Source organism: Saccostrea cucullata, unplaced genomic scaffold (assembly GCF_032062105.1).
Source record: "Saccostrea cucullata isolate Sc308-1 unplaced genomic scaffold, CSIRO_AGI_Scuc_v1 ctg261, whole genome shotgun sequence".
Classification (NCBI taxonomy): Eukaryota; Metazoa; Mollusca; class Bivalvia; order Ostreida; family Ostreidae; genus Saccostrea; species Saccostrea cuccullata.
The window spans coordinates 583,023-722,500 of record NW_026925910.1 but is presented as its reverse complement, the minus strand read 5'-3'; the positions used below and the strand labels follow the sequence as shown (position 1 = coordinate 722,500).

Genomic DNA, 139,478 nt, shown 5'->3' with positions numbered 1-139,478 from the left:
TATCTCCCCTTGTGAGGGGACTTGGCCCTTCATTATAACAATTCAAATTTCCCTTCACCCAAGGATGCTTTGTGCCAAGTTTGGTCAAAATTGGCCCATTGGTTCTTGAGAAGAAGTTGAAAATGTGAAAAGTTTACAGACGGACAGACAGACAGACGGACGGACGGACGACGGACAAAATGTGATCAGAAAAGCTCACTTGAGCCTTCGGCTCAGGTGAGCTAAAAAACAACTTACAATACAAATTGAGAATTAAGTTGGCAAATGGATGGAAAGGCAGATGTACACCAGAAATCAATTCTTTAGCTTATAGCTCAGGTGAGCTAAAATTAATCTTTACTGTTATTCATGGAACCCAGCTCTACCCTACAAATAACGGCACTTGATGTGATTTGATACAATCAAAGGAAAAAAACCAGACCTGGTATTACATGTATTTAGCAGTTAAAAGCATCATTTTTACAATTCCTGGGGCCCATTTTACAAAAGAACTTACGACTTATAAGACCAAAAACTTCAGTTTATTGTAAAATTTTGCAATATTAATCATTCAGTTTAAAAATTGCTAATGTAAAAATATCTTACTACATTCCATATAAAAAGATCAAATAATTCTCAATATAAGTCAATTAAAAGTTATATAAAGACTTAAATTTTGGTCTTAAGTCATAAGTTCTTTTGTAAAATGGGCCCCTGGTCTTGAATATTGATGCACATTAAAATACTAGTATGGCACAGACATGAAAATATTTCCATTGAGAGACCAGACTAATCATAAGAAATCATTGTGCTAAGTTTGAACTTTCACAGTTCATAAATGATCAAGTTTTGACTATTTGCAGAACTGTATTTCGCTAGGGAAAAAAATATTGAAAGATTGGAGAGCTAAGTGTTACCTGCAGAAAAAAATGTAGTGAGCACAAATAGTTATACTCGACTCTGAATCTATGGTTTTTTTTTCAGATTTCATACATCAACTGCACAAGCTATAATAGCTTTAAATATTTCCTTTCTCAAATATTCTCCTAGTTAACATCTACATGAAGATTATTTTGCTATCCAGAATAGCAGTATAAATGGGTGAAATTTTATATGATGTAATTTTAGTATTTATTTTATCTTGAAACTGTTTAATAATGTGAGTATTTTTTAACAAAAAAAGCACATTTACTGACTGGGAAAGGGATGGTGGTTTATTCATGATACAATGCTTTAATATTGCAATAAATATTAAAGTTATTTATAACAAATAGTCCAACAATCAGGAATAACAGCATCAAGGGTCATTTAACTGTCCTCATGTTCCAAAGTCCATCATTTAGGTAATGAATGTTCTCTAATCCAATACCCTTGTTTTTAGAAATGCTGAAAATAAAATGTAAACAGTCTTCACATTATGCTTAAAAATATAAACTGTTAATACTATTTTGTATATAAATCTATGAACCTAATACATGCATGCATCTCAGTTGAAATTTTTGAGAAGAAATACAAACAAAATTCAAAGCTTAAATACACATACATTTCGTCTGTGGACATTTTTGTCATTCCTATGGCCACTGCATGCTCCTTTCCCTCTGCCATCACAGCCACAACCTTCTCAGCATCTAATTTTGTCATCTTGGCACCAGGAGATGTCAGCCCTGGACACATGATGTTGGCCCCACTCAAGACAAATCTTATAGCACCTTTATCTACCTGCATTCGTGGCAACATGAAAGGGTCTGTTGAAAAGAAGAGTACTGTTTATGTTAATTTTTCCAATTATTTTTAGTCCTTTCCAAGAGCACTAACAATTAAGGGGGCTGACTGGGTTTTTTTTGTGTGAAAACTACAATAGAGAAACTCTCAAAATACAGGTACATTTACTATAGGATTAAATGGGAAAGTGCCAATTTTTCGCACTTTAAACTAAATTATAAAACAAGAGGCCCATGGGCCACATCGCTCACCTGAAAAACTTTGGCCATGCTGTTCTTTAACAGATTTCCCCTCTTTGTAATACCAATTGTGATCACGCCCTACCGCTGGGGTTCATGACTTGAACAATTTAGAATCTACACTACCCCAGGATGCTTCATGCTTCTACATAAGTTTCAGATTTTCTAGCCCAGTGGTTCTTGAGAAGAAGATTTTAAAAGTTTTTTCCTACATATTTCAATGTAAAACTTGGATTTCCTATTGTGGCCCCGCCCTACCCCCGGGGGTCATGATTTGAACATTTTAGAATCTACACTACCCCAGGATGCTTCCACATAAGTTTCAGATTTTCAGGCCAAGTGGTTCTTGAGAAAAAGATTTTAAAAGTTTTTTCCTACATATTTCAATGTAAAACTTGGATTCCGTATTGTGGCCCCGCCCTACCCCCGGAGGTCATGATTTAAACAATTTAGAATCTACATTACCTCAGGATGCTTCCATATAACTTTCAGATTTTCAGGCCCAGTGGTTCTTGAGAAGAAGATTTTAAAATTTTTTTCCTATGTATTTCAATGTAAAACTTGAATTCCCTATTGTAGCCCCGTTCTACCCCCGGGGGTCATGATTTGAACAATTTAGAATCTACACTACCCCAGAATGCTACCACATAAGTTTCAGCTTTTCTGGCCCAGTGGTTCTTGAGAAGAAGATTTTTAAAAGTTTTTTCCTACATATTTGTATATAAAACTAGAGGTACTGTGAGCGATGAGCTCACTAAATATATCCCATATGGTTTTAACTGGTGAAAAAGTCCATGTTTTCCTGTGGCCGGGAAACCCAAAATATGTGTCGGATCAAAAAGTTAAATAGGAGGTGCGCAATGGCAATTTGTAATAAAGATTCTGTGAAAGTTTCATCAAATTTCATTCAGTGGTATGAGAGGAGTTGCGGATAAGAGATGGGTATCCCAAAGCGTAACAGACGGACGAACGGACGTGCAGACGGACGGACGGAAATACCGATTACTATATACCCTCCCGCTTTTCAAGCGGGGGGTATAATTAAATTTACCTATTGTGGCCCCGCCCTACCCCCGGGGGTCATGATTTAAACAATTTAGAATCTACACTACCCCAGGATGCTTCATGCTTCTACATAAGTTTCAGATTTTCTAGCCCAGTGGTTCTTGAGAAGAAGATTTTAAAAGTTTTTTCCTACATATTTCAATGTAAAACTTGAATTCCCTATTGTAGCCCCGTTCTACCCCCGGGGGTCATGATTTGAACAATTTAGAATCTACACTACCCCAGAATGCTACCACATAAGTTTCAGCTTTTCTGGCCCAGTGGTTCTTGAGAAGAAGATTTTTAAAAGTTTTTTCCTACATATTTGTATATAAAACTAGAGGTACTGTGAGCGATGAGCTCACTAAATGATACCCCCCGCCTCCCATATGGTTTTAACTGGTGAAAAAGTCCATGTTTTCCTGTGGCCGGGAAACCCAAAATATGTGTCGGATCAAAAAGTTAAATAGGAGGTGCGCAATGGCAATTTGTAATAAAGATTCTGTGAAAGTTTCATCAAATTTCATTCAGTGGTATGAGAGGAGTTGCGGATAAGAGATGGGTATCCCAAAGCGTAACAGACGGACGAACGGACGTGCAGACGGACGGACGGAAATACCGATTACTATATACCCTCCCGCTTTTCAAGCGGGGGGTATAATTAAATTTACCTATTGTGGCCCCGCCCTACCCCCGGGGGTCATGATTTAAACAATTTAGAATCTACACTACCCCAGGATGCTTCATGCTTCTACATAAGTTTCAGATTTTCTAGCCCAGTGGTTCTTGAGAAGAAGATTTTAAAAGTTTTTTCCTACATATTTCAATGTAAAACTTGGATTTCCTATTGTGGCCCCGCCCTACCCCCGGGGGTCATTATTTGAACAATTTAGAATCTACACTACCCCAGGCTGCTTCCACATAAGTTTCAGATTTTCAGGCCAAGTGGTTCTTGAGAAAAAGATTTTTAAAGCTTTTTCCTACATATTTCAATGTAAAACTTGGATTCCCTATTGTGGCCCTGCCCTACCCCCAGGGGTCATGATTTGAAGAATTTAGAATCTACACTACCCCAGGATGCTACCATATAAGTTTCAGCTTTTCTGGCCCAGTGGTTCTTGAGAAGAAGATTTTTTAATGACCCCACCCTATTTTTGTATTTTCTTGATTTTCTCCCCTTGGAAGGGGACTTGGCCCTTGATTTTTAACACTTAAAATTCCACTTCACATAAGGATGCTTTGTACCAAGTTTGGTTAAAATTGGTCCAGTGGTTCCTGAGAAGAAGTTGAAAATGTGAAAAGTTTACAGACGGACGGACGGACAGCTAGACAGACAGACGGACGGACGGATGGACGACGGACAATGGGTGATCAGAAAAGCTCACTTGAGCTTTAAGCTCAGGTGAGCTAAAAATACTACAATAGACTTTTTACTCAAACTATAATATATGATGAGTAATTCTACATTGTACAATATTTACATTCAGTGTAATTTTCTTTATGAAATCCATTAGAAATCCACGACGTTCAAATCTCTATAACACGCACGAAACCTTGTCACCGCGCGTTCGAATACAGAGTAGGAACTATATGCATTTTTAATACACCAAAATGTACATTGTTTTAACACAATTTCATGATAAACATAAGCCCTGTTAAATTAACGTAAAAATATAACAAGTGTGCATTTAAAATTAATTTGTTACTTTTTTCCTCGCAATGATCGTTAGCGTTATTTAATTTTGCGACGTCACAAACGGCTCTTATGTCTATAAAGCACACCAGTTATGAAGGGCGCTAAATTCACATTAAGGATTACCAAAATAAACAATAATGAAGAGGAAAAATTAGAGTATGTAAATATAAGTATTGAATTCATATTTTGGGATGTCTTTGGTCCTAACGCGCGGTATTCAATTTGTCGGCACGGCCAGGTGTGTAATAGGACCAAAGACATCCCAAAATATGAATTCAATACTTAATTATATGTAAGAACCACAAAATTCAACCCTCTTGTTTCCAGAGGGGGCATCTCAAAGTGCCGAAAAATAACGAATTTCCTTGTTTTTATAGAGTACTTCAAAATATGTACAAAGGATTTGTACCAAAAAAATGATAAAGATGATGGAGAGATTATCTTATTTCTATATTTCAAGAGCATAAATTAATTTCTTTTTTTATAACATTTTTTGTTACCCCTTCTTAAAGACCGTCTAATAGCAAAAACACGTTACGACATCAATCTACCTATCAGTTAAAAAATCGTTTTAAAAATCAGTTAGTTTAAATTGTAATAAAATTTTTCAACCCTTAATTTCTTAATTTTGTTTGGTTTTATTGATTAAGTGAAAAAAGTTGCTTTAAAACAGTGAATACGCTTCATTTTACTATGATGCATGAAATATTGAGCAATGGAAACCACAGTCGGCCCCTTAATTTGAATAAAATTCAACAATCTGTCAACAGCAGACTTACTATGGACCAGATTTTTTGAAAATATTAATACTGGTAATACTTTAAAAATTGTTTAGTGTGAAAAGGGCTAGCAACAGAACAAATTTGTGTAGATTTCCCTGTACAGGTACTGAGAAAAGTATTGAAAGCACTAAAATGGAAATGGTTGACATGTCTAATAATGTAAATGAACATTCACCAAACTTCTGTGCCAACATTAATTTGGTCTAGCAATATTCCAGCAAGCTAGATGTTCATGACGAGATACTTTTGACTTGGGGGCATGTATATAAAGAGCATAGGGAAGTTAACCGAGGCTCTTATTTCTAGGAGTAAATCCAGCAGGTGCTCTTGCTACATATATATATTAATAGAAAATGTTACTCACACTTGTGTAAAAGCTTCAGTGTCGGCATGTAGGGCCCATCTCTGTGTCGAAACATCAATGGTTCCCCTGCAGCATTTGCAAGAATTTCTATGTGTTCATGGCTAAAAAAAGAGAGTATTTTGAGATACCTGAAGTTATCTGTAACATATTTCATTCACAAGTTCTCCTGAAGGCATTGCTATAAAGAGTTAAAAATTACCTATAACCTGCAAAATTTTTTAAATGTTGGCATGTTCAACAATTTTTATTAAAAATGTATGCAATATATTTGATCAGTACAAGTATAATATATAATTTAGAACCTACCATTTGACAACTTTAAGATCACCTTTCTTTGGAATAATCTGATCAAGGTATGGCTCTATAAAGGGATAATTATCTAATACAGAATTTCTAATGGCTTTTTGGACTGAAGATTTTGCATTATTCACACCAGATACCATTTCTTTGTCATCAAATCTGAAATAATAGTGAAAAACATTGCAATAAGTAAGTAAAACTTTAATCATAATACATTAGGAATTAAAATTTTCTTTAAAAATCAAAACTCCTTAGCCTGGCAATTAAGCTGATTAGAAACTCAGACTAGATCTGAAAAACTGAATTTAAACCCAATAAATTAACAGTTCATAATTAAATTAAAGCTATATTAATGGCATGTCTGAGCTAAAACAATAAAAATATGAGATTAAGTGTAGATTTACATGATATTTATTATTTACGTTCAAATTCAAATTGTCACCCATTTTAAACTTAAATATCCCAACATTTCTATAGTTCAATTGGCTTTAAACTGTGTTCGATATTTAATTCTGAGTTGGTAAATAAATCAGTTATTGTTTTCAATCTGTGATATTTAAAAAAATTGATCGATTTTAAATTGTGTTATTTCAGGGAAGTCGTATCTTTTATATATAAAGTAACAAACCAAATAGAAAGATCTTTTTAATTTTAGTTAGTCTGAACTTGTCAAAACTATGCCATATAACTTTAAGACACCAAGATGAGGTAAACTGCTATTTACACATCACCATTTCCATTAGTTTACCTGTATAATTATGCAATTGAATTTGTTTTTTTACCCTTATAGGACACATCATTTTCAGATTTTGGTAACTACATGTACTTTGCTCACTTGAAATTATTTTATCTTCTGACCTTTTTATAATTTATTTTTTGTATGTGAAAAAGAAATTGTATGGTTGCTTTAACGTCAACAAAACAACATAGAGAGAAATCCCTTATAAAATTATTTAAAACAGGGACCTATATACTAACAGGATAGGCAACTCCTTCATCGCCATGTTTATCTACCCAAAACATCACGCACAACACTACAAGTTTTTCAACTTACGTTTATTCCCAGTAAACAGGATGTTTTCTGATTATTATCATTTATTTCTTTTATGTATTGGAATTAGTTTATTGATAAATTTAAAAGCATAATAAAACTATAATCTAAATATAAAGAAAACAAACACCGATTCGGCGATTTCTCGGAATATGGCCGATCACATGTGCTGATTTTGCATAAAACAAAATTACTATTAAGCTAAGGAGTATGATATGTGCTAAAAACAAATCTTGAATGATTTTTTGACAGATATTTAAAGGATTTGATCACAAATGTGTGATAACTTTAGAGATATAATTAATTAAAGTTGACTTACGAAATCCCGCCACATACGAGATATCGCAAGACTTGCGGTAGTTGCCTATCCCATTAGAATATAGGTCCCTGTTTAAAACTTTTAAGTTGGGATATAGTGACCATAGATTATTGTATCTTATAGCTCAATATAGAGCACCTGACTAGTACTGCAAGAGTCATGAGTTAATGCTTGGACTAGACATATTTATGATAAATTTCATTGTATTTTTTTTTTTCATTTCTCTTAACCATTCCCCTGTTTAGGTTCCTTGTTTCATTATTATTTCAATAATGGGAAATACTAAAACATCACAAGCGAGGACCTCTTCCTCACTTCAACCTCTGTTTTTGTTAGATTTTTTTCATATTTTAGATTCATCAGTTAATACTATAATATTTAGTACCTATCAGTTACTATAATTTTTAGAATTCGACAAAGTCCTGGGACTTGGCTATGTTTCTTGTTTATCTTTTTTTTATAAGTTAAAAAAATGATCGTAAAGCTAAAAATAAAGCAAATTCTCAAATGTATGAAGTAAAAATGTGGGTTTGTGGGCGTTAAAATACCCATAAAACATTACGAATGTTTCGAAAATACAATCCGTCTTTTTATTTTCCGTTGCGGTTAGACTCTTGCTTTTACGCAATTCCTCATGTTTCCTCCTATATGACAAACGGCAATGAGTTTGTTAAATTTCGGTTTTAGCTGTGACTTGCAGCACATTCTAATTTCTATTTATTGTAACAGATGGTTTATTCAGTAGTGAGTATTTGTAAAAGTTATTGTAATGTACAAGTAATCTATCAGTCTGGTATTGTGTTGAAATACTCATGTATGACTATATGACAGTTTATGGAGGAAAAATAAAACATATATTAATACATATAGTCTTTATTCATTCAATGCAACAAATGAAAATAAATTATAAGTTACATAAATTTAATGATGTATAGGTAGATATGGACTCTGAAATTTCTTCCTCGGACTTCCCTAAAATTTACTCCTCAAGTCCTGGACTTGACCATGACAAAAAAAATTTTGAACCCCTGCGCATATGATTTTTTAATAAATAATACTGAGCAGGCCCCTGTAGTCCGTCATCCAAGAAACTCTTGATTTATTCATTATACTTGTGTCATTTATGCACAGATGTAGTAGGACGTTACTTCTCTGAAAAAAAGTAATCATGAAAAGTATAAATTAAAAAGAAATCCTTACTTTTTAAACATTTTTGTAACAGGTTAGTTGCTCACAATTTCTTGTCGGAAACTATATTAGTGTCATAGTAGAAAAAAGTGGACTAAAAGAAATTGAAAATTCCGGAAAGATAAGGCGTACGTTGATTCAATCATTAGCAGTGGCGGATCCAGAAGTTCATGTGGGGGGGGGGGGTTGAGGCCCAAAGGGGGATGGCATGGGAGGGGGTGTCCCCCTCCCATAGGTGGGGGTTCGGGGGGCCTCCCCCGAGAAAATTTTGTTTCAAATGGTTCTAAATGGTGCATTTTCCAGCATTTTGGGGGTACTTTTTGTAGCTTTTTAAAAGACCGATCATCACAATTTTTTAATAAAATGTTTTCAATTTAATTAAACTTTAACACAAGACTTTAGACTTTGCTTTAAAAAATTGTTAAATCTGACAATTTTAGGAATGCAAGCAGTTGACTTCAAGTTGTCTTTACTTTAAATGCACCTACAATTAATTTAGTCCTATATGTCAAGCTGACTTCCAAGATACAACTAATGTGCAAAATTTTTAAACACTAAAAAAATTAAAAATTATAGAATTATTTTCAGAATCCCTGACAAGTGCTTTTCAATTTACTCGAGTATATACTGTCAATTATATGATTTGGAATATAAAAACATGTGTACAATTAATGAAATTTCAAACTGAAGAAAAAATTAAATAAACTGGAGAATCTGTCAAAACTAGAGGGGTTTGCTAAGCCAACCTGGTTTTGTTAAAAAATTATTTTATTTAATTTTTAATACGGTAAAAAAAAAACCTGAATAATAGTTTATTCATAGTACATGTAGTAACTGTAGTAAAAAACATGCATTTTATCAGCAAAAGAATATTACTGAGCAGCACCGTAACTATGCAGTTTTCTGTTGTTGGTACCTGACTACATTGTACTGTGATCTTGTGACTTCACTAGATGCACGGACTACCCGATCTCTGAGGCACTCTCTCTGTTGATTACCTGTGTATTGTGTGCGTTCAAGCGGAAAGTGATTTCCTGTTACGTAGTTGTATATTTCACATTTGTACAAACAAAGGGTTCATGTTTATTAGAGTCTTATCAATGCAACAAAATGATAAAATGACAATTGTAAAAAGAAAAATTCAATGAGCGGGGGGGGGGTTCCCGAACCCTCCAAACCCCCCTGAATCCGCCATTGATTAGCATGATTAGTGGTAAGTTTTATGTTTTTCTGAAGCAAAAACAAAAATAAGAGTTACTCCCCTTAAAATCCTTACAGTATTTTTAACGGAAAAAAGGTTCATTCACTTTTACATTATTTTAGTAAATATTGCTAAGAAAATAAAAAACTCAAAAACATAGTAAAATGACTACTAAAAAATTATAATAATTACAAAAAACGAATCCCTTTTTCGCAATGTTTTGAAAATTCAAACTCAAATTAAACAATGGCAAGTTCAACACTAAGACTCTGTGTGTTTGCATGAGAATGAACATTTATTGTGTTGCAGTGAAGGCGAAGAGCTGAGTGGTTCCGGGATGGGACTTGATCACCCCAGACGGCGTACCTCTGGAGGTTGTGGTGGACAACGCTGAAAGGATCCAACTGAGGACGGGAATAACGTAACGCATTAAATATCAGGTGTATACAAGTATTTCCATTCTGGGCAACCAGTGACGGCCAGGAAAATCTGGATGACGACTGTCAATAGGACAGTGACAACCTGGATAGCCAGGAGACAGTCTGGAAAGACAGGCAACTAAGAGTGTGGCGGTTAAGCAAGCCAAAACACATCTTCCGAGAGGAGATACCTTTTAGAATTCGCTATATAGACGAGACATAAAAAGATACCCCCGGGGTCGTACGAGACCGGGTGAGGATGAGCGACCTGTTTTGGAGGATGTAACGGAAACAACACCAGACCGACCAAGGACAGAGAGTATGAATTCGAGCACATGTAGTTGTGGAAAGACCTTAAAGAATGAGCGGGGGCTGAAAATACACATGGGAAATATGGGATGTGCTCCTATTCAGCGACTGACGCAACGCAGAGGGCAACCTGGCTCCAAGGCCATAAACTGAGAACAGACTTAAGGCCGGTATACACGATGAGATTTGTAGTATAATACAAGTATTATAATACTTTTGTATTATAATACTTTCTTGTACACACGCTAATACATATCTTATAAGATTGTATATAAACTATTATTCCCACGTGTTTTCTCCTGCCATATTTCTCTCTCTGTCAAAATAATAAAAACGATAATAATAAGCTCTGCTTCTAGCATCGTTTTTGTGGTAGCTACAGCTTGATATATTCCACAAGTCCTCTTCCCCTTCCCATAAAACCACGAGTTTTTCGATATCTTTACTCGAAAAGTCGGCTATTATTATTTACCATGTGCTTTATTTAGTAATGATATAAATAGGATGACCCCCAATGTGAGTACATTTGATTGGTTGAAAGTGAAAGGTGAGTTAAGACTTGTATTAGGAAATAGAGCATTGCTCTATTCTTAATACAGTCTTATAAGATTCGAAAAATCTTATGATACATTGTATTAAGAGTGTATACACAGTAAGATTTTGTATTATAATACAAATCTTATAATACAAATCTTACCGTGTATACCGGCCTTTAAAGGCCGAGGTTTTCAACCGTACGGTATTCCTCAGGTAAATCTGGTGTGGGATGGAGCTTAAAGCTGACATGAACTCTTAAAAAGGCATCATTTTTCATCTTTGTACGACTTACTACATTCCTGTACGCCTTTGTCCGCCATATTTCTTCGATTCCGCCATATTTACTTGAAAATTTTTGGCCACCTGTACCTGTTATATAAAGCCTGGTGCATTTGTTTCACTTGAGTGATTTTCTAGCCTGGCTGTCGACATGTACACATCTCCGATAGCATAGTTGTCATAAATCCATAAACTGACCAAATACATGTTTTAAAAGTTAACAAAAACTAGAACTATACCGAGAAGTAAATTATTTTTGAATTTATTTGCTGCAATTTAGAAAAAATAACACGGAAAACAGCAAAAGCCGTTTGGATATGCATGCACGCATGTCGACGTCGAGAATACGCATCGAACGCAATGATAAAGATATTTACCTGAATACTGCTATCGTTACAGGGATGTGCACATGTCGAAAGAAATATCCTATTTTACTTTTATTGAAATATGTGTGTCAGAATTCATGCAATCCATTGCTTACTGAACAGTAAAAAATTGTCACCACATAGCACTTGGACACACGTGGTCCACGACGATTGTCTATTTGGTCAGGGGAAATTTCAAAGGTGGAAAGCTTACTGGTATTTTGGTTGACTGAAAAAGTTCAATTTTTTTTTCAAAAATAAATATTACTCTTGTCTGTATATGTAAATGTAAACAAAATTTTTAGACATGGCTTAGTTACATTAAATTTATTTTATAGCATGCAACATTACGAATCATTCATCCTTTGACGAGATTCTCCCGTTAAAGGGGGAGGGGGGGGGGGTTAAAAAAAATGCATAACGCTCTCTGAAAAAGATCGGATTTTTTTTTTTACGATCAAATATTTTCATTATAAATAATGTGTATTGGCTTTATTTGTTTATTTATTTTTTTTAAATAAATACCTTATATAACTTGATTTAAACTTATTTTCATAATTTTATACACAATAAACGAGTTTGATTCTATGTTACATGAATAATCAAAATAGAATTCATTGGCGGATCCAGAGGTGGAGTGGGGTTCCAGGGATTGGAACCCCGGCCTTTATTTTTGTACACACATAAAGATAGAGAGAGAGAGAGAGAGAGAGAGAGAGAGAGAGAGAATGTTTTTTCTGTAATATAGAGTATAGATATTTATACGTCTAATAATATGAATAATTTGAAGAAATAAAAAAAATCTCTGTCCTTTCAGTTCTCTAGATCTGTAGATTTTCGCGGATTTGCTTTCCTCCGCGTACCTTCAATCATTTTTCAATCAACTATTTGAATCTCTTCACCATTTTACAACAGTATACAAAAATCACAAAATATATAGGTGATTTTAGACATAACAGTAGATCTATAAAGCATGCGTGAATAAGAAACTAAACCAAAAAATTGTACGTTGCTATAAATGTGAAGTATGGGAATTTAGGCGGGGGCATATTTTTTTTTCTTTATAAACGAGCATAATTTTCTCAGGAAACAGTGTTTATTGTTTAAAATTAATCACATTCTGAAATTTTATGCTTTTTTTCTGTTAAGCATAGCATTCTTTCTGAAAGTATGTAATGAAACTCACCTCTGAGTTCTTTTAAATTACAATGGGGACAAATTCTATCATGTCTTGGTAACCCTGTCTAAGGGCTTCGACCACCCACAAGTAACATGCAAGGAAGATTCCAGCGAACTTTTTTTACCATTTTTGGACCATTTTCAGAAGTAACTAACTTTAAGAAGTATGCATGAAATATTTCGATTCGGTAAAGATAAAGGTTTAAAATGTTCCCGTAGTATGCAGATGGAAGGGGGGGGGGGCGCTCACTTTTTCTTTCTGAGGATAATCTTTGCTGCAGTTTTAAATAAATTAAAATTGTGATTTGGAAGCTCCCTCCACATTTTTTGTTTGCAGAAAAATACGCAGATTCAAGCATTCAAAAGTAATGTACTGAACAGAAAAGTTACAGGAAGCCTCCTTTATCCCCTACCAAAAAGGATTGTATAGAGTGTGGTGCTTACGTTTTTTTTTGTTTTGTTTTTTGTGTTTGTTTTGTTTTGTTTTGTTTTTTTTTTTTTGCTTGTCAACTGATTTTGGAGGTCCTCCATAAATATAAATTGAAGTGGCTTGTTGCGATTCTATGCATGAGTGCCATGCGCGGATCTAGAGGGGGTTAGGACCCCCCCCCCCTCCCCTGGGATTTGCAAAATTATTAAATTTATTTACTAAAGCAAGAAAAAAAGTTACGTAGGAACTCCCTCGGAAAACGCAGACTCCCTGGTAAACGCGAATTTGTGTTAAATTGGTATGAAAAGGCTAAGGTTTGGAGCATTAGAAGTCATCGGCTACCCCCCCCCCCAAATAGGTTTTGAAGTTTGGGCGAGTTTACGGGGTTTTTTTTTGCATGTCAAGAAATATCTGGGTTGGATATAAATTATTAATAGTCGAAGCATATAGGAAGTGAAAGCAAACTGCCGATGAGAGTTCCACATTCTACCAAAAATTAGCTTTTTTATACCTCTTGTCTAAATAATTTTTGTCCAGATTCCTTACCTGAGAATGTACATGTATTTGAGAATGTTCCCAATGTTCCCATTCCTATGATGTAGACTTCACGTTTACATGTATTTTCCTTTCAATTTCGGCGTTTAGGTTTATTTTCTTGTCAAAAGTAAAATTATTATTTCAATTTTTGAACAAGTTTCGACATCCCCGCCTGAAAAAAAAAATCTTTGATCTGTCCCAAGATCTAATAAATGATACAGCACAAAATACATATGATTTTATATCTATTATTGCGCTTACAGATGGTTACAGGAGGAGAGAGAGCGAGAGAGTTCAATGAATAAAAGAGTAATTAAAAATTATCTGTATTCCACCAGGTTTCAAGTTTCCCTACCAAGGCTTTTAAAAGTATCTCCCAAATATTGCAACAGAAATTATTTTTATTTTTAAAAAAACTAGACTGTCAGACAGGGATACTGAAATCTCGAAAGACTTCCTGTAATAATTATAAAACAGTCACATTCCGCAAAAATGTTCATACTTTGTGGTCGGAGTGAGACAATAAAAAATCTTCAAAAATGGAATTGGCAGAAATGTCTGTCTTCCAAGAATATTAAGGTAACGGCCATGTCAATTATTTCTGCCCCCCGCCCCCACCCGTAAAATACAAAAGCCGCAATATCAGTCTAAAAGGGGGATGTTTTTTCCGCGTGTGTGTTAAAGAACATACAGATGCACACATAAACTTTTGTATTCTGGTTAAATGTTTTTAAGTCTTGAACTAAATATTTACAGTATATCAAATTACTTGGTTTAGATTTGAGATTAGTACTAAAATAATCAGTTGTAATTGACAAATGAATTTTGCGATGCAAAACAACTGCAGACTATATAAAGAATGTTTAATAGGACTAGATAGACAATTTTCAGTTATACCTTATGAAGCCGTTATAATTATACTTTAGACCCCCCCCCCCCCATTTCAGCCGCGCAAATACCACTCTTTTCCACTTGTGATATTTTCCCTGACCAAAATCTGATCAGCACGGACTAAGTGTATCGACGCGCTAGACTGTACGGAGTAGATACAGTGTGTTTATTGAGTTTTTATGGAGTTTATTTCTTTTTTTGTGATGCATATTTCAATAAATGGAATTCAGGGTGTATATCACTTGACTTGTGCACATCTTCGAACCGATGCAGTGATCTTATTACCAGGTATGGGTACGTTTACAGCGTTCGACGCGTTTTCTCGACATGCATCAGTCTGCATAAAACCTGCAAATCAAAGACGCTGATTGTTTTGTTCCATTCAAATGATAATAATTTCAAAGTGTGTTTATGGGTTTTAGTCCTTTTTATTTCATGTTTATTCTGCATAAATTGGCGCAGTGTAAAAATGCGTACTCGTGCAACTATAAATCTCTTTCTTTCAAACTTGCATTTTCGTTCTCTTTTTATTACATTTGATTCAAATCTATAATTATTCAGAAATATGATTATTATGTTGTGTGGTTTTGAAATGTCTTGATCAACCCATGTGTTTTCTACGGAAGCGTATTAGTGCCACTTGCACACTTTACTTTTTTTTAATTTCTACACTTTAATCTGTAAATTTTACACTTTAATCTGTAAATTTTACACTTTAATCTGTAAATTTTACACTTTAATCTGTAAAATTTACACTTTAATCTGTAAATTTTACACTTTAATCTGTAAAATTTACACATTAATCTGTAAAATTTACACTTTAATCTGTAAAATTTACACATTAATCTGTAAATTTTACTCTTTAATCTGTACATTTTACACTTTAATCTGTAAATTTTGCACATTAATCTGTAAATTTTACACTTTAAAGTGTAAATTTTACACTTTAATCTATAAATTTTACACTTTAATCTGTAAATTTTACAATTTAATCTGTAAATTTTGCACATTAATCTGTAAATTTTACACTTTAAAGTGTAAATTTTACACTTTAATCTATAAATTTTACACTTTAATCTGTAAATTTTACACTTTAATCTGTAAATTTTACACATTAATCTGTAAATTTTACACTTTATTTGTTTATTCACATAGTCAATTTAGCAACTTCACACATTCCCAGTAACGTATTTTAAAGCCAATATAGACCGTTAATCATGCAAGATAATTACGGAAGCGTAATATCAATCTGAACTGCAAATAAAAAAAATCTTTGAGATATATATTTTTACTCTTCTTTACACTATAGTAAAACTAAAGAAACACATGTATATATACTGAAACAAAAGCAGATCCCTGATTTCTTATTCTGGGGAAAATTACGAGACCCATGAGGAAATAGTCCATCCTTGTTTATCATATACTAATAAACAAGTACGAGTACATTAAAATAAAAATATACAAACAATTGTAAACATCTCATTTTAATATTTTTTCTCAAGTGTCAGAGGTAAAAACATCGCAAATCGACCGTCTGATCATAACATATTGCAGTTCAGGTTGTTCAAAAGAAAGCGTAAATTTTACAGATTAAAGTGTAAAATTTACAGATTAAAGTGTAAAATTTACACTTTAAAGTGTAAAATTTACAGATTAATTGTAAAATTTACAGATTAAAGTGTAAAATTTACAGATTAATGTGTAAAATGTACAGATTTAAGTGTAAAATTTACAGATTAAAGTGTAAAATTTACACTTTAAAGTGTAAAATTTACACTTTAAAGTGTAAAATTTACACTTTAAAGTGTAAAATTTACAGATTAAAGTGTAAAATTTACAGATTAATGTGTAAAATTTACACTTTAAAGTGTAAAATTTACACTTTAAAGTGTAAAATTTACAGATTAATCTGTAAATTTTACAGATTAAAGTGTAGAAATTAAAAAAAAGTAAAGTGTTCAAGTGGCACTAATACGCTTCCGTAGTTTTCAAATGTTTTACCATCGGAGATGTGCACAAGTCGATAGCCAAGCCAAAAAATCATTCAAGTGTAACGAGGGCATTCGGGTATATATCGTTACAATAAGACAAGGTATCTGAAAGAAATATGGCGGAATACGGCTATAGTTGGTATGAAACAAGTCGTACATAGATGAAAAAGTTGCGTTTTTAAGAATTCATGTCAGCTTTAATCGAAGCGGCGGAGAAGCCACAAGGGAACGACGCTGGCTTGTGTATACTACCTATATACACAGGATGTTACCTGAGTGTATATCCTGTATGCCTTTTCCTATGACATTGTAAAACGAAGCCGTTTTTTTTCCATGTGTAGCTCAATTGAAATACTAGTACATGAAATAAAGCATGTTTTTGTTGTGGACAGGGTCCTTCTCAAATTATTTCTTTCAAAATTAATATTTTTAATAATTCGACAATTTCAATATACTGCGTGTTTGCTAATCAAATGTTTTAACGAAAATACACGCAGCACCAAAATCTGTCTTTGTAATCTGGCGACAAAAAGGGAAGTAATTCAAATTACAAGACGTGTAATCAAAACGAAAGAAGAAAGTGGGTCATAAATAAGTTTCTCGGTAAATAACAATTTAACGTAGAAACGATGTTTTGAGAATAAATTGTTCAGAAATATAATTATAGTCTAAAAATATATATTTTTAAGATAAACCCTACGTGATTTTTCAATAACGCATGGTCTGTAAAAAAAGCCAGGGGTTCGGACCGGGAATGATTCCCCGACAGCTAGGCCTATGGGTGAAATGGAAATGGAATCATCAGCATCATACTTTTTTCTTTCGGGGCTCTTAATTTCAAATATTAATTAAATGCAAAGCAAGATGCTATAATAATTCGACTAATTTCTCTTCTAAAACCGGTTAAATATACCGTAACTTCGTCAACATGGCTCGAAGAGTTAGCGACTTCACTTGACTCATGAACAATGTAAACAGTTACAATGTTGATGTTGCCAGCCTTGTTTTAAAAAATAATTTTATTTAATTCCATGATACTTGCTTCAAACGCGGGTCGGTTTATTTTGTCTATTATAGAGGAATAAATGCATTAACTCATGTTTTGACGAATTAAAATGATCGATTGTAATTGTGAAATGAAATCCCCCTTATCAAAATTATAATTATAATATAAACTAAGGCATTATTTTTCTTTAATTATCATTCAAATTAATCATTTATTTAATTAGTTGATGGATTAGTTATACTTATGGCATATTCTTATGAATTAAACAAGAACGCTTTGCCTGCTTCTTTATCACGTTGGCATTATGGCATATGCGGTAGGCATCAAAAGCCTGAATGTTAATTTGATGGTCGGTACAATCTCCAGACAAGGTACACAAGATATACACAACGGCAGCAAATCTTAACCAATATACATTTTGAAATGATTTTGATAAACAAACAAAATTTTCATCAAATGTTTGCATTAAAATATTACACATACAACTGTCAATTTTCAATCAAATAAGTTAAACAGAACTCAATATATTAAAAATCAAAATTTTGACCTAAGTCTATTCTTAGTTTATGGTCTTAGACCCTGGTGTTTGACAGAGACAAAGGTGGTCCAGGAATCTAACCACAGCGTCCATGCGCCAGTCAACGAGGAGGGCAGCCAAGGAGAAGGAGTAACACCAGAAGAGCAAGGAAGGAGCGAGCAAGAGCACGATTTACAGCCAATCCATTCCAATTTACATCAAGGCTTTTAGGCAGCAAAGGATCAGGGAAGCTTATAGGAAAAAGAGCACCAAAGATCCAGATTTTGACATAATTTCCTGGTTGAACAAGATGAAGCAGAGTAATAAATGGGTAGGCTTTACCTGATTGGCTGAATTGAGGTATGTAAATATTTTCATTTTAAAGCAAAAATATTAATGTTTGAAATAAATGATGGAATGTGGGAATATTACAAAAATTCTAGAAATACCAGGGGAGATTGTAGGAGTGGGGATTGATATTTTTGGCAGGGTGTCATTTACTGCCGATCTCTGTAAGTTCTAAATAACTGCAAATTTGACCTATAAACGCCGCGGAACGGTATATTTTTTTTCGTGTTTTTAATAAGTGCTTAGAACGAACTTTCAAATAATACCAGTGATTTGTTTGAACGGGAATTAGTAAATTACTTGGAGGGCAAAAGGTTTGTATAGAGTTCTATGGGAAATTAATTGGTACTCTTTTCCCTATAGAGACCCCATTTTTTAATAAGTAAAGTGAAGTGAAAGTCATGAAAAGTTATTTTTAGCAATTTATTTGAATATTGAAGACATTTCGAGAGAAAAATTAGCAAAAATTTGAATTATTTATCTGTGGAATTAGGGTTAGAGGTGATTTTGGGTCTTTTGTAGAGATTGGGGGGGGGGGGGTTACAGAGGATGGAAATTGGTAAAACAATGTGTAGTTGACTTGGCCATAGGAGAAAGGTAAGTTAAGAAAATGTATCAGATTGATCTTATAATAAATGTTTGTATGTATTCATAAATTTATGTATGTATTTTACATGTACATGTAATTGTGTATTTATATGATTTGCTATATATGTGTACTTTTGGCAGTGTAGGATGGTGGCCTGGTGTTAATTTTTGTTTAGTTTCTTATACGTCTGCACGTTTGGTATCTTTTCGAATAATTTATTCGGCCCTTAAAAGTGCGTTTCGTGGTGTTCATGTGAAAGGAGGTCATTTTCTGTCTTGACGTATCATGTCGGTAGTGTATGTGATCCTCTGGATTGCCTCCCTTTGACTGCGAGGGGATCAGTTTGTAGTTTGGTTGTTTCTATATTGTAGCTACACAAAGGTATGTGTTTTCCCTCTTTTTGCTCTTTGTAGTTCCATCAGGGTGACTCTCTGCAACTCATTTTCTACTGCTTTCCAGTTTTTGTACTTAGAGTTACTTCCCTTAGACTAGCTAACCAGATATGTAGAATTTCAACATGATATAATCTTAATTATTGTGACCTGAGTCTTCTAATTTTGTTTTCTTGAATTATTGGAATGGCATTACTGCATGTATCACATTTGACTTTTCTAATATTTACATGTAATTACATGTAAAATGGTAAAACATGTATTCCAACCTTGACGGATCCATTTTTTAAACATTCGGCCATGTAGAAGATATGTAATTTGGTAATTTTTCAGAAAACTTGAAAAATATTGCTGTTTTCTTTATGATTTATGCTTAATTTGACTAACTTTATTGATTTATTTTCATTTAAAGACTATAGAGGACTTTCATATTTCAGCTTCCTGGACCCGGGAGAGCTTGGTATCTGATCGGCGGGGGGCATTTTCTCTATATAAGAAGAAGATGGAGACTCGCTACCCACCCGATATATTTTGTCGGACAGATTTCTGTACATTTGCAGGTAAATTTTTCATTTATTAACTTTTCAGCCTCTTATTGTGGTGTACATTTTGGGGTTTTAAGTCAATTATTGTATTTTTTAATTTTTTACAAATTAATCTGAATTCCCCTTTTTAAAGCATGAAATTCAATAATGTAGATTATGGTTGTACTGTATAAGACTATAAGACACTGCACTTTGATTTGTTATCAAAAGTATTAATTTTCTCTTGTCTGAATTAATTGTAAACAAATATAATAGGGGGCACCTGCTATTTCCTAAGTGTCTTTCACTGGGGGGTGGGGAAACTTTTTTGTATATACTTAAGCAACAGGAGGGGTTAGATAAGAATCATTTAGTATATCAGAGTCTCAATCAATTTACTTTTCATAAGCATAAGAAAATTTCTATATCAGTCTTTTTAAAACCTTTTAATTTTGCTTAATTAATTATGATTTATCAAATTTTGGACCTTTTTTCTTTATTCTGGGTAGATTCCACCCCTATGAAAAAATTGACACAATTATGACTTTATATCATTTTATTAACATCAAAAAACAAAATCATGCTATTTTATAAATATTTTATTCATTACAGTGACAACTGTATCCAGATTTCATCACAGGAATGAAAGTTTTTCACTCTTTGGAAAAGCACCTGCAGCAGGGAGGGGACATTCATTAAGATGGCCACAGATTCCAAGACACTGAAGTGACAGGCCTCAAATTTCATACATGTATATTGGTAAGTATAAGGTCTTTGAAAATTACAAAATTGACTAATTCTGGGATAGGTAAATATGTAAGTATAGGAAAAAGAGCACCAAAGATCCAGATTTTGACATAATTTCCTGGTTGAACAAGATGAAGCAGAGTAATAAATGGGTAGGCTTTACCTGATTGGCTGAATTGAGGTATGTAAATATTTTCATTTTAAAGCAAAAATATTAATGTTTGAAATAAATGATGGAATGTGGGAATATTACAAAAATTCTAGAAATACCAGGGGAGATTGTAGGAGTGGGGATTGATATTTTTGGCAGGGTGTCATTTACTGCCGATCTCTGTAAGTTCTAAATAACTGCAAATTTGACCTATAAACGCCGCGGAACGGTATATTTTTTTTCGTGTTTTTAATAAGTGCTTAGAACGAACTTTCAAATAATACCAGTGATTTGTTTGAACGGGAATTAGTAAATTACTTGGAGGGCAAAAGGTTTGTATAGAGTTCTATGGGAAATTAATTGGTACTCTTTTCCCAACAGCGGGAAGCGAGGAAGTTGAACAATAATATTTGAAGGGTATGCACAGTGATCCAAAGAGAGACGAAGATTTATAAGAGAGTTTGAGAAGCTGATGCAGCCCGGCAAGCCAGAGCATTTGTTCGATAAAACAGAACCAAAACTGCGAGAAGTCAAAGATGTCATCAGGAAGGCTATAGCAGCTTTATCACTAGGACAAAAGAGGAGGGGGCAGTTAGCTGACAGCTGGCACTAAGCTGAAGGATGCTCATAGTACATAGACATAGCTGTGCAGAAAGGAGGAGTGTCAGCAGCCTTGGGTGTGTACGAGGGCTGTTCAATAAATAATGTCCTGAACTATATAACATACATTACAGATATCATATGACATTAAACTTGACTTTCTCTCATTATTGAATCTTTCATGCATTTATAACAGTTTATGTGACCACTTGTCATCACATAATTTCATCGTGAGAAGCTGGGAAACAAGGGCTTTTCGAGACACTGTATTATAAATGAATGGTAAAGAATCAGTAAACTAGAGTGAAAATAAAAGCTTCATTATAGCTGCCGTAAAACTTGTTAAAAATCCCAAAGAAATATTCACTGAAATATATGACATTTACAGCAACCAATGCCTGTTTTATAGACAAAAGAGCAGGTGGATATCAATGATAAAAAAATCATATAATGGGCATCGAAAATGGGTACCCTCATTGCCAACAAAAATTATAACAACTTATGTACTGGTTGTCAAATTTCAACAAATAATATTTGATGATGTATGATTGACTTTGGGACACAAGGCAAATTTGATAGACATCATATCGGGAGTAGTTTACACTGTTTTTAAGAAACGTTTGACGGTAAAAAAGCTTGGGACTCAGAGGTCACCCTATATTTTGAAAAATGATTGAAAACGACAGCGTATACGAAATTCTTCACAATTATTTTAAAATATCAGTAATTTTAGTTATCCACGTTTGTTTTATTTTCAAGCAGATATTGGAATATGAATCTATTGATTAAAACCCTCAAAACAAAATTAACCATAAGATGTACTTGATGAAAACGGCGAATGTCTGACAATAGCACAGCTATTCAAGAGCAAAAAGACAGATCTATATGTAATTTTCTTTAATATTCGTGGTATTGTTGTTCAAATTCGTATTCGGAGAGACAGTTTAATTTCTAGAGGAGTCTAGAAAGCAATTTTTTTGCAACAAAATGAAAAGGTTTATTAGAGGAAGGACCCAGACTCAGGAATCCACTACATTGTATTTCTTCAAGACAGCTTCCAATCCGGCATGCCCTGAAGAGTAAAGGGGTTTTCGGGATAAACGGAAAGTTAATGTTTTTTCACATTAACAATATTCGCCAGATCTTTGACCTTTTGACTTGTTTCTATTTCCAAACTTGAAAAAAAACACCCCCCAGAGGGAAGAAACAAGTCCGGGAAATCATTGGATCTGCCATTTTCCAGTATACTAAGGGTCATACCCAAAAATGAGTTCTAAAAACAATCAGAAATTGGATACAAAATGTTACGGACATGTATTTTACCTAAAAGAGATTAATTAGTAAAATCATGAAGACTAAACCATTGAAAAACGTCTTTTGCTTCTTTCTGAATTACCGAGGACATTATTTATTGAACAGCCCTCGTAGAGCATACAAGTGTTCTAACAGAGATTACACGGGAAGCTAAAGAGAGGAAAGGAGAACTGGCAGTAATATGGTTGGTTCCAGTCCTCATAAGTTAGTCCAATTTACCCTACAGCGCTACCATATACCAGACAGGATACTGACGCTACTCAAGAGTTACTTTGACAGCCTTCAATTACGGGTCACAAATCAGGGCTTCACAACATCCTGGCAGCGCCTAGAAGTTGGGATTGTCACAGGCTGTACAATATCAGTAATTCTGTTCTCTGCAGCAATGAATTTGGTGGTGAAGTCAGTGGAGAAGATGAGCAGAGGTCCATGGATGAAGGCAGGCGTGAGACATCCCCCTGTCAGAGCGTTCATGGACGATATGACAATAAGCACAAAGACCATCGTAGAGGTAAAATGGACCTTGAAGGGGATAGATGATATCATCAGTTAGGCTCGTATGAAGATCAAGCCAACAAAGTCTAGGAGCCTCGAATTGAAAAAGGGGAAGAACACGGAATAGAAGTTCAGGGTTGGAGATGAGGTTATCCCATCAGTCTCAGAAAAAAAACAGTCAAGTGCCTGGGAAAGTTCTTAGCTGATTTACTGAGTGATAAACAGAATGTAACGACACCAGTAGTCAACTTGAGAAGTGGATGAACACCATAGCCAAAAGTGCCTTACCAGGAAAACACAAGGCATGGACATATCAGCACGGCGTACTTCCACGAATTTTTTGTCCTCTACTTGTGTATGATGTGCCTGTACCATCAGTTGAATGGATGGAGAGACGGATCAGTGGGTACCTTAGAAGATGGCTCGCGGTTCCTGGAAGCTTTAGCAGCATTGATTTATACAGCACAGGAACAAAGTTGCAACTACCACTGACGTCAATTGTTGAGGAATTCAAGGTCACCAAGGCCAGGCAGTATCTGATGTTACGCGACAGTACAAGGTACGGGAGGCAAGAGTGAACATCAGCACTGGCAGAAAGTAGTCTGCAAAGAAAACAGTGTGTGAGGCAGAGTCACGCCTGAGACAAGCCAACATTGTGGGAAGTGTGGCAGTAGGTAGGCAGGGAATAGGAATGATACCATCGACAAAATAGGTACACCGTCGAAAGCGGAGAAGAGGCAACTGGTGCAGAAAGAAGTGCGCAAAATGGAAGAGCACTCAAGAATGGTGAAGGCAATTGGTATGAAGAAGAATGGAAGCTGATTAAACTGGGAGGGTGTCCGACAGAAGAAGTTATCTTGGAACGAGATATGGATAAGAGAGTCCCAGAGACTGCAGAGTCGTACTCGGGGAATGGAAAGAGGTTGACTGTTGGGGACCGCCAATGACTGGGAAATGCAAGCAGATCTCAACAGCCGAATGCAGTTTCCACAGGAAATAGCATCTACTGATCATAGACCAGATATTGTTATTTGGTCTACCGTAGCCCGGCTTGTTATTATGCTGGAACTTACAGTGCCGTGGTAGGACAGAATTGAAGAAGCCCATAAATAGAAAATGAATAAGTACCAGGATCTGGTGGCAGATTGTCAACAACGGGGCTGGAGAGTGTGGTTTCTCCCAGTGGAAGCTGGATGCCGTGGTTTTGTAGGGCAATCTATGTGGAGGGCGTTGCGAATTGTTCGTGTAATAGGAAATGAGAGACGGCAACTCATTGGACGCCTGGGTAGAAAGACAGGAGTGGCATCCATGTGGATATGGAAGAAAAGAGAAGAACATTGGGAAGTGCAACACTAACACTGTGTATTTGCTTGAGAATGAACATTTAGTGTGTTGCAGTGAAGGCGGGGAGCTGAGTGGTTCCGGGCTGGGACTTATTCACCGTCGGCGTACCTCTGGGGGTTTTAGTGGACAACGCCGAAACAACCAATGAAGCAGGATCCACCTGAGCTCGGGACGATGACGCATCAAATATCATCAGATGTATACAGGTATAGATATATTGACTACATATTCGGACATTATTATCAAGTCACACAATTGCAAAATACAGAATAATGTTAGCAGTACTGCCTCCGATAAATAAAAATCAGATTAATTTAAATAAAATAAAAAGGTTAAGGACATATGCAAGGTACCGTACCTACTGATAATTTTTCAAGATAATATAAATTTAAACTTATAATACCATTACATGTTCCTAGACAAAAAAAAAATAAGCATTCGTTACCAGGGGTTTTGAAAAGATATAAAATTGTGAACATTTTTGCATTATTCATAGAAAAATGTACAAAAATGACAAAACATAAAATAAAGATTTTTTTTCATCAAATATTGTTTCAGAAGAGGTGTACAAATCCATATATAGTCATTAAAAGTATTGCACACAGGTCCTTCATTTAGTGGAACTCTTCAACTCCAGGGAAGAGTCCAATAAAGTTCAAACTATGTTGCAAGCAACATTCTTGTGGTCTAAAGTCTATCTAATTTTTGTTTCAGTGTGACGAACGGTTTAGAGAATTGACCGTTTTACAGCTTACACATTTTTTTGCATGATTCCTAACAATGAATAAAGAAGTTGTTTGTTGTTTTGTTTGTTCGTCCATCGGTGGCGACGATGACCACTGTCTCATCTTCGTGTGGGAGGGGATTGACCTGGATAGTGGGTGCGGAGGAGACTGGTCAGGCCGATCCTCGCACGGAATAGTCACGGACAGTGAGGGCAGGGGATGGTGGCAGCTCCCAGGTCCTTGGCGCTGTCTTTCCTGGCCTGCCTGCGTTGTTCTGCTGAACACACCCTGTTGGCTTCACAACTCTTGGCACCCTCGTTGACTGCGGCTCTCCACCCACATCTTGTGTTGCAAACTTTCCATGAATCAGGGTTGATACTGAATGCCTTGAGGGAGGCCTTAAAGCTGTCCATGAATCGCGTTTTTGGGCACCACGGGCACGCTTTCCTTCCAGTAGTTCACCAAAGAGTAGTTTCTTGGGGAGTCGATGGTCTGGCATACGGACTATATGTGTTCCACCCAGTGGAGTTGTGACTGCAAGAGCATGGTGTAGATGCTGGGCAAGCCAGCTCGGGCGATGACTTCTGTGTCTGGAATCTTTCTTGCCATTTGATACCGAGAAGCTCTCTGAGGCTCGTCATGTGGAAGTGGTTCAGCTTTTTGGCGTGCCTCTGGTAGACAGTCCATGCTTCACAGACATACAGCAGTGTGGTTAGAACTACTGCACGGTAAACCTTACTCTATATCTCTGTTGTGATGCCTCTTCTGTCCCTCACATTCTTGAACAGTCTGCTGAAAGCAACACTCGCCTTGGTCAGTCTAGCATTCACCTCATCATCAATCACAATGTTGCTGGAGAGAGTGCTATCGAGGTACGTAAACTTGTCCACTACATTTAGCCGTTGGTTGTTGATGGTGATGTTAGGCTCAACATACGGTTTGCCTGGTGCTGGCTGGTTCATGACTTCGATCTTCTTTGTGCTGATAGTAAGGCCAAAGTTGTCGCAGGCATTAGAGAACTTGTCAACGCTGTGCTGTATATTAACCTCGGAGGTAGCGTTGAGGGCAGCATCATCAGCAAACAGGAAGTCGTTGATGGTGTCCGATTTGGCTTCGCTTGTAGACGTCTAAGGTTGAAGACTGAGCTATCAAAGCGCCATTTGATGCAGATTCCGGTGTCCGTGTCATCGAAGGCATCGATAAGCATGGCGGAGAACATCAAGCTGAAGAGCGTCAGGGCGAGGACTTAACCCTGCTTCACTCCATTTGAGACAGAGAATGGCTCTGAAGATTCGCCGCCATCTTGGACTCTCGCCTGCATCCCATCGTGCAGCTGTCGAACAATGGTGATGAATTTTGTTGGGCATCCGTACTTCGCAATAATTCGCCACAGGCCTTCTCTGTGTCAAAAACCTTGGTCAGATCAACGTAAATGGAGTACAGGTCGGAGTTCTGTTCCTGATACTTCTCTTTCAGCTGACGTGTAGCGAACACCATGTCCATTGTACCGCGATTTTTCCGGAAGCCACACTGACTCTCGGGCAGGAGGCAATCCTCAAGGTGTTTAATGAGACGGTTAAGTGGAACTGGCGTCTTGCCTGCGATGGAGAGAAGGGAAATTCCACGGTGGTTGTCACAAGCCTGTCTATTTCCCTTTCGCTTGTACAGGTGGTTGATTGAGGCGTCCTTGAGGTCTTGAGGCAACTTCTCCTGGTTCCAAATGAGCTCAAAAAAGTTTTTCGACTAGAACCATGCCCCCTTCTTTGTAAATTTCACCTGGGATGGAGTCTCCGCCAGGTGCTTTGCCAGTTGACAGTAGACTAATTGCTTTCTGGATCTCTTCCAGCGTGGGAACGGCGTCCATTGACTAGCTGATGGGAACCTGGGGCAGTCGGTTGATGGCTTCGTCGTTGATAGTAGAAGGGCAGTTCAGAACGCCATTGAAATGCTCCGCCCACCTGTTGAGTATCTTTTCCTTCTCTGTGATGAGGATTGACCCGTTCGCACTGAGTAGAGGAGATGACCTGATTGAGTTGGCCCGTAGACTTCCTTCAGTCCAAAGTAAAAGTTCTTCATGTCGGCGTAGTGTTGGATCTCGTCAGCTTTGGCATTCAGCCAGGAGTCCTGCATATCCCGAAGCTTTTGCTGTACTGTGATGCGAGCGTTCCTCAGAGCGTCTTTCTTGGCTGTGGAGGTGGGATCATCTATATGAGCCTTGTAAGCGCGATGCTTGTCCGCCAGAAGCTGCGTAATCTCTGAACAGTTCTCATCAAACCAGTCTTTGTGTTTCTTGGTGGAGGGCCCCAGACAGTCGAAGGCTGTGTTGTACACTATATTCCAAAGTGTGCTCCATGCTGCTTCCACGTCGTGGTCATCCAGCACGGTGGAGTTCAGGCGTGCTTCCTGGGTTTCAGCAAAGTACTGAGAGGTGGAAGGCAACTTGAGCTTGCCAACGTTGAGGCGTTTTGGAGCCTTGTTCCCCTGAGGACGTATCTTGAGTTTGATCCGGAAGCTGAATTTGGAGACGATGAGACGGTGATCTGTCCAGCACTCGGCGCCGCACATTGCCTTGGTGACACGAACATCCTGTCTGCCTCTCTTCCTGACAATGACGTAGTCAATGAGATGCCAGTGCTTTGAGCGAGGGTGCATCCATGATGCCTTGTTACGGGTGGGAAGGCAGAAAACGGTGTTTGTGATGAGAAGGCCATGCTCAGCACAGGTCTGGAGAAGCAGCAGACCGTTACTGTTGCACTTGCCCACTCCGTGCTTCCCTTTTACGCCTTCCTAGGTCTGGTAGTATGACACATGTATATATACATGGCCATCGCGTACGGTGTTGGTGTCAATTTCGGTAACATCAAATTGACGTTATTTTAAAGCAATATGAGCTGCAACTTTGATGTCGGAATTTTTGTTGCATAATTGTAAATAGCTATTTCAGTGACAGAAAAAAATAATGTTAATACACTTCTGTTCTTCATATTTGCGATGGAAGAACTATTTAAAAGCTTTAATTGAATCAAAATTATATTATTTTCGTCCTGTACAATAATGATTTCTTATATAAAACTATATATATTGGATTGTATATAGAAAGTCTTTCTTCTGCTTTCTTTCAGTCCAATTGATCATAAAGGTTTACGTTACATACAAATTTTTCATAATAACACATTTTAACAGTAAAATAAAATTTTCAAAAATGAAGTTCATAATTCTTTAAGTGACGTTTACATTGACGCTCGACACTTTTCTTTTCACTTTAATCGTTTTATATAAAATACTATTTGTACATTAAAATTATGATGAAGTAATCCAATACATATATTCTCCCTAGCAAAAATTATTTTATAATTAATATTATTGTATGGCAAGATGATTTAATAATCAAACTTAATTAAAGTTTTTTTTCAATCATAACAATAACTTGTGCTTCTAAGTAAAGATTGTGAGGCGCTGATTTGGTATTGCCATTCATTTATATCAACTTTTAGAATAGGTGCTATCACATACTCGAATATGTAATATCTCATTTCATAGCAGTATAAGACTAGTATCAGTACTGTGCTTCATTTGTGATAACCAACAGAAACCTACAAGCAATACAAATCTGTGAACATGACATAAACACAGATTCATGGAAATTTCTGAAGTGAGATCAGTTGCCCTATCCACAAAAAAAAAATCTTACGACTAAGATAAAAATTTTGCAACTCTGTAATTTCTTCTTTTTTTTCCTATGATAAAAATTATTTTCTTATACATTATTTACAATATATTGTTATGTTAGTAGTAGAAATATTACAATTTTAGGGATCTACTATATCTCACATACTTTTTGAAGAAAAAATCAAAGTACTGAAAGTACTGAAAGCCGGGCTTAAGAACAGCACACAGGTGAAAAGAACAGGTTTCAGTTAAAGTATGAATGATATAAGGAATTATTAGATGCAGCGAATGAAAAAGCATCGTTAAATTTTATATAAGAACAATAGGTTTAACTTTGATGAAGTATAAGGGTGATTTTATCTTTTTATTTTTGAGCTTTATATACTTGTTCTTTATTGTTATTGAGCATTTTTTTTTTCTTGCCTTATGCCATGGCGTCAGGCACTACTAAGGATCAATATTTCCTACGTCCGAAGCTAAGAATTGCTAAGAGGTCACAGTTAGCCAGCAAAATTTTGTGCATGCTGATTATCATCGAATTTTGTTACCTGCGTTTCAACAACAACAGTTAGCAGAAAAATGATCATATTACTGATAGACTGAGGATGTATTTAAACATGCATACAATCGCAATATGTCGTCCCCAACTTCGTTCGGGACGACATAATGACTAGAAAGTCTGCTATTGCAAGCAATAGCGTATGTTTCCCGAACTGGAGAATTTTCATTTTGTCATCAGTAATACTATGCCCATTAGCTAAGCTTGGACAACCATCAACTCGTATCAGTCCTTTCGGTACTTTGATTTTAAAATCGGAGCTAAGCGCATGTGCATGCATATGCAAGTTATAAATCCCATCCTGTTTGGTTCAAAACTAGAGTAGTTATAGCCATTTAAAGTTTTAGCCAATCAGATTGCAGTGCACATGCATGCACATGTTTTCATGATTATTGTTATATATCATATTGTAGTAATGCATGACTTGTCGTAATGCATGACTTATTTAAAATTTCAATGTATTTCATCAAAAAAGAAAGAGATATTAAAATTTTTGTTTCAGCCAATCAGAGCAAAGTGCACGTGCATGCACATCATTTCGTGCTAATCTGACAATGTCATATTATCTACACTATTAATATATCCTTATATAATATCCTTATGAAATGAGCATTTCATCAAAAAAGTGTAAAAGTTAAAGCAATATTCAGTATACAAGTCATTTAATGTTGCACGCATCCGCACGTAAATGCGTATGCACACAAAATGACCTTTGTTCCATACATCTACACAACATGCCTATTAGCCTTAAAAAGGTTTTAGCTCAATTGGATGGACATTTTTCTAGAACTCAAACTTGGACAACCATCAAACCTATCTGTACTTTCAGTACTTTGATTTAAAAATCGAAGTTCAAGAATTTTGACTTTTCCCCCCTTTCCATGGAAACTAATAAAAGCTTCGAATTTTTAAATCCAATGAGCACAATTAAAGAACCTAATCATTACATCCACAAAATTTCATGACGAATGTGCAAGGGTCTATGCCTACAAGTTTTGGGGATTTTAGTTCATGTAGAATAGTACTTGATGCAACAGAAATCACCCAGGATGTTCCAGGGAATGATATGAGATTGCAGGCCAGCACATACAGCGGATACAAAAATTCTCACACTGTTAAAAGTGTTACAGGTGTTGCACCTAATGGTGCTTTGGTATTTATTACTAAATTGCACCCTGGCAGCACATCTGATGTTGCAATTGTAGAACATTGTAAAGTCTTAGAACAGTTATCTCCAGGTGATATGATCTTAGCAGACAAAGGGTTCACTATTCACAAGTTGTTGCCCCCAAGGAGTACATCTAAATATTCCTCCCTTTCCAGTGAGGTCCAACTATGTCGAAGAATTGCTAAGTCACGCATACATGTTGAAAGAGCAAATGAGCGTATTAAGAATTATGAAATTTCAAGGCATGTTCCGCAGCAATTTAGATATATTTCTACAAAAGTCTTTCAATTATGCTGTGTTTTAGTCAATTTTCAGGATCCCCTTATGCAGGAAATTGCTCAGAATTTTGCAAGTGTAGATAACTAAGATATTAAAATTAAAATGTTTTCACCATGTTTAATGTTATATCTTATAGCTGTTGTAAATACGGGAGAAATTTACAGAAATAAAAGTCTGTCAAAACAGATATGTTGATCTCCCAATTGATGTCTTTGTTAATTCTCACAATCGCACAGTCTTTTGGTGTCCAGACCATAAAATCACACAAGGATTTCCCAATTATATGAAGCTGTCCTTGCACTTGATCATAGTATTGGTGGTTCTCTCATAGCTTGAAGGACTTGACTCCATTAAAATCCTGAACCTCTATATGAAAAAAATATATATGTTGAAGATTTTTAAAGAATAAGAATTTTCATTGGTGCCTCAATCATTAATATAAGACAAAACTATTTAACTAATAAATATTTACATGTATAAGTATTTTGTTCCTTACTGTACAATAAAGTGAGAAGGCAAATCATCTGCCTTGAGGACTAACATTACAACAGAAGGAAAAAACTTTTTTAACAATTGCTAAATTGTACTTAAATTTATCCAAACTAATATATTGGAATTATTTAAAGTAATATCTCAGTACATGAAACGTATTCAAACAAATACATACACACTATTATTACCTAGGCAGAAATCGTGTACTTTTTCAATAGCTTCTGGAATTGTCATATTCTTTGCTGAAAAGGGGCATTTCACCTCCAGTATTTCTGGCTTAACGTTTGACATCTCTAATATGTCAGCGAGTCCTGGATTCTGATAGCTGAATCCGAATGCAGCAGGACGACGAATGAGTCCATCGGGGCTTGACCCAAGAACCCCATTACAGTGTAGCCAGATACCTAATATGAACAGTATTATAAAGTTTCAAAATAGCATTAATATGCAACACTCTGATTTTCTTATGCATTGATGACTTGTTATAAATAGAATATACAAACAGTATATTTATATTCATTATCTTCAACTTCAGTTTAATAACTGAATTTTAAATAAATTAGCTCAAGAAAAATTTTTATTTATCATCAATTTTTATTTGCTTTAAAGAAATTGAAATTTTGCTTAGGAAAGAAATGTACCAACCTGTTGGCTCTACAACTGCATCCCCAAAAGTTCTATACTTTTCAATTGCGACTTTTTCATTGCACGTCCCCCAAATAATGGCATCCTTCTTTGACAGATCATAAGCTGAGCATAATCTTTTGTATAAGGAGACAGGATATCTGTTATATAAGGAGCAAACTTTCAATATTTTTGATTTTATAATTAACTGCTTTTACAAGTATCATTTATAATTACATATACATATAAAGGCATGTAAACTACCAGTATACCTATTTCTCTTGATCGCTGCCAAAACACAACCAAAGTTTGAAGCTGTTGATCTATTCTTCCTAACAGATGACCACATGCAATTTTCCTTTTGACCAGTGGTAAGACAGGCAATCTAAAACATGACAAAAATCTTAAAACTTAAACAACATTCATAATGAAACAGAATACATTCTATTCATTATGCAACTCATTTGTCTTTACCTGTTGGATTTCTTGCTCATTTATCATTAATTTTTGCTTCATCCAAGCGATTGGATTCTCTGCAGAAATAAATTCCTGGCTAGAGATGAGGTCTTCAACTAGAGGCACTGCAAGTGTGGGCACAGGCGGCTCGGGGGATAGTATCCAATGCATTGCTGTTGATTTAATTAAACAAAAAAATTAAACCCTCAGTGAAAAAGACAACAAATACTCAATAAACCTGTATTGCAGTTACATCACCAATTCTTAATACTGGTATATATGTTAAATATTTTTTCAAACTTATTTTATTTAATACTACTTCAAATAAATTTTGGATTTCAATATGTATACATGTGAAAAGAATGTACAAATAACTTCCTTTAAGTATGTATGAGAAATAGGGTGAATAATATTTAAACATTTTACTAAAGGTTGCAGTTGAGTTGAAGTTTTATATTACGTCACGATCTTCTAGTTTGACAGATGCGTTCAAGGTAAATAGTATACGCCTCCTAACCGCAAGCTTTACGACTGGAACTTTCTTCTAATCCCTGATTGTTTGCTTGTACAACAAACTATTTCTGTGTCAAGGTTGATAATATGAGTTTATCAATCACATGAATTGTTTACGCTGAATGCATCTGTCAAAAAAGATTGTGACTTGATGCAAAACTTCACACTGAATTGAAATTGATAGTATAAATGTATAATTAAAAGTTTAAAACAAAGTCAACACAAAAACAAAAGAGACAAGAACAAAACTAAACATGTAAAAGACAAAAAAAGCAAAAAGAATGGAAAGACTGCACATCTTGTCAGAATTTCAGTCCAATGTCAAATAAGCCATTAAATATCTGAAGTCCAAAGTCCGGGTGTAATGAGTTAGTTAGGTGTTTTGTGAATTTATATATATATATATATATATATACATGTGTGTATATGCATTCTATCCTATCACAGTATAAATTTTCAAAAAAGTAACAATAGAATAAACTCGTAAACAATGTGACACTAAAATAAAACACCAGATATATTAACCTGAAAATCTCCCTACAGTTGTCAATTTCTGATATAGGAACTCCCTGTCCCTATCATTGACTGGCCTATTTGTTGCCCTAGTAATTTTTGACAAAAGTTGAAAAATGGAGCATAATACAACACTGAATGGTTTTACATATACCATGCTAGCTGCAGATCTGTAGCTTGCTGGTCTGAAAAAATTAGGATGGACGACCAGAGAGATACAGTTCCATCCATTGAAAAAAGTGTATATTGCCCATAAAAAATATGCTATTTCTCTATTTTTTATATTTTCACTTTTGGGGTACTGTCATTTTTTAATATTTTGCACCATTCATGAAACAGTCATAATAAATGCATACCTGTAATTTATAAACCTGTCAGGTGCAGGAAAAAGTTCTTCCATCGTCTTAGTTTGACGAGGTGGCGCACTCTGGATGCTTAATCCAACTCTGGCGTACATCAGTTTTGCTGACATTTTTGTACCTGTATCAACATGTTCCATAAATTTACTAAGTTATATTATAGTCTTGGGGCCTAAAGTTAGATTTTATAGTTACAAGTATGCTTATATATGCCAAGGTAGTGGACTTGGAGGTTCCAGGGCACGAATAGTACCCTGCTACCTACAGTCACATGGTGAACTGCACACTTGTATATACCGGGTATATATATTGGTGTGCATGTTTTGATATAATTTCTATTTAACATTAAATTTGGTAAAGCATACCTAAAACAGACCAAGTGAATTTACATATTACATAAATTGCATATAAATTACCCATAGAGAAGAATGCTGGCTTTATGGTGACATTTGTCCATCCCATGTACACATTCACAGGTACTCTGTTCAACTGTGTAGTTAGAACCAAGAGTAATCTAATAAAATAAAAAAAAAATAACCACCTAGAATTTTACTTATATTATCTGATACTATCAATTTTAAAAGTAAAAAGCATGTTTACATGGAAACTTGAAAATTGTGGAGAGAGAAAAAAAAAGAATTGTAAATTAATTTATTATTATGTATTAAGACATTGCATAGACACTTTCAGTCAAGGAAATTCGGAAAGAGGTTTGTTCTGGATTTATTGCATAGGCAGGATAAAACATATAACGTGCGAGTACACCCATTATTGCCGAGTACCCATTATTGCCGATTTTCGTTTTTACGTTTAAAAATCTGTCAAACGGTATTTATTTGTAAATTTTTTGCAAAATACATAAATTACACAATTTTTCCAAACCCCAAATCGTCTCGGAGAAAGAAAAAGTTGTTTAGAATTAATAAACTCACCATTGATATATCAAGTCTTTGAAAACGCACAAAAAAGCAGTCGTGCGACAGGACATGCCATAGAATTTTCGGCTAGCTTTCCATTTTCCTGACAGAATCAGTCATGTTTTGGTGCAAATCAAATGAATATTCTCCTGCATGCAATGATACTAAACGAAATTATCCATGGTAATTTTTCTACTTGCATTATTTAACGAAAATTACGACGAGTATGAAGCGTCTGCTGTACGACGCCATTTTTGTTTTATACGGGAGCGGATCAAAATCCACCACATGCACCTGTTCTTAATAAATCTGCAATAGGTTATTTTTATCGATTTATTTTTGCTCATATCGCTTCAAAATTATATGGACAACTTTTTAAAATAACATAACAAGGTGAAAGTGTCTTATTTAATTTTTTTTAAATAAAAATATATATAAATGGGAAAATAAATGGGAAAATGAGGAAAAAATTCACAAGTTCTGGATGACATGAGAGTACAAAGACATATCCTGGATTCATCCTTGGAGAAACAATATACTCAATAACTTGCTCTACATTTTTTTTTCTTCAAGAGATAAAAAAAAATAAATATTATGAAAAATGGAGTTCTATTGAAGATGGGGGTGCAAGCTACTTTTCTTCAAAAACCCCTTTTACAACTCCAAGTCATTTTATGGCTATAAAAATTGGAAACTAAAACCCATGCAGGGGCTGGAGGGTCTAAATTCATACTTTATAATTGAACAAAATAGAGAAAAGTTACTTCCATTTACAGTTACAACATTTCTTTACATACTCCTATATATTTTTAATTCTTCACATAAAACTGTAAAGCTTTGATTTAGCAGCCATAGGCAGAGGTCTGTATGACATTCATTCAACTCCTTAAAATTTCTTCAGATACTGTAGTCAACCATTTATTTGGTCATTGGCAAGGCAAAGACTTAAAAAAAAAAACTTTTCTTTCTTCCAAAAATCTCAAAGAAATGGGATGAACTTACAGTAACCTGTAGCTCCGGTCTCGCATGGAGGCTTGCACAATTCCCCTTATAAACTGCGCATCTTTGTCATACACAAACTTTAAAACGTGGTCAGATTGTACGGCAGTCTCCGATTTCCGCATAAGTTTCGTTGTACCAGCTGTATAATTTGACCATGGAGAACGCCATATACCTAACTGTATCGTTGTAAACTCATACACAATTTGTAACCTTTGTTTTCATTTTAAAGATCCTTTTTGAAAACGAATGTTAAATGTGTTTCTTCTTCTTATTGTGATTTATATTGATAAACGGCAAACGTTACATTATCAAGATAGTACGAAGGAATTGTATTACCAGGTAAGGCACACTACTTTCACTTTTGCTTTCGTACAGAATATTTGCAAAATGACATAATAAAACACACTCTACCTATAACTGGTGGGCATTACCGTAAACAATTCCTGTCCAACATCTTTAACTTTTAGACATATAACTTTTACATCTTTAAGTTATTTTTCTGCCGATTTATCATGTATTTATTTAAATCGTGTAGGTGTGTTCTTCTCAGCCAATCAAAAACTTTACCAGAATTTCGGAAGCCTCCATACACAAACGATAATACGTATCTTTACCAGATTTCCCTCTGCAATTTACGGTATAACCTAACCTAATACCTTGTGTAATATGGCGTCTTCTTTGTTTATCTCCAGAAACGAAATCTGGCGATGTCTAGGGGGGCACTGTGTAGGCCTAACACCTGCATCATTAGGGACTCCTCGGCTGATTAGGTTTGCCGAATGAGTGGAAAATTTAGCCTGGTACCCTGTCTCACCATTGCCGAGGCAGTGACGCAGAGTAAACGAAGCAAAACAGGGACAGGGAACCAGGCTATGCGTAGGAATTTGTTAAAAGTTCTCTACTAAGAACAAATGTATTTTTGATAACTGCACAATAATAATTACAGTACAGTTTATATTCACATTTAATTAATCAGATTATGAGTATAAATTGTTTCAACAGCGATTACAAGTAGATACACTATATTTCAGAACGTCAGTTTAATTTGGCGACTATTGGGTCAACATCCTGCCTTGAACAGGAAGTTGAACAGGATCCCATAAGCGGATTTACGCTAGTCTAAATATAGATTTTTTCATCAGTGTTGTTTCCTGTGATGCGATAAAATGGCAGTGGTTACCTGTCGTTGGTTTTTCAGGGCGCTTGCGCCCGTGAACCAATGTCAGGGTACCAGTCTAATAAGCCGGCTATTGCTCTTTGAGCAATAAGCCCGGCTAAAAATCAATAATACCTGTAACGTGAACTTATCTGTGAGTAGCCTGTCTCGGTAAAAAAAAAATTAACGTACTCGGAGCATGTTTTTGAGTAGACAGTGGAATATTACTACATAAATCAGGAATGTTGATGGTGGAAAAAGCTGAAGTCATGTCCTTTCTAATGCAGTAACTTGTTAGTTGGCCCAGCAAGTGTTTTATAATGTAGATGTTTTTGAATGAGTTCTACTTTAGAGGAATGTAAAACCAGATCGCTAATAAAGGGGCACAATTAGTATACCCAGCGCATTGCAAACAGCTAGTTTGTTGAGAGACATTGTCTTCAAAGACTACAATATTGTTGTTAATTTGGAACTCCAGCATTCTTTGAATAGCATCTTAAGCTATCACATGTTAAGCGTAATTGCGTGTAGAATTAAGGTGAATTTTAACGAAATAATTTTGTTCAAGACCAAGCGCAAGCTACATAAAATGAAAAAAAGAAACAGTTTTCCATGATAGCAACAGATCTTGTTTTCATTTTTTTTCAATACAACACTTTATCCAATCCGACACGGTGTTCAGGCCTTCCCTTTCGTATTTAACCCAACATTGGGCATAATCTTCTACACACAATCACATATCATAATAGAAAATCAGCACTTTGGTATATGCAATACGCAACTGATTTTGGACTTCTTGTTAGAAGTGAATAAATTCCATGAGTTAATAATCAAACCTCCCATTAAAACTAAATAAAATAACTGGGATAAATTAGGGAATAACTATCTTCAAATTTGGTATTTACGACCGTTTGTGCTGATTTCATGGTCGCAAACTGAGTTTTACCGGCGACGCATAGCCGATAAAACAGATGTTTGCGACCATTAAATCAGCATTAACGGTCGCAAATACCAAATTTGAAGATCAGTTATTCCCATTCTAAAGCATTCCATGCATTTTGTTTGTTGTTTACGTCTTATTTTGTTCAGTTTCGTTAGATAGATTACATCAAGGAGCATTGTGTTTTTGCGTCGCTCTATTATAAAGTCACAATGAAAAGCTTTCACTCTCGTTAATGCTCGTTTTACTGCTTCAAACATCAGTGCATAAGCCAATCAAAACGTGTTTTACAAAACAATTGCATTAGAATAACAGATTTACTTTGCAGAAATCAGTGTTATGTATAAATGGGTTTAGTATTTTTATGGTCGTATAATTTGAAAATCTGCCATATATGTGTGTAGCTTTTGTAAGATGGGAAAATATCATTTTGTAAACATTTCTGTTAAGATTATCTAGAAAATAGCACAAAGGTGCATAGAAAATCCAAGATAAAATTTTGTTATTTATGTCTGTTTTTTTCAAAATCAGTAAAAAAAATTTAGATCAAACTATGATTCTTTCTTTGTTTATTTGTGATATTTATCCTTTAACTTGTATTTCCGATAAAATGGACAATCTTTAAACTTGACAAATATTTCCATACACATACTCAAAAAGTACAAAATTACAAAGGATGGAAAATGGTAGTAAAACTGCCACGTATGTCCGGACCAAGTGACGTAAAAAGTTTTCACAAAAAATAAAAAAAATAACAGAACAGTATATAATTTTATTATAAAAAAAACAGTTAAGTACATTGTAACATTATTTTAAAATCCTATTCAAAAGCACCTGCTGTTGAACGATATAATTTTGTGACAGTTTATTTTAAAAGCTAGCAAGTTCACGGTGAACAACCACAGTCCTTGCAGACGTCACAGATGTTGGAGTTCTTCAGGCTATGAGACTGGTAAAACTTTGTCACTTGGTTTGCTACAAAAAATTAAAGAATTATTTAAAAAAAACAACGTTAACCTTTATGCTGTTCCTCTGAGAATGAAAAAGTTATCTACTTTACCTGGCTCGTAGTAATCATAGATTCTGATTGGTGCAGGCTGAGTTTTGGCGACCAATCCTGTTCGGAACATATCCACAACAATGCATGTCGGAGCAGTGGAAATCTAAAATGCATAGAAGGTGTCAAGGTAACATTCATTAAAGAATTTTTCGTTATACGAATAAGCCAGATTTCAAATGCCGTTTGTTTACATTGTACAAATACATGTAAATGAACAAAGTAACCTTCCAACTAAACAATATTTTAAATCTCGTACCACATTTTGCTAAAATAATTATTATTCTTACTAAGCTTATTTTAATGCGTAAATGATTAACTAACCTCATCTAAGTACAGAATGATCTTTTTGTTCTCTGTTTCTACTTTTTTCAGTGTAGGTAATTGAGTGATGCTTTCCAGGTCGGCCTCGAATCCTGTTGGAATTCCTATCTCCTGTACGGTCATTCCACTAGCACCGACCTTCAACCAGCTGCCACAGGTAAGAAAAATTTCAAATTTTAATATAAAATCAATTTGTTTAGGACATGTAACTTCTATACTTGAAAAACAGAGTCTTACTGAGCACATGTTTCAATCTGAATGGCGTCCAAGGAATCCTTAACTAACGTAACAGTCATGTCAAAAGATGGTTCCTGAATTTCTTGCTCAACATTGAAGAAGACAGACACCTTAAAACATTGAAATAAAGGAAACTCAATATTCATTGTTATATTCTTAGCTCATACCTGGTAATTCCTTACTGTTCAGACATTATTAATCTTGCACAAAATTAGTTATTTTATAGATCGTAAAAATTGTCAAGATATTGCTTTCAACTGTTTCAATGAAAATAAGATTTAAATACTGTAAACGTACTTTTTTCCAGGGTCATAATTCCGCGGAATCTCTATTTCTGTTTAATCCGCTGGTAGTTAATTACGCGGATATCTTAAGATTCTCCTTATATGCCTTATATTTGAATTAAGTTCGATGGGACTAATTTCCGCGGAAAATTTAAGAACGCGTACATAGCGTAAATTAATACCACGCGGATAAAAGTACTTCTACAGTATCTTTGAGACACAAGGTTGTACCTCAATCAGTCCCATTCCATGCCCTGTTGCAGAGACGGTGACAGAACTGGGAATAGATGGCAACTGTCCAAAAAAATGAGAAGATTATAAAAAATGGTATCGTCATATGAACCCATGGTTTGGGTACATTTACATGGATTTACCGGCTCATGTAAATATTAATTTTTCCATATTATTTTTTTTTCTTTTCAGATATAAACCTATGAGTTTTTGTTTATTTTAAACAGCTTTTAAGTACTATAAACATACTGAGAATTTCTTTACTTGGGTACATGCATGTATAGATCCATTTTTAGCACGAGAGAATTTTGAATGGTCAGATGAGCCTGATGAATTTGTTCATTAATATAGTATGAACACTTGGTGACATAGGACAATGTTCCGATTACCTCTACAGACTGAAGAAGGAGGGCATTCTTAGCATTGACAGAAAACTGATGAGAGAATGTATCGGTCGTCACGGTCATCTGGATGTCAAAGTTGCTGGAGTAAGCCATCTTGGCAAACTCAGAGAGAGCCTGGAGAGCTAACACAGTGTCCTGTAAAAGAATTATCAAATGCTGCTAAGGGTTGGCAAGTACTTAACTAGTTCAGAAACCCAACTCAATCAGTTGTAGAATGAATACCAATAATTGTAATTAAATGAGAAGATATATACCTGTGTGGACCCGAACCCTCCATGAGGATTCCTCTGAGAGGTAATCCACTTCATGACTGGTAGTCCATTTGTGAACTGGTTGTTGGCAGCATATACCAACAGTGCATATGACGTCATCTCAATGTCGATTGGATTAGATTGTTTATGTGGTGGAGACCAGTAGTGGTGAGAGTTTGTCTGAGTCTGGGCCTTATGCCAGTGTTTCATGCCATCTTTTAAATATTTACGACAATATTGATGATAATATTTTTTAATCACAATATCATAAAGGACAAGATAAGGTACCTCCAAAAGACCTCCAATATCAGGGGCCAAACAAGGGTCTTACCCTATCTTGTCCTTTCTTTAATTTTAGATATGCAACATCGTCTTAGTAACAAGTAAAACCAAGCAAGATAGTTAAACATGAAAATAATGTCATTAGGTTTTTTTAAATAAAAAAATCTATATAAAATATTTTTTTGCACTGACAGAAATGTTTCAGTGTGTAAGATATCATTACCTTTCACAACGGCATCATTGTTAAGGCGTGAGAATGTTGATGAAGCAGAGTGTGACTTTGCCAGTGCCAGACTGTAACTGGCAATAGAAAGAGCATAATCGTCGGTCAGGGTTGAGACGTGTCCTTCCAGGTAAGTCATAGCTTTCTGACTGGCAGTCTGGATTCTCTGGGCCACACCCTTATTTCAGAATCAAAAAATCACATTGAAGACTTTTTTTTATAGCTATTTATTACAAGTGTATTGTATAATATGTTTATTAGTCTTGTAACTGCATATTATTGAAACTTACTCCTTTCAGATCACTGTTTTCCAGCAGAGAGATTAGAACAAATGCAGTAAGTCCAGGACCGGAAGCAGATCCTCCCTGTTGAGTATAATGGAATATGAACAAAAAGAAACCACGAAAGGAGATTAAAATTTAACATTCTTTTGTGATGTAGTAATTCTAAGATATTATCTTTTTTTTAAGGAAGCAAATGCTACCTGCATGTCCTTGTGGATGACACGACCAGGTTCTGGGAATGATCCGTCAGCATTCTGTCTGCTGATCATCCAGTCAATGGCTCTCTGAAGGGTCTCATCATCAATGAAGATGTGAGACTTTGCCTGATGGAAGGACTTTGCAACGAATGCTGTCAACCTTAAAAAAAAGATATTAAAAGAAAGCTGTGAACAAAAGTGACTTAAACTTTTTACAGCAGAAATATGGGTTTAAAGAGAAACCAACCACATGCTTCCAGATTTATCTCTGTCCCCAAAAGCACTGAAAGAACCATCTTTGTGTTGGAATGTTAACTCTCTCTGATATCCTGCAAGGTAAAATTACAATTGAAATGTAAAAATAGAATAATTATAGAACAAAATGAAAAACTAGAAGAGACCAATGAAAGAAAGTGAAAGCATATCAAATAAATTATAATGTTTATTACCCTTTTCCATAAATCCAAGAGCTTTGTCTTCAATATCAGCGGACAGCTGGTGGGTTGCAGAAAGATAGTTTGTTACAAAAACATCGGGTGCAAATCCTAACATAGTCTGTTCACCACATCCATAAGGCATTTGCAGAAGTTTATCCAAATTATTAACAGTTGGTCCCATTAAATCACCTATAAGACACACATTTTAAAAATTATTACGACATCTAAACCTTAGAGTCTTGGCAATGTGATTAGTTAATTCATTTATAAAGATCTAACCAATAGCAGTGACTTTCACATGTTGTGAACCAGCAACCACAGATGCTGGAAGTGAAATTGGGACAGTTTTGGTGAAGGTATTTGTATCCTTAAGGTCAATCAAAATTGGCGTGTTGTATTCCTTTGGAACTCCTTCAGGCTGAAAATACAATAGGACACCAATATTTTACAGTTTGAATTGTCTCGTCATATGTTTTTGCCAATGACCTAATGATAGCGTAATATGCCATTATTGTGATAGTATCTCAAGGCGAAGTAATGGAAGAGGGGTATACTTTGGGAAAGGAGAAAACATCGTAACAGCAAAAATAAAACATCTTATTACCTCGACTAAAAGCTGTCTCCTGACCCCATCAGCAGCCAGTGTAGATTGGGCCTTGACAGTGAGATCCACCATTCCCAGCCCAGCAGGGACAATAGGGAAGAACACTGATTTAGCTTGTCCAGAGGGCACCTAGTAATACAAGACTTATATATTTACATATAGTAACTTTCCTTGATTTGCATAGCCATGCGATTGAACGACCAAAATAATTAATTACCATAAACCAAAGTGATTAATTGATTTCTACGGAAAATTTGTATGCATAAAAACTCACTTGAACAGTTGCGGTTTGTGTTTGGGATACATAGGTTGGGTTATTGCTGGCGTCCATCACGATGCTGCGGAAATCATCATTCTTCTCTAGTGTCACAATTACCTGTAATCAACATCAGTGCTGATAGTTAACATTCCTATACATATGTACTCGTATCTTTAATTATCAAATTAAAAGTATGGAACCATATGCTAAAAAATTGGTTTCCGCATTGGGATAATAATCCTCATGCTTTTATATTCTGAAGATCAACACAGATTTTTTTTTAAATTTACATTGAATTTGACATTGATGGTAAAAAATGACATATAATCATTGAGAGTGCGTACGTCGGTGTCTTGGCTGAGATAGTTGAAGACATTAGCCTGCAGGACTACTTGTTCACCACGAACCACTGAGTAGGGCAAGTTCAGGCTGACAAAGAACGGCTTGAATGCCTCAATCTGCAAACAAGTAAAAGTATTTGTTACAGCAGATCGGATCCATTAAATGTTTATGAAAACACAAGGATTGAGAAGACACGAGGACTGGGAAGCTGAAATTTAAACTTTATTGTGCATAAAAAGAATGATCATGGATAATAACGAACTATAGCTTTTGAAACACATTGATGAGCAAAAAGTCTGAGAAGAGTTCTTACTTATGGTTTGTATAGTAAATGTTGCCCAATCTCGAGCATGGAGTATACAGATAACATTTTAATCGTCATTTTCTCGAGAATAAAATAGATTAGAATCAGTAAGTCAAAATTTGTGAAAAAATATCCATAAAAGACCAACATTTTTATCAGGAATGCGCTTTCATATAAATAAATAACCCAAAAGATCGTACCATTCAGTATAAGAGTTTTGCAAAATTTACTTTTGATGCACAAACCATTTTTGTTTTACATTTAAGGAAAAAAAGGAAGAAAGCTACCTTAGCAGTAGTGTCTGCAATACCAAGACCAGAGGCGCTGTTGATGGCAAAAGCGCTGGCAATCCATGAAGTGATTGTGTCTGGGACCGTGGTAGAAATCTGAACCTCTCCATTGGATCTGTAGCACAGAATTAGAAATAAGGATGGAGGTAAGCAATTTTTTTTTATTTAAATAGCAAAATATGTTCCTGAAATTGTATTTTAGAATTTTGATAAGAATGTATTTAAAAACTTCAAACATTTTCAATATGAAAAAATCATATATTGATAATTTTTGCTTATATTTACTTCTGATGTTTCATCATTTAACAATTATCATTTTACTAAAGAAAATTTTTTTAATATTTTCAAAGCAACTAGCCAGCAAAATGGTGATACAATAAAGAAGCCAAGCTGATCAGATACACAATGTGCAGCAAAAGTAATAATTATTATTAATATTCTAAAAGAGGAAAGAAAACGTTGAAAAAAAAAGCTACCAAGAAATTTGTTTCGGGACATTGATAAAACAAGAACTCAAGAAATCTAAGAAGCAAATGTAGACAGGAAGGTTATCAAATTTAAAATGTGAGTATTGGATGCACTAAAACACTTTGGTATGTATGTCTGTCACATTGGTATTTTTATTTGCTATCTCAAGTGTTTGAAAAAAATCTGAGAAGCACTGTCTTGTACCTTTATACTAGTACACGAAGTACTTTGATTGGATGCCCTCTACATTTAGAACTAGTTCATCGAATGATATGCTGGTTCTTCAAATGAAGATGCAAAGTATTTGAAATATATTGGTGTGAACATTTGACACCTTAAGTAAGTCGATATGTTCGTTCCATACCTCTGTCAACAGATAATGAACGGCTGACTAACAATACTAAGGCTAAAATCAATTTTTGTTATTTTAAAAAATATATATATTCTTTGTTGAACTTGATAATATGGTCTCGGTAAACAGCGATACAAAACGGAATCATTTCCGTGACATTGGAGTTAAAGGAAGAGCGTTATAGAGTTATGTTTATTGCACGATAAACAATTTCATAGTGTACTAGCAAACACATATACTCAAAAAGTATATAGGCAATGCCTATATTTTACCCTGTAGTTTCATTTGTCCACAACCAAGTCTCTGGAAAAACATTTCGAATGTGCTCAATGCTTTTCAGGGGGCTTAAAGACTGAGGCGCTGGAACGATTTGAGATTTTTCTGGAATTGGCGCTAATCCGTTTACTGCCACCATAGGTTTCATCCAGATATGAGGATCCACTGATCAAAGAGTTAATTAAAGAATTACAGACGTTTATCGGTACGTTCAGATTTCTATGAATTATCCACTACGTTACAAATACAACTATTGCAGTTTCCATTTCAATGTTTCTCGATCCGTTTTTTGGAGCCAACAATGAATATTTATCTGTATTGTAAACATTTAGGCATGAAAAAATTGTGAGCTCCTTTTTGAAAAGTGAATGGACTGCCACAGTTTTATTTCCTTTCTACAAAAATTAAGCCACAGAAAATATTGAATTGATTAAATTTGTTGATTTGTTAATTTGTATCCAAAATATAGGACGGCTTTTTCATGTGAGTGAAAAATTGTAGCACAAACTGTTTTGAAAATGCACTTTAATGTCCCTGTTTCAAGCAAAAGGATTTATTATTACCCAACTGCTAAAATAAACTCAAATGACCGCATATGTAAAAATGATTCTTCCTATTCCACCGTGTTATTAAATTATAGAATAAAATGCAGAGTAGCAGATTTTTATGCAATTTAAATAAACTAAATGCTGATGCCGTAGGATCTCCCGACAAATATTTATACCCGGTGCTAGAATTTGTCCAAAGCCATGTCTCAGGAAAAACATATCGAGTACGCTCGACCTGTTTGAGATTCTGGGTACCACTTGCAGAGAATGGAACGGCTGCGCCAGAACCACCCCCAAAACCGGCACCACCAGCAGTCCCTCCGGCTCCCCCGAAAGCCATATCGCACATAGAACAGTCTGTTAGTGAAAATACCCATTACAATCTTCATACGATTGCTGTTCATACTCCAAGCAACCTTGTATACATAGTTTCAATACAGATAATATGCCATGAAGAACACGCATACTACACTATCTTTTCTGACGCGCAAATTTGGTGACAAGTTACACACTTTTCAAAACATATCAACTTCGGGACTTCCAAACTATTCACTGAACAAAAAAAGATACCTAGTATATTGACTTCTAGAATAAAATCATGTTCGGAATAAGGAGGAGGATAAGATACCAAGTACTCAGTGTATTGATATTATTTTTTATTGACTGTGATCTCTCTCTCTCTCTCTTGCCTGCTCTCTTGAAACAAAACTACGTCTGCGGTAAAATTAGGGACCAATCCTCTCAAGGTACTTTCTTCAAATTCCATAAACATTCATTATAACGTTGGTGAGAGAGAGAGAGAGATAGAGAGGTTGGAACAAAGTTTCAGTTTCTGTTGATGAATCTTCTGATACCCCTCCCCCGTCATAGTTCCAGGCATACAAACGGATAGTTTTGACCATACGTCAGGTAAAGTATCTGCTTTTATACCATTTAATATCTATTAGAGAGGTTGAGATTTCAAACGTGTACGTGTACGGGTACGTGTAGTAAGGGAATAACCTTAATTCTGTGTATTACGTCATCAATTTTAGTGACGTCAAGATTGCTACACGTTCGTAAAACTTGTAGAATGGAATCTACACGTAAATGAAAACGTGTAGCTTTAATAATAAAAATTAGCCAATTTAAGTGTGAAAATGTGATTGTTATACATTATATAGGATGTGTACTTTCACGAGCACTTATTTTCATCAAGTATTGTTTACTAACTGACGATAAAAAACCTTCTAAATAGTTGAAACAGAAACACTGATCGCGGTGTACACGTACATGTTACACGTCATAAAAATCTCAACAGACAAATTTAAAAAAACGTGTACGTGTACGTCAAAATATATACAAGTACACGTACGCGTACAAGTTTAAGATCTCAACCTCTCTAATAATTATCTCATTAATGGGTTAAAAATATGAAGAAAACTAACGTATTTCACGCTCAAAAGGTCACCTAAACAAAAAAAATGTGTGAACCGAGCTAACACAGACTATTAAGACAGAGGTGGAGTTAGGTATCATGGAAAAGAAAGTTCACTTCTGCTTCCTAACGGCTATACTTGAAATTTCATAGGAATAATACATGTGTAATTATCAAATTTGATTGTGCATGCATCTTCAAATCGGCCAACATTACTGTCAATCAGTTTGGGATGACTTAAGCCATTACTTGGATTTCTAGCTAATGTTGCAAACCGTCGTTATAAAAGCCTTCATGTTGCATGAGAACACGAACAATAGAAAAATGGCAGAATTCCATAAGGCTGGCAACAAATTTAATAACAAATATTTAATCTTGATCTAATTGTGCTCTACATAAATAGTTTGAATTTTTCGTTATTTAAAGCTATGAACAAATATGCTATATATAGATGCACATACGAGTATACTGTAAAAGTGGAAACGTTGATGAAATTGACGAATTTCTAATAATTGTCCAAGTTTTCACTCGGCAACTTTCACATTCCTGTTAAATTGCACCAATAAATACTGATAGATCGCCAAAGTTTCCAACTGCTATTTTTTACAATACGAGGGTTGTCCCAAAAAGTCGTAGACAATGTTAAAAACTTTTTTTTACACGAAACCAATACTAACCAAATTTTGCATAGACATAATACATTCAATGTTCTTTAAAATTGTGAATTTTTAAATGTATATCTTTCATTATATTGGGACGATATATATGAAGGCCGATATGGTCTGTTGGCGCACGACCAAAATTCGGAATAATTTATGCATATAACTATTACATTTGTTTTTATTTCTTTGGCACTGTATAAAATATTGAACAAAAATTTAAATCACTGAAACCAGAATCAAAATCTTAATAATATGTCAAATTTTTATATAAATAGCATTAGAAACAGACGACTGGTGGCATGATTTTCAAAGTGTTGTTCGAATTGAAATAGATGAAAATGACGTCGTCGAACGCGTACCCGGCGCACGGAAATGTAATAAATTGGTTTTGGTATGTTTTATATTCATCAGAGACGGGGGAAAAGAGCACAGAAAGCACATTACACACTATATTTTAATAGAAAAGTTGTGTTTTAACAGTATGAGATTCAAAGATATTTTTTTCCTCTATATCGTAAAAAATAGTTATTGCATGCAAAGCATGGCCAAAATGTACGATCCTCTCCCATTCTGGCCGTGGTTGAACGAGGAGAGAATTCTTCGTAGCTCATTAGAAGTTTGACCAATGCGAGTAAAGAATAATCGGAAGATGAACTTTATCGCGACCTTTCAATATCCAATCGCAGTAAAGGAAATATTTCTTGTATACTGTTGACGTCAGTTGTTGATTTCAATTGCGATGGAAACAAAACTTTCCACTGACTGAATATGACGTCACAATAGAGAGGCGTAAATATTCAAGATTACGACACTTTTTTGTGATCAAGCAGCCACGTGTAAGAGAGAGCTATATGCGGACTTCGGACCGTGGCTTGAGACGATGCATGTAAAGTAGAGTACTGGATTGTTTAACGCAGACATTTAGGAACGTTCTGGGCCATGTACGTCGTCAAACAAGGTGTATTCTCTGCTGCCTAAAATGTAAGGTGATCTTTCAACTAATTTAATTTTGACTAAAATTTGAATCTGCTTAATAAAATAACGGACAGTAGTGAATTTGAATTATTCCCTTAGTCAAGAGTGGTTTTCCACTATGAAAAATATTCATTACGATGTGAAGCAGAAAAAGGACCATAACGTTATGAGAGACGTAAATTACGCTTGCCTTCGTGCTCCGATGTACACTTACATGGTTTCTTTGTTTTTCACAGTTTTCTTATTAAATGTGGTATCGTCATAGAAACTTGAAATACATGACCATAAAATGTTACTCTTTGCTATGAAAAGAAAAGAAAATTGATTTAGCAAAGAAAAAATAAATTACGTTCCCTGTCTACGACTTTTTGGGACAACCCTCGTATACCGAAATCTTCAACCTTTCAATTCATCAATATAACCACTTTTACAGTATATTCAGGCATTTGACTATACAATAAGTGCACTACATGATACATAAAACTACACAGAGTGCCCTTCAAAGCTACCCAATGGTGGCATTGGTCCATAACCAGGTCTCGGGAAAAACACTTCGAACACGACCAACTTCTTTAAGTTGGGGACCGGAAGATGCAGAATTCGGGACTGCCATCCCCGGTGCCATGTTAGGTGACATTGCAGCCATTGGAGCTAAACCACCAGCAAACGCCATTTCAGGGTAAATCACTTTTGAATAAACCAATACAGTAAATATCAATGTGAAGAAATTAAAAAAAAATATTGCAAAACATCAAAAATTTTCTTCATGCTGTATTTCTTTTTGTTAAAGGGATCATAAAGTATTTGCAATTGGTTGAGCAATTGACAAAAAATCAACAGTTGAGAATTCTAATAAACTCTACGTATATCTATCTACATGCATACACATGTAATTCAATGCCAAGGTCGGGTTCCGATCACAGTCTTCTTAATAATGGAAGCTTAACTTAACCATGGTTTGCGACGATGATATACACCAAAATCATCAAATTGTACCCACTCAGTCGTGAATTATAATTGTTCTTTTGAATAAAAAATGAAATATCAATGCATAAATAGCCAAGTTAATTAGTAGTTGGTTGAATATTTACAAACCTACTATTGTTTTCTCTTTTAAAAAATTATGAAAATATAAAATGCGGTATTGCAAATATAAAATGCGGTTTCCGATTGCAAATATGCCCTAACGATAAGCAATAAATACATATATATATATATATACTAGAGGTACTGTGAGCAATGAGCTCAATAAATAACACTCCCACCTCCCATATGTACATATCATTATAATGGCAAAGTCCATGTTTTGCTCTGGAAGACCCTGCATAAAAAAGGAGGGCTAAATTTTATTCAGATAAAATTATATGGGTACCCTTCAATATTATAAAAAGAATACCAGTGCTGATCTTTTGCTATTGGAAAACTAAAACATGTGTCGGATCAAAAGTAAAATAAGAGGTGCTATATGACACAATGTAACAATGATTCTGTGAATGTCTCATTTAATTTCATTCAGTGGTATAAGTGGAGTTGCGGAGATGGGTACCTCAAAGCGTAACAGACGGACGAACAGACATCCCGATCACTGTATACCCTCCCACTTTTCAAGCGGGTGATATAAAAAGGAATTTTATACAGCGCATTCCACGCTTATTTTTATAATCCAAGTCCACTGAGGTCGAAAAAAACATGCTTTTTAGACCTTTCATTTTTCGAATATTATATTCACGCGTAATTATCGACAAATTAACACACTTAATAACTTTTTAAGAGAAAACGATTGGAAATATAAATTTTGATCGATATCTTCATTTTAAAATTTATGTCAGTGAGTATTTACTTTTTTTAAAAATCGAAATGTAATGACAAAAGCGAGAAAAGTAATGACGATGTTACATGTATATGTCTCTCTGTTATAATTATTTTCTATTTACAAAACATATTTGGAGTCAGTTATATTGCAGATTTTTATTGAAGAATAGAAAACTCAGCAAAATTTTCTAATGTAATGTTTTATGTAACATATATAATCTCATGGCAAAGAGGAATGACTCTAAATTAATGAATGAAGGACATTGTTGCCTTGATAATTTTCATCGTGTTCAAAAATGTACAGATATCTCTTTAATCTCTGAAAAGTACCTCAAAATTATTGTGCTCTACAGAAAAATTCTATTTTAGTGAGCAGAAGAAATATTTCCATTTAAACTCCATTCCAGTCACACAATCGTCAGCAAAAAAAATACATGTATATTTGTTTTTTCCCTATATGTTTGCAATGCATCTAGCATTAAATAAGTTTCAGTTGACTAATTAAGATACCCCGTGGAGACATTGGTCCATAGCCAAGTCTCTGGAAAGACACTTCGAACGCGACCAATGTCTTTAAGCTGGGAAGTTTGTACTCTGCCATTAATGATTGGCATTCCAAACAGGGCTGTTGTGTACATCACTTTAAAATAATAACAAAACAAAGATATTTTCCTCAGATAACTTGCACATTTATAAGTGGACTTTTTCTATAGTAAAACCAACTTATTGGTAAATAATACTGAAAGTTAGAATCATGTAGAAAGAGGTTAAAAATTCTTGTGCAAAAATTGGCGTAAAGTGATTTCACTTATTCTGCTCAGATGACACACTCCATAAAAAATAATTGAAAACACAAATTTAAATTCTGAATTGCGCCTCAAAATTTCGAATAAGGACTCAAAATTTGATTTGAAATTGCTTGGCTTAATTGGCGTTTTTATGGAGATTTTCAAAAGAAATTGATGCGCATGATATTTTTTTTTCAAATTTAAACAATTTGAATAAGATCCGATAAGATAGCAAAGATATACATTTCTCAAAAGTACAAAAAGCCAATATAACTCTAAAATGTTCATTTAATGTCACTGTTGCGCTAAGAAATCTCCATCTAATCTAAGAAAATTTTGTTATCTGATGCCCTGTATTATATAAATATTTTTTTTAAAAATCTCTATCTTCTGTTCGAAAACTGTCTCTTATAACCCCCTAATCGAATAAAAAAGTGAGCAGAGATGCATTCTCCCTATAATCTTACAGGCAGTAAACATGTATGAGAAGACAAGAAATAAGGTCAGCAGCATACAGTGCATATTTGCAAGATCTTTCCAAAATATTCTGCAATTTTTTATACCGTATAAGTGGAAATTGTTAGCGAGACGCAAATTTGGCGATTCCTTAAAAAGTGGTATTTTACTTTTAGCGAGATGTTATTTTAGCGATTTAAGAATTCTCACTAAAGAAGCTATAAGAAATAAAAGGCAATTATTTTTTAGCGATATATAAATTTTAATTAATTTTTAGCGATATATAATTTTAGCGATCTCAGCACCCTCGCTAATAATGCCAAAATTAAATCCTCGCTAACATTTCTGCTTATACGCTATATGCATGAATGCATTAGGGTCAAAATACCCAGTAGAGACATTGTTCCACAGCCAAGTCTCGGGAAAGACACTTCGAATGCGACTAGTGTCTTTAAGCTGGGAAGTGGGAACTACGCTGTCAATGACTACCTTTGCAAACTCATCCGTTGCAGGCAAAGGTAAAACTTAAAAAAAAGATTTTAGAGTGAATTACATACATGTACACTATAGACATGGGTTTTTTTAGTACTTAAAGTTTGTAACATTCTTAAGTAAATATGACAAAGTCCTTTTCAATATAATTTCCACATTTTTTAAAGCTTATATGCTATTTTGTAATACATTGTAGCAATGTATAGAAAGTAATTTTCAATTCTATTTATTTAATTTAAGTTTCCCGACTAGTAATTAGTAGAAAAATGTTAAGATGAGGTTGTGCTCCAAGAAAATCAAATTGAAAAAGACATCTTGTTGTTTTATAATTATTTAATTACAGAATACGAAGATTTCTTAGAATTAATCCTGAAAACCGACATTTTAAAAATTCAAAATAGCTATAAAGAATTTATAAATACAATACAATAGTTGAAAGTCATGTGAGTGGTAAATCTTTCCCCTCCTATAACATCGACTTTGCCTCATTAATTCCGAAAGCAATAAAAAAATAATTTTTTAAAAAGTAAAGATACTGTAAACGTATAACATTTAGTGGTGTATTCTTTATTCTTTTTAGCGATTTTGGCGGAGAGCAGAGTCCGGTAATTCAAGTACATCGCTAAATGTCTTGTACATTGACTTTTATAACTAGCAACTTCAGACAGCGCTAAATCAAATCTACGCTAACTTGTTGAAAATTGAATTTCCGCCAAATATCGTACACGCCAAAATGTAATACATTTACAATAACCTTTTCCGGCAATTAAAGACCAATAATATATCTTGATTTCAAACAAATTTGAGAACTGTGGCAAGAAAACAAATTAAAAGCATTTAAATTTCTATAAAAATCCTCTCCCCTAAACAAATTAATCAATCAATCAATCAAACAAACAAGCCAAAACAAACAAACAACAACCAAAACCCCCTATCAAATAGCCCTATTTGAAAACAATCGTGATATATACTTCCGAAAGTGAAATTTCTAGCTTATGTACAAGAGTCTTAAAATGCTGAAAATCCATCAAGACTTCTATAAGTTGCAATTTCAAGCTCAAACGTACTAGTACTTTTGCAACAGCTACCCGATTTCAACACCTATCAAAAACTCTTGTAGGTCTTAGAAGCACAGACCTTCATTATAAAATGAATATTGAGGCCTTAGTATTAAGCATTATTACCATGGGGATTTTGTCTGACTTGTATTTCTGATTCAGTCACAAATTGGAAAATGGTTGCCTCACTCAGTCAAAGCTGATAAGTAAGGATCAACTTATGAATAACGAGATGAAATCAGAGTGCACGCTCGAATAAAATTCCAAAGCGCATCATTAACATTATCCGTTTATATTTTAGTTAGTTATAAATACTGAAGATATAGGAAAGTAAACCTGTATATCCTTCCGCGTTTGGCACAATTCTTCCGATTTTTACGACAAAATTACGCTATTACGCCATTCATATATATTTTACGCTTTTGAAATTTTGGTTTAAACCTTCTTTATGAACGGCTCACTTTCTAGTTGAAGAACGACCTACTGAAATGAAATGAGAAGTTCAAAAATAGTATTTATTAGAGGACCTTTTTCACGATTTTATTAATGCTATGTGGATAACGTACATAATATACATGTACATGTTCCTAATAGTAAAACTGGAATGCCGACGAAAAAGCACTTCTTATGTTAATCATGAAATGATATATGCAAGAAGAACAGCCAGTTCAGTTTATTCTCAAATTGCTTAGAACAAACTAGAGAAAAGTGAGAGTAAAAAAGACAACACGGTAAAGTACAATTTGGGTTAACATGCTAACGAAACCCCTTAATTACTGAGTAATTGATTTGATGCAAAATTAATCAAATGCTTCATAAAGTGTGTAAAGTTAGAATTAAAATTGATGCAAGATACTGGTGTTCTACAACACATGGGCTTTGTGTCAATAAATGATGATAAAAAGAAACGTCTATTCTTGATTTGTTCAATGATGTATAATTACACTTTTTTCTAGAGAATATATAGTATTATAGTAAAACATCGAAATAGGGAAGCATGATTGATTATGCCTTTCCACCAAATAAGTATTGAAATTACACCCTTACAATAAAAAGAGTAGGCAGAACTGGGGTATGCTGAGAAAGTTCGAGAGCAAAAAAAAATTCCGCTCCGGCTTGAAATCAGCCATAAAAATTAAAAAGTTATATACTTTTTCCTATATGCAAATTCAGATACATGTATATGTAAATCATGCAGATTACAATGATCAGATTCATCATTAATTGTACATTATGTACAGTCAAACATTAACAAAAATTAGTGAATATATTCAAGAAATTGAGAAAACTTATTATGTACTTTGCATAATCATAAATCTATGAGCCTATTTCAAATTAAAAATAGAAGTCATATTTCTCATAAATCTGTACGAGTTATTCTAAATTTCTTTTCTTTTTCTTCGGGGAATAAGTAAGAGGTCGAGGTAGGTAGAACTATTACATGTTATTCGGCGCTTTAAAGGGACCTAGACACAGTTGCATTAACATTTTATCGACAATTTTAAATTTCTATTTTTATGCCCAAAATATAACTTCAGTTCAATGAATTAAACTTACTGTAATTGCTCATGTCTTCTGTATTTAAGTGACAATACATTTTTTTTTTTTTTACATTTCTTCAATGTTAGAGACAAAATTTTCTTCGTTAACTGCTTTTTAAAATTTGGCAACATATATGTCACGTATATTGAAAATTAAAAAAAAAAAATATTTACCTCGAATCTGTGTCCGAACCCCTTTGAAATATAAAAGCTTAGAGTTCTAGCTATACTAAAATAAGACGCAATAAAACAGGTACCCAGTGGAACAATTTGACCACAGCCATGTTTCAGGGAAAACATTTCGAACACGCCCCACTGATTTAAGTGGCTGGGGACTAGATCCTGCTGCTACCCCGCCTCCCATCGGAGCGCCGGGAACCGGCATGGGCATCATAGCATCGATAGCCCCACCAGCACCCATCATAGAGTCTACAAAATCTTCCAAAATGATAAATTTATGGAGGTGGATGTATCTCAGAGATGTTAATAAAAAGAGAAAAGTATAGGTTCACCGCAAATCTTGACACAATTCTTAAAAATGGGCTTTTAAAGATGATCAAACAGCGATACATCAAAATTGCTTAAAAGTAGTTCAAATAACAAAGTAGATAGCTCACTTCAAATTATAAAGGGGGGGTGGGTTATTTTTTTAAGGTCAGGCGATACGTTTCCTAAATTTCTGTTTTGTATATCTTCACAATGTATGAAAAATATACAAAATTTTTATTACTTTTGATTTTTAAACCAGTTTCTAATTGTTATTAAAAATTAGAAAAAAATTAAAATGTGATTTTAGCAAATTTTGATGAACTATATAAGAAATACCACCCCCTGGTGTCTTGCACAAATACTTGGTAAGGTACCGCAATTTTTTGTTAGTAAACATCTTAGATTAGAAATACTTCACTGACAAAATCTTTGGAAAATTATATATTGTTGAGGAACGTCTCGTTTGTCTTTAAAAAGAAATGGTTTGTTCTTTTTATCGTTTAAAGATCTTTTCGTGAGTACTGCGTTGTGGATCCACACATAATTAGGAAACAATACCATCACCTGTTTACAAGTAGCTAGAGTGCCAAAGATTGTTTTAAAAAGTTCTTTCATTAGATGATATTATTAAAAATATCGCAGGATATGTGCCTTCTGTTTCACAAAAATAACGTAAGTAGTACAAGACACACCATGCTATATAACATGCACATATATTGTGACAAGCAGGGGATAAAACATAAAAAAAAATTGGTAAAATACAGCCACCCTTTTGAAAATCGTCGCTCAACTTCACCAAAACATACACGAAGGGTTAACTTAACAATGTACAAGAAGTACTACGATGCATTTTATGATACTCCAAGCAACGGTCACAGATTACAAAAGTAAATAGATACCCAATGGTTGTATTGGTCAATAACCAGGTCTCGGGAAAAACACTCCGAACACGACTAACTTCTTTAAGTTGGGAACTATAAGGTATGCCAATAGGAGGATAAGTCCCTCCTGGGTAGGGCCCATTGAAATAAACTTTTAAATGAAAACAAAACGTTATGTTCTATTGCTTTACAGAAAAAAAAACCGCTAAGATTAACTTTAATTATATTACAATTCAGGATACCTGATGATTTTTTCATTAAAGATTTCTTTTTTGGGGGGAAAATATATCTTAAACAAAAGGTTAACAACAATATGACATAAAATCAAGCTGATGCACAACATTTTGATGTGTATAAGACCATAACAGTTTTCAATTTCTTCTTACAGTTAATAATGTTATTGCTTTTATTCCCTCGTAATTTCTTTTTTTTTTATATTTTCATCGCGTCAAAGGCAAAGACAATTTGAATTTCTACATGCAATGGAACTCGAGTTAATCAAAGGAAAATAAACTATTCTTTGTTATGAATATAGCAATATGTAACTGATTTATTTAACATATTTAACAGATACATTTGTCCACATTTCCTGAAAAAAAATCCTGATCGCTTCTTAATTGTTTTTACGGTGTGTAAAAAGGTAAGCAGTTTTTAGTACTAATAAACTTTTGAATTATTCCAGTGTTTATCTAACCAAAAAAAATACCGGTTTTAATAACAAGTGCTTAGGTATTTGGTATATATCCTCTACAAATAATAGCCAAGTTTTCAGTTTGCTCGAGTTGCCTACCCAGTCTTATAAATCAGACGTTTAAAACGCTTTGGACAAAACACAGCGAAAAAGCTTTTCATTGAAAAGCCGCATTAACTATTCAAAGGTGTACACTTTCGTGAAATTCTAATTTGTAAAACTATTAGTATCAATTACTATTATGAAGCATAATATAAACCAGTGTGGTCGGAGATCCCATTGAAATATGAGGGAGAAACAAATAATGCTAAATGTATTTATAGATTTAAATTCATGTGAATACTACAGAAATGCATCTGACACTATTAATAACTAGCAAAGTAGTGCTTTATCCTTAAAAAATCTGCAAATTTAGACGTCATCTAAGAGAAACATTAATGTTCTAGAGTTATGCTTTTTTCATGAAATCAGTATATGCTGGAGAACGAATTACAATGCCTTATATGAATCTCAAAGCAAAGCATAATTCCACAAGTACCCAATGGAGGCATTGGTCCATAACCAAGTCTCAGGAAAAACACTTCGAACGCGACCAACTTCCTTAAGTTGGGAACTTGTAGCCATTCCGGACACGGCCGAGGGCATTACAGGCATGGGCGCCATAATCATATTTTTCCCACCATCCACAGACATAAAAGGATAAACTAATCGAAATAAAAAAGGATGTTCATGAAACACGAAATGGACTACTAGTAAGTCATTTATGATCGATCAAATTTTGGTCTTTGAATAGCGGAGCAACTGAGGAGATAATGGATATGTATGACATTTGACGAACATTTTAGATTTTATTCTTAAAGTTAAAATTAAGTTAGCCATATTTCTGGGAGCTGCACTACTATGTAAATGTCACAACAAAACTGAATTTATCCACATACTCAGTTTATGCAACATGCTTACATTAACAGAGGGCAATTTGGAATTGCATTAAACATTGAATCCCTAACACCCATTGGGAAATGAAATTGACTTTTTACCCGGTTGATGCGTTTGTCCACAGCCATGTTTCAGGAAAAACATTTCGAATACGATTTGGTTCTTTTATTTCATTGTTTGGGACACGAGGTGGGACTGTCGTTGTTACAACCATTGGCCGCATAAGACCACCCATCAAAAATCCCCCAACGTGTATATCTAAGCATATAAAACCATTAATAAAAGAACCTTGAAAAAGGTGTACTTAATATTTTCACGCTTTCTCTGAAGTGGACTTCTTGACACAGAATGTCAAAAATTGTTACAAAACTGGGCATTCAACTGATATATCTTATTTTATTTCACCCTCCAGGATTTGTCCTTTTACTAATCAAGGAATTCAATTTGAATACTTACAGTGTGGGGGTTCATGGTGTTTAAACACTAAAGCATCCGTCATTATCTTTACACCAGCATTCTAAAATTTTAATGAACGTTGATAGATAAATTTATTCCTTATGCCAAATTAATATTTTTAATCTAGATTTGTAATGTTAAATTTTAAGATCCTGTATGAAGGTTTTTGTCCTGTTTCATGCTGTTTTACAGTATTTAAAGTCCTTTACTGTTTTCTATATATAGTATTATATATATATATATATATATATATATATATATATATATATATATATATATATATATATATATATATTAGTATGAAATCAGATGTATGAAAATATCTTCAGAAGCATCAAAACTTTTACACAATTTTATATACTGGTGACAAACCTCAAATATCTGTGACGCATCAGATCCGCCGTAGTAGGTGGGATAAGGCCACCAGATCATGCGTTTCTTTCTACCTAAGGGCATGATGCCTCCTCCGCCAAAGAAAACAGGCCCATTGTTGTGGTGGTGAATAGTATCGTATGTTTTTAACTCGTCGATAACCTACCATTCAAAAAAGGATATAGAAAAATTATTTCAGTTCATACAATTCAAGAATTACCGAATTGTTTCATTGTTATTTAAAATCTGTTATTTTATCATAAGGTATATACCTGTTCTTGGGTGATGTCATTTCCTGATTTCAACAACAGAACGCTTTGGTCCACCGCCAGAAGATTGACTGTCGACATTGGATCCGCTGTGACGCGAACGTTGACATTCTCTCCAGGTTGGGCTTTTGTTTTATCAAAACTTAACGACACCTAAAAACAGATAATAAACGTTCTCAATGTCCTTATTAAAGAATAGCTCTTACAGCATCAGATATATTCATCTTTTTTCTGCAATCTTTGTTAACTTCTATCATATATATATATCGTATAAAGTAAAATTATTCAAACTTGTATTCTTTATACCTGATTTTGAAACACTCCGTCTACGTTGAAGCTGATGCTGTCGGTGACGATTTCTCCATCACTTCTGACGTAATATGTTACAATCCTGGCATTTGGTGCCATTTTATCTGTGAGTGCTACACTGAATGTGAGGGACGTTCTGTCGTTACCGTCCACTGATCCGGTGTGGACGATAGAACCACGTGACAAAATCTATATAAAAAAGCGTCCATTTTCAAAAAATATTGTCTTGCTGTCCATTACAAAATTACATTACATTCTACTGCTAAATGTTATTATCATGTCGTATTAATTATTTATGAATCTATTAGGCTTGGTTAATGCAAGGTTTACATCATAATAAATTTTACAATAACCTCACCCAGTAAATTCAAAATTTAGAACATGATTTTTTAATAAATTACTTTTTAAAAAAGTCATTTTCGATAAGAATTGTCTCATGGTAAACTTATTTAGGATATATTTCATTTTTATCTCTTCATTTCTAAAGTAAATGCTTTTATTATATCGGACCATTCTCCTTTAAAATAAATTTATAATCATAAATTTGGCTGATATTTTTATTTTTTTGTACAGGGATATAGGATATAAATGAAAGAGTTAGACTACAGAATGAAAATCACATTTACGTAATAATCAACCATTACCTGGTACGTAAGTTTTTGTAATCCTTGAGTTGATTGAACTTCAAAGTTTGCGACATTGCCTGCCTGTAAACATTTGGATATCTTTGAATGCATAAAACCTTTTTAACTGATGCATTTTTATTTTTATTTTAAAGATAATTTCAAACATAAGCATATTTTCGAGATTTGTTAGTACTTACGCGCAAAGAAGTAGATCTCAGGAACAGTTGCATGTAGCTATCACTTGGAGAATAACTCTTTTGGAGAGACTTATAGCTGGTAACTTGGTCATATTGCGCCTAGTAAAATAAAACAAAAGATTGAAACTTTTATAATTCACACCCATTTAAACGAAAAAGTATATTAAAAAAATAATCTTAATTTCTTGTATTTTATGGATTACAGACATGTGTATCCTAATTGAAATTTTCAACAAAACTCACTCGGAGGCTGAGACTTGTGGCGTTTTCTGGCACCTGGACCTGTATGGCCACCACACCGGTGTCTGGGAGGGTAAAGGTCTGGTCGTCCAGTTTGTAATTCATCGTCTGGGGTCCCCAGTAGTATCGCGGGGTGGTGGAGGGTGGTGGCAACTCAGCCGTCACTGTCTCGTGTATGACGACCGATTTCTTCGTTCCCATTATGGGACTTCCGTCTTGACGAGTAACTCTGACCTAAAATTTGTATTAAAAAAGGCAATTTAATATAAAAATCTGATATTTTTGGACATTTTGTTAAAAATATTTCATAAAATTTTTTTTGAAAGTTAAGGTGAATTTGTTTCTTAAACAATGTAATGAACTTTTTGTAAGTCAAAGAATAAATTTTCAGCTTTATTTTTGACAGTCCTGATACAAACATTCTTTGCATTTTTGTTTCAATTTGATATAATAAAAACATGTAAAGTGTAAACTATTCTAAAAGATTAAACACACTTACGTATGCTGTATATGGTAAACCAGGCTTAAAGGTGTTTGGATTTGAAGCAAGGAACTCGATTTTTTCGGCATGTTGGTGGAACTGAATTTTGCCTTTGCCATTCAGTGTTATTTTGGTTAGGCTCTCTGTGACATTGGCCTCCACTGTGATGTACCGTTCGTTGAGGTATTTATTCAGTGTGCTGAGGCCGGATAGGGTAAACTTAGCCTCTCCGTTAGTCTTATTAAAAAATATGTTAAATAAAATAAACATTTGATTTTGTGAAAAGGTTGACAACCTTGAAAAAGGGTGATCTTTCAAAGTATTGGGTATGTTTATATTTTGAGAAGGATACTTTTAGAAAAAGCAGCTTGCACAGTTATGGGAACATGAAAGAAAATACTTCTTGAAATAGTTTTTAATGATTCAACTGTTTGTAATGAACATTTCCTTTAGATAAGGACAATCATGTACCAGTGTAAGAGTTTGCTCGATCATGGGTTCGTCACCATGATAATTCCATGGTCGATACCAGTATTCATTTTTGGCGCGAATCTTCACAGTGCCTTCGACTGGTTTTCCATATGTGTATCTATTCAAATAGAAAGTTTTCATTGCATCGAGAATTCAAAAGTTTTAGTCAGAAAGCAAATGGAATTTTCTGAGAGAAGCAGAACATTGAAATTATTTTGCACTTTGGTGAAAGTATTTGCAAACCTAGCTATTTAAACTACCGTATAATACATTTGTTAACAAATGCATAGAGACCATGCGTACTTGGCTTTTACTGTTCCCTGGATGCTGGTGTCTGAAGACAGAGCGAATGAGGGCAGTTCAACAGTTACTTCAAACTTTGGCAAAACTGAAAAAAATTCACATTTTAGCATTAGAATATTCTAATTCCTTTCACAGATTTTATTTGTTTAAATATGTGTTTTCTTTCTGTGGAAGCAATGTTAAGGATAACTGTGATTTTGTGAGACGTCGGAATCTGTAGCTTATAAGAAATAAATGAAAGGCTTCTTAATTTTGATTAAGATCATGTTTGATTGCCCTATCCTGTCTAAGGGTATATTTATAGGTAGTTTGGAAAATCTTTTTTTAAAAGAAAATTTCAACATATTTGTTGACGGGATAAGAGGAACAAAAAGAATTTTATAAAATCGTGTCCTGCAATGTAAGAAAGTTTTGAGATAGTGGGATAGGACAACCAAACAATTTTTTTTAAAGATATGGTCTAATGTAAATTAATGTTTCTTACCATAGTGTGCAATAGTAAATGTCTTCTCTGTAGATTTTCCCTAGAAAAGCAAAGCAAAAGAAAATACATATAAATTCTTTATTTATTTCTCATGTTTCTTTTTTTTTCAGAAAATCTAGTATACTAGGACTATAGACCTATTCTTCCTCTTGGAATCCGTTGAAGGTAAGTACATGGTCAGAAACTGCTTGAAAAATTTTATTTACACACATAGTTAAATAAAGAGGACATCATTTATCATTATTTTAGCATACAAGAAATTCTCTGCAGATTGAAATTATCGAAATTGAGATTCTGTGGCATTATGACCTCGTAGAAAAAAGTATGATTACAGAAGTACATTTTTGAGGGAAATGAATTTATTTATGTATAAACATGTTATCACTTACATGTGCTGTGACTTTGATTTTCCAGTCTCCAAGAACAGGTTGAGAATCCACCTCCAGGAAGTTAGTGACCACACCTGTGGCGTCTCTGGCCCCCAGGATCTGTTTGATTTTGTTGGTGTTGGGGTCCTATAGCAAATAATAATATCATAATCGTTATTTTGCTATTTTCCACAGAATAAAAATCTTTGTACAGTAAACTATAAGGCAAGTGGTTCTATAGTTTTATACACTCGCTTGAAAAACAGGGGGTTTATAGTGACGGGGTGTCCGTTTGAGCGTCCGTTACGCTTTGGAGTACCCATCTCTTGTTCGCAACTCTTGTTATATTCCACTGTATGTAATTTAATGATACTTTCACGTAATCTTTCTTACAAAGTGCTATTGTGAACTATTTTCTTTTTTGATCAGACACATATTTCGGGTTTCCCGTAGAAAAACATGGACACTGCCATTCTTTCTATATATAATATTGAAGGTTATCCATCTCTTATCCGCAACTCTTTTTGATCTGACACTGATTTCAGGTCTCCCATACACTACATGGACTTTGTCATTTAAACAGTTTTGTGAGGCGGGGTATCATTTTATGAGCTCAGTGCTCACGGTACCTCTAGTTTAAGGATAAATAACACAAACTTTTTAGCTCACCTGAGCCGAAGGCTCAAGTGAGCTTTTCTGATCACATTTTGTCCGGCGTCCGTCTGTCCGTCTGTCCGTCTGTCTGTCTGTAAACTTTTCACATTTTCAACTTCTTCTCAAGAACCGCTGGGCCAATTTCAACCAAACTTGCCACAAAGTATCCTTGGGTGAAGGGGATTCAAGTTTGTTCAAATGAAGGGCCACGCCCTTATTCAAGGGGAGATAATTGGGAATTAATGAAAATTTAGTGGTATATTTTAAAAATCTTCTTCTCAAGAACCACTGTGCCAGGAAAGATGAAACTTATGGGGAAACATCCTCAGGTAGTGTAGATTCAAGTTTGTTCAAATCATGACCCCCGGGGGTAGGGCGGGGCCAAAATGGCCGACCAAAGTTTTACATAGAAATATATAGGAAAATTCTTTAAAAATCTTCTTCTCAAGAATGACAAAGCCATAATTCATCATATTTATATGGGAGCATGCTCATGTAGTTTAGATTCAAATTTGTTCAAATCATGACCCCCGGGGGTAGGGCGGGGCCAAAATGGCCGACCAAAGTTTTACATAGAAATATATAGGAAAATTCTTTAAAAATCTTCTTCTCAAGAATGACAAAGCCATAATTCATCATATTTATATGGGAGCATGCTCATGTAGTGTAGATTCAAGTTTGTTCAAATCATGACCCCCGGGGGTAGGGCGGGGCCAAAATGGCCGACCAAAGTTTTACATAGAAATATATAGGAAAATTCTTTAAAAATCTTCTTCTCAAGAATGACAAAGCCATAATTCATTATATTAATATGGGAGCATGCTCATGTAGTGTAGATTCAAGTTTGTTCAAATCATGACCCCCGGGGGTAGGGCGGGGCCAAAATGGCCGACCAAAGTTTTACATAGAAATATATAGGAAAATTCTTTAAAAATCTTCTTCTCAAGAATGACAAAGCCATAATTCATCATATTTATATGGAAGCATGCTCAGGTGGTGTAGATTCAAGTTTGTTCAAATCATGACCCCCGGGGGTAGGGCGGGGCCAAAATGGCCGAAAAAAGTTTTACATAGAAATATATAGGAAAATTCTTTAAAAATCTTCTTCTCAAGAATGACAAAGCCATAATTCATCATATTTATATGGAAACATGCTCAGGTAGTGTAGATTCAAATTTGTTCAAATCATGACCCCTGGGGGTAGGGCGGGGCCAAAATGGCCGACCAAAGTTTTACATAGAAATATATAGGAAAATTCTTTAAAAATCTTCTTCTCAAGAATGACAAAGCCATAATTCATCATATTTATATGGGAGCATGCTCATGTAGTTTAGATTCAAATTTGTTCAAATCATGACCCCCGGGGGTAGGGCGGGGCCAAAATGGCCGACCAAAGTTTTACATAGAAATATATAGGAAAATTCTTTAAAAATCTTCTTCTCAAGAATGACAAAGCCATAATTCATCATATTTATATGGGAGCATGCTCATGTAGTGTAGATTCAATTTGTTCAAATCATGACCCCCGGGGGTAGGGCGGGGCCAAAATGGCCGACCAAAGTTTTACATAGAAATATATAGGAAAATTCTTTAAAAATCTTCTTCTCAAGAATGACAAAGCCATAATTCATCATATTTATATGGAAGCATGCTCAGGTAGTGTAGATTCAAGTTTGTTCAAATCATGACCCCCGGGGGTAGGGCGGGGCCAAAATGGCCGACCAAAGTTTTACATAGAAATATATAGGAAAATTCTTTAAAAATCTTCTTCTAACAAGAATGACAAAGCCATAATTCATCATATTTATATGGAAACATGCTCATGTAGTGTAGATTCAAGTTTGTTCAAATCATGACCCCCGGGGGTAGGGCGGGGCCAAAATGGCCGACCAAAGTTTTACATAGAAATATATAGGAAAATTCTTTAAAAATCTTCTTCTCAAGAATGACAAAGCCATAATTCATCATATTAATATGGGAGCATGCTCAGGTAGTGTAGATTCAAGTTTGTTCAAATCATGACCCCCGGGGGTAGGGCGGGGCCAAAATGGCCGACCAAAGTTTTACATAGAAATATATAGGAAAATTCTTTAAAAATCTTCTTCTCAAGAATGACAAAGCCATAATTCATCATATTTATATGGGAGCATGCTCATGTAGTGTAGATTCAAATTTGTTCAAATCATGACCCCCGGGGGTAGGGCGGGGCCAAAATGGCCGACCAAAGTTTTACATAGAAATATATAGGAAAATTCTTTAAAAATCTTCTTCTCAAGAATGACAAAGCCATAATTCATCATATATATATGGAAGCATGCTCAGGTGGTGTAGATTCAAGTTTGTTCAGATCATGACCCCCGGGGGTAGGGCGTGGCAAAGATGGCCGACCAAGGTTTTACATAGAGATATATAGGAAAATTCTTTAAAAATCTTCTTCTCAAGAATGACAAAGCCATTATTCATCATATTTATATGGAAGCATGTTCAGGTAGTGTAGATTCAATTTTGTTCAAATCATGACCTCCGGGGGTAGGGCGGGGCCAAAATGGCCGACCAAAGTTTTACATAGAAATATATAGGAAAATTCTTTAAAAATCTTCTTCTCAATCATTTTCTAAAAAATAGCAAATCCATGATTGGTCATGGGACTACTTTTGGATTTAAACTTTACAATAAAAAGCCATTTTATACTAGTCCTACCCTTGGTGCTCAGGGGAGCGATGTGGGTCCATGGGCCTCTTGTTTTTCAGAAATCAGCATTATTTCTCCTAGATTTACATTTAAATTGACAACCTGAATAATGTTTACCAAGTAGAGTGGGAGAATTTTATAAGATTTTGTCATAAAGTTAAAAAATTGTGCAAAATTTTGTATGGAATTATATAGAAGGCAAAATAAAATCTTAAATCTAAGCACCAAGGAAAACCTACGATTTCTTTATATTTCAGGGATTTATTATTTATGTCATTACAAATCAAAATCAGTCAAAAAAATTATATCAACCGCGCATCCATTTTTTGTTTGTGGTAAGAACCCTTAAATATATAAGTATTGGCAATATCCAGGTAGAATAACCGAACTTTACACGCAATTGCAAATGACACTTAAAGGTATACTTAACTCTAAATTTTCTTAACCCAAAAGGGAAATAAAGTTTACTATCTTTAAGAGAAATTAAACTAATGAACATATAATACATACATAAATCTCAATATCCATGGGTCCTGTATATGTACTCATGTTAGGATAGATGGCAAAGGCACGAAAATGCACTGAAATGCAAAAAATCAGATTTGAAAATGAGTATCTTCTTTTACATGTATATGTACAAATACATCTGTTCTAATGAAAAGAAAATCATAAGATAGTGGAAGTCTTATAAAGTGTTTATATATATATATTTTTCTTTTTGAACTAAGAATATAGCGGAAGTGATTATTCTCATGTCCTTTGAGCTGGCTAAGCAAACACGGGCCTTTAAAACATCAGAGGTTGAATCAGGTGCCATGTAGTCGTATACTTCCTTCGACCGACACATCCGCTGCGTTTTCTTCGTCATGTTTGGTTAGACGATAACAATTCAGAATGAAAGTATTGGCCTAATAATTTTATGAAAAATGTTAACATTCGACCTATCGACAGATTCCATTTACAAATCAGATTAATGTCAACTATAGAAATTGCGATATATTTTTTTTCAATTCAAACGAAATTGTATATACACTTGTATCATCAACTTGTTTTTCAATGACCTGTCTGGTCGTTCCGATTTCCAATTAATAGATAGTGAGTTATTCTTGTTAATGGTCATAAAAGATGACCTTGAGGAGTAATATATCCGATTGAAAGACTGACTTTGGACAAGACATTTTTTAAAATAAAGACGACAAGGGTTGCTTACTTGAGCATAGTGCCTAAAGTGTGCTCTGCTTTTCATTTGTATTTTAGGACTTTGAGCTTGAACACTGGTTATTATCTTTACATATCACCTAAACTGTGGCTAAGAGTTCAAGTTCGTGATACAAGTACCGCATCGATAAATATATGCTTGATATTTCTATGCACAATGGAACAGGTCATTATCCGACATGCAACATTCTATCTTTGCTAGAGAAGTGTTTCTGATCCGCTCCAATTGGTTTGTATGAATTGGGGTGGATCAGAATCACTTGCATTCCAGTGATGGCAAATTAACCAGCTCGGATGCTCATTTGGGCATTTATTGCGAAATTATGAATTCCATTGAATTTAATTTTTGGTATCTGAGAACCAATCTTCACTGATTTATAATGCGTCAAAGAGAAAAAACATACATTGTACTTATAACAAACGGATATACTTTCAATAGAATAGTCAATTATTGAAAAAGCACTGATGCCAAATGTCAAACAAGCTTTATTTCAATGGAAGCACTGAATACAAGGAAACTAACATCAATTCAAAATATCTGCAATTTAAACTTTATTGAATATTTTGATATGCACAACTTATTTATTCCATGAGAAAGCATTTGTATCAGAATAATTTTTATATTAATTAATTATTATAGAGCTATTTTAAAAGATATAACTTAAGATTATGTACGATTAGATTTACCTGTTTGTCCCGGTTTGTACATAGCTTTGTCAGTCTGGATGAAGATGGAGACACTCTTAGATTGGTAATTTAAGTCTGTCTCATTAGAAAACTTCAAACCATGAGTTCCATGAACAGAAAGTTTATAGGACCCCGGGCCAAGTTCATCTGGAACCTAAGATTTAATTTTTACAAAATGTCATTTGAAAGGAATATCCCTGTTGACACAATATCCAAAGATATAAAATTTGAAATAATTTCCGATTAATTTTTTTAAAGAGAACTTGATCTTTCATTTTTTTTGAGAAGCCTTTGATGAATAAAAACAGATTAAATGAAATATATTTCCTACCTGAATTGTCAGTGTCCCAGGAACATCTAAAACAAAAAAAAATGTTCATCTTTTTTTACAATAAAATCTTAGTCTGATATTTATTCAAGTGAATACATTTAAAATAAACCGATGTTATTGTTTTGCAATTAAATGCCTTAACTCATAAGTTTCATCTAGTTCAAGAAAACACTTGTTCTGAGTTGGAATTTGTAGATAAGAGTTATTTGTACTCTAGGTATACATTAATTATTTATTGTGTATTATTGTTAGCAATATTTTTTTAAGGATCCGATGTGTTTTATCCAAAAGGGTATTTTTGTCAATTAAGTTTCTAAGTACTGTAGTCAAACAATTATTGGTGTTTCAAGTAAGGATCTCTGTACTATTGCTAGAATATTGTTAGTGTTTCCCAAAAGTGAAAGTTCCATGTGCTACTACCAAATGTCTTCATAGTTTTACTTTGAAAGAAGGTTCCGTGGGCTGTAGCTTTAATTATTTATCATTAGAGTTTTACTTTGAGAGAAGGTTCCGTGGGCTGTAGCTACATGCTGATTGTTGGACTTCTGGATCAGGTCGGCCTTCACGTTGACGTTGGCGTGAGCTTGTAGAATGTTGACACTAATACTGAGGGGTACACCAGGACGGACGTCTGACGGAGCGATCACTATGTAAGAGCTGTGTAAAAATAGAATTGAAATAATTCAAAAACATTTTGGCACAAAGTTTACGAGGAAATTTTCACATAACATAACCAATTTTTAGAATGTCTGATATATGTGACAAATTATACACTTACTCCTGAGCAAACGCTGTCGCCAAACAGGCGACCAAGAAAATCGTCCACATTCTGTAAAAGAAAGCCTCCAGATTATTATTTATCACAAGTGCTTATAGCGAATTTTATTGGATACATGTATATTGAAAAACTGTTATTGTGAAATTTGTTGAAATTTAATAATATTATTATTATTATTAATGTTATTTAACGAACAGTTTTCAAGCTCAAGGTCCATTAAGACAAAACAAATCGAAAGTAGAGCAAACACGGAACTCTGAAAACATCAATAGTGGGATTACTGCAAAGTCATATATTTTCGCGGAATCAAATTTTCGTGGTTTGACGAAAAAAACTTGGTTCGTGGGGATTTGATTTCGTGGATGTAGAATTGTTCAGTAGGCCTAGTTATATGTATGTCACATTTTACATTTCGTGGTGGACATGAATTCGTGGGCCTCTTCACACTTCGAAAACAACGAAAATTAACCCCCCACAAAAACTTGTGATTTAATAGGTGCCATGGAGGATTGAGCATGCCGTCCGGTCACACCCGCCGTGTGTTCCTTATCATGATCGAAAAAACCGAAAAATACTTAGACAATTCAGTGTGTAATTAATAATTTATTTATTTCAAATTTTAAATAAAAATATAGTCATTTGCTTATAATTTAAGAATTTCATTTAATGTTGTATTTGCTGACAAGGTCATTATGTCGGCCATAAAACTTGCGAAAAAAACGACCCTTAACAAGACTGTAGATACTGTACATGCTGTACATAACAATTTCTCTTTTCTTTCTAAAATCCTTACATTGAGAAAAAGCATTTTATAAATGTATGCCTTTGTTGTATCTTAAAACAGACTATTTTTTGAATTGTTAAAATACGCCTAGTTGTTTAACCATGTGTTGATCATGTAAGAATCCGTGCATATGACAACGATATAACTTGCATGGATATTTATAGTACATGAATATGAAGTCATCCGGGAAATACATTTTCGTTATCAGAGTTGGACCAAAGTCGAACTTGATCAAACTACTGCGTATTTTAGTATAACTAATAGACAATTTCTCGTCTTAAGATATATTATGGCTTGCTCAATTCAAATACCATCTTCATCGATAAATAAAAAGATACGGATAAAATTCTTTAACATCGTTAAAAATTATTTTATAGTATTTTAAAGATAAAATGAGAGAGAGAGAGAGAGAGAGAGAGATTCAATATATTAGGACACACCCTATAATATTATGTAGAAAATTTATATACAAGTAAAATTCATGTCGTTCTCATACTTACCTCTGCTATAATAAAAAAAAAATTGGAAAAGAATACAAGTTCGTCTTACCTTTGTTACAGTATCTGAGCTTTGACGGTTTATCGCGGTGCTTTAGGGTTAAATAGGTGTTTTGACAAACATTCCATCGTTGCCGAACCCGATTCTGGAAATGATAAGGAACCGGAAAGTCCTTCTTGGTTGCTCAATAGGTCAAAAATGCAATAACACTTATTTTAAGTTGATATTATCAAGTGCATAAAGCTTGAACTTTCTTTGTTTGTATGCTTGTTTGCAAGTTTTGCATAAAGGTGTTTCGGATGACCTGATTAAGAACCATATTAGGTTAACGTTCCTGTGTTTCGAACTTAAAAGTAACCAATATTAAGCAAAAATAAACAGAAGACACTTGAAATGATAAAGAAAACAGACACATTTGTAACTTGTCAAGGCCTTGACTGACAAGAAAAAAGATTTTTTTTTTATACCATTTAGTGTCATAATATAGTACTCGGACATTGTTTGGCATTGGCATATAAAGGAACAAAACAGTTTTTATTCTTTGAACAAGAATAAAATTCACAGAATGACCAAGAAAGAAAACAGTAGAGCAGATGAAACATGTACAACTGATTAAAATGTTTAAACGATAGCTAGGTTTTACATGTATTTAATTTTTTAATTTCAGCATTTTTCTCCTTAATGATCAGAAAACATAGCCAAGGGATCTCATAGCTTATTTCTACATTCTATTGAAAGGCTTGAAACACATTAATTTTCCAAAAGATGAGGATAGATGCAAAGTCTAGAGGGAACAAAGATCTCTGACACAGTATTTAAACTACTCTTAGTACCTGAGAAAACAATGGAAAAAATAGGGTAAGTTTACAGCAAGGAAGGCGAAATATTCATGTGGCTTTCCATATTGCCACAAAACAGTCTAAGAACAGTCATATTATTTTGTAAGTAAAAGCTGACGAAAAGAAGTTTGGTTACAACTGGCCATGGATTGAGTCTCATTTCGTCTTCAAGAAATGAATGACTTGAATATTCTCTGTACATGTCTATAATTATGTACATTTGTTAATAAAAAGAACAGGCTTGAATTAAACCTTGTCAAATGTACAAGAAACACTAACCGATAGGAAGAGTTGTTTCGGAACTATAGTAATGCTATTGCGCATGTCAATTGTTTAATTAAGGTAATTGTTAAAAACGATAGGCACCCAGGCATCCAGAGAAATTGTCATGATTTTTATACTAATTTGAAATATTTTTAATTTTATATACCTCCTAATCCTTTATAATCATCCCTACGGACCAATAAAAATTTTTCTCAGATTTAATTTTCTTCCATCTGTCAAAAATAGGGTTTTTATCCCGTGTTTGCCCCTTTATCCCGTGGATATGACTCATTGGATAAATTTTTCATATCCCACAGTTAAAAATAAAGTAGTGTGCTATATAAAACAGTGTAAAACATCGGTTGTGAAGCATTAAACATGGGATAAAAAGAATCTCCTGTGATATGTAGTTGGATATGACTTTTGTGTAACTCGTTGTGTGTTTTTATCCCCTCGCCAAAGCTCGGGGATAAAAATCACACAACTCCTTGGATAAAAATCATATCCAACTACAAATCATGGGAGATCCTATATTTATTTCATAGATAGATATTTTATTCCGAATGCCGAACAATCCATTTTTTTTTTTCGAAATGCTTTTTTTTTTTACTAAATGATAGTATTCAGCATGTGAAATGAAAAAATTATGAGGTCTGGCTTGTACAAACTCATAAAATCATCATCACAGTGTGATAAATATTCAATATAAAAAGAATCTTCTATACACATAATAAAGAATAAGCAATCAAATCTTTATATCCATATTGGCATATTTTATTTGCTTTAGTATACATTTAAGGTATTCGACCCATATTAGGACCAAAATTTCTAACCTTAAATATCAATTGTTTGTAATATATCCTGATATTATTTTAAAGCATTTTAGAGTAGAAAGGGATTTACCAAGAGAAATTTTCAAAAATTTTATTACCTAAGCAGAAATTAATTATTGAAGATTGCATTGAAGTCTATGGAAGGAAGTAAGTTTTTTAAGATAAAAAAATAAATACTTCAAATATCAAAAAATGCTGTGGTGGAAAGATGTATTTGATCATTGGGAATAGAAAAACAAATTAAAAATAATTTTTTTACCAGACAGATTTTTTAAAATTAATTTTTATTGAGTAAAATCAAAGGGAGATAACTCGTCAAGGGCAGGAAAAGGTCATAAATTAGGACATGTCCGACTCTTACATTCTTATACAGGGTGTTTCATAATATATGTTACATTTTTAAATCTAATTATTTCTCTTACCTATTATACTTCTATTAAAAACTATATATCATTTTAAACATCAAATTCTGCATTTTCGTTCCATGTGAAAAAGTCATGGAAATCGTGGTCTTACAATGATTAATTGTGATATAAACGCGGTTGCCATAATTTGAATATTTTTTAAATGGACTTAAATTATATCAACTCAGTCCTGAATTTTAAAGCTGTTTTTTTTTCAATTAATATCGCCAAAATTGATTCAGAAGTTAATGAAATAAATTTTGCAAAAGAATAGTAAGCTTTCTAGGATGCCTATCAGAAGGCTAGTAGCAAGGTTAAAGGACAGGGACAGGCAATATATGGGATAAATGACACGGTATTCCAGTAAGCCTAAAGACTTTAAAAGAAGCGGAGATTTATTTTGTGAAATGGAGACTCTTAGTGTTGCAAACTTCTGATATGTCTGATAGATGTAGATATTTTCAGAAATTGATGCTGTCATTATCAGCATTTTCAGCATACATTTAACTTTGAAATATGGTTTGAAGTTGTTAGCGTACACATTTTCGATAATGCAAGGAAAGAGTTTGACCTTTGCATTCGACAATCTCAATATTTGGGTTTTTTCTGCAGGGGTTCTTAAAGAACAAGGTCTACAATCCTAGACCACAGATACTGATTGAGCTAAAAAAAAAAAAGAACATAGACCTTCAAATGAGGATTGTCTAAGCAAAAATATGTGACTAGGCTATAATCTTTAGAAGCAACTTTCATTTGTTGTTGAAAAAATAGAGATCATTTAGAACATGTAATGTGACCTGTTGACGTGAAATACATCGTAGTTAAGTAAAAAATGACGCAACTTGGAAATTTCGCTAATTTTCATTAATGTGTAAGATTTTGTTCAGAGTTTAATATTTTGATTGGTAATTAAACATAATGAATCTTATGGATACATGCATTAATTTGATATAAAGACTTATCTATATCTTTTTCTTGTTTTTGTCAAACTAATGATTCAAAATGTAACATATATTATGAAACACCCTGTACTAAAAGATGAAAATTAGTTCTAACTACACTGATTATTCAGCCCATATATATCTATATATTATGCATTCTGTTCCATTGAATCTGAGGCTAATATGGATCGGATACCTTAAGTACCAGTCCACATAAAAACCAGAAGTCTCTGTCGAGACTGAAGCTCTACTGGTTTATACTTATAGCAAAGGAAGAGAAAAGTACTTAAGCAGTTGGGAATTGAAACTTTACAACAGCAATAAATAGAATAATAATCCTTGATTAAGTCTCTTTATGTTCTTAGTGTAGTCTACTTGCATGCCACATTACATGTATATTATAATCAGACAAAAACTGTAGCATTTTAAGAGAATTTCACAGAAATTTCCATTTTAAGTAACCAAGGCAATAATGTTCATCGAAGTCAAAAACCGATATACACAATATTATTGTGTATCTTAGTGTAGTCTACTTGTGTGCCAAGTTATTTTAAAATCAGACAAAAACTGTAGTAGGAGTAGCATTTTGAAAGAATTTCTCAGAAATTTCTATTTTCAGTAACCACGGCAACACCATTCATCGAAATCAAAAACCGATAGTCAGAATTATGTACATTGATGTAGTCTACTTGTGTACCAAGTTATTTTGAAATCAAACCAAAACTGTAGGAGGAGTAGCATTTTGAAAGAATTTCACAGAAATTTCTATTTTTAGTAACCACGGCAACACCGTTCAATCAAAAACCGATATACAGAATTATGTATCTTAGTGTAGTCTACTTGTGTGCCAAGTCATACTGAAATCAGACCAAAACTGTAGGAGGAGTAGCATTTTGAAAGAATTTCAGAGAAATTTCTATTTTTAGTAACCATGGCAACACCGTTCAATCAAAAACCGATACACAGAATTATGTATCTTAGTGTAGTCTACTTGTGTGCCAAGTCATACTGAAATCAGACCAAAACTGTAGGAGGAGTAGCATTTTGAAAGAATTTCAGAGAAATTTCTATTTTTAGTAACCATGGCAACACCGTTCAATCAAAAACCGATACACAGGATTATGTATCTTAGTGTAGTCTACTTGTGTGCCAAGTCATACTGAAATCAGACCAAAACTGTAGGAGGAGTAGCATTTTGAAAGAATTTCACAGAAATTTCTATTTTTAGTAACCATGGCAACACCGATCAATCAAAAACAGATACACAGAATTATGTATCTTAGTGTAGTCTACTTGTGTGCCAAGTTATATTGAAATCAGACCAAAGCTGTAGGAGGAGTAGCATTTTGAAAATCTGTTTACAGACACACAGTGTCAGACGGACAGACAGACAGACGGACGGACGCCGGACGCATTAATATCGCATTTATAAGCTCTTCTGGGTCTCTAACCAGTAGAGCTAATCAGACAAAATTGTATGAAAGTGATACACGAAGGTTTTGAGAATTTGATGATTTTCCATTCACAGATTTATTTGGAAGTATGAACAGTGTATGTAAAATGAAAAATGTTTTGAGTCATGGTTACCATGGAAACCCGGCCAAAGAAATTTCCTTAGCAACCGGCAGATTTTTCACTGTTGATGGACCAAAAATCATCTATCTTTAAGGCTTAAAAAGGTAATCCGATCCCCAGGTTATGAAAATAAGGCATTGAGTAATTGAAAATGCTCACAAAGATGTCTCTAAATTCTCAAAGTAAAATATATTTACTCACGGTGTTTCTTAAAACTTCATCTTTAAAATTAATCATATTATATAGAGAATATTAGTAAATCTCAAATAAATTTTCAGGAAATGCGATTAGAACTACCTACTGCATCTTTCTTAATTGACAATTGATCAATAAACACATTTTAGGTATAAAAATCATACTAGGTATCCAGGCTTTTGAAGAAAATTGTATGATTTTTATACTTATTCGGTACTTTTGTTTCTCCTACTTACTTCCATCGTTTTATAATGCATAGTGTATAAAGTGTTTCCTATCAAAGAAAACACCGTAAATCACTTCTAATTTCAAATCATGCTTATAAACATTGGTAACAAGCTAAATTAAAAGAACTTTGATTTTTTAAATATGCAAGTTTTACTTACTTTTATGAGGTACAAATGTCAACTTTTTTAAATACCGTATATAAAAACTTTAAAGAACATTGAATTATACTTAGAGGCATAAAATGAAAATTGTTGCATGAAAAAAATTCAGTTTCAAGCTTTATTTTAATACTTTTTGAATTAAATTACAGAGTTATCCTTCCTGGCTGAGGATCGGTTATCCTTCCTGGCTGAGGATCGGATATCCTTAATACAATGAGAATTATTCTTACTTATTGGTGTAATAAAGATACACATTTAAAGTGTTCTAACAATGGAATAAAAAATATTTAATAATTCTACAAATTCAGTCAGGGGGATCCGACTCGATCCCCCTCCCCCGAACTGCGCATGGTTTACTTTTTCCCTAAGCATGCTAAGCGGGGGACACAAATTCTCTGAATTAGCCTGTTTTTCTGTAAAGTATGTTATTGTATAAATATACTAGCCTTTGTAAGAATCCTGTCATAGTTCGTTAATATGAAACAGAAATATTTCATATTCGCGTCTCCGTTTATTTGTGCCATACGGATTTCTTAAATCTGTACGTATGCTATTCCCTGATTAGCAACACTTTATTATTTTCCGGTTAAAATATATCGGTATTGATTAGAAGAGTAACTTCAGTAAGAGAAATACTACATCTAATGATCTAGTAATCACGTAAGTTCTTTTCCTTCCTAGTTTATTTTATAATTGTTAGATCTATATGAATGTCTTTTTGTTGTTTTGTTTCTTTGGACTCTTATTACATTGAGAAAAAGAAATCTACGTACTAACAGTTGCGTATACCTGTATACCATAATACTACCTTTTGTTGTTTATCAATTTATTAGTATTATTACAGCTTTGTTATCTGGTTATTATTATCTAAGAAAATAATTGTTGACGAGAAGATTTATGACACACATATATTTGTTGTAAATCATGTGCCATGGGTATTCATTCAAAATTTGTTAACAATGTTAAAATATTAGTATTCTATATATTGGCACAAAAGCACAGTATACAGGAATATGTTCAGTTGTTAGCCATACATTTACATTGATACTTTACAAAATATTAAACTGTAGTAAGCTTAGCTTGTTTATAACATTAAAAAAGTCTCTGATATAGAGACAAATTTGTTTTGAAGATACAAGGTTATGTAAATTAAGCAAAATATTAATTTAAAAAAAAACCCATTGAAATAGGTCATTTCTACTTGATGCTTATTTCGTGATGAACAAATGCGATTTTATTTACAGAAAAGAAAATATTAATGGATCATCGTGAGGTGTGCGAGTTGCTACAACAAACTATTGTGGAATTTTGCCGGCAAAATGTATCTTCATGGTGTAATGACATTGAAGTAGATGGAATTATATGTATATCTCCCAAAAATTCCTCAACTCACCATGTTGTCAAAATCCATGAAAGATTACAACCAACAGTTCCAGATCAAGAAATGCAGGATAAATTCCAACTTTGTGACATGAAATCCAGGTTGGGTGATCCACTGAGCCTTGACATGAACATTAAACAAAGCATTGTTCATGATCCTTGTGCATATAATAAAACTAAATCTCCAAATCAAATCAAAGATATCACATCAAACGTTTCTGAAATGATGAATGGTGATGTTGCAATAATTAGTCTAGAAAACTCAACTGAACTTGAGGGTGACAATTGTTCAGAGTATTTAGAAGATGGGCATTTCAGCAGGAAAGATTCTGAAGAAACAATTTCTGTAGCCAACAAAAATGAGAAATGCAACAGTAAACAAGTTAGAAAGTCAAATCCTTCACATTTTCTTCCTCAGACAAATGAAAATAAAAGTCCTGTTACAGAAAGTCTTTCAAAAAGGACATCAGTTTTGTTTCAACCAGAAAATATAAATACCTCGGAAATGAACAGCAAACGTGACAGCCAGGAGTGGAATGCTATAGAAAATAGTTCCAGTGGCTTTTTAAAAGAATCCTTCTCAATAAAAAAAGAAACCGTAGAATCTACTCAGTTTGATATTCATTGTGCACAGCCCAACAATACAAGTCTTAGGATGGACAAATTTTCGGAACCAACATGTACATTCTTGCCAAACAATATCCAACATTCAAATTCTTATCAGTTTTCTCCCAGTTTCTCTAGAGAGCACAGCTGTAGATTCTGTGGAAAACAATTCTCATTTAAATGTACAAAAGTAAGACATGAAAGAAATAGTTGTGGAAAGACTATCCAGACAATGTATTCATGTGAAGTTTGCGAGAAAGTCTTTTCCCGCTCAGACAGTCGCGTGCGTCACATGATGAAAGCTCATGGAGTAATGTCGCCCAATGCAATGGCTCGTAAAAATAAGACAAACTCATCTTTTTGACAACATAATTAATATGTCTTCTGTATTTTATTGAAATATTTTGATGATTTGTAGATTAAAAAAAAATAACTTGGCAAATTACATGTATTGGGCATTGAAATATATATACTGTAGTATACAAAAGATCCAAATATTGTTTGAGTACAATAAGCGTGATAAGAGAGAAATGCAATTTTTATTTAGCCATTTTAATCTAGTATTTATTATTCTAGTGTTTAAATTTTTTTTTTTTGGCATACCAGGGCTAATATTACAAGTTGGTCCAAACAAATATTGAGCCTAAGTTGCCACTATATATTACAGAGTATATGATATAACGGTAATAGAAGAATGTATATTTGAGGACCGAAAGTAAATTCTTGATATTTATCAATTTTAGTAATAGATCTCATATATTTATGTTAAAGAGTTTGTTTTGATTGTTTTAAATGTTATATCCATTGCATCTTTTAATGCAATGTCATCTTACATTTATGTTTGTAAAACAAGGTTTCATCTCAAAAGATGTTTAGTAAATAAACATTAAAATACAAATCATTCAATTTCTTATTTTGAGTTATCTAATCTTGTACGTATGTGAACATAATTTTGGGATATCATTACAAAATATTTGCCCCTCTTAGTAAGAAAATGACCAATATTTACTGCATTCGTTCCTTTGTTGAAATTAAAGTCCAAAGCTGAATGCAAGTCATAAATAAGGTTCTACATATTAGGTTTTCTATCTTCGATATCAGCAAAGGGATAAATATTTCCCTTCGCATTCATTACACCTGTCTGCTTTATTGTCATTGTAATAGGCATGTTATGAAATTGATTGTTCATGCTGGGATATCCTATATTACCATTGTTTTACAAAATACATTTCATTGGAGTTTATGTAAACTTATGTTCTTTTGCTGCACTGTACTTTGCAACTGTTGCAAGTTTCATTGGTACATGTATCTCTCTTTCCTGTCATGGAAAAAGCACACAAGTACTTTTTGATGCTACGGAATATTATACAAAAAATATTAAGAATACGTTCGTCTACACAGTCATGAGACTCCTAGTGAACCTATTCATTTCGCAAGTAGTTTCCAAAAGAGTTGTAAATGTAGAAGTCGTTACAACATTTTCAGTCACTAGGTATGTAATGTACATCTTTACCTATGTGACATTTTGAACACGTATTTCAGGAATATGTCTTTTGAATATGATTAAAATAGATATGAAGGTAAAAAATATTAAAACAACTAGAAAGAAACAAACAAATGAAACGTAAGACAGAATAAGATGTTATACATTTTAAATTAAACAGTTAAATTGTTGTAGAACATAAATATGCTGTTCAGTTTGTAGTAACTCTTGGGTAAACTTCAGTAACTGATTTATTTACTTGAATAGATCTCCTAACGCGTACCAAAAAATTTATTTCCGCTCAACATCAAAAGGCATTGAAAATCCAACAGAAGACATCAAGGTTTTGGATTCTTTGAAAATCTAGAATGAAAGAACAAAAAAAATCTGATTTTCAGCTTTATCTTTAAAGTGCATGTACCGATACTTCTAATATCTAATGTCAATGGAAGGCAAAAAATTCACAAGTACCTATATTTTGAAAGTCTTTTCCTCCACACCCTTATTGCCCTTAAGAAGTGCTGAGTATCACTTAGTACCACAACAGAGCCTGCAAAAACTAAAATTACAATTCCCACTGAACCAAGGGCAGCAGACGACCAGCGTTTATCAGGAGCAGAAATTTTCTGCCGAGTATAAGAAGAGAGTGTCGACTTTTCTAAAGTAAGATTTTTCTTGATTTGAGCAATCTCTTCTTGGATTTGTTCCTGTGTTTTATTGGCTGTAGTGTCATTATTGCACACACATGGACTGCAGGTAATTGACGTTGACGTAAATGGAGACGTCACAAGTTGAGGACTGACAGATGAAACAGTCCCTTCCGTGGTAGCAGTTGAAGATCTAGTATCAGTCCAAGAGGACATTCTGGTTGAATGTTCTAAAGTATTCGTACCAGTTGTACTTTCATATGTAGAAAATACCTCCTTAGGCGTAGAATGTGTAGTTGGTGCTAAAGTAGGGGTTGTTGTTTCTGTTGCACTAGTAGGATATCCCAAGGTGGATGTGGTGGTTGTATCTGCTTGTGTAGTTCTAAACGCCAATGTAGGCGGGGTTGTATCTGCTTGTGTAGTACTATACTCCAATGTAGGCGGGGTTGTGTCTGCTTGTGTAGTTCTATACTCAAATGTAGATGTGGTTGTGTCTGCTTGAGTTGTACTATACTCCAATGTAGGCGTGATTGTATTTGCTTGTATAGTATCATACTCCAAAGTCGATACCGAGCTAGAATCTCCCAGTCCATCTGACGCCGATGAAGTGGAAGTTTCTGAATGAAGTAAGCTTGATTCAGTCGACCTGCTGGAGACTCTTTCTGTAGAGAACGTATCCAGTTCGCTAGTAGTCTCCACAAAAGTTGAAAATGTAGAAGTCCTTACCACAGTTTCAGTCACTACAGTTTCCCCAGATATTTCTGTGGAGGAGGAGTCTGTGTTTGATTGACTTATGCTAGTCACGCCCAGGGAAGTGACTGTACTTGTTGTAATAGACTCACAAGACGGATATTTTCCCATCAAAAAATTTGTAGAATTTGATATTGTTACTAGAAAAAAGAAGAGCAAGGCACAATTTTAAAACACAACTTTATGTTGAATAAAAAATAACAAACCAACAGGCTTATCTTGTAAAACAGCGTGACTTCAGAATTATCAATAAAAGAACTGTATCTTACGACGTGACGAGGATTTTACAGCCGTTGAAATATTTGCTTGCGTGGTATTCAGCTGAATGTTCTCTGGAGGTGACAACAAAGATGCACAGAATAATGTGCATTTCAGGATTTCCTCATCATACTCCGCAGCATAACATGTGAAATTGCTGAACAAGAAGTGTAAACAATCGTCATGTGTGAAGTCTGGGTACAACCGTGGTTGGTTTAAAGGTTCAATAACGTAAAACGCATGAAAGATGTTATATCCTAAGGAACCTGTAAAACTCGATAGCATATAATCCTTGTGTAGTTAAGCGATACTTTTACAACGAGATTTAAAAACTGTATGCAGATTTTACTCGAGGTGCAGTGAAAAAGCACCTACCAGATTCGATCACAATACTGGTAAAAGTTTACTAAAATTAATATTGATTTCCCTTATACATTTACATGGAAACATACATACATTTAATAAAGTTCCTCTTTATGTCTCTTTTACTTGATATTTGAAAGGAAACAAAATACATTAGGATTAAAACCGTTTACCAAAGTAAAATCCCTGGAACGATTCACAGACAAAACCCATTTTCTTGTCACAAGGAGCAGCAAACAAAATATATTCCAGATCTGTGGAAGATGTCATGTTAAGTGCAAGGCACTGGGTGGTACTGATGTTATCCCCATGTACTGGCCAAGGTATAGACCCATTGGTCCCACACTCCATGTCATTTAACCATAGGGTGGAGTTGGCCTTTCTTACCCTGTTTAACCAAACATGGGTGTTATTAGGCCTGTAAAGCAAAAAAGAAATGAAAATTATAAGCGTAACTTAAGCACCCATTTTCAAATACTCAACATACCACAAGCCCCTGTTTCATATAGAAGGTAGCTGAAGTTGATGCATCCTCTGTAAAGGCTTGAAAGTCGTGAAGTAAATTTCGAGAAATAAATGAGCGGTTTACAATAAAAAGACATGACTCAGGATGTCCGGATTCATTTATTAGAGAGGAAGTAAGATTTAGAAGTGTACTACATGTATGTCTTGTTACAGGGGGATTGAGGGAAAAAAGAGTAAAATACGAATTTGAAGTGGATGTTTCTGAAATTGAGTAACGTCCCTAATGGAAAGAGAAAATAATGATGCCCTGTATACGAAACAAGTACACACTGCAACATGCTCTGAAATAATTATTCAGTGTAACAGCTTTCTATAAATGACTTATAGCAAGGCTGTGTTAAATACATAAAATATGATTTTAATTATATCCAAGCCGATTCGCGATCTATGTACTAGTATTTATATGGAGACAAAATGCTACAGAAAGACAAAATGCTTATTGATTGAATTTTTTAGTGAACGTTAAGCCTTCTGAGTTTGTACATAGTTGTTCTTTGATGACAGAAATATTCAGTTCTATCCTTTATCAGAAGGGTTGGTATAATGTTTGGTTTGACTAAATTTCAACATCTATTGGTCGAGAGTTTTTCTGGAAGTAAAATAGTGTTGAGTCGATGGATTACCATGTAGTTTGTCGATGAGCTAGGATCCTTATGTAAGAGTAATAGTCTTCCAGGCCCCGGCCCATCAGAGTTTGATTCCACGAAAAGCATGTACCCTCCGCTTCCAACCACGTACTGTTTGAGAGGTTAATTGTGTAATCTGTAATTGCTTCTTTGCCGAAGAAAGCTTTAAAAATGTAAAAACTATAATAATTTGAAGAAAATAATACAAAAAGAAGTGCACTTTTGATCATTGATTTTTTTTTTTCACCTGAGCCGAAGGCTCAAGTGAGCTTTTCTGATTTCTTCTCAAGAACCACTGGGCCAATTTTGACCAAACTTGGTAAAAGCATGTAAATTGTTAAAATAAAGGGCCAAGTCCCCTCACAAGGGGAGATAATCAAGAAAAGTCTGCTTCTCACCACTGGGTCACTGAAACTTAAAGCATTAGATTCTAAATTGTTCAAATCATGACCCCCGGGGGAAGGGCGGGGCCACAATGGGCAATAAAACTTTTACTTAGAATATATAGCAAATATATTTGAAAATCTTCTTTCAAGAACCAAGAAAAGGTGAAACTTATGTGGAAGCATTCTGGGGTAGTGTAGATTCTAAATTGTAAAAATCATGACCCCCGGGGGAAGGGCAGGGCCACAATTTGTAATCAAAGTTTTACATAGAAATATATAGGAAAAATCTTTGAAAATTTTCTTCTCAAGAACCACTGGGCCAGAAAAGCTGAAACTTATGTGCACATTTTTATGATCATTAGATTTTTTTTTTTAAGAACAGAATTTAAATTTAAATTCAGTGCATGTCTAATCTGCACTTTTAAAATTAAGTTTTTTTTTGAAAAGATAAAACACTATATTAGGTTTCTCTGGTCTTTAATAAATCAATAAAATGCTCATTCGTGAATCAGATTTTCACATGATAATCTCTTACCCCTTTCAGTAAAAATACTGTTTGAAGCAGTTGTAAAAGCTTTCACACCTTTGTAAATACCTGAATAATAATAAAACATATTACATCAAAAAGCAAAAATGAAATTCGAGATTCTTGATTAACTTCAGATACTTATCGCTCTGAAATGATTGAATTAAATTGGAACTGAGTCGTTGCTATTTGTTGCATTAATGCAAATAGTTACGGAATTGAAATAGATTTAATACATTAGACTGATTTTGATATCATGTTTTCCGGTTAACTCAAATTTCAGAATTCATACGATAAAACAATCGATGGAGCACTTACCGAGACAGAGGCAGATTAAAATCTTTGGGACGGTGAGTTCCATCATCTAACAATAAAAAGCTATGAAAATCAAGATCAACTTAAGCTCTGTTCAGCTTTAGACTGGAGTTCTATTTTACTACATCTCGTGATATAAGAAATTCGTAAATATCTTATTTTTTTTCTTTCTTTAAGTATTCATCGATACAAATTTATCATTTTCTCTTGTCTAACTTAACACCATATCTATGATTAAGATTCATTATTATCCTTTGCTTTGTCAATCAACGTAAATTTTCTATTTGTCAAGATCCTGCTTAGAAAAAAAATAAGAAACACGACTGAATCGATGACTGGGGTAATATTCTATCCTGCTATTGTACCAGCATCTCTTAAAGAAAACAATTAATTATTAATTAGATCTATATATATTTCCCTCAAAATACTTGATGCAAGGGAACTCAATATAAAGTCTTACTTTGTATTGAAAAGATACACATTTGCAATCAAGAATCACATATAAGATACGGATAAGAAATCATTTTTTTCAATGTCATCTAGAATTGATACATATTTGTATGGAAGCTTAATACAAATTTGTTTTTCAATTATCATTTTATTTTGACAAACAAAAGCAATAGAATCACTAGAGAACTTTAAAAATAAATCAACAATTTGGCTGAATGAAAAAAATGAAGGCATTATTCCCCAAAACAATAATATATATATATATATATATATATATATATATATATATATATATATATATATATATATATATATATATATATATATATATATATATATATATATATAAGTTTTTTTATAAAGTCTATAGTTGGCTATTTATAAGCTAAAGATGAAATATAATGAAATGCTGTATATTATTTCTAGTACATTTACAGTTTATGAATGCGAAAAAATCCAAGCATATATATCCGTGAATATTTCAGAATATAAGTATTTAGTTAGAACAATCGATTGTTAATATTTTTTAAATATCCTTCATAAAAATTCTAATTTTAAAGAAAGTTTTCAATATAAGTATCGGTAGAGAATAGTTTGCAATACAGAATTTTAAAAAGCTGTATTTTATATATTAAGAGTCTAAGTAGTTTAAGTTTTTAGAACTTGTGCTCAATCCCATTGTATATATCTAGTGCAATAAAATACTAGTACTAGTATGTTCAAACCAAGAGTCGAATACATAATTACCATACATGTTGTGTAGTTCTGAATTTAGGTAATTATAAAACGGTGCTTAATTAATCAATTGTAATACTTACGAAGCTTACAAGTTCTTCAAAATTTGTCACTTGTGTTTATGCAAGGAAATAGGAGATGAATTTCATTATTTATTTAAATGCACTGACCCATACATTAAGAATTCTAGATTAAATCTATTACCCAAGTATTATTACACAAATCCTAATGTTTTTAAGTATGACCAACTATTTAATTTGAACAGCAGGGAAAAATTAATTAAGTTATGTAAATTTATTGGAACTATAATGGAGAGAGTCGGCTCTCTTGGTCTGTGACATTGTCATTTTTTTTTCTTTGTCTCACGCATGCTTAATTAATTAATTGTAAATATTTTGTGTTATATCCTCTCTATACTGTTTTGTACAGTTTATGAGAATAAAGTCTTGTCTTGTCTTGTCTTGTCTTCAAAGTCATTAGGGACCTATGGAAGAAATCTTTAGACCTGGTAAATATTGATGAAATATAATTACTTAAATTATTATTCTAAACCAGTTTATTTGCCAATAATTTATATGAAGTAGAATTTTATGCTAATAATATCGTTTGCAGTCAATAAGAGGACTATGATATTCAAGAACGTCAATTTTCACAGGATATACCTCAATACTCAAACAGGGAGATAATGAACAGTTATAGAGCTCAAAAGTTCAAAGAAACGATACAAATCGGGAGCAGAACAAACATGAATCTTTTAAAAATATCAGAGGTGGGATCAGGTACAATGGAGGAGTAAGCATCCTCCGTTGAGCGGTCAAACCTGCCTTATGTTCGTTGTCATGATCGGGCAAAGTGAAAAATTCGGACACAATTCAGTGTGAAAATAATAGCTTACTAATTGGTAAGAGAATGTTAGTCAGCATTCGATTTATTGATAATTTAAATTGCATTTGCTGAAAAAGTCATTGTACATATCGACCATAAAATTTGCGAAATTTTGATTTTAAACGAGACTGTATGTTGATATACTGGTTTTCTTAAAATGAAATGGTACAAGTATTTTGTTTTTATTTTGTTATAATGGTAATTTATTACCATGAAATAAACTCTCAAATCACAGGTTTTTCCTTTTATTAACAAAATTGATCTGTTCTAGAGTGTTAAACTGTCTTCTTCTTCTTTACTTTTTTCAAGATGAATAGAAATTAATACACCATTTTAGATTTATAAAAATACATGCTATTATAAGAAACACTATATAAAACTTGCCATGTTTCATTGAAAAATAAAAAAAAGTTTGATCAAATGATAGATCGCAATATCATTTGACTGACTCTTGTCATGATGGATGTTTTCTATAAAACTCAAGTCTTCTGACAAGATTTCAATTTAGATTTAGAAGATACATGCTATTACATGATGAAATCTAAAAGAATTTTAGAATCAATTGAAAAAAAAACATAACGATTGACTGACTTTGTAATTTGAAGATACGTGCTTTCTATGAAAATTAAAATCTGTTTTCAGTACATCGTTTTAAATGTAGAAGGGACATGCTATGCCAAAGAAAATAATTCGCGTAGTTTCATTGAAAAAAAAAAGATCAATATAGAAAACAAATCATTTTCAAATCATTATCAGGCTGAACATAATGTTTGATATTTTCTCTGAAAAGTCTTATATTACAATACGCTTTTTCTCAAGCAGTTGTAGTAAGATTTTTTTAAATTTCTTTCACATATGAATAAATTTCATAAATTAAATTAAATTTTCAAGTTTCGTATTACTCAGAGTGATCTCACATTCCCACAACTTTGAAATGAAATCATGAGGCTTATAGTCTTCATTTATATCTTGGTTTTAGTACATTTTCAGGTTGCTGTTAATCAAGACTTACATTGAAAAGTCCCAAACACATTGTTCTGAAATGAAAAAAAAACTCCAACACTTCTTTAACTGAATAGATTTTGTAGCCTATAAGAACAAGACACCAATTTATACCAATAGATAGCTGAAATTAATAAAGTTTATTTTATAATTTTTTGAATTTTTCACATAAAATGAGGATGGGATATTTTTTTTTCATTATTTAGGCCTTGGACGAGACTTTTTTTAAGTTGATTAATGTAATTATTTTCACTGGTTCCCTCAGTGGGTAACGACTGAGTATTTTTAAATTCATTTTTTTTTCACTGTTCAACAAGTGTATGGACTTTCTAAAATGACAACAATGTAGATAATTTAAAAAAAAATCTCGAATAAATTATCTACATTGTTGTCTTTTGTCTATGGCAATATTTAAGTTTTAAAATTGTCGAGCTTACCGGAAATTAAAATGGAACATTAAAGTTTGAAATTACTTTGCAGCATCTATATTACTAATGTCCTTTATAAACTTGGAATTGGAAACGTTAAAATGCAAAGAAGGAATTCTACCAGAACTTTTCCTTCTTTGCAAAGGTTTTTCATCCATCAGTATTTCCCGATCTAACAAATACATTTACTCTGTATATAATGCCACTAACATTTCTTCCAGAAATCTGATAGAATAAGTTAATTTTATGTATTCGTAAACATACATACCAGTATTTCTGTTGTCAACAACAGTCAGATAATCTCCGAAGACGAAATCTTCGCGAACATAATTGTTACACTGCAAACTTATCCAGCAACGTCTAAATTTTCAGTGGTGCTAATACAAATCAATTTTAAGTGCCAAGGTGGAGAAAGGATAGAACCATTGATTTACTAGAAATGCATAAAACAAGGAGCTGCAACAACATTTAAACAAGGCCAGCAGTTACATCGGAGAAGAAGCTAATGGTTTCAACATGACTTTAATTTCGAAACGTATGCAATTACCCAATATTCTGAAAAAAGAAATATCTCTCTAATCACTTTGAAATAACTTTTGGGTCCAATTATGGGTTTAGTCATTTTATTGACTGAACTATTTAACCAATGGAATTAAGGGAAGAAAATTATATTATCAATGGATTCGTTGGACGATCGAAATAATTTTAAAATATGTCCTCCAAATAAATCATCCATAGTTTGTTAACTACTAGTATTTGAAACAGAAATCCTGTTTTTGAATTCATAGAGAAAAAAAATAATTTATTCTATCGTACCAGCTTATCTATTTCTGCGACTAAGAAAGAATAAAGAAAGGTTCCATTGAAACATAAATATCTCTTTTAGGTGCGCATAATGTTCTTCTGAGCGAAATCAACAGAACCATAAAAGACAATAAAGCATATCACAATTTACTGGTCTTACCTAACCTATCGCCATGTTTTTTTTAATATTTTAAAATGTTAATGAAACGTGTTTTACTCAAATATGAAAATGCATGAATGAAAATTAAAGATTAAAAGAAAGTAATTTTATTATTTGCTTTTCTCTTATTGATAAAGTGTGAAATAGAATATTGCATCCAAATGGTAAGATAATAACTCCATGCGACGATTTTTGTCGTCAGCATTTTTAACCGCTGTTGGAGTTTCTTTTCAGATTAACCTTATCGCAAACGAAAAAGGCGACGATATCGAATGAAAACAATTGTATCAGTCCACTGCTAGGTTAAGAATATTTATCAAAGAATTTCTATGTACAGCTTGATAACATTTTGATTAATTAAACAATTCAATAAACTTAACAACACAAAGTGACCATTCCATGTGCAGGCAACAGCTACTTAACTAGTACATTATTTTTCACCGGTTAACATGTAAAGTATTGCTTGCATTATGGCATTTAGTACGACACACCAAAGAATTCTGGACAGTAATATTCGACACTTATACAGTGGATTACCAACTGAAATACGTTTCCGGAAACCTGGATTTAAACATGTTCTGGATCCAGTTGCCAGGGCGCGTGAAGACCAAAATCGCGCCGCGAAGAGATTCCTCTGCAGATATTTGGAATACAATGCTAAGTACGACATTGAAATCCCACGTGCTCCAGCATTCAGAATCGTTACTAGGGAGCAAGCAGACGCCATTGTGGATAGGGTTTCCAGACCAACCACTAGCTGTAAGCTGAAACGTGAAATATGCCCTCGTGAGCACCGTCGTCAGTTGAAAGACCTATGTGCAGATTGCGAACTGAACACAATTTCTAGACCAGTTTCACGCAAAGAATTGCGTGACATAAATAAACGGCTGTTGACTCCAACTGTTGCAACAAATGTGAGGAACAGCACACGTCCATACCAGGAGTTTGTGCTCACAAATGTCACCAATGCATGTGAGCGCGAGGCACGCCCTGTATCACAGAGATGCCGACTTCGGTTCGAACACGAGGATGAAAGTGAGGTCATTTCCATGTATTACAAATCCATGACATCGCTTCGAACATTAAGCCAAAAGGAAAATATGCGTTAGACAATCTAACCTCATTACTTGATGAAATAATTTGAAGTGATGCTTGACTTATTTGCTTGAGAGACCATATCAACGACGCTATCTGTAAAACGGCCTTGGTTTTGTTTGCGTGTGTGTATGTGGACTTTTTAATCATAATTTAATATATTAGAGAACGAGAATTGACTGACTGCATGCAACTTCTTGCAAGTGTGCATTATACATGACAAACTGTCAAAAATAAAGAATCTAATAAAATTGTGTGATTTGCTCTTGTAATCAATGATTTATTCGTACAGGTATGTTTAATTAGTGATACCCACAGTCTTTTCCCGTGTGATAATCGCAGTTTAACTGATTAGATATTTTGAGACCATTAGATATGGCCGCCTTCCGCTTTATTGTCGGGCTTCTGTTGTGTCTGTTTTGCTTGAGAATTGCAAAGCCTGAAAAACAAACCTCAGGTAGGTTAGATTAAGTGTGTAATAATTAGCTATATATCGAACAATACAAAAGATGTTCTCGATCTATATTACACTTAACTTAAACTAATAGCTTTACAACTTTATTAAAAGCAAAACCAATCTAGAAATCCTTTTTAACCAATTTTGTGCAATTTTCAAAATGCAAATCGAGTTTCACCAAAAGAAAAACTTAAAATGCAGGAAATTAAGTCTGCTTGCATATTTTCTAATGAAATAGATGAAGTTAAGGAACAGTGATCAATGTCATCAATATTTACAAAGAACACAAATCTATAAATAGGGTATAACACGGTCCCTGGTAACCAGAGATGGGATCAGGTGCATAGGAGGTTTAAACATCCCAAGTTGACACGTCTCACTCGAAATGAGCCTTATGTATTGATAGAACGATATTCCATTGTCGAATTTATAAGAAATTATTTTGAGCAAAGATACACGTACGTCCCAATGTTATGTTACATTTAATTTATATTTGGTGTTTACAAAGAAGTCCATTATAAAGACAGTAGAAAATACGAAATGTCGACTTTAAACAAGGATGTTGAAATTCCTGGAACATCAACTTATCTGTCAGTAACATGGCTTGGTTTAACGGTTGCTCGTCACCAGAGAATTTTCATGATTATTGAATGAGTCGGGAGACGTAAACGTTATATGCAGGTGATAACGGAATATCAATGAAAAAATAAGTAAAGTTGTCGATGGAAAAAGAAGTATTTATTGACCCTTGTCTAAATCATTAAAAGTTTTCAACGGGACGAATATTTATAATCTCACCATTTATTTATGGTGAGATTATATATATTATATATATATTACATTTTATGGGAAACGGAATACATTGTATTACATATAGATCGATTGCAACTTTTTTTCTTAAATATGTGAAAATTATCAAAATTGCTTTAACATAGGAGACGCAGTCTTAAAGGTTACAGCTACCTCTGATGGTCGTTACAGTCTCTCAATCAACAATGTCACCTTTCTTACAAGTCAGAGGTTCTTCCTCATCTCTAATGGCAACACGTACGAAAGAGCAAATCTCACGCTTAATGCGACACAGAAAGGTTCAGGTACAGATGGACTCCTGGGGAACTACACTTTCACCAAGTTAGAATATATTGTTCCTCCTAGTAACATAGTTGAAGCATGGATCAAAGATTTTTCACCCAAACCTTTCGTTACATTTGAATTGGTATGTAAACTTCGACAATACCAATTCTAAATAACATGAATCTATATGATGAAAAGGTACTATAATTTTTCATAAATGTAACTATCGTACACTACTAATTCATTGCAGATTCGCATTCTTCTCAGATTTATAATATTAATCCTTAGAAATGTATGCATATAATCAAAATTTGTTTCGGTCATGAGAGAACACGTATGGTTTTAAATATACTTTTATGAGCTTTTTAAATCCTTTTATAAGATTGGATTTTTCAGCTTTATGTGGATGGAATAAACGGCACCCGCTCTGTCGATTGTCCAGCTGTTAGCTATCCGCCAACTCACACTTTCCTGAGATGCTTTAACCAAACGTCTGCGGGATTTCCAAGTTTTCAAGTTCAGTCTTCATCAAGGACACTTGGTTACCTGAACTTGGGGGGTAAAATGGTCGGGGACTATGACAAACAACTGGGCATGTACGTTTTTTGTTGTTGTTTTTCTTGGTCCATGATTCTGAATTTGTGTAATCTAAAGATGAAGAATATTACGCCCTAATGAAAGTTTGCATAGACTTATTTTTATAGAAATTCCTAGAACAATCGTATCAACAAAATAAACGTACTGCAAGTTGAAAGGTAAAACAAAGCTTTGTGTTTAGTTTCAATGCAAAAACCCCTAAGATGACAGATGGTATAAAGGGTGGTCCTCTGGCTGTATTCGATGCTAGTGGAAATACCATACTCATATCCCCATTCAACAACTTTATGGCGACTTCGATGTGGCACGACCAGTCACCGGGAGGATCGGTTAACTGGGGAGTGATGGGAGGCGTAGATTCCATCCCCAAAGGGTACATCGTGAAAACTGTCGCTGTAGCTGCTTCTGGAATTAACAAAGTGAGTATTTTTATGATATAATGTAATAATATATCGAAAAAGGCAATTGTTAAATTAATATAAGGTGGTGAATACTGACGAAATGTGATTTTATTAATTTACATTTTTAAAAATATTTTTTTATAAACATACTAGTAGTTCACCCATTTGATTGTTTATTACTATTTGCCGTTACAAATCCTCACAAAGTCATCATTTTTTATATCCCCCATATCTCGTTTTTCAGGCATTTCAGGAATATGGGCATTTTCTTGAAACTCTCTACAAGACAAAAGCAAAAAGACAACAGTTACAGACAAGATGTGTAGTTATGATGTCTCTTCCAAAATTTTGAATTTTATGGCCCCTGTGTCAGGGGTTGCCATTTGGTTTAAAGGGGTGGGGGGGATGGGCACAAGATGTATCTCTAAATTACCTTGGCTATTGGACAGATAATGGTAAAGAAATTCTGCAAAGCTAGTTATTCTCCCTATGAAAGGATTTTAGGCTGCTAAGACATGGTGGATATAGAAATCTTACATATATACTATTAATTACCTTTGTGGAATTTATCTCTTAGTGAATAATACAGTAGTGAATACATTATAATATAAGCTCTCATCGACTGTAAATTAAACGGTGTTTTTGATTTACTTGTCTTCTTCAATGCCTCCCTTTCTTTAAATAGTGTCAAAGTTCAAGGGTTTTATTCTTGTAAAGATTTTAAATAAATTAAATTTTAAAATAAAACCTCCTTAAACCCTACTAAAGACAATGTGATGAAAGGAGGTGTATACATGTAGATATGTTTTTGTGGATTTCAGGTGCCTATTACTATTACCATACAGAGACTACCACAAACAATAATAGTAAGACCTACCAAGATACGCTTATTGACGTTCAAAAGTATAGCGAGTCTGTCAGATTACCTTATGGGTAGGTTATGTCTAAAATATATTTAATCACTTTGATTATAAAGTACATCTTACATATTGAAAAAAAATACTTTTATCAAATGTGCATTCTTATCGAAAAATATCTTAACAACATTTACAACATTTGGAATCAATATTTCCCAAAAAAATTTACTACAAAGAAACATGAGATGATGAGGTCATTAATTCGATATTTATTTTTTTAAGAACTTTTATCAATTAACAATACTTCTTTTATTCATATGTCGACTAGATATATCACAATAAACTTGAAATAAAAGTCATCGAAGTTTACTCCATCTTTTTTTTCATTAGTGTGTCTACATTCATGAGAAATTGACACTTGAAGTATTAAATCAAAATGATAATTGGAAAATATGTTTCTCTTATTCATATTTGTATGAAGTAAAATTTCACAGTTAATTGGATATGGTATGCACGTTTCTCATCCAATTTGGAAGGAAAACCACGTTCTGAGTACAAACAATTTTCCAAATGAGATTCTACTCACAAACGCGTTCGAAAGGTTCCCCATAATCCCCTTTGAAGTCAGCGCTTTGTAAAGTTTATAGTTGTTAAACTCTGTCAACCTTCAATGTATTCAAATTATCTTTTATTTTCAGGGGCAATTTTTTTGGCTTTGTTCAAATTTTTTTTTTTTTTGTATTGTATTTCCAGTATCCATTGTACAATTGTTTTAGGTATATACAGATTGATTCTTGGTGGTATTATAAAGGTTTTCAGGATTCAGTAAAGACGTGGGAAGCCAGACCAGATGTTTTTCCTAATGGGATCGGGTAGATATACCAATGATAATTACATGTAATGATCATTTGTCGTTTTCAAAGTTTTTTGTTAATTGCAATACTGATGCATTTCATTCTCCTTTTAAGGTTTCTTCATAGGAAAACAGGTCTTCAAAATGATAATTGGAAAATATGTTTCTCTTATTCATATTTGTATGTAGTAAAATTTCACAGTTAATTGATAGTTGCTCACAACAGATATTGGTTGGTATTTTTGGCATAATTTTCCAAAATAAAAAGACTCCATCAGTTTTTAATTCAGATTAATTTTATGAAACTCACTGGAAAAACTTCTTTAATGTACATCTAAACGGCACAATGTTTGAAAATCATCATAATACATGATTTTTGAACGAAAATTGTTTTCTTGTACATATATAATGGTAATGAACTTTTAGCCTTTTTCATCTCTATGTACATCCGTGTTCATTGGAAACAGAATCCCTGATCGGACAAAGTTGATCAAAATTAATTTAAATTTTTTTTCTTTCTCCTGGGCATCTACAGATCAAACTTTATGCAACTTGGCAATTCACGCGGTTCTCTTCCGATTAAAATTTTTGTCCATGATTATCCAGAGTTTTTTCGATTCAGAATTGGTTACAAATAAAAAAAATTCTCAAAATTCTTAGGAAGACATTTAAGCAGTAGGCTTCACTTTTGTAGGTTTAAAAAATCTAACATATTTTAAATGTTCTTTTCCATAAAAAAGTCTTGGAAGGGTTTTGAAAATACGAGAAAGTCGATAGGTTTTCCATGTGAATGTCACGAATTCAATAATGGATTACCTATACATCAAGTAAACCATACAGGCCAAGTACATAAATTGAAAATAATTCAATTATTTTTAGGGGACATGATACATCATATGCCAAGCAAAATAATGGAAGTTTCACTTTTATTGTGGAGCCAGTTTTATCTTTGCCTGATGATGAAGTAAGGTTTCTTTGCAGCCTATCGTAGCTATTTGATTCAATACACTTGTATGATTTTCCTCATTACTGGCACTTGTACATTTTTTATCATTACTTGCATACATTGAAAGTTTGGAGATAAGAATATTTAAGAATACAAATACTCGAAATGTACAGAAAAATGTGTTGAAAATATTGGTAAATAGAATAGCAGAAGTTATATATTAATTTCTATTTTTGTTTTACAGATGTTCTGGCCAAATTTGTTCAGGACTTCCAAGAAGTGGGGTTTAGCAGTTTATGAACAAGTACAATTAATAATACGAGGGTTATTCCAACACGCAAAAAATAATTTCAAAAAGCTCTGTTGCTAGGAAAATATACCATTTTACCTTTCGATAGGTGTCAGGCTGTCGATACATTTACTTTTTTGATGAAGTCGGCATTTATTGAAACATACAAAAATTGCTGGAAAAATATTCATTATAGTTTTTAATACTTCATCCCATTCAAACATTTAAGTCACTGTTCTAATACAACTCGTACAACTTTTTATACTTGGTAACAAAATAACCGAATCTTCATTTTGATTTTGTAGGACTGGCTAGACATCCAAACACTGGGTCTGGCCGCTCTTCAGACTGACCTCTATCTGGGGGAGCGCTGGATGACAAGAATGGGAGGGGCGGCACAGGAACAGAACCTCACCATGCAGCTCTGTATGTCCCTCCCTCGTCACGCCCTGACCAGTGTTACTCTTCCCGCCATTACGCAGGTATATAGAAATACTTTTACAGGATGGCTTACAGAGTAATAAACTCGTCAGAAAAAGTGGATTCTTCGGTTTTGAAGGATAAATTTTAGTTGTCCACGATATCAACAAATTTTAAATTATATGTAGTAGAATTAACCTAGTACATCATGCCATGCAAAAAAATGGATAGTCTCATAGCTGAATTGATTTGGGAAGACAATGCACATGTAAATATTGCCTGTGGCATATATACTTTGTTCGATTTAAAATAGATAAAAGAAAAAAAAACCAAAATAATTATCTGAAGAAAGGTCAAAATCTTTAACAAGCAAAATAGAACAAATCAAACATATATACATTTATTCATACATCCTCAAGAAAAAACTTACAAAGTTCACATTTTTAAAAAAACAAGTATTTAATCCTTGGGATAAAATACATGCATCTTTAAATGTTTCATGCATGGACATTACATTTGTTATAGGACATCTGTCTGTGATTTTTTTTATACACGCATAGAATAGAAATTGTGGTCCAATAATTCCTGGGTCAATCTGATCGTTTATATTAATATGCTGTCTTGCTCGTTAAGTATAACACTTACATGTTTTCAAGTTATCTTTCTTTGTCAACAGAACTGGACAAAATTTGTAAATAATGTCGCCCTGGCTGACCATATGTCTTTCACTTTTTCGAATTTTCCTGAATTTCCTCTCACCTTTCATGAAGTTAACGATGTGAGATATTCAACATATGGTCTACTGTTAGCTGTAAAATACTGCTTCTCTTAAATTTTTCTTCCTCAGTCTGTTCTTACATTTTAAGTTTCAACATAAAAGTTGTAGTCATTACACGTTTTGAAATGTATTTTAGTCTTAAAGATGTGCAATGAGGCTTCAGAATTTTAGGACCAAGTGAAAGTCGATAATGTTTTTTTACATCTCTTTCTAAAATTCATCCCACATTCCATGCTTAGCAGATTCATCTTTTGGAATAAAACAGTTTTTGTCCTTAAGATATCCAATAACGAATTTTCTTTTAGCCTCTGGGGTGAATGAACTGTTTTTCTTTGATACCCTGCTTATCCTGATTATTAGAATCCTCTAGCAATAAAGCAGTAGACGGTCAATTGTTAATGTGACAATATACGATTTGATTATATATTGTGCACATGCAAAAAGAATTTAGATTTTTTTCTATCCAGTAGTTCAATTAAGGTCCCTTTTTCGTAAAATTTCTTTTTTTGGTCTTTTATTCAAACATTCCTTTTAAAACATAATTTGTGTATCAGTATTTCTTACTTCTACACTTATAATGCATTCTTCAAAGGAAGACATTTTGTTTCGTCTTTTTCATATAGAATAGTACCAAAAGAGGTTCATGCTCACCTAAGCATTTTATGCTCAATAAAAATCATGTATACGACATTGCAGCTTCTTCAACGGTTATCTGAAAACGAAAGATATATATTTCAAAGACAGACTATTGCAGGAGGACATTATATAACTGACTCTGGTTGTCTTCCTCTTGTTTTAACACCTCTCTTTGAAATAAAGATTTTCGGATCAACAATTTTATTTGATTATACTGTCATACAACAAAACATTTTCCTTATTTAATTCATTTCTTTAGTTTTGTTTGACTTATGGAAAATCATAACAATTGCCAGAGTTTTTGAAATAAAAAAATATTCACTGGTCAAGTGGACCAGTGATTTAGTGAAATTTACCGGTCCACACAAATATTCACTGGTCCATCAGCATACACATATTCAAAAACAAAAAAAATGTTTTAATTCCAGTATAGGCCTTAAAAATCAATAGGGTCAAATATCCCCGGACTGAATTAACCAGGTGTGATATTTTTAGTGGATACCCAACATGGCTGCCTACCGCAGAAAACGAAGTTCTAAATGTTGTGGGGATAATGTTTAATTTAACAATAATGGTTATGAACTCTTTATTAGACTTATTAAAGGTAAATAATGATTAGGTTGACATATGTTGTATCCCAAATAAAGCTACAATTAACATTTTTGTACAAATTGAATTAACTGATTGAACAAATACAGATACGACAGAAAAAAAAATCATGACTATCTGTCGTAAAAGCCCTTGAGTTTATTCTATCATACACACAGATCCAATCCTTTAGACTATCTCACAAATAAACTTAAAATTCACAGGTTAAGAGGTTAAAACTCCGGAATGGTCCAATTTTTTTTATCGGTCCTTTGGACCGGTTACATGAAGAAAATTACCGGACATTTGAAATATTTACCGGTTTTGCCGGTGGGACCGGTGGATTTCAAAAACTCTGCAATTGCATAAATTATTTCACAAGCACATTCTATTACTTACCTTTTTACAGGCAAGGGTGAGTCAAGATTATCATTTAGAACCGGAGCAATGGCGGATTGGTATATCTTCAATGTTGGCGTCTGCCATAGGTTTGGCACCATACAAAGACACTTTCTGGTCTACACATCAACAAACTGGAAATCCCCGGTACCCAGGTAGGTTTAAAAAGAATTGTGTAACGTAACTTTTTTCATGGCTTTCAAATATTGTGGATACTTGAGGCGAAAGTAGATGTTTCTTCTCACCAAATCAAGAACAAGTTTTCAGCATATCTTTATTTTTGGCAATAAAAAGGTATTGGAGAATCTTGAAATGATCTTCTCATGAAGGTTGGTTTACAGTGTCTACATGTATTTAAATATTCTTATATTTTGACTATATAGGTTATTCCACATGCTTCATTATTATAATTTTGTGTTTTGATATTGGTATAAATATTTTTTTTTGATAAAAGTATACTGATTATACTTGCCTGTTGTCCAAAGAGACTGCCATAAAATATGTTGCAATCAACACAGTGTTTTAGCAATTGTTTAATATTGCAGGTATCAATATTGTACTTACTTTGGATCAACATTGTACTTACTTATCTAATTATCATTTAATTTCATTTTTAAATACATTCATATCGTCATCAGATATCAATGAGCCCTACCCAGCACTGGAGGCGTTGGTATCCACACTCAGTGCAGGACCTGTAGGGCCAGGAGACCAGATAAATAATTCCGATGTTGACCTTATTATGAGATGCTGCGATGGAAACGGTCGTCTGCTTAAACCGTCACGTCCTGCCACCGCCATCGACAAACAAATCATTAAGGTATGAAAGCAAAACGTATTGTCACATGTACAGATTAACAAAACTACATTACATGATTTAAAAAGATATTTCATTACAACAAGCGGGTCTTAGAAAAAAGATTAAATATAATTATTTCTTTGAAGAAATTTTCTTTAACATTCTCTTCGACAAGCATCGAAAGGAAAAATATGAAACAATTTGATTAAGAAGGTCATTTAGAAAGAAATGTTCCATGCGATTTTATAATGATAAAAGTAGAACAGTGAATTATTTCATGTAATCACAATAAGAAAAAAAACTGGTGTACTTGGCAATGATGCAGCAAATATTAACTATTGGGTTGAGAGAGTCAAATATAAAGACACTTTTCGCACTTTTCTTCGATAAATATTCCTTGTACACCTGGTTTTTATAGGCTGCCATACCTTCAGCTGACGGACCTGTTGGAGAAGTGTGGACTTCCTATACAACTATTGTCTCTGACCGACCACGTGACTTTGGTATCCTCATGGCAACCAATTTGTCATCCCCGTACACCGTCAGGAATTCAGACACTGGTTTCCCTGACAGTGTGAGTAGACTCCTGAGTTTAAACTCAGCAGTGTCACATATATACTGACAAATTTTAACCGTCACTTTCGATCTTTATTATATTTTCTTTAAATCAACTGAGTTTGATATTTTTTCTTTGTCTATAATATATTTGCAGCTGAGGTCAGCTTTGGTTTTTCCTTTTGGCTTACCAGAAATGTGGCAACCGTTTGATGACGATCACCCATTAGTTCTGGACAATTGTACCCGTGAGGACTTCTGTTTGTACTTATTTAGTGCAAGAGAAACGGGTTTGTAAGTAACTTAATCGTATATTGTCATTATACAACAGCTATTCAGTATATATTACCTTTTCATTAAAAAATTCTAATTTCAAAGTCTTCAACATTCAAAGTCTGAATTAATATTATTTTCACTTGCATATTAGTATATAATGTTAACCTGTTATAGGAATGGAACAGATATCGTTATATTTGGAGAAATTTCTAAATGGGTGCCTATGTCACCTGAGAGGGTTACTAACATTGTTCATGCGGAAATCAACATGCGGGTTGGGGTCAGAGGTAAACCGGGAGAAACGGTTACCATGGCATTCTTAGTAAATAACTCAACACGCCGGTCTTCATGTAAGATCGATACATCAGGTACAGCGATGTTGGATGCATTATATGGATGCAGTCCAAGTGGTGCAACATCTCATCAACCGCACGGACCAACTTCAGACTCCACATCACAAAGTTTATCCACAAAACATTCTTCCTCACGTCAACCAACGTCGCATGGACAGACATCAGACCAGACGACACCTCACTCCTCAGCTAGTGTTCTTTATAAACATTACAGCTTATGGCTTCTGATCTCCATGTTTAGTTTAGCAATCATTTAGAGTGTAGATACAAAGTATCTAAATCTCTAAAGAATGTGTTGATGTGAAACTGTATTTCAAATACAGGAAGCACATTAAGGGTCATAAACTGATTTTCTTCTTATCATTTACGAAATTTGTTTGAATTAATTTTTTTTCCTTTGAAAATACCATGTTTTTTTCTTTCGAGTACTAACTGACATCCATTTTATTGAAGAATGTTTCATGACGTAATATACACATGCACCATAAATGTCGGTTTGTCATGCAACTCTGAATGCTACGTATGTCAAAAAATATTATCAAGATAGAAAAATGAACAAAATATAATAAACCTTTCTTTTTAACAAAATGAAAGAATGATTGAATAAACGAATTGTGTTATAAAGCAATATTTAAGAGTCAAAATCAGCAAGCATCGAGCATTTAGTTAAAAAATGTGGAAAGTGGCATAGAAACAGATCTGGGTTAAAACTCATATATAAATTTTCAGAACAAAGGGTATGATAGAAAAAAGCAAGCAAAAATAATTTTTCGCATTGTTGCTATGGAAACCACGCGCCTTTCCAATAGCGTGTTTTGTAGTTTATCATGACACTTGAATTTATGGTTAAACAAATACTTTTTTATTACTAGTCATTAAAAAAATCTTTTTTAAATTATTATTTTATTTATATAAATATACTCTATTTTAGCAACTGTTGATTTTTGAAATTCTCTTCACCTTTTGATAAATATAACTAGTTTTTGGAGGTTTATTTTGCTTTAAAAGACAGCAAATTTGAAGTACTTTATAAGAAATCTACAACCACATTAAAGCTTATCAACATAAAATATTTATTAAACAGTATTTGTTCTAGAAGAATCATGAAAAAAATCTGCAGGCAACTAAAGCATTTACATATGATAACTGATTTAAATCCATATTTTCCTGAAACTTTTGCTTCAAATTACCTCCCTTTGGTGTAGCTCTCTAACATAGGAGGAATAAACGGTGGTTTGCTTACATTACACAGAAGACTAGTAGAAAATTACAAACTTGGAGCGGTCTGAGCCTCAGTTTTGGCGTTTTCATGGGTCTTAATTATGGTGAGTGATTGATTTTTTTTCCAATTACCATTACAACAGTTACTAAAGCATGATTAACATAAATTAATCATGCAGTAAGATTTGTACACTTGACAATCAAGTGTTTTTGTACATTTTAATTTGATTTAAATAATTCTGATTGATTATATATGTTAGCATTATTTAAGTAGTTTATAATATTAAAAAGAAAGATTATGCATGGCTCGAGGAACAAAGCGGAGTGGGTATGTTCTCCCCCCCTAATATTGCCGATATTAAACAATAATATCAATTTATCGTGATAAAATAAATTTAATCCCCCAACTTAGATTGTATCTGTGGACCTAACGTGAAAAGGTTGGTCAGTCACATCACTGTATCACAAATTATAAAGTTTAATTTTAATTTAGTTTATAATTTTGATTTGTCGTATTCACAGTATGTATGCAACTGTAACAGGAAAGGAGAAAATGTATGGCTGGACCGGGAATCGAACCCGGGACCCCTGTATCTCTAGTCAGGTGCTCTACCAATTGAGCTATCCAGGCCGATATCCACGGCCCAAACCATTACATTCCTCCCTCCTTAAATGGTCTTCGCCCTCGAAGACACAACCCAAGTTCTTATTGCCCCTGGCAGGACTTTCACCTGCAATTCCAGGGGTGGTCAACGGCACCAAATCTGTAACAGGAAAAGAGAAAATGCATGGCTGGACCGGGAATCAAACCCGGGACCCCTGTATCTCTAGTCAGGTGCTCTACCAACTGAGCTATCCAGGCCGATATCCACGGCCCTAACCATTACAAAACCAAAGTCACTCACCAGCTACAATGATTATAATTCATAAATTGATAGTCTGGTAAATCAACATTTTGTAAAGAAGATATTTTTACTTAACATTTAAGATAATACCTGCTTTTCACATGAAAAAAAAGATATGAATCTATGAAACCAACACTATTATGAAATATTTGTAAAATTGAAAGACTTTTGTTAGGGCGTCCGAAAAAAAATGAAAAGGAGGAAGGGGGTTAACTCTGTTACTGTACTTAATACTTTTAGTTTAGGAAAGGGGATTACCTCGGAAGTATTGTGATACAGACAACTGTATAAAGTAGTGTACTAGTGGTAACTGAATTGTAAATATACCACAGCAAAAAAATGAATTTAAAAAAAACAAAACAAAACTTTTTGCTGCTGTCATCCAGTGTTTACCTATAAAAGAAAATTCATGTCCAGCTAACATTTTCTCCGGTACCACTGAACTAATTTAAGCCTACTAGGTTCAAATAATAAGCATCATTAGATTGAAAGCACAAAAATGTTACGAAATGAATATCTATATGCCATTTATTCTTTGGGGGGGGGGGGGGGGGGTAATGGAAAGATATTAAAAACATAATTTAGAGTTTTGACAAAATGACAAAAACCTAGAATCAGTTGACCTTTTTATTATCTAATTTGTGTTGTTCACTTCTGTTTTTAGAATGAAATTCGGCACTTTGAAGTCAAAATCGGGAAGAAGCAGAAACAGAATTGAATGAGCTGATAATTAGAATAACACAGGAAAAACAAGTAAATAATACATTTAAATTAGTAGAAATGTTAACTTTTTTAAATAAAATGATAAACCATTGAGATTTCTTGGAATTTAATTGATTCCAATAAGCATGCTTGCATTCATCACCATTGTTCAAGCTCAACTAGACATTGATCCTAGTAAATGAAGACAAGCTGTATAATATTATTACATTTTAATTTTATCACTTTTTCAGATTCCGAGAATACATTATTACAGTACAGGCCCATTGATGCAGGAAGTGAGTGGATAATACATGTAATACCCTCAGGGAGCCATAAAATAGATCCATAAATTGTATTCATTAAAGTGGATCAAATAAAAATGTTCAATCCAAAAGTTTGTTTGTCTGTTATCATTTTTGTATCGATGTAAATCTAATGACTATCAATTTTTGGCATGCAGATTCATAATAAGATAGTAGAAGAATCTGAAACATATCTTTATATTCTGCATTTTGAAGTATATGTATCATATGTAATTAAAACAAGGTCAATATTAAACTAGAACTGTCCAAATGGGACAAAATACCCCCGCTGGGTTTTGTTTAGAGGTGCTAAATCTTGAATATTTTATGGATCTAAGAGAAGAGAGAAATGCTAAAACATTTTTAGTGCAAATGTAGTTGCTCATTAATTTTTTATAAATGAAACGAAGGCGCAGCCTAATAAAAGAAAATAGACTTTATATACAGATCAGACACAAATTATTAACTTCTTCTTCAGTGACCTTGAACTTGCATAAATGACTTTGGTATAAAGTCATGACACAAACTCAGGTGTGTATTCAAGTTTTTCAATTATAAACACGAATTAGGAAATTTTTCTTCTAGTACCCTTGAACTTCCCCAAATGACCTTGGGTCAAGGTCATGACACACCCTTAGGTCATGGGCAATCTTTGTGTGAAATGAGAGCCTACCAAGTTTATCTATAAGAAAGACATGGACCAGACACGTATTATGAAATTTTTCTTCCAGTGACCTTGAACTTCCCCAAATGACCTTTGGTCAAGGTCATGACACACCCTTAGGTCATGGGCAATCTTTGTGTGGAGGGGTTGATTCTAATGTTCCTCTAGAAGAAAGATATGGACCGGACACTTTTGCACAGCTAGACAGACGGACGGACAAACTGATTCATATATACCCCCAATCAATCAATTAATTTCAAAACTGACAAAATATTTTTGTGAGTTAAAAAAATGAGGACTAGTTTAATACAAAGCTTTCATTTTAAATATTTCACTTTATAGCATTCTTATAATTTTTTTTAGAGTCAGTTGAAGTTTGAGACATTCATTTATATACATATATAAATAGCCCTTGTAGATTTTCATTTTTGGTACTTAGAGATCTTAGCTGTCATGAAATATTGTTTCTTAATTAGGGCAATTTTGAATGTGTCATCCCCCCTAAGCAACCCAAAACTGATGCCACATGCCTGATTGATATGGTTTTACTTTAAAATTATATGAAGTGTCAAAGTGATTCTCTTTTATAAACTAGCATTATTGTGAGCAAGCTCATTAAGTGATACCCACCCTCCTGCTATTGCATAAAATGTTTTAATTACAAACAAAGGTCCAAATATTTATTTAAAACCTTTTTAAAACTTTGCAATACATATATACATATCCAAATGAATATGACATATACTCAAGTCATAGGTAGTAAAACCTTTAAATTGTGTAGAGCACAAACTTCCGATTTCTCTTCATTCGAAGTTATAAGAATATGTAAATGTACCAAACTCATATAGTACACTTTTACTGCAGTGACCTTGAAAAAGCTATGTCCTTGAGTCAAGGTCAAACATGTCCAAATGAACTTTGGTCATAGTCATGACAAACCCACAGCTCAAGAACAATCCCTGAGAAGAAATTTTAAGTCTTTCCATTAGAATGGGCAACGATTGCACTATTCTTCTACCAATGACCTTGAAATTGTTCAAATGACCTTGGGTCAAGTTTTGGACACATCTCCAGATCATAATCAATCTTAATATCAAGTATGAACGTTCATTGGTGTTTCATTGAAATGTTATGAACATGTAAAAATTTAACATACATATGGAGGGTTGAACAAGGTGATTCCTATAAACCCCCCCCCCCTTTTTCAAGTTTCGATTGTGATGAATATAAAATTCCTTTTTGAAATTGAATGTGCATTTATTTATCAACAATAGTAAAATTATGAGTATGCTTTGATCAGAACCAATATGACCAATATAATGGGCACTGTACATGTAATAAATTACCCCCACCCCTTCAAAATAGCTTAAATAAATGCCAGATTGTCACACATTTCAACCATTTGTAACTTTTTTCTACTAAAGTTGCCTGCAAATTTTATTGTATAGATATGACATATAGATAACCCCTAACAAGATCACAGCATTCATTTTTCCAGCAGTGGTTGTAGATTTCGCATATAAAGTGATAAACAAATGTAATTTTTTCAAAATTAATAAGCATTGACGCCATGTTCTTTTCCCGTTGTCATGGCAACAATATCACTACAGAAATTTTGTTTTTCCTATTTTTTAAGAATAATGTAATTCCATCCTTTAACAAATAAAGTAACCAAAATACCTTATCTTATCACGTTCAGAAAACATATTCATAGAAAAATGTCTAAAAATCATTGATTTTCATAAGGATTTATGGGCCCGTTGCTAAGGAAATGAATTTCCTTGGATACCAGTCCCTTCATACATTCAAAAAAAAATTTTAATTGTGTTTTAGCATAAGTTAGGACAAAATATTTTATATAACAAAAGCTTTTTAAAAAATAAAATTTTGACTTTCCATTCAATGCTCGATGCTTTCTGATTTTGACTCTTAATTGTTTCATTCAATTTTTTTTTAAATTTGGTATGTTAACATGTAACGTTTCCGCCTGTTCCAGGGTTTGTTACAATGAAAATAAATTATTGTGGGTCTCCTGTTTCTGAATTTTACCCTTTAACTCTAAATGAAAAGTCAGGTTGCAAATTTATAAAATTTATTATGGTGCAAACAATGAATAACAAATAACAATAAGATAATTGGCAATTAGGCAATAATAAATTATGGGTTACCCGACAATAAAAAGGTATCCGGCTCTACCGGGTTACCCGGATGAATTTATAAACAATGAATCAATTGGGTATGGATCTGCCGGGATTGGCATCAATGAATCAATTGGGTACGGATCTGCCGGGGATTGGCAGATTGGATTGGGCACGGATCTGCCGGGCTTGGCAGATTGGGTTACAAATCAATTGGGTATGGATCTGCCGGGCTTGGCAGATTGGGTTACAAATCAAATGGGTATGGATCTGCCGGGCGGTTACCAAATATTGGTAATGGGTTAATTTACCCAATAAGGGGCATCAGATTTTACCCACTTCTGGGGAGTTGGGATTCTTAGAGCTGGTCAGATGTTGATGAGTCTGACCAACGTCCCAGACTGAAGAAAAAGTCCAAAGTGCCTTCTTTATATACCTTTTCATTACTAGGGCCGAATTAGTTCACGTGCGAATAACCAGCGGTACCGCCAGTATTCGCGCGACGTTTGTATGGTAACACAAACAACTTTTGCATCAAGTAAAGGCTTTATCATTACAAATGCGGGAAAAAGGATGATCTGATGTTTGGGAATTGTTTTGGTAACGATGCCAAGTTGGATTTGGGTACCTTGATCGTATAACAATGCCAGACGGCCATTTGCTATTACGATTGGGCTGGTATATGGAGGAAATTCGGGTTTGTACATTACAACGAAAGAATATCCATGAAATAAACATATACAATGAATTATAAAGCATACATTAATGACATACGATAATTGGTAATATTCCCATGATATCTACAAATAAATTTACGATACATAGATTAAATATTCAGGGCATAAATTGGGGTGATCCAATCTGTGGGTTATTTTGGTCATGGGGGAAAATTCGTAACAGAGCTCCCCCTCCATGAAAACATTCGTCCCGAATGTTGGGTCGTTTTATCAAATCTCAATTTTGGGACTGTATTTCATGGGAATATTGTCATGAAAAGTAACATTTGCAATATGAATAAACATAATCAGGGGCCACAAAAATACATACATATCAATAATAACAATGTGGTCAATAGTTATGAATCATAGTTATGAAAAACAATAATATGAATAACAGTTCATCAATTATCAATACATTTACTTTTACCAAAATGTTTTTGTTCATCACAGTTCATCACTTCTTACCAATCCTGGATCCATTGGAATAGAAAAGTCACGACGGATACAAATCACAGATCTCGATCCACATCACGAATATTCACAAGTATCATCATAAAGTTCACAAAGTTATACGGTATAGTCCTTTGAAATATCCAAAAGGTCCAGTGCACGTCCGTGTATTACGAATCCAGCGTCATTTGGAAAGGTCCAGGATCAATGTCCGAAAGTACATCATACGGTTTGGAAGGCTTCCTCACGGCAAGGTATGAACTAGGGATCATCATGTCTGGGTTAAGTGATGGGTATGGTACATATGATTTTCCAACACCATTTTGTAATTTTTCATTGTTGGGGTAGGATAAGCTTGGGGAATTTGTCAGGGCTCTTTGGAGTTTGTCGAAAGCTTCATGGCAATTTTCATTCAAATGGAACTCTTGCTTTGGTTCATTCATAATTTCTTTGGGGATTTTCTGAACATTAATACATTGCAAGTGGTCTGGATATTGGGGGTTGAGCTCTTGGCTAAAAGCATTAATGGTATTGGTATTGGATGGGTCTTCCAATACATTTACTATTTTGTCAATACATTTGACTGTGGCACTTTGGGTATTCTCATATAGTTTGCTACATTTGTCTTTCGTATTCATGTGACAAACTGTGACTTCTTCGTCTACAGTTAAAGGGGTTTGGGTAATCAACAATTCATTTTTCTCAACAAAACTTGGGATAGGTTCTATTATTCCAACCTCATCCTTAAATAAAGGGTTATCTCCCTTTGCAGGAGCAACATAATCACAATGGGGAGGATTTCCAATATCCTCGGCAAGACTTATCTTGCCACAAGACACAACTTTTACACAAGATTTACTAAAGCAGGGAATGTCTAGACCCTGTATCTTTAGTTTCATCTGTTTTACCAAAAGGTCACATGAATTCTGAGTCATAAAATCTAATCCCAATACGCATGGGTTTTGTATATTGGCCACAAGTACTTTATGGGTAACTTGAAAATTTTCAAGGGATATTTTGATTGGGCATTCTCCCTTAACTGGGATTGTATCTCCACTTGCAGATGTAAGTTTGATAGATACTGGGGTAATTTGGGGTTTTTCCGTAGTATCTAAATTTTCAAAGAATTGGGTACTGACAATGGTCACACTAGCACCCGTATCAACAAGTATATTTGTTTCTTTATTTCCAATTTTTCCAACAACATAAATTCCATCATTTTCCCCATTTATATCTCTCACTAAAATTTCTTTGGGGATAGCTTCAGTACAAAAAGGGATATCTTTCTTGGATTCAAATTCTGTTTTATTTTCAATATTGGGTTTGGAATTTAGTGAGAGAGGTTGAGCCATATTTAATAGCAAGTGTTGGGGTCTGCCCCTTGAACCTGTCGACTTCCGACCCCCGAATTCGACGCAGGGTAGTTTCCCTGATTTTGAGGTCGGAATTGAGTTTGACTTGGGTTCTTGGGGAAATTTTTCCAATTGTTAGAATTTCCTTGGTAGGGTGAACCCTGGGGTCCTGGTCCATAATTTGTTGGTCTATTGATTTGGTAGTCGGGATTGACTGAGTTTTCATATGAGCCCATATTGGAATAATTCTGATAGGGGGTTTGGTATGAGTTCTCATATACATGATAATGTGCATATGGGGTTTCTGCCATATTTTGGGTAGGCATTTGACAATTTCTTACTAGAGCTCTGATTTCTTGGGTAAGGGATTTAAGGTCATCACGCAAGCTTTGAATGGGTTCTGTTTTGTTAATGGCATGGACAGTTTTATTTCTTTGGGCGTCTGCCAATCTATAAGTTTCAAACCGAATGGCCAAAATTTCAGCTTCATTTATGTCTTTGGGCCTTGCCTCTCTTAATCGGAGACGGATATCAGGGTCAGGTAGGGCATCTATGAATTGTTCTAGGGCTAAGATACTTAGCACACTTTGATCGGTAGTTGGGTAGGCCTGGCGGGTTAATTTCTTAATGGATTGGGCCAGTTCAGATATGGTTTCATTGTTTTCCTTAACCCGAGTTTTAAGTTGGGCTCTAAAAAGTTCCGCTCTTTCTACAGACCCGAATCGTCTGTTTAAAATATCCACTAAACACTTGTAATCTGTTCTTTGGGTTTCATTTAACTCAGTGAGCAAAGCTCTGGCACTACCTGCAAGGCTACTGGCTAAGTAGAGGGATTTTGTTCTATAGTCCCATCCATGCAAGGTTACCAGAATTTCAAAATGGACCAGGAAATCATTAAAATCCTCCGACCCATCAAAATCTTTTAACTTTACGGGTGCGTTGGATTTAACAGACACTGGGTAATGTGTTCTGTTTTCTTGAGGAGTATAAAACTCATTTATTGGATGGTCATTCATGGAAATGGACCGGGGGCAATCTTTGGACCCAAATGAGACACTGTAGGGACAATTGGACTCATTTACATTGTTGGTTTTGGATTGGGTTGTATGTGACGGGGCACTGGGACTGTGATGATTGTCTCCCCTGTCACTATATAATTTTCGAAGTTCAGCATTATCCCTTTGCAGGATTTCATTTTGTTTTTCAACATGCTGAAATTTCATTCGCATTTCTTGACTATCTTGTTCAAATTTGGATTTCATATCATGCAACATTGAGAGAATAACATCAAGTTGATTATCTCTTGCAGGTACATGTAGCATTGAATTTGATGCCGGCATGGAATGGTGACTTGGGATATCCGGGCGGTCATGAGAATTAACATGAACATTGGGTGAAATTGAGTGCGGTTTAAAAGTAATTTCAAAGCTTTCATCCGCCTCCATTGTACAAAATTTGTATCCAAAAGAAAAATTTGAAGTAATAAAAATTCACAAAAAATATTTAGAAATGGTTTTGTTTTTTTCTTAGGGTAAACAAAAACAAGATATAAAAGATCCCACTTCTGACACCAAATTGTAACGTTTCCGCCTGTTCCAGGGTTTGTTACAATGAAAATAAATTATTGTGGGTCTCCTGTTTCTGAATTTTACCCTTTAACTCTAAATGAAAAGTCAGGTTGCAAATTTATAAAATTTATTATGGTGCAAACAATGAATAACAAATAACAATAAGATAATTGGCAATTAGGCAATAATAAATTATGGGTTACCCGACAATAAAAAGGTATCCGGCTCTACCGGGTTACCCGGATGAATTTATAAACAATGAATCAATTGGGTATGGATCTGCCGGGATTGGCATCAATGAATCAATTGGGTACGGATCTGCCGGGGATTGGCAGATTGGATTGGGCACGGATCTGCCGGGCTTGGCAGATTGGGTTACAAATCAATTGGGTATGGATCTGCCGGGCTTGGCAGATTGGGTTACAAATCAAATGGGTATGGATCTGCCGGGCGGTTACCAAATATTGGTAATGGGTTAATTTACCCAATAAGGGGCATCAGATTTTACCCACTTCTGGGGAGTTGGGATTCTTAGAGCTGGTCAGATGTTGATGAGTCTGACCAACGTCCCAGACTGAAGAAAAAGTCCAAAGTGCCTTCTTTATATACCTTTTCATTACTAGGGCCGAATTAGTTCACGTGCGAATAACCAGCGGTACCGCCAGTATTCGCGCGACGTTTGTATGGTTAGCATTTCTGCTGTCCGCTAGGGGAAGTTAACGAACGATAACTGGAAATCAGCGGAAGTGCTGGTCCTGTGTTTACCCGTGCATTTACAGACACACACCACTACGGTGTTCTTGTTTCCTATGATAGGATATTATCTGGTATGTGACATTGTCTTTATGAGCAAAATTTAATTTCTTCAGGTATATGGTGTGATTACTCTATTATGTTTTTACAGTACAGTTCATTAAATTAAATGTAAATTATTTTTTTCTAAAGACGTCTAACATGTTGGGCTCAAGAAAATATTATTTACATATGTTTTTCTACTTAACCTATCTCAACCTATAGATTTTTAAGTGGGGAAATGTTTACAAAAGTTATATGAAAAATCACAAGTTTTATAAATGAAGCGCTCTTGGGTAACGATTTTTTTGAAATATAGAAGTGGTATTTTGTGCTGCAAAATTACCTCCCTTTCCAATCAGCTGTTTATTGTTTATTTCAATATTAGGCCTATATCACATGTAGTATATATAGGAACTTTTTACAATACATATTTTATGTAATAAGTTGTGATTGTATTCAGACTAGACCAACAAATTAATTATCTTCCATACATTCATTCTTTCTTCATTTCCTCCCATTGCAGAATTTATTCATTCAAGTACAAACAAACACACTTGGCTTTACTATTATATCCCTTCTCACTCCAATGCAAGGGTATAAAAAATTAGTAATAAAAATGAGAATCTGTGTCAATTGAAACTATGTCAAATTTTTAGGTATAAAACCTTAACAATATTTTCTGTATTTTTGTAATCGTCCAAAATAGTTATCAAAATGTGTATCATTCACTTTTTTAATTTATGACAGCCAGTTGCCTGTACTTTAAAGATACTAGTATTAATATTGCACAGGAAAATACAAATTTTCAATTTTTAATAAGTAGGATTTTTATATATTTTAAAATCTCAAACTTTTGCATAAAAAGATTTTTCTTTTGCCAGATGTAACATCAAATGTCTTCTTTTATGATTTGCATTTTTTTAAAATTGTAAATTACAATTTATTACAATGTTTTTATACAAAAGTTTTTTGTGAGCAGAATCAGTCAGCGCAGGATTTTCCGCACTATACTGATACTAATTGTTTGCATCAACTTTTGTATTTGTAGTAGGAAAGGAGAAATGCACGAAGAAAACGTATGGCTGGACCGGGAATCGAACCCGGGACCCCTGTATTACTAGTCAGGTGCTCTAACCACTGAGCTATACAGGCCGATATCCACGGTCCGTAAAGCCCGAACTTCTACATATTTTTACATGTATCTCAGTCTTTTTCACAAAAACAAGCCTAGCTCATAAGAAACATAAATTTTAGCTCTTTCCTATTTGATGTTGCACTTTATATATAGCTATCATTCATTGATATTCATGATCAGCACTGATGGAGGAGAAACATTTTATAAAGATAAAAACATTGATTTTGAGCCATTTAAATGCACCTTTAGTCTATATCATTTGCCTTCAATTCTTAGAATCTGCCTAATTTCTTACAACACATTCACTTTACCTACAAAGTGATGGAAGCTTAATTTGGACTGTGTTGGTAAATTGTTGTAAACAAAATCAGTCAGCGTGGGTTTTTCCGCACTATACTAAATCTTATTGTTTGCATAAACCTCACATTTTTTCTTGTACCATATCCTACAAAAGTAGGTCCACATAAATAAACAGTTTGCAGCTCTCCCTAAAAGCTGATGCAATTCAAGAAAATATATTTTTTATATTCACAACTCAAATGAAAGGATTTACAAATGTTAGAAGGTTCATTATAACTTTTCCACAATCTTAAAAATTCTTAAACAGCTGGGAAACTAGCTTTCATTTACCTCAAATAACTAGTATTTTTATTATTATAGACTCTCTTTAAGTTCTCCCTTTGTTATAATCAGTAAGTGCTGGCTTTTATGCAGCATACTGATTTAAATATGTAACAGTTGCTTTGATTTAAAAAATTTAGTTCAATTGATATGTACAGTGTTAAAAGTCCTTTAAGGCAAACAAAATATCAGAATTCCATGTGATATAATTTTTACCTGTACATAATTACGTATGTTGCAATTGTGAAATTCACCTCTCTGTTGAAGGGATTTGCACATTTCTGCATGAAATGCTATATGGAATCTACACTTCAATTCATACTGGATTATAACAACATGGACCTAAAGTCATTAGCAATACACTTCATACTGGATATAGACATAAAATATCTTTTTTTAACATTAATTAATGTGGAATTACACTTTCTACTGGATTGAAAACATGGAATATCTCCCATTATCATCAACTGACTCCTTCAACTTGCATATTTATTGTATAACACAGTGACACTATTTTTGGACTCACAAGTCTACATCATCTTCATCTTGGATTATTATTTTTCGGATTATTATAAAAATGACTTCTACAAGTTTTCCTCATCAGGGAAAACAAACTACCTCTGAAACAGAATTATGACATCAACCTTCAAGAGTCAGCATATACAGTGTACTTGATGGAAATAAAGAAACAGACTATAGATAGAGTTATCCTTCCTAATGGTAATGTTTTTTTTTTACTTTATATTGGATTACCTCCCGTAGAAAATGGTAGGTCACAGCTTCTACTTTTGACGAGGTAGGGTGTGCATGTGGTTATTTTAATTTCTACAAAACAACCAATAAAATTTCGTTTCATATTTACTTCTAAATGCAGAAAGGAAAGTAAAAATGAACATTTGATCTTTCAATTCTTCTATTTATTTTTTAGGGAGAATTGCTAGTATGGTAACACAAACAACTTTTGCATCAAGTAAAGGCTTTATCATTACAAATGCGGGAAAAAGGATGATCTGATGTTTGGGAATTGTTTTGGTAACGATGCCAAGTTGGATTTGGGTACCTTGATCGTATAACAATACCAGACGGCCATTTGCTATTACGATTGGGCTGGTATATGGAGGAAATTCGGGTTTGTACATTACAACGAAAGAATATCCATGAAATAAACATATACAATGAATTATAAAGCATACATTAATGACATACGATAATTGGTAATATTCCCATGATATCTACAAATAAATTTACGATACATAGATTAAATATTCAGGGCATAAATTGGGGTGATCCAATCTGTGGGTTATTTTGGTCATGGGGGAAAATTCGTAACAAACAGGAGAGAGATTGTTGATGGAAAAATAAATCTGCAATTCCTCTGCTATGAACTTTTTAACATGTAATTTTCGTTCAAACAAATATAACTTATTGAGTGAATTTAATTTAACCCCGAATAAAAATTCAAGGTGTGTGAAAATGATGCTAATTGTGCTTAGATTTTAACCCTTACCATGTCATTGTTTCTCGAAGTTTATAATAAAATGTTTATTTCCTCACTCTAGATTTTAAAAAAACAACAACAACAGTTTGCTTAGGGTTTTCTAGGAACATAATATAATTATTTTTATCATTACTTGATTAATTTTCCTGTTTTTTGCAATAATCTTTCCTGAAACGTAATAACTCCAGAAACCTTTGATCTTATTTTTGTATACTTCGAAGCTTCTCGTTGTGCGCCTCTTCCCTTAATGTAATATAAAATTAAAATTATTGTCATTTCCGTCATGGGCACTTCATTGATAAGTCCATGAAAAGGAAACTGCAAACGCAGTTATCATCAAAACTAATCTTTAAAATACATTTGCAGTTGAAACATTTATTTGGACTTGGTATGACTTTTAATTTTATATCATACAAGCAATCCTGTGTCACAACATAACATGAAAACACATTCTTTTCTCTCTGAAATACGACTGATCTGGTGCGGAGACGGCTTTGTTTTGATATTCTTCATTACGAGTTTGCAGCCGAGGATTATGAGCAGAGGTGAATGTGTGAATAATGGAAAACGGTAAACATTTTCTTTTAAATATAGAGCTTTAAAATTTGTTTGAGAAGTATTGTAACCTGAACAGTATGTATGGTGTAAACAACCAGGGCGATTATTTATGTATGTATCTTAAATTACATGTCAAAAGCAACAAAAAACAATGCTCAAAGAATATTCACATTTGCACTTTTCATGGACAAAACAACGAATTTGACATAGACTAAAACAGCTTCAATATTAAAATTGAAGCCAGAGCACCTTAAGATTTTTCTATGATATATTCTCTCGAACAAGAAAAAGGTTAAAGAAAACGAACACAGTAATCAATGTAATTAAAATTCACAAACGAAACAAGTCTTTGAACACGGGTCCTTGGTAATTCCATTGGAGGATTAAGGTGCTTTGGAAAGGTAAACACCCCCTGTTGAACATGCAGTCACATCCACCTTGATAATTCCATTGGCGGAATAAGGTCCCTAGGAAAGGTAAGCACCCCCTGTTGAACAGTCACACCCACAGTGAGCCCTATGTATTGATCAAGTAGACGAAACATTCCGTAGTAAAATTTAGTAGGAAAATGTATTCTTTGAATTGCTATGAAGCAAGTCAGTCAAAACGTTTGTTTGGGTAGCCTGTCTTGGTTTTTAGATTGTTCGTACTTGAAGCATGCTCTGGAGTATCGAATACGTTCTGAGAAATGAACACCATATGCATATTGGAATATTACGATACATACATAAGGAAACGTGACTATGGATGGGGGGAAGGATTAAATCTAGTACTTTAGTTACAACATTTAGTTGTGAGATGGGTTTTTTCGTCCCTAGTCTGTAAAACAAGGTGAACAATACACAAAGTGAAAACAAAGACATTTATTTATGTCTCTGGTGAAAATGAGTTCTAAGAATCGTATGAAACAGGTCAGTCAAAATAAAACCCAGTTATAGGTCATATTATTAAAGAAATACTGACTTTAAACGAGGTTGATGGAATCCCTTTTACGTCAACTTATCTGTCTGTAGCCTGCGTCGGTTTAAAATTGATCGTACTCGGAGCATGCTCTTAAGTAGTGAATACGTTTTGATACATATAATAATAATGATAATAAACCCCCAAAATTGGTTAATAATTTTAATATTCTTTCCAACTGTTTTTCGTAAGACTGTTGCGTAGTTTTAACTGAGTATCCTGATTTTGTTTCAACATCCATCTTCATTGACATAAGTGATCAATACAAATTTTACTGAATTATAATACATTAATTAATGTTTCATAAGAACCAACTCTCATTGAAAGAAGGAAGGAAATAATAAATACACATGTTCAAGTGGGAAGGATAAAAATAGAAGGGAAATCATGTTAGGTCTCAGCAACTATAATTTTCCTTGAAATAATCTTGCATATTTCCAAGAAATAATAGGGATCATATCAGTAACGTTTACTAATATTATGTCTAAATAGACTTACGTTTTTTTAAAATACATTTTCTGCTGTTTTCTCCATATCCATGTACCGTTAACCACCGTTAAAGAAAAATATTAAGCAATCCTTTTAGGCAATATCTATATAGTCAGGTACAAGGCATAGAAACGAGCATCATATATTTACTGCGTTAAAAAAAGTTAAGCTCATACCTGGTAGACTGCAAAAAAAAAATCAAATGGCTTTAAAAATAAATTTACAAAATTGTGCCAAAGTGGAAAAAAGAAAACGGGGTAGGCCTATTTGTATCAGTTAATGATAAATTTGGTTGAAAAATGTGATATTATCTAACTTTAAATTGCCTGTTTATTTGGATTTTCTGTTAATTAGAAGGTCAAACTTTATTAATCGTAAACAAAGATCACAATGTTAACAGTAAAACAGTACAAGTTTTTAAATGGTACGGATTGCAGTTACGGACTTTACACAAATATTGCAGTTTAGACATGGATTAATTTTAACTGTGCAATTCGAATATTCCGGAAATTAATAATCTTTTGTCCAGTGTTGATGTAAAATTTGTGCGAACGTTTCCGTGTTAACCACTTCATCAGGATACAGCTCTAAACTGCTCAAATTAGAAAACTCATAAATGTAATTGATTCAAGTCAAACATAAGTATTTTGATTAAACATTTGAATGGCACTAAGGAATTTCGAAAATGGAAAATATTTTGTATTTTCCTAAGAGACTGTTTAATTCATGGCGTGGTAGAAATGTGGGTTTGGCATTGTTGGTTATCACATTAAATGCAGAAACAGTTAGTAAGGGAAACTGTGTAAACGATCGGTACGTAGAAGCAGGGTATGTACTAACATTGATAAAGAGGGTAAACTATACATGTATACTTAACTATTTTGAGAAAGGTTGGTATTGATTGTCTTATTTGTAATTGAAAAAGAGCTATTTTATTTGGCTCATATGAATCATTGTCTGTTAAAGTGTAAATTGATACCTTTAAAAATAAAATAGTTCGCAAAATCATGAAATACAAAATTTGCATTGCAATGGTTCTGTTTTAGAGGAGAGTGCTGTACAAACTTCTATCCGAGCAATGGTGAATGTATTGGTAAGAAAGATTTAAATCCAAACGCTTCACTTTTTGCACATTTTAGACAATAAATTAAAAAAATTTCTTTGATATTTGTCTGAGATCTTAAATGAACCTTTGAATGCAGATTTATGACTACATGTAATTTACATGTTCATCCAAAGCATTATTACAACAAATAGTTTGTGCATCTTTTTTCTGCTTGATTATAGCCTGTCCCGCTGGATCTTATGGAGACAACTGTTCGACAACCTGCCCTTACCCGTCCTACGGGGAGAACTGTGGTCACCAGTGTGATTGTAGTCCCGGGGAGGAATGTAGTCCCTTCAAAGGCTGTGTCAAGATAACTACTGGTAAACATTTGAAAGACTTACATCAAACGTTTTCAGATCGTCATCTTTACTGATATTTTGTTTTATTAGAAAGAAAAATGACGGGTATACTAGCATATGAAGGGCAAACACGGTGGAACATACGATTTAAACATTATTCCACGGAAATATTTGCTTTGGAAAACTGAAATTAGAAAACACGTCCGAAATTCTACATATTAATATTATTTTAGTGAGGGGGGCAAAAACTATGAAGTATTTCAAATTAAAAATATTAATATCTAGTTTTTTTTGCCAGCACCTCCTCCGTCTACAGCCAATCATCGCAATTCTAATACAGAATCCATTCCTAACATAAGTATAAAACCAGGAAAAGACAAGAAATCAACACAGAATTTTAAGGCGGAAACAAAGCATGTAACTGACAATTCAAAAATAAACTTGGAAATTAGATCAACCGTTTCACATGGAGATTTTGTCAAGACTACAACAGAAACAACTTCCGGCAATTCACAAACCATGCTGGTTATCATAATTACAGGTTCTGTGCTGTCTTTATTTCTAATTATAATAATCATTAACCAGATTCATGGAAAATTAAGAAAACAGAGGGAAAGAAAGTCCACCAACAAGAAATCTAATCCAGAGGTTCCCAATCACCCAGAGGAAGAGGCGTATGTAGAGATTAATGAAAGTGGATTGTTGGGTAATATTTCAAACTATGACAAAATGGAGTCCCAGTCATCAGTAAAACGTCTGAAAAGAAATGACGAAATGTTTGAAGTCATCAAAGATGATGTTGCCAAACCCATGCTTCCTGGAGGGAGAGATCAACTTATTGAAATTAAATCAAAAGATTCTATTGTTGAAGAGGGTCGATGTTTAGGAGATGAACATCCGTCATCCTATCTAGATGTTATATCTGTAAACCCAAATGAAAGTCCAGATAATTCCTACCTGAAACCTGTTGGCAAAATGAATGTATATACAGGTGTGATTGGTTCACCACCCAAAGAATTGACACATAGTGAAAGTAACATTAGTAATGAAAGTAAAGGAAGCCATGACAGCAATTCTGTTTGTATCAACGGGCAACGCAGTCTAGAAGGCACTTACCTTGAAGTTGTCCATCAGTAATTGTCCATTTTCCTCTTTAATTTAAATGATAGAGCTGAAAAATAGAGATTAAAAAACCAAAAGTTCTTAGATAAATAAAATATTACTTTGTGATAATTACAAATTGACTAATTAAAGAGTTATTTACCTTACTGGGCTTTTGTTATTACAAAGGGTCACTTGAATGATAGATATTGATACACTTAACAAAGCTTAAAAACCTATTGATGAATCGCTATTTGTGCGTGTGGTCAACAAAAACATTTTTTTAATTAATCAAAAATGAAAAAAGTCCATTGACCAAAAAAATTAAGAAAAAAGTGAATAAATTTATATGATTTGTTGTAAAGTTTGAAGTAACATGTCAACAACAATTCTCTGTAATATTCTAGTTTAAATGAAATCATTTAATTTTATTATTATTATTTTGCTGCTGTTCTTCGCTTGATAAGGTCAATTAACTGCCTTTGCTGTTACAGCGTTTCCAGGAACAATTTTATAAATGTCTTCAGCTGGCTTCACGGAAGTAATTTGGAAGGTGAAGATAAAGAACAGCGATCGATCTAAAAAAAAATAAACAAAAACAAAACTCCATAAACAATACAATATGTTAAGAGGGCATAAAACGTGAACTGCTGGAAATTGTGAGATCACGTGCATAGGAGGATTAAAGGATCTCCCGCTCATACCAACCATAATCTGGACATAATTACATTAATTGATCAAGTAATATTCAATAGTCAATAGTCTTAATCAGTGAAAAGGAAGGGCCTATGAAACAAGTCTGTAATCATATGATCCAGTGATAGGCTATATTTTCTTAGAAGATAACGACCAAAGTTTTCACAAAATTTCGACTTTAAACATGGTTTTGAAAATCCCTGTAACATGAACTTATCGGTGAGTAGCAGAAAAATTGCTCGTACTCAGAGTAAGCTCAAAAGTAGCAAATAGGCTTGGAGAAATCAATACCACATATGATAAGCAGGTGAACGTCAAGCGCGTAGCCAGGCGTACGTTTGTACGCAAAAACGTCCACATCACTTTAAAAAAAAGGAAAGAAAGAAAAGAAAGAGAGGAGAGGAGAGTGAGAAAGGCGTAATATTGTAAAGCGTACCCATCATTTTTGCAAAATATTAGTAAATAATTTCAAAATAAAAAAAAATAATTAGGAATATTAAGAATTAACGATAAAAAAAATAAATGAAAATCAACAGAATCAGTTTTAGGGGAAAATACGATATTATACACCTCACTGAAATCAAAAGATTTCCCCGGACTTCGGTTTACTATCGAATATTGCTGATTTTTTCCCAAGTGTAATTACATTCTTAAAGAGTTTCTCTATTGTAGATGTCACACAATAAATGCTTCAAAAGTCTAAAATTGTTTTAGTGGGTTTGCTTTTGGACAGATCTTTTCTCATTTTTGAGTGACTGTCCGCATTTTGTACAAGGAAAGAACAGACCTTAAATGTGGCTGCATAACAAACTGAAAAAGTGCCAGAAAAATGCTATTAGAAAGGTCAAACATGCACATCGAAATCGTCGAAAATTCACCAGCTTCCGCGGGCTTCGCCCTGGACCCTTTGGGGACCTTATGGCGGCCCCCAAACCCCAGTCTATCCAGGCGTCCACATCAAATGTACCCTGGCTACGCCCCTGAACGTGGAATATCACTAAAGAAGTAGGGAAAGTGGACGATGGAAAGCGGTCATCTCGCTTGTCATTAATTTTTGTTTTTAGTTGGCCTATATCGTCTACTGTCAGTAAAATTTCCAAAATTTAAACAGTTATGGCAGACTCTGTGGTAGAAGCAGGATAAATTGAAAAAGAAAATGGAACAAATGGAACTGATTTTTATACTCAATAGTTTTCATTTTAATTTGGGCCAAATAAAATTTCGAAACAAAGTAAATTGCATTTAACTCAGACCAGAATGAATTTCCATTAGTTCGTTTTGCCAAGTGTTACAATAAAGTTTTGCTAATTAAGAAATTCAAAACTATCTATAACAATTTTTGTTATAGATAGTTCTGAATTTCTTAAATTGCAAAACTTTAATGTAACACAAGCACATGTGGTGGAGTAATAAAAAAATAAAACTTTGTTTGCAAGTTATAATTCATGAGCTCCATTGTTTCGTCGGTACGGTCATGTGACATTTTTACAATACTGCTTGAGACACAACAGGAAGATGAAACTTTTTTTTGGATTTTTTAAAATGATTATTATCATTGAGGATATCAGAAATCTATAATCACATGCATTCTATTTATTGAATACATGTTTGGGGAAAATACATGATCTACTTAAGTGTTTTATGAAACTTTCAATTATCTGATACATATCAATGATTTCATTTTGTATTAGATGTTTTCCGGTCTGTTAAAATGGCATTTAATGCAAAACCAAACGAATTTAAAGGGGAGAGCGGGATATGTGGATCGCTAGAGTAAGTTGTGATTTCATTTTGGGCATTCAATTTGACCAAAGATGTCTTTGCTTATTAGTTCTTTTACGTACACCTTATATACACTTATTAAAAATTGTTGCCAAATATTGTGATTCAAATGTTTGCTTAAACAATAGAAAAGTATAATTGAAATGATGACATTATGGCACTTCACATAAGCGGATTTTTCAATATTTTTTTTTAATTATAAAAGAATATAATTTAAATATAGTATATGTCATAAGTTATAGTCATGAAAATGTGTTGGTAGATGCAAACCATACGTATATTTCTGTTTTATTTTTATACTTCCAAAAATTATCACAGGTTGTCTTAAAGGTTCATGTAATTGTTCTGTTTAAAGTCGCATACAATATAAAGTCTTAATAACAATTCAATGAAAATTGTGGTTATTCAAATTGTTACTAGGTATTTTGCAAGTTATTACCTCAGATATCATAATAAGTGTTGTTTTTGTTTTTTTGTAAATATAAATAACAAAAGGAAAGATATAAAGAGATATCTTTATTTTATAAAAATAATTATCTAAACATATTATCAACAATAATTTTACACTTTGATTGTAAAAAAAAAATATATTATTATCCAACATTCAAATAACAGCACCTATGTGTACAAACAAGAATGCAAGTAAAGGAATATTTCTATATCAATATTTTATGGCAGATGCTACATTCTTAACATTAATCTAGAATGTGTTATTCCCACATCATTGTTGCTTTACAAGTAACATTGCAAAGCAAGGCTAAGATATTAGCGTAAATTGAACATTGTTTTTTTAGTCATATTCTAAACAATCATATCATTATCACTTATTTTATTTCTTGTCACAGCAATGGAATGCCAAAATGTTGCACCCACTACCACTTGGTGAACGGAACTTGTAGAGGTAAACTACACTCCTGTGATATGAAAAATGTATAAGAGACGTAAAAATGATTCAATAAAAATATTTTAATCATACGATTTAATTGACTGTATTTTGCTTATAACATGCAAGCTGAAAGTAAGAAAAATTAGTTATTGTTAAGGATAAACATCCATCGGCGTATTACAATATATATACATAAGAAATGAACAGATGTGTATAAATTTTTATTAAGTGATAAAGGGAAAAAATACAAATAATATTGTTAGACAGAGATTATACAGGAATAATAATACACATATGGTTTTACAAATGTAACAAATATAATATACGTATAAAGTTTACATGTAGCATTATTTACTTAAATGAGCTGTATAGACTGAACACGGAGGGTTTCTCCAGTAATATTTCTTAATGAATTTCTTTCTTAATTAAGGTATACGTAGCGTATATGGGACATTTGAGTATAAGATGATATTCATCCTTTAATTATATTTTACGTGGTTTACAAATTGGACAAAAATTTTGGTCTCCTGAGATATTTTTGTGCGTGCTAGAAAGATACACTTTATAACAGTGAATTCCGATAGAATGACACTAAGAATTGCTGAAAGACCTTTCAATGTACGAAAATCGGAGACTTTTATACATTATACTATAAATGCCTCTTCATTACAAAGCAGTCGAAAGAGAAATTATTGCCATAACCTGAAACCATTAAAAAATCATCATCAAATGACAACTACTATTATGATATGATTATTGAATTTTGCCCGTAGCAATTAATGCCTTTCTCATCAAAAGGTGTTTTACATTATGTTTTAAACACATTTTCCCGCTCCATAGTACATGCCATTCCTTAAGTAACATAACACATACCGTGTTAATTCTTATTTTTATGCAGTAGACATGTTAGCAATAAATAAACTTTTCATGCCAAAATTTAAACCCCCCCCCCCCTAAAAAAAAAAACAAAAAAAAAAAGAGAGGGAAACTGCATGGTTGGTAGCAACTTCCAGATCTTATCACTGTTTGAAAGTTTAACTTATTCAGTCTGCCAGTTATAGATTAAATGTTTTTCAAACTGAATGAACTTCTTACCTGTTTATTTTGTGTTCAGAATGCACCAGAGGATATTTCGGAAGCAATTGTACGCCTTGTAAATATCCAGCCTATGGACTGTCGTGTCGCAGTACCTGTGAATGTTTGGAAAATCTCTGTAACCATAAAACTGGATGCTTAGGTACTCAAAGAATAAAGCATATACAACTGAAACTACACAATGAATCATAATGATGTCTTGTTTACTGTTACGTAACCACATTAATTATTCTGCATCTAATTTAGTCATTTGAAACATAAAATGACAAAGTCTTTCTTTTATATATCTGAGTTTTTAAAAAATAAAAAGAACTTATTAATTGTAAAAAAGTTAGTTGAATGTTGAAATTAGGACTTAATAATAAAATGGTTATCTTTTACATAATTACACAGAGTCTGAAGAATCAACTACAACAATCAAGCAGATTATTCTTTCAACAGAAAATATTATAACATTCAGTAGAGCAAGGACTATTACAACCCTCACAACCAGAAAAATATCTGTCATCGGCTTATTCACAACAGCAAAATCAGTGATTCCTTCTGATGACGTTTCTATGACGTCAGTCATCATTATAATCGGGAGCATTTTGTGTTTCTTTCTCTTTCTGATTGCAGTCAATCAAATTCATAGCAAGATTCAGCAACAAAGAAACCTGTTTAAAAGGAAAAATAGAAGGAACCAATACAGTTCTTCAGAGGTAGAGGACGTTTACCAAGAGATTGAAGAATCACAAACACCTGCAACGAATAGGAAATATAATGTGGTTTCTGATCAGAGTAGATTACAATGTCTTGCCCCTCCAGCTTCTAAACCCGAGTATATCCAAACTGAAGAAGAACCTAATATTTCAAATTTTTCCATTGATTCAAATTTATCGGAGGTAAATGATGCAACAAAAGTCAAAAGCAACAGACACGGAAACGTGAGCATTCGAGATGAAAAAGGAGAGGATCCGGAGAACGAAAATAAAGACACGTTAAACTTTTCTGCACCACCAGCTGCAAGTCTTCAAACAAATACGGATGATACTTATTATTGTGAGCCTGTAACTCAACAGAATACCTATCTAGACGTCATTCAGCAGTCACGTGATCCGACTTATTTTGATGTCATTCACGAGTAAAATGGCGTTCTGTAAAACTTTCCTACAAAAGAATAAAGAAATTGCATTATGAAATTTATCATATTTATCTTCGAAATGAAATATAGTGTTTTTTATTATTCAAACAAATACAAAAAATGACTGCAATATGCAGTTCCAAAGTTGATCTTACAGTATTTATAGTTTTAAAAAGTCTATGGCTGCCAATGAATCCTACAAAGACAAGTGTGATATTTCCTTATATTGAAAAAAAAAATCATCGAAAAACGTTGAAAATAAGCTGTAAATCTTAAAATTTCACGCGTAATTAATTTGCCTGACACAGGACTCTTTTTTATCTTAATTAAGAAATGATTCATTATTAATGTCAAAATGATTTATTTTGAGTGACCATTGAACAAAACCTAACAAAGTCGTTACCAATTAAGTAGAAATAAATACTTCATGCTTGATGTTTATGGAAATTAATGGGAAAGTTAACTATTGGACAGGTTTTCAATAGAATTTAACTGAGAAAAACATCGAGATATTATACAGTGCGTGCATGTTAAATGACTATTAGATTAATCTTGTTTAACAATCAACTGGAATTGTAAATAAAGCTTATTACTAGAATATACTCTTCAGTTCATAAGTAATCGAGCTGGTATTTTTTTAAGTATTAATAAATTTAAGTTACATTTTTATTTTAAAAGTATAATTTTACAACATATCTTTGATTACTCGAATAAATGTAGGGGATATGGGAGGGGATGTGAACTTTTTAAAAAGTAAAGTTTCTTGTAGATGCCGCCTCCGAATTCATAACTAAGTGAAGGGGAATTCTTAAATTATAACACGTGCTTTGTCGGGAGTGAAAAGGCGGAAATCTATCAGTCCAATTCATGTCCTTTGTAAGCATTAAGCATCAGAATGAAACATTTTCCGTTCTTAACAGTAAGCCAGTTTGAGTGACACACAACAAAATTACCATAGATATGGATGGGAAATAATGAGCCCTTTAGCGATTTTACAAACTCTGGGTTGTGATATTTTAATTGGAATTAAGGGCAGATTTGTAATGGACATGGAAGTGGACAATTGACACTATCTTGAACCTAATCCAGAGAAGCCAATTGTCCATTCATATCTCTCTACATGTATTGTTCTCCTTTATTTATCAGATACGTGGTTTATTTTTAAGATAAAGTATATAAAAAGATAAAGAAAAACGTATATACATGCAACCTACAGATGGACAGGGGTTTAATAGCGCATTTCGCAGAATTCGTAATCTGGAAGGGGATTCATTTGTGTGACGGACTTAAGTTAATTTATTTCTGGTGAATGCATATTTTATTACGAATTCGTTACACATTCCATACGTTGTCATAATAGTTGAGAGCACGTGACATAAAAAATATGATTTTTTAAAATTTAATAATATCTTTTTTTTTTAATTTGCCTTTTTTAAAAAAACAAAAAAAAAATCTGGAACTTTCTTAGCAACAATTTAGAGTGATAAAATCTTTTAATTAACATTCTCCTTGTTTGGAACCATCGTTTTTCCTATTTCATTTTCCGACTTTACTTGACCTAGTTTACTTCTCTTAATTCGTAGTTGATCAATCCGGACGTTTCGAGACTAACAAAATGAATGAAACCCTTGATCTTCGTGGCCCTAGATGTCGCTTTTTTAATCACATCATCGAGGTGTCGGTGTATTATGTCATAAAACCGTCACACTGTTTTTGCCTGGTCGGATAAACAAATGTTCTCTCATTCATTACCAAGACGGTTTAACACTGTGACATATGCAAATAATTTTCATTGTAATATAACGACTTAAAATGACGATGGTTTTCTTGTTTTGGCTAAACAGCCAGAAGGGCGATTGATAAAAATCTTCTGAAAAGCATTCATCCGTAGCCAAAATCGTTTTATTGCATAGGTAGAGAAATTGGGCTATTTTGCTACAAGGAGGGAGAGGAGCTGGACATCCAGACAGAAGGTGTTTTGATGTTAGTGCAGTTTCTATACAGGTCTTAAAACCAGAATCCAGCATTCTGCCTAAGGGCGCAGCAGCCACTCTTGCTACAGTGATGGCTAGGAACTTCAGGATAATCGTCTTTGTTTCTTTCTTGGTCTTTGTCAATTGTCAAGGTAAGCTTCCCTTTAAATTACTTTTTCCATGAAAATTCTATTCACTTTCTTAAAGAAAATTTTGTTATTTTTGTGCATAAATATTTATTTTTAAAAATATCTATGAATACGTTGATTGCCTGGATGATTATGAAAGTGATTGACAACTGATTGACATTTATTACTTGCTAATTATAAAACACCTGATCATGGTCAGCGCTCAACCACCGTTCTTCCTCGTTATAATTAATCTAAATTTGTGATCGTGATGAATAGGTTTCTGCATGTTACCGATAATGATAAATTATTATTTAGCAAATTTTTATTATTAGAAAAATCATTGGTGTTCGTACTTAAGTTCCTGTAGATTTATTCTATTGAGCAATGTCCCATACAGACCTGTATTTTTGCTCTCTGTTGTAAAGCTGTACAAATGCCCAGGGATATGATGTTATCCAATATTTACCGATATGGAGATGGGGGTAAAGTGTGACAATAATCCACAACAGATTCCCAGGAATTAGCATATCTGATGATTTTGTTGCGCAATTGTGCGAAACCACATGTTCCGATGTTGGTACTACAATGAAAGCACGCATGTTGTGATCAGCTAAAATTAAGATTAGCGATTTCCTCTTTTAATAGTATCAAACTTTGTTTCTATTTCTTCAATCGAATTCCTCAATGCAGTTGTGCTCATTCCATATTTGTTCATTGTTGGAAAATTTTTCACTCTCTATCTGTACTTAAAATAAGAACTTTTCTATAACCTTTCTCCGTAACAAAGCGGATGTTAGATAAGTTTCAAACCAAGTAACTTAGTAGATACTATAGCGGTTTGAATAAAATACTGAGTAAGCCTTCTAGAAAGCTAGTTAAGCCTAACAGGTTACCTAAAATTGATAAATTGAACAAGTTGACAGCAGTAATGATTTGTCTTGGACTGTCTGAGATATCGAGTACAGCGGACCTATCAGCTGAAACATCACCTATCTGTCGGGAAACATTTTAATGGCAATGTGGCCTTCAGGGTATAGATCTGTCCTTCTGTAAGGGACATGACCTTCTTCATTGAATTCGTTAATATTAAACTTTTACTATTAAAAGTTCTTGATACAACGATTTGCTTTAAAGACGCGGGTTTTATGCACTTAGGTTTAAGATTTTAAAAATAATTCGGGCTAGGAACATTATAAGAAATGGAAGGTAATGTTATCAAATAAAAACACTATATTATTTTTGAGTACATTTACGTTCATGTTTCAGAACTGACATTTAGCGTTTTAAATTCAATGTTAATTGAGTTACAAAGTCACGAAGGATGTCGAATGGAAAGCAGGGATTTGACAAAACCACTAATTTCATTCTCCAGATCGGCATACATCTCGCTAAGTGTATTGTCAGTACTGTCAGTACTTTGAGTTATGAGCTGGACGCCCGATCATGCAGTCTTTTCAGCATTTATTTGTGAATTTCTGTAGGAATTTTTGTAAGAAGTTAATGTGTGTAATTTACATAACACGGAACTTTCACGCTTTAATCAACAGTTATGTACTTAAGCCGTGGCTGTTCTCATTAACCGAAACTAGCTAATTTATTGTTTGTAAAAGAATAAAGAATATCAATTATTCACAGTTCGGTAATGAAGTATTTGACTTTTTTCCATTGTATAAGCATGCTATATGCATTGAGAGAGCTTTGCAACATTTATGCTAAAGGTCGTGATTTGCCAAATCAAAAATCTACAATTCTTTGCTTCTTTAAAAAGGTCATCATGGTAAAAATTGTTTTGTATTAATATTTCACTGCACTGGTTGCTAAGTTTTCTTCAGTTTTTGCTTACTTGCTTACTTCTTTTTCATTGGGTTATTTAATTTTCAAAGGAATGTCAAGGAACCTTGGGCGATCTTTTTATTTGCATTTTCACAAAACAAACCGAAAAAATGCTTGTAAACATTTGCATAACATGCTGTAAGACCAGATGGACAGCATGTTTTTAATTAAAACATAATTACAATCTGATCATATCTCAATCGTGCGATTTTTTGAATATATGTAAAAAGTACCCTGAGGATATATTTGTATCAATTTGACAGTTATCTTGTACATACTGCACAAGTTGATGAAAGATAAGATAAAATTCCAAATGAAGTAAATTATACATAATCCACAATCTGTAAAAAATCAGAAGTCTCTGTCGAGACTGTAGCTCAACTGGTTTGTACTTAACGGTATAATAAAGGAAAGAAAAGTAGCAGTTGGGATATAAAACTTTACAAAAGCAATAAATAAAATAATGATCCTTGATTAAGTCTCTTTTTTAGGCAAGATTGCAATAAGACTACAGCTGTAGGAGTAGCTTTTAAAATAATATTACTGAATTTTCAATTTAAATTACTATGGAAACATAAATCATCAAAAACACATAACTGTTAATTATGTATCTCAGTGTAGTCTGCTTGCATGCCAAATTATATTATAATCAGACTCAAACTGTATTTGGAGTAGCATTTTAAAAGTATTTCACAGATATTTCTGTTTTTAGTAACCAAGGCAACATCATTAATCAAAAATCAAAAACCGATAAACAGAATTATGTATCTTAGTGTAGTCTACTTGTGTGCCAAGTTATATTGAAATTAGACCAAAACTGTAGGAAGAGTAGCATTTTGAACGATTTTCACAGAAATTTCTATTTTTAGAAACAACGGCAACACCGTTCATCGAAATCAAAAACGGATACACAGAATTATTTATCTTAGTGTAGTCTACTTGTGTGCTAATTATATGGAATTCAGACCAAAATTGTAGGAGGAGTAGCATTTTGAACGTATTTCAAAAAAAATTCTACTTTTAGTAACAACGGCAACACCGTTCATTGAAATCAAAAACCGGTACACAGAATTATGTGGTACACAGAATTATGTATCTTAGTGTAGTCTACTTGTGTGTTAAGTTATATGGAATTCAGATCAAAACTGTAGGAGGAGTAGCATTTTGAATGTATTTCGAAAAAAATCTATTTTTAGTAACAACGGCAACACCGTTCATTGAAATCAAAAACTGATACACACAATTATGTATCTTAGTGTAGTCTATTTGTGTGCCATGTTATATTGAATTCAGATCAAAATTATAGGATGAGTAGCATTTTGAATGATTTTTACAGAAATTTCTATTTTTAGTAACGACGGCAACATTGTTCATTGAAATAAAAACCGATACAGAATTATGTATCTTAGTGTAGTCTACTTGTGTGCCATGTTAGATTGAAATCAGATCAAAACTGTAGGAAGAGTAGCATTTTGAACGATTTTCACAGAAATTTCTATTTTTAGTAACAACGGCAACAACTTTCATCAAAATCAAAACCGATAAACAGAATTATGTATCTTAGTGTAGTCTACTTGTGTGCCAAGTTATATTGAAATCAGATCAAAACTGTAGGAGGAGTAGCATTTTGAATGATTTTCACAGAAATTTCTATTTTTATTCATCGAAATCAAAAACCGATACACAGAATTATGTATCTTAGTGTAGTCTACTTGTGTGCCAAGTTATATTGAATTCAGATCAAAACTGTCGGAAGAGTAGCATTCGAATGATTTTCACAAAAATTTCTATTTTTAGTAACCACGGCAACACCGTTCATCTAAATCAAAAACCGATACACAGTATTCGGTATCTTAGTGTAGTCTACTTGTGTGCCAAGTTATATTGAAATCAGATCAAAACTGTAGGAGAAGTAGCATTTTGAAAAAAATTGTGTACAGATGGACAGACAGTCAGATAGACAGACGGACGGACGGACGCCGGACGCATTACTATCGCATAAGCTCTTCTGGTCTCTGACCAGTAGAGCTAAAACAGTAATCTCTCTCCCTCTGTCAAATCACATTAAACAAAGTTTTAAATTTCCCATCTTGTACAGTTTAAATCATTATAGCCTTTTGATATCTAAATAAACAGTTTTGAAATATTCGATAATGCTCTATTTGTCCTCTGTTTTATATATATTTAAATAGACATTATTTTAAGATGTATATATTGTAGATGAGGACCGAGGACTTGTTGTGTCCTTACTTCCCGATCACATAAGTGAAATTGTAACGTTCCCTGGAAAAGTAGACAGTTTTGTGTCTCCCAAAGAAACAACAGACGACAAAAATGGCAACAAATTTTTATATTTCTTTGGCCGAACAGACGTTTTAAGCATGGCTTGTGACCCATGGAATCATTCTATATACGTATTGGACGGTTTAACACAAAGTTTGTATAAAATGAACAATTTTAACATATGGATGAACGACACGAGAAGAAATGTTATTCTGATGCATCAAGGTGTTTCGCATTCCGCTTCTTCCCAGATAGCGTTTGATTGGCTTTCTCGGAATATCTACTGGACAGACGACCATTATAACTGGATCGGTGTCCAACCTGTGGACACAACCGATAAAACAATGTACAAAATTATCATGCATGACGGTCTTTGGTCGCCTTTGTCTTTAGCTGTGGATCCTATCAAAGGGTAGGTGAGCAAAACTTCTTTGCATTAAAATTTTATAACCACGTGATCACAAAATATTAATAGATTTGCAGGACATACTACACACTGAATGTTGCAAATTATCTTATTTCAGTTATCTGTTTGTCGCGGAGCATGGTGCCAATACCGTTATTGACAGGACTGATTTAGCCGGCGAAGATAGAAAGACAATTATTACATCCGTCTCCAAAGTTCCTGATATGGTGCTGGACATTGAAGAAGAAAGAATATACTGGATTGATATTGGTAGAAACAGTTTAGAAACGGCAAAGTATGATGGGACTGACAGGCGGATGGTACGACGGTCCACGAACATTTATATTCTGATGAGTGGCCTCACACTCTACAAGGTTTGTAAGCTGTTTTACTTTTATGGAAAACAATTTCTGGGAGCAAATGCATTGAATGACAAAAGGCTTAATTCAATGTTTTATTCAGATAAGGAAATATTAAAGTCCGAATTTTATGTCTTAAAATTGTTTTTGTTGAATGCAAATGTAATAAATTAATAATTTGCACCTGTTGTCAAGATTTATCCACGAATCATATAGACGCAGATTGCGTTTATTTTCAATAAAATAAAATTATATAAATTCTATTTATTTATGTTGTTGTTTGAGTACATGTTTCATTTTAACACAATTGAAGGTATGACCTGATTAGATTGATAATCAATGATAACTTTCCATCAGTATTGAAGTAGAAATGTTATAATTTTATATTGTACACAGTATTTGAAAATAATTATCCGCAAAACGACTGCAAAATTAATTAATAAGTATATGGGAACTCTTAAGTTAGTAGTACCCATTTCGATATTTGTAAAATATGCTCTTCTAAAAGATGGACAGCGATACACCATTAATACATCAAATGAAAAAAAGTTTTGAGGACTGTCATTTTGATGGAATTTTTATGCTTTGAAGTGTTAGTGTGTTTCTATGCTTATAAGTTGGCTTATGAAAGATTAATTTAAAAATTGTATCCATTTATGCTGTTTGGATATGAAGGATTGTTTATCTGACAATTTTGTATATGTGTTTTCATGTAATCTATAAAGATATGCTGTATAACTACTTTACTTTCCATATATTCTTTTACAGGACGTGGTCTGTCTCACTAAATTCCAAGAGGGGGAGGTTTTGTGTCTTGACAAGCGAAGTGGGGCTGTTGTCTGGTCAAATTCTTTTCCTACACAACAACCATGGAGTGTAGAGGTGTATGACAAAGAACTACAGAAAAAAGTTCCACGTAAGTCTAAAACATTAAATAACTATATTTTCAATTGGTATTTCAGACAGTTGATTTTACATTCCTTCAAGGCTTCTTTCCCTTTTTTTAACCACAGACGCATGTGAGAGTAAAGGATGTGATCATATCTGTACTAATACGCCCTCTGGCGCAAAATGTCTTTGCAAGGAAGGGTTTGAACTTCACACCGATGGTAGAACCTGCAAAGGTAACTCCATATTTTTTTCTCTAAATTCATTTTAAAGTTATGATACATCTGACCAACGAATATTGTCGAAGAGTGCAATTACAAATCCGAATAGCATTAACAGAAAATAAATATTTTCTCTTTAATTTCAAATTGTATTGATTCATCATTTTCAGCTTCACATAAATTATATGGAAAAGGTTTGCTAATAGCAAATGGCACAGATATGTGTATGTTAGACATTAGAGTGATCACTGCTCATGAAAACGATGTACGATGTTTCCTTTCCTGGAAAAGCAATATCACATATGTAGCAGTTGATGCCAACAAGAACAAGATTTACTTCTCGGACAACGCTAATAGGCAGATTCAGAAATATGATGTTGTGCTCAACGTCACTTCCGTTATAGCAACGACCTCCATCGCCATTTCCGGTAAAAGTTTGATTCCAAATTAAATGATTTTTTCCATTCGTATTTTCTTTTTTATTTAAAATTATAGTATTACAGCAGTATTTGCTGATTAAATAAGAGCGTGTGCTCCCAAAAGAAAAGGAAAGGGGAAACAAGAAAAAAATATATATATATAATAATTGAAGCCTACCACATTATTTTATTTATAAAATTTTTTCAAGGTTTGGCGTATGACTGGATTAACGACGATATATACTGGTCTGAAAAAGACACGGGTAAAATTAAAGTCACTACTGCAGCAAACAACGTTCGACAGGAGGCTACGATATTCTGGGGCCTCGATCGCCCCTCTTTCCTTACTATAAATACCCATAATTCGTAAGTAAAGAGAAAGTTCTGGTTATATGCTGAGGAATGTTCGATTAACTTACAAACAAACGTTAAAAAATCATCAAAGAGACGGGCGGACAAAATTTTTTTATGCCTTCTGTCCTCTTCTATTTTTTTTTCTAATGTAAAAAATTCTTTTAAAATATAAATGAGGGAGAAAAGGCGTTTCCGTGTTTCTAACCTTAAAATTTGTAAATCTAGGTCAATGAGTTTGGATCACCCAATTTGTCCATATTTAAAAGTAATCAGGTCGGTTAAGTGATGCATATTAAGAGAATATAAACTGTCACATTCCGAAGTTTAAATGAGATAACTTTTCAAAATATTAATATGCCTCTTACTAGGCTTGTGACAGTAAACATTCGTTAGGACAGCATATTCTTTCTTTCGGGAGGTCAGGCAATGATTTATTGGACAAGGGTGAATCAAGTTAAATTTTAAGAGCTGTGTTCTGCACCAAACACTCTATAATAAAAGTACAGAGACAGTTCATCGACTCATTTATATTATAAGCGTTACACATTTTCACTGCAAATCATATACATGTATAATATTTTTTTCAAATTCATGCCGACTTTTGTTTACCCCACACAAAATAATATTTTTCGCAATTTAATCATATGTTACATTCAATAATTATTATGATTCGAAATTCAGACTTACATTAAACGTGCATGTACAAAACAAATATACATGTATACTGAATTTACTTCACCTTTTCCCGACCTTTTAGCACACTGTACTGGATAGCCAATAGAAACGGGCAATACAGCATAGAGGGTGGCAGTTTTGATGGAATGCAGCGATGGAAAATTGCGGAAAAGGCAATTTTACTCAGTCCTTCCGGGCTATTTTACGATATCACATACAAAAAGTATGCTCATGTACACCTTTTATTTTAACACTAGATCTCTTTTCAAATTCTTTTTTGAAAATCTCCAGAATTATGACTTAGCAACTGTTCTAAACTAAAACGTGTATTTGGCAGATTATTCTTCACGGACAAAGGAGAACTGAAAAGCATTGATCCAGATGGAAAAGATCTCCATGCTTTAAATTCTGTTGGAAGTGACGACAAAGTTCTTGTATACAAGGTCAGTTCCAACTATTGTATGTGGTTCGTGTTTTATAAAGACGAATGGCTCTCCTCTCGCCATTAATGATCAACGAATTTGGCCTTTTGGGTAAAACTGTGATGATACATTTTTGGTTACAATTTTCACAAGATGTTTCCAAAGCAATAGCCTAGACACTAGCGAGATGCGATCAAAACCTTGCCAAAACCAAAAGTTCTTTTTCACAGTTTGAATCTGACAATGTTTTCAATAATTCTATAAATCAATGAATTGCTGTGCCATTTTATTCTTCAATATAATTGTCTTATTTCCATATCATACTTTATTGTAGGATTACGCCCTAGTATATAACGGAGGGACATCTATTCGAAATCTAAATATACACACTAAAAACTTCCAGCCCGCCATAAACCTGACAGATTTCAAGGCAGTTTCTTACGTTGCAGCCTTTGACAAAAGTATTCAAAAAACGGAAAGATGTGAGCATTTGAAAGAAAACTATCAAATATGAGACTTGTGTCATTTCTCAGTTTTCGAATAATGTCAGATTTAAAAAAAAAAAAAACGTTTAAGGTCTTACTTATTATATTGATACCTGTGTTATTTTTAGCTCCTTGTATGGTTAACAATGGAGGATGTGAACATATATGTTTATTGGACAAGGGACAGAAAAAGTGTCGCTGTGGGTTTGGATTTACTCTGCGATCAGACGGACTCAACTGCTCAAGCAGTAAGTTATCACAGTCACAAAATAAAGTAGCTATCTAAGAAGACTGATGAAAATAATTAAAAGGAAAACAGTAAAGAATTGAATTATAGCATCATTGCAATATTATAGGCATTAACTTATTTTGCAGCCCCTATGCTGGAGGAGTTTGCGATGACAGTAGACTATACACATGGAATTCTGTACCAGATATCACTCCAAAATGCGGATGTAAAAGCAATAGACATTCCTGCTCCAAATTATCCTATGTGTGCCACCTATGACACTAGACGTCACAAAATATACTGGACAGACTTTCAAAGATATCAAATTCTCCAAAGTACAATCTGGGGACAGAATAAATCTGTTGTTTTTAATACAGGTATACTTGATACATGGTCAGATCAGTATATTTCTGCAATGACATATCAAATAAAAAATTCAAATAAAACTTCCCAATTTAACATGTTAACCCTGAGTTCTACGAAGATTCTGAAAAATGTAGAATAACAGTTTGCATTTTTAACCAATAAAATATTAAGTATACGTAACATTATCTTCCATATATAAATCTTTTGGTCAGGTTCCTACATACCTGGCTCCATTCAGGTAGACTCTTCAACAGGCAATATTTATTACGCTGCTACCACTTTTGACTTCATGAAGGGAGTGACGTCACATATCGCAGTTGTGCGGCCAAAGAGCGGACAAAATAAAGTAGTTATATCGCAATTAGAGGTAGTCAAAACCATAGCACTGCATCCACAGAAAGGGTGAGGATTACACATCATTGAAAAATTTTGTAAATAAACATCCTGATTTTATCTTTACACTTCGAATATGTATAATGTCTTGTATTGAATTGTCTTACCTGAAGATGGTTATACTGGATCGACAAAGGGGGCGCCCAATACACTTCATACATAGGACGAGGAGCCATGGATGGCGACAGTCGTTCGTTCTTTGTGTCCTCCAACTTATACAGTCCAACTGGTCTAACCGTAGACTACAAAGGTAAAATAAATATATTTTAAAAATAAGCTTTATTTTAACAAAAAAGAGTTTAGGGACTGAAAGCAATTATACTACCTTGAATTGAACTCGGGATATTTTTGTTATTAAGTTTTTAATTATTTGTACATTTTTAGATGAGAAGTTATACTGGTCAGATAGTTACATGAATACTGTCAATTATATTGGACTGGACGGTAACAATCGGGGAGAGTTGACCCATGACCCCCGTGCGGACATAATGCATATTGCTATTTATGGTTCTCACCTATATTACACGGCTGTGAACCGACAGTAAGTTCTTGGTACATTTTTTTTTTGGAATGCTCAGTTTCTCATTTCCATGCACTGACCATATAAAGCAATCATTCTCTGAAGAGGGGTTAGAAGTCATATTCAAATCATTGTAGACTATTTAATATGGAAATAAGGAGCTCAGTATATAAAAAAAAGGATATGCAATAAACTGTTATCTGGAACACGTGTTTTTTTTGCATTAGTCAATAATACATAGCTACAAAAAATAATAATCTAAGTGGAGCTGTTTGGTTATTTGTTGATCTCCTAGCGTCCTGAAATTATACTCCGTTATCTGCTTGGGATGTCTGGAGCAAAAATGAAAAGTCTAGGCAGAATTTCACTATACATATGCATGTACATAAACTTTCAGATTCATTACAAAAGTCAATAAAAAGACAGGAACTATTTCTTCTTGGATGAGTGAAACGCCGGAATTTGGACGATTGGAGACGTTATCTTTATATCCGGGTGACTTAATGCCAGGTAATGAATTATAAATCAAATTGATGACCTGTCACTAATGTCAAGAAATAACAAGACAGAAGCAACTATTTGCAATGATAGTTAAATAAATAATTTGTAATATTTTCCTGTATTTTTAGTCAATGAAAAGTGTGCAGTTAATAACGGATTATGTAGCACGTTTTGCTTACCGACTCCCTTTGGTAGAACCTGCGCTTGTGAAGAAGGGGTTTTATTGGAGGAGGATGGCAGAACCTGCAAAGGGGGTGAGTCAGTTGTCATATTGAATCATATTATTTCACATGTACATGCATGTATTTCAGTGGATGGTCATTTATACAAGTATGTACTTCCTGTTTATATTCTTTTCCAAGAATTTTATCAAAAATAAGTTAATTACTTCATTCAGTAATTATGTTGTTATTTTCAGGAAACAATTCTCCAAAAATTTATTTTAACTTTCACTTTTTTCATAGTTAAAAAATGTAATCAGACTATTCCAAATGGAGGATTTAACATGGAATGCACCGGTTACTTAGGCAGCACGTGCCGGTACCACTGTTTCCAAGGTTACCTTCCGGCGAGGGCGGACAGCGAGTTACACTGTAATTACAATGGAGACTGGGGTGTTCAAGTAGACCAGCTCTGTGAGTATATTGTCATATTCATAATGAATAAAATATTTATCTTAATAGTTGATTGAGGTACACCATATCTGAGCATCATCTTTTTTCAGGTAGTTAGTGCTGATGATAGTCTATAAGTTTTTAGACAATTCTATCGATGTTTTACATTTATACTTTGTCAGATTTGGATTGCAATGAATTATATTTTTATTTAGATTATGATAAATGTCAAGACATGCAGCTTGAAGCATTAGTTGACACTGAGCCAATATATTTACAAAATATACAATGTGTATGTAGTTCACGTACGTGGTAATGTTAGATGGTCTTCTTGAATAGGTCAACCCTATGATCCTTCTAAGGCTGCTGAATATTCAATGAAGACAAATACTCTGAATAATGCGGCATTGGGCGGAATCCTCGGCGGAGTCATCGTGGTTCTCGTCATTATATTCGTTATTGTTATCATCATTTTATACAAGAGGTATGCATGTAAAAAAATTAGATTGCTAGATTCTACACTTAAAATTGTTTATTCACCATCTTTTATTACATAAAGCCATGGCAATCAGGAAAAAAAATTATAGATTAATTTCCATTTTGACGTTTGACGTTATTTTATTATAAGAATATATGTGCTATTCTTCTAAGCTACCAGATAAAACTTCTTATGACAAATGCATGTAGCCATTAGAGAAATATCAGTCAAACTTTATGTAAATGTAGGTCAATGTATCTAGCTTTAGCAAAGTAAGCAGATAATTATGTTAATTTTAAATCCGGTAAAGAACATGTCAATCATTTTAATTGCTGCAAGATCAAACATTTTACTGACATGTCATTTTTGCAGGCGATCTGGAATGTTTGCTCATGCCAAATTTGTGAACGCGCCAAATGTACAGTTAAATCCGTCAAATGCGGAGAAGATTGACAAGGATATAGGAAAGTCCAAGGAGCATAGCAACGGAACTCTAAATGGGACATTGGGAACAAGTAATCCCGTGTATGAATATAAAGCGGACAAAAACGATTCAAATCACCACGTATATAGTACATTGGATGTATAGAATATGTGATCAACTGACTATTCCAGATAGTATCATTCCAGTTTATGAAATCCATCTTGATATTATCAGGGGACAGAAATCCATGACTCGTGCACATATATCCCTTTGTGTATCTAGAGTAGATTCGATACTACTTGATTGAAAGAAATTTATGTGCAAGAATGGAAGGATGCTTTTGAAGACATATTGCGCCCATGACAGATCACAATGTCAATGGGGAAAATTTTGCAAATGTGTATTTTCTGGTGTCCATTTTTATTTTGATTTGTTGATTTTTTATAAGGTGCTGATGGAATTTTATACCCTATATACTAGACAAATAAATATACATTGAAAATCTTTATGTCCTTTTTGCAGAATCAAATTTATTTGATTACACAATTTTTAATTTATAAAAACCACAAGGATAATTATGGGGATTCCCTATTACAGTTATTAGCGTATTTTTCGGTTGTTGGACGAAAGGTCATTGTCAAGGAAGAGCTTGTACATGTATCTACTACTGCACTGGACAAATTATGAGGAATGCGTCCGAAAGGTTAAATATTTATAAACTGACATCTAGAACGGACGTTACACCCAGTTCGAGGGGAAATGTAAATTTATTAGAAGATAAATTATTAAACGGAATAAAACAGGTTGATGCTTTAACTTACAATTAATATTTAACAACACAGTAATTTAAGAGATTTTTTAAAAAGCTTTTATTCTGTAACAAACAGTTGTTTTATCAACATGAAGACAACGTGACAATACTTAATTGTTATTATTCGAATCGCCCTGCCGTTGACCGCAGTAGCTCATGGAGAAAGGACAGGGGACTCTGATATGCAGGAATTGCCCGCCGTCGTGGACGGGAATTTTGCCGAGGTTTCCTATTTTCAAATGGAATCAATGGGACCAGCAAAATGTCGCCTTGAACAACGGTGCCACTTCGTGGTGACGAAGGAAGGAGCCACAGATCCTGACCCCTATTTGTTCCAAGATCACGGAAGGCAAAGAGAGTACCTGTTTAAAATTAGTTGTATACAGTGCATCAAAAGAATATTAAAATAATTCATTATATTACATGTATTTGCATTTTGTTCAAAGAGGACGTTGCAGTTCTTTTGTTATTTTCCCTAAATGTGTAGCAGATTAAAAGAATAATTTTTATGTTGCAGAAACTCATATTAATTTTTTTCAAATGCAACAATGTATAAAGCACAACGAGAAACAATATTTGGAAGATGTGTATTGATCATGTTGACTTCCAATCTGCCATTAAATGATGTGAAAATTAGTCGTACGGCAAAATATATGATTTTCCTTTTTTATATAGGGAATCCCCATTGTTCTGAAAAAGTGCCTCCTTGAAACAAAATAATTTTGATATATACACAAAGAGGCAGGAATTTTCTTCAAAACTGCCATTTCCGATTTTTGTTTCAAAGAGGCACATTTTTGAAAAACGCGAAAATTGAATAAAAATTATTCTCCAAACGAAATGCAAAATGTCTACTTTAAATAACGCTGCAAACCCATCGTGTCCGAAATGGTCTAGTGAATATGCTGGTGGGCTTCCAACTAGTACTTTTACCAGAGAATGGGTTCGAATCCTGGTATGGATCATTTTGTGCATATTTTTTTCTCCAGATGGTAGTGGAATGAAATTTTGAAAGAGAGGAAGGGGGGGGGGGAGGAGGAGGAGGGGGGAGAATGTCGAGATGTGAATTAATAACTAATCTATATATTAGAAAT

At 33.7% G+C, this 139,478-nt stretch overlaps 10 protein-coding genes and 2 long non-coding RNA genes across 23 annotated transcripts; 7 read left to right on the top strand and 5 right to left on the bottom strand.

Moving 5' to 3' along the window:
• Positions 1-1,171: 1,171 nt before the first annotated feature.
• Positions 1,172-8,756, bottom strand: LOC134270037 (malignant T-cell-amplified sequence 1 homolog). The gene is made up of 5 exons (XM_062752217.1): positions 8,697-8,756; positions 6,133-6,285; positions 5,827-5,927; positions 1,523-1,724; positions 1,172-1,365 (listed from the first exon to the last, which is right to left on the bottom strand). Exons 1-5 carry the CDS (start codon positions 8,705-8,707, stop codon positions 1,284-1,286), a joined length of 549 nt encoding a protein of 182 aa, XP_062608201.1. The 5' UTR covers positions 8,708-8,756; the 3' UTR covers positions 1,172-1,283.
• A 9,840-nt stretch (positions 8,757-18,596) lies between these two features.
• LOC134269987 (uncharacterized) lies at positions 18,597-20,994 on the top strand. The gene is made up of 3 exons (XR_009992702.1): positions 18,597-18,705; positions 20,112-20,234; positions 20,811-20,994. It is a non-coding gene; the product is annotated as an uncharacterized LOC134269987 (long non-coding RNA).
• Positions 20,995-26,314: 5,320 nt separating this feature from the next.
• On the bottom strand, positions 26,315-27,438 carry LOC134270061 (uncharacterized). The gene is made up of 3 exons (XM_062752244.1): positions 27,351-27,438; positions 26,970-27,268; positions 26,315-26,701 (listed from the first exon to the last, which is right to left on the bottom strand). The coding sequence occupies exons 1-3, from the start codon at positions 27,436-27,438 to the stop codon at positions 26,315-26,317; spliced, it is 774 nt and encodes a 257-aa protein (XP_062608228.1).
• A 3,908-nt stretch (positions 27,439-31,346) lies between these two features.
• On the bottom strand, positions 31,347-36,288 carry LOC134270033 (uncharacterized). 2 transcript variants are annotated; one of them, XM_062752213.1, is made up of 9 exons: positions 36,126-36,288; positions 34,623-34,720; positions 34,204-34,327; positions 33,860-33,936; positions 32,840-32,994; positions 32,638-32,750; positions 32,387-32,526; positions 31,917-32,145; positions 31,347-31,615 (listed from the first exon to the last, which is right to left on the bottom strand). In XM_062752213.1, the coding sequence occupies exons 1-9, from the start codon at positions 36,245-36,247 to the stop codon at positions 31,600-31,602; spliced, it is 1,074 nt and encodes a 357-aa protein (XP_062608197.1). In that variant the 5' UTR covers positions 36,248-36,288; the 3' UTR covers positions 31,347-31,599. The 2 variants fall into 2 exon arrangements, with proteins under 2 accessions (XP_062608197.1, XP_062608196.1); XM_062752212.1 differs by having other exon boundaries at positions 31,930-32,145.
• A 2,778-nt stretch (positions 36,289-39,066) lies between these two features.
• LOC134270032 (CD109 antigen-like) lies at positions 39,067-69,066 on the bottom strand. Of its 7 annotated transcripts, none has more exons than XM_062752210.1 (35): positions 69,009-69,066; positions 68,727-68,887; positions 68,231-68,256; positions 67,900-68,053; positions 66,505-66,575; positions 62,671-62,796; positions 62,282-62,321; positions 61,798-61,882; positions 61,495-61,612; positions 61,042-61,260; positions 60,546-60,776; positions 60,303-60,401; positions 60,124-60,186; positions 59,477-59,668; positions 59,174-59,323; positions 58,902-59,063; positions 58,530-58,590; positions 58,175-58,331; positions 44,229-44,346; positions 43,640-43,753; positions 43,311-43,412; positions 43,037-43,165; positions 42,712-42,850; positions 42,445-42,621; positions 42,243-42,324; positions 41,999-42,155; positions 41,805-41,879; positions 41,515-41,692; positions 41,013-41,224; positions 40,744-40,893; positions 40,355-40,417; positions 39,840-39,949; positions 39,603-39,750; positions 39,282-39,384; positions 39,067-39,196 (listed from the first exon to the last, which is right to left on the bottom strand). In XM_062752210.1, the coding sequence occupies exons 1-35, from the start codon at positions 69,056-69,058 to the stop codon at positions 39,108-39,110; spliced, it is 4,311 nt and encodes a 1,436-aa protein (XP_062608194.1). In that variant the 5' UTR covers positions 69,059-69,066; the 3' UTR covers positions 39,067-39,107. The 7 variants fall into 7 exon arrangements, with proteins under 7 accessions (XP_062608194.1, XP_062608189.1, XP_062608190.1 ...); XM_062752205.1 differs by lacking the exon at positions 58,175-58,331 and adding an exon at positions 55,334-55,514; XM_062752206.1 differs by lacking the exon at positions 58,175-58,331 and adding an exon at positions 49,439-49,616.
• Positions 69,067-76,355: 7,289 nt separating this feature from the next.
• LOC134270030 (zinc finger protein 263-like) lies at positions 76,356-78,530 on the top strand. The gene is made up of 2 exons (XM_062752204.1): positions 76,356-76,390; positions 76,975-78,530. Exon 2 carries the CDS (start codon positions 76,989-76,991, stop codon positions 78,078-78,080), a length of 1,092 nt encoding a protein of 363 aa, XP_062608188.1. The 5' UTR covers positions 76,356-76,390; positions 76,975-76,988; the 3' UTR covers positions 78,081-78,530.
• A 109-nt stretch (positions 78,531-78,639) lies between these two features.
• LOC134270029 (mucin-5AC-like) lies at positions 78,640-87,798 on the bottom strand. 2 transcript variants are annotated; one of them, XM_062752202.1, is made up of 8 exons: positions 87,364-87,798; positions 83,599-83,644; positions 83,290-83,349; positions 82,366-82,531; positions 81,391-81,635; positions 80,866-81,120; positions 79,671-80,736; positions 78,640-79,562 (listed from the first exon to the last, which is right to left on the bottom strand). In XM_062752202.1, exons 2-8 carry the CDS (start codon positions 83,642-83,644, stop codon positions 79,538-79,540), a joined length of 1,863 nt encoding a protein of 620 aa, XP_062608186.1. In that variant the 5' UTR covers positions 87,364-87,798; the 3' UTR covers positions 78,640-79,537. The 2 variants fall into 2 exon arrangements, with proteins under 2 accessions (XP_062608186.1, XP_062608187.1); XM_062752203.1 differs by lacking the exon at positions 87,364-87,798 and adding an exon at positions 84,864-84,878.
• Positions 87,799-88,529: 731 nt separating this feature from the next.
• Positions 88,530-99,689, top strand: LOC134270060 (uncharacterized). The gene is given in 17 exon segments (XM_062752243.1): positions 88,530-89,094; positions 90,547-90,827; positions 91,082-91,281; positions 91,464-91,701; positions 91,928-92,003; positions 92,100-92,138; positions 92,505-92,616; positions 93,317-93,412; positions 93,509-93,625; positions 94,273-94,357; positions 94,584-94,643; positions 94,934-95,110; positions 97,460-97,604; positions 98,088-98,269; positions 98,667-98,822; positions 98,961-99,097; positions 99,254-99,689. Coding segments are annotated over 17 exon segments (3,102 nt in total).
• Positions 99,690-105,833: 6,144 nt separating this feature from the next.
• LOC134269986 (uncharacterized) lies at positions 105,834-109,288 on the top strand. The gene is made up of 3 exons (XR_009992701.1): positions 105,834-106,061; positions 106,534-106,787; positions 109,195-109,288. It is a non-coding gene; the product is annotated as an uncharacterized LOC134269986 (long non-coding RNA).
• Positions 109,289-113,920: 4,632 nt separating this feature from the next.
• LOC134269985 (uncharacterized) lies at positions 113,921-118,184 on the top strand. 3 transcript variants are annotated; one of them, XM_062752153.1, is made up of 4 exons: positions 113,921-114,072; positions 116,556-116,602; positions 116,797-116,937; positions 117,215-118,184. In XM_062752153.1, the coding sequence occupies exons 1-4, from the start codon at positions 113,942-113,944 to the stop codon at positions 118,051-118,053; spliced, it is 1,158 nt and encodes a 385-aa protein (XP_062608137.1). In that variant the 5' UTR covers positions 113,921-113,941; the 3' UTR covers positions 118,054-118,184. The 3 variants fall into 3 exon arrangements, with proteins under 3 accessions (XP_062608137.1, XP_062608138.1, XP_062608136.1); XM_062752154.1 differs by lacking the exon at positions 113,921-114,072 and adding an exon at positions 115,984-116,322; XM_062752152.1 differs by lacking the exon at positions 113,921-114,072 and adding an exon at positions 115,984-116,337.
• A 2,215-nt stretch (positions 118,185-120,399) lies between these two features.
• LOC134270036 (uncharacterized) lies at positions 120,400-123,693 on the top strand. 2 transcript variants are annotated; one of them, XM_062752216.1, is made up of 4 exons: positions 120,400-120,486; positions 121,341-121,396; positions 122,496-122,618; positions 123,095-123,693. In XM_062752216.1, exons 1-4 carry the CDS (start codon positions 120,425-120,427, stop codon positions 123,601-123,603), a joined length of 750 nt encoding a protein of 249 aa, XP_062608200.1. In that variant the 5' UTR covers positions 120,400-120,424; the 3' UTR covers positions 123,604-123,693. The 2 variants fall into 2 exon arrangements, with proteins under 2 accessions (XP_062608200.1, XP_062608199.1); XM_062752215.1 differs by having other exon boundaries at positions 122,870-123,693.
• Positions 123,694-125,242: 1,549 nt separating this feature from the next.
• Positions 125,243-138,049, top strand: LOC134270035 (low-density lipoprotein receptor-related protein 4-like). The gene is made up of 20 exons (XM_062752214.1): positions 125,243-125,724; positions 129,757-130,231; positions 130,344-130,599; positions 131,353-131,500; positions 131,598-131,708; positions 131,864-132,121; positions 132,322-132,478; positions 133,224-133,364; positions 133,479-133,584; positions 133,898-134,045; positions 134,177-134,296; positions 134,424-134,654; positions 134,856-135,045; positions 135,150-135,286; positions 135,421-135,577; positions 135,954-136,066; positions 136,186-136,311; positions 136,522-136,692; positions 137,011-137,155; positions 137,522-138,049. The coding sequence occupies exons 1-20, from the start codon at positions 125,664-125,666 to the stop codon at positions 137,736-137,738; spliced, it is 3,468 nt and encodes a 1,155-aa protein (XP_062608198.1). The 5' UTR covers positions 125,243-125,663; the 3' UTR covers positions 137,739-138,049.
• The last annotated feature ends 1,429 nt before the right edge of the window (positions 138,050-139,478 follow it).

Excerpts from the sequence above, each read along its gene's own strand:
- LOC134270037 (XM_062752217.1), bottom strand. Across the intron at positions 5,928-6,132 it reads GATCTTAAAGTTGTCAAATG|CCATGAACACATAGAAATTC; the intron begins GTAGGTTCTAAA and ends CTCTTTTTTTAG. Across the intron at positions 1,725-5,826 it reads ACTGAAGCTTTTACACAAGT|ACCCTTTCATGTTGCCACGA; the intron begins GTGAGTAACATT and ends TCTTTTCAACAG.
- LOC134270061 (XM_062752244.1), bottom strand. The coding sequence starts at position 27,438 with ATGGACGCCGTTCCCACGCTGGAAGAGATCCAGAAAGCAATTAGTCTA. Across the intron at positions 27,269-27,350 it reads TGGCGGAGACTCCATCCCAG|ACCTCAAGGACGCCTCAATC; the intron begins GTGAAATTTACA and ends AGTTGCCTCAAG. Across the intron at positions 26,702-26,969 it reads AGGTTTTTGACACAGAGAAG|ACGTCTACAAGCGAAGCCAA; the intron begins GCCTGTGGCGAA and ends CTTCAACCTTAG.
- LOC134270033 (XM_062752212.1), bottom strand. The coding sequence starts at position 36,247 with ATGCGGAAATCGGAGACTGCCGTACAATCTGACCACGTTTTAAAGTTT. Across the intron at positions 33,937-34,203 it reads GACAGGTTTATAAATTACAG|GGCAACAAATAGGCCAGTCA; the intron begins GTATGCATTTAT and ends AAAAATTACTAG. Across the intron at positions 32,527-32,637 it reads GCAGCGATCAAGAGAAATAG|ATATCCTGTCTCCTTATACA; the intron begins GTATACTGGTAG and ends CTTATATAACAG.
- LOC134270032 (XM_062752205.1), bottom strand. The coding sequence starts at position 69,058 with ATGTGGACGATTTTCTTGGTCGCCTGTTTGGCGACAGCGTTTGCTCAG. Across the intron at positions 41,225-41,514 it reads CAATGATGCCGTTGTGAAAG|ATGGCATGAAACACTGGCAT; the intron begins GTAATGATATCT and ends AATATTTAAAAG. Across the intron at positions 39,197-39,281 it reads CTATGATTACTACGAGCCAG|CAAACCAAGTGACAAAGTTT; the intron begins GTAAAGTAGATA and ends AATTTTTTGTAG.
- LOC134270030 (XM_062752204.1), top strand. The coding sequence starts at position 76,989 with ATGGATCATCGTGAGGTGTGCGAGTTGCTACAACAAACTATTGTGGAA.
- LOC134270029 (XM_062752202.1), bottom strand. The coding sequence starts at position 83,644 with ATGATGGAACTCACCGTCCCAAAGATTTTAATCTGCCTCTGTCTCG. Across the intron at positions 83,350-83,598 it reads TTTAATCTGCCTCTGTCTCG|GTATTTACAAAGGTGTGAAA; the intron begins GTAAGTGCTCCA and ends ATTATTATTCAG. Across the intron at positions 79,563-79,670 it reads AAAAGACTTTCAAAATATAG|ATTTTCAAAGAATCCAAAAC; the intron begins GTACTTGTGAAT and ends CTTTCATTCTAG.
- LOC134269985 (XM_062752152.1), top strand. The coding sequence starts at position 116,195 with ATGGAAAATATTTTGTATTTTCCTAAGAGACTGTTTAATTCATGGCGT. Across the intron at positions 116,338-116,555 it reads GATCGGTACGTAGAAGCAGG|AGGAGAGTGCTGTACAAACT; the intron begins GTATGTACTAAC and ends GTTCTGTTTTAG. Across the intron at positions 116,603-116,796 it reads GAGCAATGGTGAATGTATTG|CCTGTCCCGCTGGATCTTAT; the intron begins GTAAGAAAGATT and ends GCTTGATTATAG.
- LOC134270036 (XM_062752215.1), top strand. The coding sequence starts at position 120,425 with ATGGCATTTAATGCAAAACCAAACGAATTTAAAGGGGAGAGCGGGATA. Across the intron at positions 120,487-121,340 it reads GGGATATGTGGATCGCTAGA|CAATGGAATGCCAAAATGTT; the intron begins GTAAGTTGTGAT and ends TTCTTGTCACAG. Across the intron at positions 121,397-122,495 it reads GGTGAACGGAACTTGTAGAG|AATGCACCAGAGGATATTTC; the intron begins GTAAACTACACT and ends TTTTGTGTTCAG.
- LOC134270035 (XM_062752214.1), top strand. The coding sequence starts at position 125,664 with ATGGCTAGGAACTTCAGGATAATCGTCTTTGTTTCTTTCTTGGTCTTT. Across the intron at positions 135,046-135,149 it reads GCACTGCATCCACAGAAAGG|ATGGTTATACTGGATCGACA; the intron begins GTGAGGATTACA and ends TCTTACCTGAAG. Across the intron at positions 136,067-136,185 it reads TCCGGGTGACTTAATGCCAG|TCAATGAAAAGTGTGCAGTT; the intron begins GTAATGAATTAT and ends CTGTATTTTTAG.